The sequence below is a fragment of the Porites lutea genome, chromosome 2, assembly GCF_958299795.1.
Source record: "Porites lutea chromosome 2, jaPorLute2.1, whole genome shotgun sequence".
NCBI classification, from domain to species: Eukaryota; Metazoa; Cnidaria; class Anthozoa; order Scleractinia; family Poritidae; genus Porites; species Porites lutea.
Window position 1 is genome coordinate 7,753,652 of NC_133202.1, and position 130,674 is coordinate 7,884,325.

At 40.9% G+C, this 130,674-nt stretch overlaps 11 protein-coding genes and 2 pseudogenes across 12 annotated transcripts; 3 read left to right on the plus strand and 10 right to left on the minus strand.

Moving 5' to 3' along the window:
* Positions 1-3,306: 3,306 nt before the first annotated feature.
* On the minus strand, positions 3,307-4,798 carry LOC140927601 (serine/threonine-protein kinase pdik1l-A-like). Its single transcript, XM_073377279.1, has one exon. The coding sequence runs from the start codon at positions 4,706-4,708 to the stop codon at positions 3,713-3,715; it is 996 nt and encodes a 331-aa protein (XP_073233380.1). The 5' UTR covers positions 4,709-4,798; the 3' UTR covers positions 3,307-3,712.
* Positions 4,799-5,513: 715 nt separating this feature from the next.
* Positions 5,514-7,501, minus strand: LOC140925547 (serine/threonine-protein kinase 35-like; annotated as a pseudogene).
* On the minus strand, positions 7,494-18,575 carry LOC140925548 (uncharacterized). Its single transcript, XM_073375485.1, has 4 exons — positions 17,599-18,575; positions 13,715-14,254; positions 13,264-13,569; positions 7,494-8,775 (listed from the first exon to the last, which is right to left on the minus strand). The coding sequence occupies exons 1-4, from the start codon at positions 18,573-18,575 to the stop codon at positions 7,761-7,763; spliced, it is 2,838 nt and encodes a 945-aa protein (XP_073231586.1). The 3' UTR covers positions 7,494-7,760.
* Positions 18,576-20,325: 1,750 nt separating this feature from the next.
* On the minus strand, positions 20,326-21,306 carry LOC140925549 (serine/threonine-protein kinase pdik1l-B-like). The gene has a single exon (XM_073375486.1). It carries the CDS (start codon positions 21,304-21,306, stop codon positions 20,326-20,328), a length of 981 nt encoding a protein of 326 aa, XP_073231587.1.
* A 318-nt stretch (positions 21,307-21,624) lies between these two features.
* On the minus strand, positions 21,625-25,184 carry LOC140926560 (serine/threonine-protein kinase PDIK1L-like). The gene has a single exon (XM_073376288.1). The coding sequence runs from the start codon at positions 24,643-24,645 to the stop codon at positions 23,662-23,664; it is 984 nt and encodes a 327-aa protein (XP_073232389.1). The 5' UTR covers positions 24,646-25,184; the 3' UTR covers positions 21,625-23,661.
* Positions 25,185-26,104: 920 nt separating this feature from the next.
* Positions 26,105-27,082, minus strand: LOC140925550 (serine/threonine-protein kinase ULK3-like). The gene has a single exon (XM_073375488.1). The coding sequence runs from the start codon at positions 27,080-27,082 to the stop codon at positions 26,105-26,107; it is 978 nt and encodes a 325-aa protein (XP_073231589.1).
* Positions 27,083-32,280: 5,198 nt separating this feature from the next.
* Positions 32,281-33,799, minus strand: LOC140926561 (uncharacterized). The gene has a single exon (XM_073376289.1). The coding sequence runs from the start codon at positions 33,423-33,425 to the stop codon at positions 32,412-32,414; it is 1,014 nt and encodes a 337-aa protein (XP_073232390.1). The 5' UTR covers positions 33,426-33,799; the 3' UTR covers positions 32,281-32,411.
* A 4,303-nt stretch (positions 33,800-38,102) lies between these two features.
* On the minus strand, positions 38,103-41,431 carry LOC140925551 (uncharacterized; annotated as a pseudogene).
* A 2,953-nt stretch (positions 41,432-44,384) lies between these two features.
* Positions 44,385-50,263, plus strand: LOC140926562 (uncharacterized). The gene is made up of 3 exons (XM_073376290.1): positions 44,385-44,587; positions 47,390-47,665; positions 48,868-50,263. The coding sequence occupies exons 1-3, from the start codon at positions 44,385-44,387 to the stop codon at positions 49,691-49,693; spliced, it is 1,305 nt and encodes a 434-aa protein (XP_073232391.1). The 3' UTR covers positions 49,694-50,263.
* A 19,207-nt stretch (positions 50,264-69,470) lies between these two features.
* LOC140926563 (uncharacterized) lies at positions 69,471-76,229 on the plus strand. Its single transcript, XM_073376291.1, has 3 exons — positions 69,471-69,716; positions 72,013-72,288; positions 74,888-76,229. Exons 1-3 carry the CDS (start codon positions 69,514-69,516, stop codon positions 75,813-75,815), a joined length of 1,407 nt encoding a protein of 468 aa, XP_073232392.1. The 5' UTR covers positions 69,471-69,513; the 3' UTR covers positions 75,816-76,229.
* Positions 76,230-79,392: 3,163 nt separating this feature from the next.
* Positions 79,393-101,197, plus strand: LOC140927605 (uncharacterized). Its single transcript, XM_073377282.1, has 3 exons — positions 79,393-79,678; positions 81,418-81,693; positions 98,867-101,197. The coding sequence occupies exons 1-3, from the start codon at positions 79,473-79,475 to the stop codon at positions 99,672-99,674; spliced, it is 1,290 nt and encodes a 429-aa protein (XP_073233383.1). The 5' UTR covers positions 79,393-79,472; the 3' UTR covers positions 99,675-101,197.
* Positions 101,198-104,342: 3,145 nt separating this feature from the next.
* Positions 104,343-111,378, minus strand: LOC140927606 (uncharacterized). 2 transcript variants are annotated; one of them, XM_073377284.1, is made up of 3 exons: positions 108,706-111,378; positions 107,335-107,646; positions 104,343-105,095 (listed from the first exon to the last, which is right to left on the minus strand). In XM_073377284.1, the coding sequence occupies exons 1-2, from the start codon at positions 111,264-111,266 to the stop codon at positions 107,340-107,342; spliced, it is 2,868 nt and encodes a 955-aa protein (XP_073233385.1). In that variant the 5' UTR covers positions 111,267-111,378; the 3' UTR covers positions 104,343-105,095; positions 107,335-107,339. The 2 variants fall into 2 exon arrangements, with proteins under 2 accessions (XP_073233385.1, XP_073233384.1); XM_073377283.1 differs by lacking the exon at positions 104,343-105,095 and adding an exon at positions 106,349-106,587.
* A 13,306-nt stretch (positions 111,379-124,684) lies between these two features.
* On the minus strand, positions 124,685-129,031 carry LOC140927607 (uncharacterized). Its single transcript, XM_073377285.1, has 3 exons — positions 126,313-129,031; positions 125,702-125,998; positions 124,685-124,801 (listed from the first exon to the last, which is right to left on the minus strand). The coding sequence occupies exons 1-2, from the start codon at positions 128,865-128,867 to the stop codon at positions 125,710-125,712; spliced, it is 2,844 nt and encodes a 947-aa protein (XP_073233386.1). The 5' UTR covers positions 128,868-129,031; the 3' UTR covers positions 124,685-124,801; positions 125,702-125,709.
* Positions 129,032-130,674: the final 1,643 nt, after the last annotated feature.

A 130,674-nucleotide genomic window follows, 5' to 3' on the forward strand; every position in this document is an offset into this window, starting at 1 on the left:
CCATTCATAAAATGGATAATCCAACAGTCAAATTGGACCTTGATTCAATAATTAAATGTTGATTTGGTTTATGAACAAAATCTACCTGTTCTTTATTCTTGTCTGTTGATTCAATCGTATTTGCTTCCCTTTTCCTGCCGTTTACGATTGCGTTTTTAATTGCCTTTAATCCAAATAACAGCTAGAAGAGACAGACCGCAAACGCAAAGAAACTGAAAAAGGCTGGGGATCGAAATCCACCAATCACCGCACATACAATGACCTCAGTTTGACTATCGTGTTTTCTAAGAGGTCAGGTCCGTTGCACTGATTACTGGAAGCAAAACGGCGTACATGTAACCAGTCCGGAATATCCCTAAATTTAAGGACAGGGCCAACTGGTCACGCGACACTTTTTAACCAATGAGAAGGCGCGCTTATGTTTATCAACAAACAAATCAAAACATCGCCCCAGTGATCAAAAATTTCAAAACAACGGACGGAGTCGGACAGAATTAAAGATGAGCTTACAGTAATCGTCTAGGTTTCACATTTAATATTTCAAAGAAAACATTTCATGTAAGAGAATAAGAGCATTAATCATTGCAAGGAATCATTGTTTTTTTTTTATTCCGGACCGATCGCAGAGGTCGTGGCTTCACTGGCATGGCTTGCAAGATTTTTGATAGAAGCAAACTGGTCCCGCGTAAAAATAGCCTTAGAGAGAGAGTTAAAATTTGTTGAGATCGTACAAAACAGCATTGGTGCTACCTATTAACTTCTACAGGACAAGAATCAAAGAAACAGTCATCATAACAAGAATAGAAAGTAGTTCAAATTTATTAATTTTTCCTGTTTGTTTTTTTTGTGTTGTTTCGTGTTGACTTCACGCATCTGGTGCTTTCTTTGCTTGCTGTAGTACCTGCAATGTTTTAATTTTATCCCAGATAATCAGTGCATGTTCAATGAGTAGCGAAATACATCATTTACAATTGAGATTTGCCTTGTTTCTTTGATTGTTTTTTAACGGTGGATGAACATTTAGAGAATCCAACAACATTAAATCTTTCCAGATTAGTGAATTTCAGAAACAAAGCGGTTAGTATTGATCTTGCGCTTATGATCTTCAACTTCATCCCCGCAAATTCGGCATAGTAACGCGAGATGTTGGACGTGAATATCCATAAGACTAATAACGTTGTTTTGACCTTGAAAAGAAAAAAGGCAAAGGCTCGTACTAATGCGAAAAAAAGTAATAACACGGCTCCGTGAGAAACCCTGGAGTGGAAAACGTACGTGTTTTGGACCTAGAAATTCAAAAATTGCCTACCAAAATTCCAGGTTGTCTACCATCCCCACATTCAACATAATAAAAGTTAATCGATATGACAATCGAGGAAAAATATCTAGAACCTCGTAAAAAATCTGTGAATCGAAAAAATAATAGACACTTTTTCACCTACCTTGAAAACCGACCAAAATCTCACCTATACGTCGCGTTGTTTAAAAGATAAAAGAAGACATAAGCCACAAAATGTGCTGAATATTTCACGAGACACTTCCAATATGGCTTCCGATACGCTGTCCACTTAAAAAAATTGTGTATGCCTCATGAAAAGTCTTAAAAATATGCCTGAGATCCTCGAAACGATGACTGATTCTGTCCGACTCCGTCCGTTGTTTTGAAAATTTTTGATCACTGGGGCGATGTTTTGATTTGTTTGTTGATAAACACAAGCGCGCCTTCTCATTGGTGGAAAAGTGTCGCGTGACCAGTTGGCCCTGTCCTTAAATTTAGGGATATTCCGGACTGGTAACAGTTTGTTTGGGTTTGAACTTCAGAACTCGTCCGCACTCGACTCTTAGAAAAAAAGAAGAAAAAAATGTGTAGTTTTACAAAAAACAGTAATCGAATCAACATTCGATTATAGAATCGAGGCTAAATATGAATATTGGATTGTTCACTTTATGAATGGATCATTGAATCAACAACGAAATCATTTTTCCGTTAATGAATTTATTAGTTCGTTAGCGACGGGAACGCTTCACCAGGTTTGACTGTAAAAAACATGAAATATTCGGCGGCGTTGCCCATGTTCCTCATATGGCGCGAAAACTTACTTTTTAATATGCCGATTATGCGGGGTTTTTTTTTCGCACGCTCAGGAAGTCAATGGATGTGACTTTTCATGAAAAAAATATTCAAAAGATTTTGCTTGACTTGTTTACAAAATAATTTGTTTAATTTTTAATAACTGACTAACAGCTCACTGATTTATAAATTTGGGCAACCAACTTGTAGACCCGGGCTGCGTGAAAATTTTATTTGGTCGACCATCTAGATCTTTTAGGCCCGCTAAAATGCTTGGGAGCCCGAAGGGCTTCCTGAAAGTTTCCCTAGAGCACAGCCTTCCTGTAGTTATTGGAAGTATGATACATTACATGCTATTGTTGAATGTGGAAGTGCATTTTTTGAGGACATTAGTAAAGGGAATGCAAATTTTAGCGAACTACCCCCTACTGTTTAGATATATGGTGGTCATATTGATGTAAGTTTTGTTTTGAGTGGTAAAGGAATCCTTGTGTGTAACTCAATTCTAGTGTATTAGTCCTCAACAGATCATCTCTGTCTCTCCTGCAAACATTTGTTGTTGATACACTACTCAACTTGCCATTGCCATTCAACATACCGGTAATTCTTACTTACACTAACACATCCCGCGTAAACGCCTTCGGGCGTCTTCTTGTTTTACACAATTATGGGAATGTTTAGACAATCAGCCAATCAAAATCAGTGCCCAGTTTTCGGGTAGTAGTGACGTCACTGGACGCCATTAACGGCTGATCGATTCAGACGTTGCTGAGAGGAGAAAACGACTTGAAGCAATCAGAAGAAAGTCAGGCCATATTTCTATTACCTCCTACTCCAGTTTCTTGTGAACCTCGGCAGCGGTGGGCCGTTTGTTTTCTGTTCGTACGGCAAAGCAGTGAGAGTGATGCTTTTGCTCCGTCTAAAAATGAGTAGGTAGTAGAGTAGGTCTATACGCCTTTGCACAACCGAGGCGCTCTGGCTGAGCCCAGGACTGCCTTACACTCTGATTTTAAGCTAACATTACAGTGGCCAACTCCGAGAAAAGCTGTCGTCCCTTGGACCACTCTGCCATACCTTCTTAGATTGTCTTTTCCTTTACGTAACTTTAGTAGTAAATTATGCTCGAATCGTAAATATGTTTTTAAACAATTTTTAATGGCTTGTAAACAGTACAAAATAAAGTTGATGCTGAAGTTGACTCTGACGTTATTCTAAAGGTATTCTGATAAAATACCTTTTTGTGAACTGATGTAAACTTTTATTGCTTCGTCTTAAATATCGGGCAACCGTTAACATTTCTTCTCATGCATAATCCGATCTATCTGACCTTCTTCTACTGATAGTGTGGCTGAAAACGTTGTCTTATACACTACACAGAGATCACAATATAGAGGTTATACAAGAAAATATAGCATTCCCTCCTTGCTGTCAAAAACAGCCAGTCTCGTTATCAAAAACTCAGTGAAATAGTTGTGTTATTTGTTCAGGGAAAGTCACGCGATGGTGACTTTGAAACATTGTGCACCTTCCAATTTGCCAGCACACTACAAAGTCCCCTTTCCTAACAAACATGTACAAAACTATGAAAGTTGCAGATTAAGTACATATCCTATTTCTACGATAAAAATGTGAATGATTAAATTATGAAATTGTACAGTAGTTTCCAGAAACCTCTTTCATCCAGAATTGCATTTCTTTCCTCAGCTCTTCAAACTGTTGGTGAATCTCAGCGGCGGTGGGTCGTTCATCTTCGTCATACTGCAAGGCGTTGAGAGTTATATTTTGCATTATAATGGATCCTTGGGCATGCTCTGAAAATGCAACATTGATACCTTGGTTATTTGATTGGAACATTGCATATCCAAGCCCAACTTTTTTCGCAAATAACTGGCCGTATGGACGACCAAACGCACCGTAAAACCTTTTTCCATTAACTGTGACAAAATCGCGTTCTAGAATGGAAAAAAAGAGGGCGCCAAGGGAAAAAACATCGGCTTTTTCAGTGTAACGGTGTTTGAAAACTTCGGGGGCCATCCAGCTCACTGTACCAGCTTCGGAGGACATGTAGTGTTTTGCATATTCGCCAATCCATGAGTCGTCCGTCAATCTTGCTTCGGCATTGAGGACGACGACGAACTCTTTCGCCAAACCAAAGTCGGCCAATTTCACATCCTCAGTCGCGGTTAACAGCACGTTCTCTGGTTTCAGATCACGATGGACTACATTTTTTGAATGAAGGAATGCAAGCCCCGCGGTCATTTGCCGCATCCACTTGAAATTCATCAAGTCGCTGCTCGGTCGATGAAGGCGTTCGTTCAAGTTTCCGCCGACGTAGAACTCAGTCAAAATTGTCATGTGCTGTAAGCCTTGTGCTTTGTAGCCGCCTGCTGCAGTGATTGAGATTACGTTTTCGTGGGTCGAAATTTTACATAATGTTTGAATCTCTTTCATTACAGCTATCAGTTCCGATTGATCTTCACAAACCACGTCTTTTAACGCATACTCGTTTACAGTCGCCTCCTCCTTCACTTTGTACACGACACCGAAAGCCCCAGCCCCGAGTCGTTGCTGAACTGTCACCAATTTTTCGCCAACTTGGAGCGTCTTTGGCATAGTTGCTGAGCTTAGGGTGTACATTTTGTGTCGTTTCCCCACTGCTTTCAACTGGTCTGCTCGCTCCTTTCAAAGCGGAAAAAAGATTTTATAGAAAACGCCCTTGTTTTCTCAGAAAACTGGAAACGATGGGGTGGAGGGGGTGGGGGTGTTGTCCTCAAGTATAGTGAAAGGAACTTTTTACCCAGCTTCTTTCTTACCCTCGTACCCAAGCTCCTTGCCGTTTATTCTCTTTTTCGTTTTTGGTTTTTTATCCTTGGTTCGATGTACTCTTACGTAGTGCTGTGTGATCTTGTATAAGCCTTGAATAGCTGACCTGCTAATTTAGGCGCTTATTCGGAAGGAGCGTTGCCATGTCATATAGGTAAAAAAGAGGGGCATTTTTATCGGGGGGTGAGGAAGTGATGTGCCTCATTCCGGTTAGCTGAAAATGGAAGTAACTCATTTAGTGCAGTGACGTGAACAGGAGGATTGTGTCCTCAACCGGAAAAGAAAGTCAACTCCACAATGGAAACAATACGCCGTTTTCCAAGAATGACCTACGTGTGTGTCTTGTTATAACTGTGGAGTATGTACGTGCTTGTTCAGAGGAGTAATCATGCATTGCAAACAAAATATATTCAAATGTCTAAGCTGTAACGTTTTTCTGTTTACTTTGAAGCGTATATATATCGTTAAGATTCGTGAAGAAACTTTTGATAAAAGTTGCAATGATTATTTATTGTAAGGAATAAAGTCAACGGAAAAACCCGATCAACATGCTTGCAAAAACTTTAAATTTATTTTCTACGACTGTCAGCAGGAACAGGGCTCCTGGGAGGAATTAATGAGTGTTTTTTCTAAAATGTGTTTGTAATTACTTGGTTACTTTTGGAATCGCAAACTTTCTGAAAACCTTTTTCCCGCTGTTTGATTATCATAATCAACACTCTTTCTCGTATTTGACCGGTTGTTTTTTCTTTTGTCTAACGTCGTTCCAAACAAGAAAACGCCTACCTCAGCCAAAGCTAGAATAACCAGCAAGTGCATTTTCACTTTAAAAACACTGAAATAGATGAAGGTGCTAAAATATGACTGCTACTATGACTACAACAAAACGTTCATCTCTTACAAGTCTTGACTAAAGTATTCGACCGTTAGCTCTTTCCGTTGTTTAACAGCACCCTCTCCGCCCTGGTGACGGTTGTTGATTCCCAGAACCACTGAGCTTTCCATTTCCTTCGATGTTTGTGATTCGGTTATGAATCTCAGCAGCGCTTGGGCGATCATCTTTGTCGTATTGCAAAGCATCGAGAGCTATTCTTTGCAGAGCGTTGGATACTTGTGCACGATGTGAGAACTGAATGGTTGTGTTTGGATCTAAATGCATCGCACGCTCAACGCCAACTTTGCCTTCACCAGGAACATTCTTAAAAAGCACCGTAAATCGCCTTCTCCATAAACACGATAGAATCCCGCTCCAAGATTGCGAAAAACAAAGTACCGAGAGAAAACACATCGGCCTTCTCGGTGTAATGGCCATCAAAGAATTCGGGTGCCACCCAGGGTATTGGGCCAGTGCCCTTTGTCATGTAGTACCGCTCATAGCTCTTCACCCACGACCCATCGCCGCCATTTTTTTCGATTCGTGTGAGTGCAATGAATTCCGAGCCAAACCAAAGTCGGCCAATTTTGCATCCTCCGTCGCAGTCAGTAGTACGTTGTCTGCTTTCAGGTCGCGGTGAACCACACTGCGCGAGTGGAGGAAGGCAGGGGCGGCAGCCATTTATATAATCCACTTAAAGTTCTCTTCTTCGGTGCTCGATCGGTGGAGACGCTCGTTCAAGGTTCCACCAACGCAATATACAGTCAAGATGAACATGTGTAACTTGTGACTTTGATCGCGAAACTGTTCGGCGTCTATCATAGAAATCACATTCTCGTGCAGTGGGAGATTTGTTTCATGGTTTGAACCTCACGAATGGCATTCTTGATTTGCTTATCATTCTTACACGGGATATCTTTCAAAGCGTATACTCTGGAAGATACTCTAGCTTGTGACTTTGATCGCGAAACTGTTCGGCGTCTTTCATAGAAATCGCATTCTCGTGGGAGATTTGTTTCATGGTTTGAACCTCACGAATGGCATTCTTGATTTTCTTATCATTCTTACACGGGATATCTTTCAAAGCGTATACTCTGGAAGATGCCTCATCTTTGACTTTATAAACGACACCAAAAAATCCGCTTCCGAGTTTCTGTTGGATTCTTAGCTTTCTACCTCCAACTTTCACTGTTGAATTGGTTTGAAGATTTCCAAAGACTTGATTCACTGTGGTATATGTTCAAGGCAATGGTACAAAGAACTTCTCCGTTGCTGTTAGCTAACGCTCGCTGTTGCTTCTACGACAACCGAACAATTTCCTACTGAGAAAACACCATGGCGCTCTTTTTGTACTGACAAACAATATGTTTCTAAGAAAAGACCTTTGAGCTTGTATGCTTTTTTTTCCGGTACAGGTCAGATCATGTGATATAACTCTTGTAAAATGTGTCTGTCAACTTTTGTCCCTCTCTCGTGCTTATGTTTGCATAACATATATCAAAAGACGGAAGGCCAATTTGTTTTAGAGAAAGTACAACCTCTCTTTTCTGTCAAAACATTTTATGAATCCCTCCCCGCTCCCACCCCCCCTCCCTCAAAATCCCCTGCCGCCCTTGTGGTATACATAATAAATGCAGCCTTAGTGTTCTTAAAGAGGATACGAATTAGATTTTGCTTTTTATTGTTGACATAATGTTTAGTTACATTTTTTCCTACATGTTACAGGGCTTCATCGAAGAAAATCTCACATTCTCACCAAATCTTACATTACGTTGTGAATGAAAGTTATGAAGCTTCCTTTATTAGTGCTGCGTATTTGAAACTACTGTGGCAACCTTAGCGTCGCTTATGCAAAGAACAAAATAACTGCCATATTAACTAGAGTACAGTTTTAAATGAAACAGATCACGCTACAAAGTTCCTATAGTACTCAAAGTTTATATCACTGGCAAGGCTGTCATCAAGGATGCGACCATGGAGTCATTGCGGAGTTTAACAACACCCTGTCGCAGCTGGCGACGGTTGTTGATTCCCAGAACCACTGAGCTTCACACTTCCTTGGATATTTATGATTCGGTTATGAATCTCAGCAGCGCTTGGGCGATTATCTTTGTTGTACTGCAAAGCATCGAGAGCGATCCTTTGCAGAGGGCGGGATCCTTGTGCACGGGGTGAGAATTGAATCGTGGTGTTTGCATTACACCTTGCCATTGCATATCCAATGCCGACTTTGCCAATTTCAAACATTTCCTTGTATGCGCCGTAAAAGGCTTTGCCGTTGAACGTGAGAGAATCTCGCTCAAGAATAGCGAAAAACAAGATGCCAAGTGAAAACACATCTGCTTTATCTGTATAATGGCCATTGAACACTTCTGGAGCCATCCAGTGGGGTGTACCAACCACAGAGTCCATGTAAAACTGTGCATAGCCGCGCAGCCATGAGCCATCATCAAGTCGAGCGGCGATACTCTTAAGTGCTACAAACTCTCTCGCCAAACCAAAGTCGGCCAACTTTACATCCTCCTTCGGCTTCGCGGTTAACAACACATTCTCAGGTTTAAGATCGCGATGGACGACATTCTGTGCATGGAGGTAGGCAAGACCCGCGGCAATTTGTCTCATCCATTTTAGATTCATCTCGTCGGTGCTCTCTTGATTAAGACGCTCGTTTAAGTTACCGCCAGCGCAGTACTCGGTCAGAATCAACATGTGTAGGCCTTGGGCATCGTTCAGATATTGGTCTGCCCCTAACACAGAGATTACGTTCTCATGGGAGAGTTTCTGCATGGTTTTAACCTCACGAATGGCATCCTTGATTTGCGTCTTGTCCTTACACAAAACATCTTTTAAAGCGTACAATGTGGAAGATGCCTCGTCTTTGACTTTGTATACGACACCAAAAGCGCCGTTGCCGAGTCTCTGTTGGACAATAAACACTTGTTTCCCGACGCTAACTTTCGAACTGGTTGGACAAGCCCCGACGGCTGGCAGCATTTTGGCGTATATACTACAGGCAAACGTTAACTACTTCGTCAGTTACTTTTCGCTGTCTTATGTTGATGACAGAAACGAGTTTCTTAGAAAACACTAGGTGTGCCTCATTTACTTACAAATGATTTGTTTCCAAGAATTCTTCGGTTTCTCTTTTGAAGCTATCAGGGGTATCGTGCGGAAGCATGGCTAGTACCTACAACCCTCCACGTTTACCCTAGAGCCCCTTCCTTTAGCCGGATGATTTCAAAGCTCTAATCTTAAATAAGAAATATAGAGTATTGTTTAATTTTATCAAAGACCTGACTCTGTTTGTTCATTTCTACGCCACGTTAACTTTCTTGGAATACAGCTGAAAGAAAACGCGTTGGATTGTAATTAGAAGTGAGGTGTCTTAAGTGCTCGTTATACTTCTAAACAGAAAAGCATTTTTCCATTCTTGTGAGCGCGATGAATTGAGCCAAACTAACGTCGGGCAACTTCGCGTCACAGGTAGCAGGACGTTCAATAGACCTTATTCACGATACACGCCATCTTTGCACGCGCTTTAGGATCGACGGGATAAAAGCTATCTCGTGGTATTTCAGGGGGCAAACAAGTGATAAAATTTGCCAATACGAGTAATCGCGGTCGAATTTGTTTATTCTATCAAAACGAGACGACGATTTTATAGTCATGCGAAATGTAGATATCGAGTTTTGGCAAGATTTACGTCATGACTTTTTGCCATGAGGCCATCTAAGGTCGCTACTGCATACACAAAAAGTAACAATGAACCCATACTTTGACATTATCGTCTTTAAGATGAAAAGGTCTTCATTTCCTTTTGTCTAGAATCAACAAACTCAACCGCGATTTCTTCTACTGGCAATTTTTTTCACTTGCTTACCCCCTAAGAAACCACGTGACATCGCTCTTATCCCATCAGTTCTTAAGCGCGTGCAAAGATGGCGCGTATCTTGAATAAGGTCTACTGTCGGCGTTAAAGTCGCGATGAACCTAGTTGTGTCCATGTGCAGTCAGTTACTAACAGGAGCCTTAATCAGTAGAGTGAAAACCGTGGAATTCATCTTTAAAATAACAAAGAGCAGGATTTCCTGGAACGACGGGTAGTTGAGTAATCTGTTTGATATTTGTAAGGGAACAAGTTACCGTTTGAAATTATTAAAGTAATAAGCATGGATAAAAGTTAACGTTGTTTTACAAGTAAGGGCGCGTTCGATTGAGTGTATCCCGGAATAAGAGATAATGGAATAATCTCAAAAATCACTTTTTTTGGCTTTCACGGCTCTGTTAAATCTAGAAATCTGGTAGAAACTAATAGTTAAGTTGAATGTCACATGCCAATGATCTAACTATTCGCGGTCGACTTAGTCTCGGTGTCAACAAAGTGACTTGAATTAACACGCCTACAATCGGCGACAAAATAGGGTAACTTAGGAGAACAAAAGAATCCGCGTCCCTCCTCTGTCCCCTCCATTCAAAGTTGGGGTGTTTGTTGTTTTCTGTAGGTAGCTCGAACATCGGCACAACATTGCATGGAGGGGATGGGGAGGAAAAGCTATATTTCCTCCCTTTGAAGTTAGTAAAACGCAAAAAAGCCTAATTTGGGGCGAAGTGTCTTAACTCATTTTGTCGCCGATTGTAGTTTCCGGAACCACCCCTGCAAATTCAAGGCTACAGCATTTCCTTCTTTCCGCGTAATAGCGATTGGTTATATAGAATCCAAGAGACTGACATGGCAAAATTTGCTTTAAGAAAAAGGAAATTCAACTCAAATATATTCAGGCCTGGTTCCTTCACAGATTTGTAAAATAATGTAAAAGGGTTGGGTTGCATTCTGATGTCTTTTCAACTGAGGTAGAGTTCTTTAAATTGCATTTAGGAAATTGTTTATAACTGCATCATGTGCCAGCCACACCCTATTTTATCAAACAATTTTTTGACTTAAAATTCCCACTAGTTAGTCGTTCCTTCTCTAGATCCAAACAATGACAACTAATGGTGTTCTTGTAAAACTGTTCGGAATGAGACTAGGCCATTTAACTTCTTATCCCTGTTCAAACATATTAATGTTGATTAAAGGAGGACTGGCACTTGTCAACGACCTTTGACCCGTTTCTCGCTGATTTCGTAGACATTTTAAAAAAAGGTTCACTGTTTTGATCTAGGGAACCTGAAGCTGCGAGAATTAATGATTGCAAATTTCAAACAGTAGAGGGCGTGGTAGATCACGTACGTGAGCAGGTAATTTGAGTATCTAGTAATAAACAACAAGAACAACATAGACATTAGAGGAACTATCTATTGGGCTGCCCGTGAGGGCAGCGCCCAATCAAGAATTACCTACCTTCCGTCTATGTCGAAAAAAGACAAAATAGCGGACGGAACTACATGAAGGCTTTGCTTGTCCCATTCCCCTCAATGGGGCTGATTTTTGCGGAGAGGGGACAGGTCATTTCAGGTTGTCTGGCGAACAGACTTGAAAGTCGATTGGAAAAGAATACAAAATTATTGCGTGGAATTGTTGGCCCTATATCTACGCCGAATGATTATCTAAATACAGTCTTCGATGAGGTAGTTAGCCTGCGCAAAAGCTGCAGATACTATGCCCTTCCACGGTCCCCACGGGAAAAGCTTCAATTTGTTACAATTCCCTTCCGGCGTGTGAAAAGTCTTTCCTTACCAGAAAAGAATATGCTATTTGTAGATCGCCTCGTTAAATAGAAACACATTCACTTGGTTAGTTGAGGGTTTTAATACAACAGAAATAGTAATGAAAAGTAATTCAGTAGCTTCAGCTGTAGCTTTGCGTATTTTAAGATATCGAAAATTACTCTTATATAAAATATGTGAAAGGTTTGAACCCAAAAGTCATTTCGTAAGTAGGTTGAGCATGATCGTCCGGGTGAACGTAGTCCTGAATAGGACTGTTGCTGACAGTAACCGACGTTTCGACAACCTGTGTGGTAGTCATCTTCAGTGCAGAGTCAAAGTGAGTTGCAATTGTATTACGTCTGTTGACAACATGAATACAAACTTCAGCTGCAGCTGTCGGGGCTAATAGCATTTATCTTCATCAAAAGGCCTTTTGTCCCTTCAAGGTCTTTGGAACAGTACAAACACAAACACTATTCAAGGAGAGTGTCTTTTTCATAGATTTTCCTCCCTTTGCATGATTTATATTTAACCTACGTTTCAGTAAAAATGTCAAAGACAGTCAAGCAGGAAGCATGCCTTCATGCAAATTTTTCATAGCTATTTCTCATATGCTCATGTCACGGCTGTACAGTGTTCTTTGTTTGAACCTGATGTTGAATAACTTTATTTACTTTATTTGAGATATGGAAAATATGGGGGAGAAGACGAACGAATCTTGCACAAAAATCGGCCGACAGAAAAATGTCATCGGCAGTTTAGTCTTGATTTTTTTGCTCGTGTCATCTTTCCTTTATCAGTTCAATCAAAAACTAAGTATTTAATTTAATGTAGATTCCCTGCAGTTATGACTTCAAATCCTCATTTCGACTTATTTCCTTTCCTTTTAACTTTAAGTAGCCCTTAATACCCGTAAAACGGAGCACTAGCTGATGTAGGGAGGCGGGGTGAAATGAGCGCACTTTCGGCCTCAGGTTTGTCAGTCTAATTTGTACTGTTATGAGTTACCGACATAAAAGAAGGACCTTTTTTTATTAAGATAATTCTTTCGTTACACTTTGAAACCCTGCGGCTTAAGAAAACCTCGAAACTAAAGAAAATGATACAGTCCTGAAGTCTACGATGTTTTTGGAGCTGTAAGCCGATGTAATAAGAACTTTGTAACTACGATAACAAACATCCCACTTCTGAGATTTTCATATTTTGTATTTACACAGTTGATTGGTAACAAGACTTCGTGTCGGACAATTCAAGGGTAGTCGCGCTGGGATTTTAGATCGGACTCACTGACGAATTGTACTTCACTCCGTCCTGTACTAATAGTTTTCAGCCTTCTTGCATCACCGCTTCTACCCTGCGAGCAGAGGAGCTCAGTAGTTTTACACAGCTCATACCGCAAAAATGTAGCCTTTGCTCTCAGGGTACACCGAGCTACGTATTATTTTCTACCAAACTAAGCTGCATAGATTCTTATATGAACTCCCTATAGTGGTAACAAATGTTCCGTAAAATCATGTTGTTTTGAATCTTAACACCGGGCGCAGCAATACAAAACTGTGTACAAATGATTTCTAGCGGTCACCCTTCGACAGTCGTCCACACCTAGGCCATTTGCTGCATTTAAAATGGTATTTCACTTTGAAATAACGATTTTATGAAAATGGTATATTGATATATATTTTAGAACAGCGGGACGAAAAATTAAACGTAAAGAGGACCACGCGGTCTAACTTGTACCACGTGGCTGACCAGCTGCAAATGGACTATTCAACAAAAAAGAGTGCTTCAAACATGAAAGAGTAACTTTGCTATTGAATTTGTTTTGTGTTGAAAATTATTAAATTACGAAATGGTAAAACAATATGCGGAAGCCTCTTTTACCCAGAATTGCATTTCCTCCATGACCTCCTCCAGTCTCCTATGAACCTCAGCAGCAGTGGGTCGTTCTTTTGCTTCTTCCCGTAAAGCATCGAGAGTGATGCTTTTCATTGTGTTGGAGCCTTGTGCTCCGTCTGAAAATGCAGCTTGAATAATAATATTTCGCCGACCATTTTCCACCATTGCAAAACCAAGGCCCACCTTTCGGTCACTGAACGCCTCTACTCGATGAAACGCAGCATAAAATCTTTTACCCTTCACATCATCATAATCCCTTTGCAGGATTGCAAAGAAAATGGCGCCAAGGGAAAACACGTCTGCTTTCTCTGTGTAATGACCTTCAAAAACTTCTGGAGCCATCCAGTGGGGTGTACCAACATGTGAGTTCATGTAATATTTTGCCAGCACTGAGTCATTACAAAGATCGCGTATTTGTTTTCAGTGCGATGAACGGTCTTTCTAAACCAAAATCAGCGAGCTTTATGTCGTCAGTCTCGGTTAACAGCACATTCTCAGTTTTCAGATCACGATGGACCACATTCTGTTTGTGAAGATAGTCAAGTCCACTGGCGGTTTGCTCCATCCACTTTACGTTTACTATATCACTGCTTGGTCGATCGAGGCGTTCGTTCAAGTTTCCCCCTGCGCAGTAAACCATCAAAATTAGTTCGTGCAAACCATCATCATGAGAGCGCTGGTCTCGAGCAATGAGTTTAACCACATTTGCGTGAGAGATGCGTCCTAAGATGTTAATTTCTTTCATTTCAGCTTCAGACTCTTCTGTTTGATGTGCGACATGTTTTAGCGCATACTTCATTCCAGTTGCCTTGTCCTTCACTTTGTACACATCACCAAAAGCCCCCGAACCGAGTGGTCGCTTAATTTTCACCAGTTTTTCTCCAACTTTTAGAGGGATCTCGAGGTTCAACGACATACTATTCTTTCCGTTTTTCCTTGCACTAGTGTTAAGACAACGTGTTTGTAAAAAAAAATTTCTTATTATATGGCCAGGTGAAGTGAATGCTGCGTTCTAATTGGCTACCCGAGAAGGCAAGATGCTCGGAATTTCCCGCTTTGTCCTGCGAGAATAGATTTTGTTTTGACCGCAAGCTTGTTTGGTGAAGATGGCTAAATATGGTGCTTTTTTGACTACTTTGAACTTGAACTTCGTCGTGCCATAAAAACGCAAAAAAAAAAAAAAAAAAAAAATGGCCAATGTCCATCCATCCTGACCTCACGCTTACAAGGCTGCTAAGCATTACTTACCCAAAGATACGTGTCTGAAGGCCTAAGTAAATCTCAAGCTTATTTTACTTTGCATCACATTTAAGTCAGAAAGTTGAAGCGATTCAAGAAAAGTTTCAGGTGATTTGAAAACCATCCTTAAAACAGACTTTGCTAACTTGCGGTTTCTTGAGCTTTGAGAAAGGCGGCATGTCAATCAATCTTATTTATATTTCGTGGGAAAAGAGCCCTAAGTTAACCTGAAGTAAAAAAGAATCGGTTGTGTTTGAAGCTTTATTTTACTTGAAGTCTTTAAAATTTACTTGTCTTGAAATATATATTTGTTCATTTAGGCTCTAGTGTAAAGAGTAGTGTTGTATTTCTTAGAAAACTAAATAAGTCATGGATAACGTAGACAGGGGAGAGACCGGAAGTGTGAAAACCTCTCCTCCAGCTTCAGAAGAAAATGAAGCTTATAATTCAGAGATCTATTAATGGAAAAAATATATTTTTGATAGAAACAATTTTTTTGGCCTCCTCAAACGAATTCATGTTACCGTACACTGAGTAACATACCCATAACCTTAGCCTGCATGGCCATCGTTTTCGTTTTCTTTTGAGCTATAAGCGGGATTAGCGCACGAAACATGTAGGTGAGAAGGAATGACTGCTCGCGAGCTAACGAAGTTTATAATGACCCAGATCATTATACGTTTGTGGGAAACTGCTCACCTAACCCTCCCCTAAGCCAACATTTTGCCCTAAGTGAGAAGTAAGTGTTAATGTTGTGTTAGAGGAGGGGTAGGTGGGCAGTTTCCCAGAGACGCAAATGATCCGAATCAATCATTCTTACGCAGAAAGGGCTAAAATAGTGTGCATTTCGATTTTCCAAATTCATTTCCCCATGTATTAAAGGAAGTCCAAGATAGTCTTGAATTCTGGATTCCACTCTGTGGATTCTTGAGTTGATTCCGCAAGCAAAAATTTGCGGGATTCCGGAATCAGGATTATCTTACAAGGGGCGAAATTTCGGATTGATTGAGAGTCCTAAGGTAGCAATTTTAGCTTCGCATTGGTTATTTCCGTTTTCTGCTATTGTTTAGTAGAATAGTTCTTTTCCAACGCTTCAATCTAGTTTGGTCGCCACTATTAGGGAAGCTGTTGTGCTTATGACAGGTAACTAACTTCTGAGTTTGGGCGGAAACTTACAAAGGCTTGCTGCATTTTCGTTTAAGTACCAAACCTCGAATTCTTCTTCTTCTTATTATTATTTAGTCAGCTTATGGCATAGAAAAATTCTAACTGGACAAACGAACCGGAACATAAAGGCTCCCTCAGCAATGGAAACAACCATCAACTTCAGTTTCTTGGAATGAGGCCGAATGTCCAATATTTCTTAATTTTGCCATGTGCACAGAAAACAAAATTTTCTGTTTGTTGCGTTAGTAACCTTTTCTGATTTCTTCATTTTCTTCTCTTTTTAACTTTAAACTTTGCACCGTTTATTAAGAAAAGTTTCCTTCATTATCTCGTCAGTATAGAAGCAGTGCAAAACATGCAATGCCGTGATTATAAACTTCTAAGATTGATTATTACATAGTTAGTAGATTTACTATGATTATGTCAACCTGAACGACTTGAACTTCCGATAATATACCTGGCCCTCGCAATTGCAAACATAGACTCGTCACAAGTCGACCGCGAGAGCGCCAAATGCGCTAAGGACGCTCGCAAAGCGATTGAAAGCGAATAAACTGAAAAAAGCACGTTTCTAACTTCTTTTCGCAAGATTTGTCTCATGCTAATTCTGAGAAAATCGCATAGGAATATAAGCAATTTTTTACTTAGTCGCTTTTGAAGCAGTAACTATTTGTAGCATTTTCATGGTGTCTCAGAAATACATATTTTCACGGGAAATGAAGCCTGCCCTTATTTCGTTTATTGTTTGTTTCGTTAGGTGGTAAATTGAAAAAAAACAAAACGAAAAACAAAGAAAAAAAGAACTTCCTTGTGCATTAAAACGCGTCCGATGTTTGGTTGCTAGTTGTAAAATATTCTTTGAATCCTCGTAAGCAACACTTTAAAACTGGTGCAGGTATCACATAATATTCTGTACTCAGCTTGACTGCTTGTCTCACCGACCGGTGCAGCCTCCAGTAAAATCCGCGGACCACAAAGTCAACAGCACCATCCTTCTGATGCTTGTTGATTCCCAGAATTGCTGAGCCTAACACTTCCTTGGATGTTCGTTATTCGGTTATGAATCTCTTCGGCGCTAGGGCGCTCATTTTTATTATACTGCATCGCGTCGACAGCGATCCTTTTCAGCGCACCAGATCCTTGTGCGTAGGGTGAAAACGCAGCTTGAATATTATTTTGCCGACCATTGGTAACAGGACTTCGCGTCGAACAATTTAGGGTAGTCGCGCTTGTAATTTTAATTTGCACTCTGAGATGAATTGTACTTCACTCCGTCCTATACTTGTCTAATAATTTCATCCTTCATACATCACCGCTTCTACTCTGCGAGCAGAGGAGCTCAGTACTTTTGTACGCCAGCTCAACCGCAGGAAAATGCTCTTGTTGCAGCGGTAACCGCGAAAATGTAGCCTTTGCTCGCAGGGTACACCGAGCTACATATTATTTTCTACTAAACTAAGCCACGTAGATTCTTATATGAACTCCCTATAGTGGTAACAAATTTTACGTAAAATCATGTTGTTTTGAATCTTAACAGGCGCAACAATACAAAACTGTGTACAAAGGATGTCTAGATGATGTTGACAGTTGTCCACCTGCTGGGCAGTCAACTGGTACGAAAACGCCATGCTGGGACACAAGAGCTCACATCATTTAAAATGGTATTTCACTTTAAAATAACGATTTTATGAAAATGATATATTGATATATATTTTAGAACAGTGGGACGAAAAATTAAACGTAAAGAGGACCACGCGGTCTAACTTGTACCACGTGGCTGACCAGCTGCAAATGGACTATTCAACAAAAGAGAGTGCTTCAAACATGAAAGAGTAGCTTTGCTATTGAATTTGTTTTGTGTTGAAAATTATTAAATTACGAAATGGTAAAACAATATGCGGAAGCCTCTTTTACCCAGAATTGCATTTCCTCCATGACCTCCTCCAGTCTCCTGTGAACCTCGGCAGCAGTGGGTCGTTCTTTTGCTTCTTTCTGTAAAGCATCGAGAGTGATGCTTTTCATTGTGTTGGAGCCTTGTGCTCCGTCTGAAAACGCAGCTTGAATAATATTTTGCCCATCATATTCCGCCATTGCATAACCAAGGCCCACCTTTATGACACTGAACGGGGAATTTTGATGAAACGCACCATAAAATCTTTCACCATCCAGATCAATAAAATCCCTTTGCAGGATTGCAAAGAAGATGGCACCAAGGGAAAACACGTCGGCTTTTTCTGCGTAATGACCTTTAAAAACTTCTGGGGCCATCCAGTGGGGTGTGCCGACATGTGAATTCATGTAATATTTTGCCAGCAATGGGTCATCACAAAGCCATGATGGCGTATTTGTTTTCAGTGCGATGAACGGTCTTGCTAAACCAAAATCAGCCACCTTTATATCCTCAGTCTCGGTTAACAGCAAATTCTCAGTTTTCAGATCACGATGGACTACATTCTTTTCATGAAGATAGTCAAGGCCACTTGCGGCTTGCTTCATCCACTTTACGTTTACTATATCACTGCTTGGTCGATGGAGGCGTTCGTTCAAGTTTCCCCCTGAGCAGTACTCCATCAAAATTAGTTCGTGCAAACTCCGCTTAGGATCAAAGTGCTCTTGGCTGTCTCGAGCAATCAGTGTAACCACATTTGCGTGAGAGATTTGTCCTAATATGTGAATTTCTTTCATTTCAGCTAACGACTCTTCTGATTGATGTACGACATCTTTTAGCGCATACTTCATTCCAGTTGCCTTGTCCTTCACTTTGTACACATCACCAAAAGCCCCCGAACCGAGTGGTCGCTTAATTTTTACCAGTTTTCCTCCAACATTTAGAGTGGCCCCGAGGTTCAAGGGCATACTTTTCTTTCTGTTTTTCCACTCGTGATAAAACAACGTGTTTGTAAAAAAGTAGCCTGTTCCAGGCTCCGAGATGGTGGTGGAAAGTCGTTCAGAAATAAGAAATGCGAAAAACGCGCGGGGGCTGGGGAGGGACAGGGCGGCGCCACCGCCCCCTTTCCCAAGTCGTGTGCGTCTTATTTTCGCTTTGCTCGTTTTAATACGTTCCCACTATACTATCTGAGAGCCTGGCACAGGCTAGTAAAAAAGTATCTTATTATATAGCCAGGTGAAGCGAATGCTGTAGCCCGCGTAGCATGGCGGTTTTGGTTGGGCGCGCTAAATAGGCGGGCGAGGGCAAAGAAACTTTCGGCCTCAAGTTTGTCGGTCTAATTTGTACTGTTATCAGTTACCGACATAAAAGAAAGACCTTTTTTATAAGGATAATTCTTTCGTTACACTTTGAAACCCTGCGGATTAAGAAAACCTCGAAACTAAAGAAAATGATACAGTCCTGAAGTCTACGATGTTTTTGCAGCTGTAAGCCGATGTAATAAGAACTTTGTACCTACGATAACAAACATCCCACTTCTGAGATTTTCATATTTTGTATTGACACAATTGATTGGTAACAAGACTTCGTGTCGGACAATTCAGGGGTAGTCGCGCTGGGATTTTAGATCGGACTCACTTACGAATTGTACTTCACTCCGTCCTGTACTAATAGTTTTCAGCCTTCTTGCATCACCGCTTCTACCCTGCGAGCAGAGGAGCTCAGTACTTTTACACGCCAGCTCATACCGCGAAAATGTAGCCTTTGCTCTCAGGGTACACCGAGCTACATACTATTTTCTACCAAACTAAGCTGCATAGATTCTTATATGAACTCATCATAGTGGTAACAAATGTTCCGTAAAATCATGTTGTTTTGAATCTTAACACCGGGCGCAGCAATACAAAACTGTGTACAAATGATTTCTAGTGGTCACCCTTCGACAGTCGTCCATACCTAGGCCATTTGCTGCATTTAAAATGGTATTTCACTTTGAAATAACGATTTTATGAAAATGATATATTGATATATATTTTAGAACAGCGGGACGAAAAATTAAACGTAAAGAGGACCACGCGGTCTAACTTGTACCACGTGGCTGACCAGCTGCAAATGGACTATTCAACAAAAGAGAGTGCTTCAAACATGAAAGAGTAGCTTTGCTATTGAATTTGTTTTGTGTTGAAAATTATAACACCTTTTGCTGTTCATTACGAGAAAATACGCATTCATTTGTGTCAAACAGCGACCAACAGCGCGAAGATACATTCATTAGCGCAAAAAAACGAACATTTGCGCCTTAATCAGATTCAATAACGAACGCTCAATTGATTGTACAAGCGCATTAATGTTTGTCTTATCCATTCTAAAGCTGTCAAAGAATGCTGTTGAATTGCAAACAGTGTCATAAAAATATTAATGAATAACGTTTGCACTTAAATGTTTGTCTATTGTCCCTAATGATTTTTTTAAGATAATGTTAGTGACTCGAATGTTGGCGTTAATGAAAGTATATTTTTCTCTTTTGTATGTCGAATGACGCAAATGAATGCTCAAAAATGTTATTGAATGCTGATTAAAATGCAAAAATCGTTATTGAATCTGATTTAGGCGCAAATGTTCGCTTTTTCGCGCTAATGAATGTATCTCCGTGCTGTTGGTCGCCGTTTCACACAAATGAATGCGTATTTTCTCGTAATGAACAGCAAAAGGTGTAAATTACGAAATGGTAAAACAATATGCGGAAGCCTCTTTTACCCAGAATTGCATTTCCTCCATGACCTCCTCCAGTCTCCTGTGAACCTCGGCAGCAGTGGGTCGTTCTTTTGCTTCTTTCTGTAAAGCATCGAGAGTGATGCTTTTCATTGTGTTGGAGCCTTGTGCTCCGTCTGAAAATGCAGCTTGAATAATAATATTTCGCCGACCATTTTCCACCATTGCAAAACCAAGGCCCACCTTTCGGTCACTGAACGCCTCTACTCGACGAAACGCACCATAAAATCTTTTACCCTTCACATCATCATAATCCCTTTGCAGGATTGCAAAGAAAATGGCACCAAGGGAAAACACGTCTGCTTTCTCTGTGTAATGACCTTCAAAAACTTCTGGAGCCATCCAGTGGGGTGTACCAACATGTGAGTTCATGCAATATTTTGCCAGCACTGAGTCATTACAAAGCCATGATGGCGTATTTGTTTTCAGTGCGATGAACGGTCTTGCTAAACCAAAATCAGCAAGCTTTACATCCTCAGTTTCGGTTAACAGCACATTCTCAGTTTTCAGATCGCGATGGACTACATTCTGTTCATGAAGATAGTCAAGGGCACTGGCGGCTTGCTTCATCCACTTTACGTTTACTATGTCACTGCTCGGTCGATGGAGGCGTTTGTTCAAGTTTCCCCCTGCGCAGTACTCCATCAAAATTAGTTCGTGCCAACTCTCAAAATCAAAGTGCTCCATGCTGTCTCGAGCAATCAGTGTAACCACATTTGCGTGAGAGATTTGTCCTAATATGTCAATTTCTTTCATTTCAACTAACGACTCTTCTGACTGATGGACGACATCTTTTAGCGCACACAGCATTCCAGTTGCCTTGTCCTTCACTTTGTACACATCACGAAAAGCCCCCGAACCGAGTGGTCGCTTAATTTTTACCAGTTTTCCTCCAACATTTAGAGTGGCCCCGAGGTTCAAGGGCATACTTTTCTTTCTGTTTTTCCACTTGTGATAAGACAACGTGTTTGTAAAAAAGTAGCCTGTTCCAGGCTTCGAGATGGTGGTGGAAAGTCGTTCAGTAATAAGAAATGCGAAAAACGCGCGGGGGCTGGGGAGGGACAGGGCGGCGCCACCGCCCCCTTTCCCAAGTCGTGTGCGTCTTATTTTCGCTTTGCTCGTTTTAATACGTTCCCACTATACTATCTGAGAGCCTGGCACAGGCTAGTAAAAAAGTATCTTATTATATAGCCAAGTGAAGCGAATGCTGTAGCCCGCGTAGCATGGCGGTTTTGGTTGGGCGCGCTAAATAGGCGGGCGAGGGCAGAGAAACTGCGAGGAGATTGGGGCGGGACAAATGCTGCGTTCTAATTGGCTACCCGAGAGCTCAAGATGCTCGGGATTTCCCACTTTGTCCCGCGAGAACAGATTTTGTTTTGGCCTTATAGTAAATCCTTTATTGACCCGCTAGCTTGTTCGGTGAAGATGGCTAGCTAGTATGGTGATTTGTTTTGAACTTGAACTTCGACGAGCATTAAAATGGAAAAAAAAAATGGCCAATTTCCAACCATCTAGACCTTACGCTTGCAAAGCTGCTAAGTTTTACTTACCCAAAGATGTGTGTTTGAAGACAAGACAAATCTCAAGTTATTTTACTTTGCATCTAATTACAGTCGGAAAGTTGAAAAAATTCAAGAAAAGTTTCAAGTGACTTGAAAACCATCCTAACCGACTTAGCGAAATTACAGTTTATTGAGCTATGAAGAAGGCGAAACATGTCAATTAATGTTAATTATGTTGCGAGGTAAAATAGCCTTAAGTTAACCTGAAGTAAAAAAGAAACGGTTGTGTGTGAAGCTTTATTTTACTTGAAGTATTGAAAATCTACTTGTCTTGAAATATTTCTTAGCTTATTTAGGTTCTAGTGTAAAGACTAATCAAAGTGTTGTATTTCTTAGAAAACTAAATAAGTCATGGATGACGTAGCCAGGGAAGGGACTGGAGGGGTTAAAACCTCTCTCCCAGCTTCAGACAAAAAATGAAACATATCATTGAAAGATGATTCATGGAAACAAAAATTTGAAAGAAACAATTTCTTTTTGCCTCCTCAAACGAATTTATGTAAACATTCACTGCATGAGTAACATACTCATTACAGACATCGACGAAGCCTTAGCCTGCATGGCCACCGTTTTCGTTCAGTTTTACTTTGAGCTAAGCGGGATTAGCGCACGAGACATGCAAGGGCATAGGTAAGAAGGAACGACTGCTACGCGACCTAACGCGAGCTTAAGGTTTTGCTGTTGTTTAGTAGAATAGTTCTTTTCAAACACTTCCATCTATTTTGGTCGCTACTATTAGGGAAGCTGTTGTGCTTATGACAGGTAACTAACTTCTGCGTTTGGGCGAAAGTTTACAGAGGCTTGCTCCATTTTCCTTTAAGTACCAAATCTCGAATTCTTATTATTATTTTTTTAGTCAGCTTTTTGGCATAGAAAATACTAACTGGACAAACGAACCGGAACAGGAAGGCTCCCTCAGCAATAAAAGCAATCATCAACTTCAGTTTCTTGGAATAAGGCCGGATGTCCAATATGCCTTAATTTTGCTATGTGCCGCAGAAAACAAATTTTTCTGTTTGTTGCGTTATATATTAGTAACCGTTTCTGATTTCTCCATTTTCTTTTCTTTTCCACTTTAAACTTAGCACCATTTATTAAGAAAAACTTCCTTCATTATCTCGTCAATATAGAAGCAGTGCAAAAGATGCAATGCCGTGATTATGAACTTCGAAGATTGATTATTACATAGTTAGTAGATTAACCTGAACGACTTGAATTTCCAATAACATACCTGGCCCTCGCAATGCCAACATTGACTCGTCACAAGTCGACCGCGAGAGCGCCAAATGCGCTAAGGACGCCCACAAAGCGAGCGAAAACGAATAAACTGAAAAGCTAGCTTCTCGCAAGATTTATCTCATGTTAATTCTGAGAAAACCGCATAGGAATATAAGCAATTTTTTACTTAGCCGCTTTAACTTGAAACAGTAACTATTTATAGCATTTTCAAGGCGTCCAGAAATATATATTTTCACGGGAAATAAAGCCTGCCCTTATTTCGTTTATTGTTTGTTTCATTAGGTGGTAGATTGAAAAAAAAAGGAACTTCCTTGTGCATTAAAACGCGTCCGATGTTTGGTTGCTAGTTGTAAAATATTCTTTGAATCCTCGTAAGCAACACTTTAAAACTAGTGCAGGTATCACATAATATTCTGTACTCAGCTTGACTGCTTGTCTCACCGACCGGTGCAGCCTCCAGTAAAATCCGCGGACCACAAAGTCAACAGCACCATCCTTCTGATGCTTGTTGATTCCCAGAATTGCTGAGCCTAACACTTCCTTGAATGTTCGTTATTCGGTTATGAATCTCTTCGGCGCTCGGGCGGTCATTTTTATTGTATTGCATCGCGTCGACAGCGATCCTTTTCAGCGCACCAGATCCTTGTGCGTAGGGTGAAAACTGAATGGTGATGTTTGAACCATAATTCGCCATTGCATACCCAATGCCAACTTTGCCCCCTCCAGGAATACGCTTGAACGCGCCGTACATGGGTTTGCCATTTATCATGACAAAATCTCGCTCCAGAATCGAGAAAAACAAGGTACCAAGCGAAAACACGTCGGCTTTCTCGGTGTAGCGGCCACTGAAAAATTCAGGAGCCACCCAATGTATCGGGCCAACTCCTGAATTCATGTAATATTGTGTATAGCATGACATCCACGACCCATCGTCACGAGAGGCGTCGATCCGCTTGAGCGCAATGTATTCTCGGGCCAGACCAAAGTCGGCCAACTTTACATCTTCCGTCGCAGTCAGCAGTACGTTGTCGGCTTTCAAGTCGCGGTGAACGATTCTTCTTGAGTGGAGGAAGGCAAGGGCTGCTGCCATTTGACGAATCCACTTGAAGTTGATTTCTTCGCTGCTCTGACGCGTGAGACGCTCGTTCAAGGTTCCCCCCACACAGTATTCGGTCAAAATCAACATGTGCAGACCTCGGGCATCCTGAAACTGCTCCGCTGCTATCACCGAAATCACGTTCTCGTGCGAGATTTGGTTCATGGTTCGAACCTCGCGAATAGCGTTGCGAATGTCTGAACCTTTCAAACACACGACATCTTTTAGTGCGTAGACGTTAGATGTTTCATCTATGACTTTGTAAACCACACCGAATGCCCCGTTGCCGAGTCTCTGCTGGATTCGTAGCACTTTACTTCCAACGGTAACTCTTGAATGGATTTGAAAGTTTCCAAAGGCTTGCTGCATTCTTGCTTTTATTCCCAGGCAGTCAGTAAAAACTTCTTCTTTATATCACTCGCTTATGCTTCCACGGCGAAACCGGGTTTCTCGGAAAACACCAGGCCCTCCTTATCACAAGTTACCAGTTATAGTGCGGAACCATATGTTTCCAAGAAAAGGCCGTAAACAGGCCACGTGATATTGCTCTGGACTTAAAAAATTCTATGCACGTACATATGAACCGCACTTATGCAAAGGCTTTAATAAACGTTATGGTTTATGAATCGAATGGATGGATTGATTAAAGAGATTTTTTGCCGGGAACATCACTCTTTTGACTATATGAACATGCAGAGCGCACGTAAAGTTATCATCGCAAACATATACGCAAGGCCTAAGAAAATTAAGAGATTATTTTTGAAGTCTGTCAAGCGACTCTTTCACCTAGTCCATATCGTTTATAAGATACAGCAACGCGATGTCTTTCATTTGAGTAATTTTATAGCGGATATAAATTGAAGCAATTTTCTCATTTTTTTTTTTTTGCTTTTCTAAATTTCCTTTTCTTTAACGGTTTCTCTATACGATTCACCTAATCTTGGTGAGGGACAGTACAGAATATTTAGTCAGTGTTGTTAATTTTCGCCTGTGATGACACGTATTTTAACTGTAGCTTGTTTTACACATAGAAAGAAATCCTTATTAAACATTTTAAAGAATTGTGAATATATTATCCGCATAGACTTCACTTAAAACGTATACGGTATTGAGGATAGTTTAGTTGTTGAGGTGTAGTTAGAATTTACTTGATTAATAAACAAATTCATCTTCTGAAAAGTAATAACAACAATAACAATAATTACTATAAGTCATTTGTTAGGAAAAAGCTGGAAACGACCCATACTTGTCTTTTATTTATTGTCCTCGGAAACCTTTGATTTCTCATCCTATTCGCACCTGAAATCAATGGATGTTGTGCTCCTTTGATTTGTTAACCGAGTGTATCATTTCTCCCAGAGATAACCTAGATGAATCAGGTTCCATTTTCGTTTTGCTTACCAAATACTTAAAATTCTGACAAATACTAAAAGAAGTTCTCGAATTAATAATTTGTTTTGACTTTCTATGTAAATTTGCGACTAGCTGATGCAAGAATCCCACCAGGGAGTGCTGTCAAAAACTCAAGCGCACATAGTTTCGTCTTAAAAACAGTATTTCTGCTCCATTTCACTCGCTTTAAAATTTGCTTACCTGCGAAACGGGACCGGTCTGTTATAAACATTTTAGTCTGTAACTATAGTGGGAAAACCATAAGATTTGTCGAGGTAAAACTTGCATATAATGAAAAGAACCTTCGCTTTGTTATCGAAAGTGTATTTCTTCTGAAACGGTTGTCAGTTTTATAAGTTATCTTGTTGGTTAGTAACAGCTTTGCAGCCTGATTCCGAAGTTTACTGAAAAGCCTCCTCTGTGCTGTTTCCAAGGATCATGGGGCATTCCATTGTTGGATGCACCTGACTCGGTTATAAATTTCCGCTGCGCTTGGACGGCGATCTTTGTTGTATTGCATGGCATTTAGAGCGATTCTTTGCAAAGCACTTGATCCTTGTGCACGAGCTCTTGAAAATTGAATGGTGATATTTGGATCATACGTTGCCATTGCAAACCCAATGCCAACTCTACAGACTCTACCCAGCCGAAAGTGGCCGCGGAAGTCAGCCTGAGGAATGGATACATAAGCACCGTAATAGGCTCTGCCTCTATATATGATAAAATCTCGCTCAAGGATTCCGAAAATTAAGGTTCCAAGCGAAAAATTGTCGGCTTTCTTGTTGTACCGGCGGTGGAAAAATTCAGGAGCCACCCAATGTGGCGGGCCAACCCTTGAATCTATGTAATTTTGAATATAACTCATCATGCCCGATCCATCGTCGCCATATTCCACAAACTGTTTGACTACGATGAATTTTTGAGGCAAACCAAAGTCGGCCAATTTGATATCACTCGTTGCAGTTAGCAGCACGTTATCAGCCTTTAAGTCGAGGTGAACTATATCATGCGAATGGAGGTAGGCAACAGCGCTGGATATTTTACGAATCCACCTTTCGTTGGTTTCATCACTACTCGGTCGATGGAGGCGCTCGTTCAAGTTTCCCCCAACACAAAACTCAGTCAAAATCAACATATGCAAACCTTGGGCATCGTGCAAGTGGTCGACTCCTATCAGGGAAATTACGTTCTCGTGCGAGAGTTGTTTTAAAATTTGAACCTCTCGAACAGCATTGTGAAATTGGGAAGCATTCAAACAAAGGACTTCCTTCAACGCATAGATTTTCCACGGTTCTTCTTCATCGACAGCTTTGTAAACGACACCAAAAGCCCCACTGCCAAGTATCTGCCGGATTCTAAGCACTAATCCATCTACTTGAATTCTTGTAGGAATCCTCACACAGGGCTGCTGCATTGAAGTCACTAGCCCTTTTTCCTTGTAAGGTGGCAAATTTTGCGGATAAAATATCGCCACCGTGTCGAGTTCAACTTAGGAAAGGCCCTTGCAAGCATGAGGGTATTTAAGTTTTGTATCGCGGGCGCAACAAATTAGGTTTGTCGTTTCCCAGCCTTTTTCCCGCTTCAGAATAATCGAGTATTTTTTATTTTAATCCACATTCAATAGTCCAGTTTCAAATTCGTTGGGGCCGCTAAGTAGAAGTACTCAAGATTCATTAAGACAGGGTTAGCCTCGGCCTACAGTAAAATATTCACAAATACCAGTGAGAGGATGCCAGAGTTTGAGTTTAAAACAATACAGACAGTTGTACAGGAACAGGTCTTCTTCTGACTGGAATTTGTGAATATTTTTTATAAATGAGTCTTCGGTGCTTCTAATCAATCTTGGTTTAGCATTTGTAGGTTAGTATACATAGCTTTGTAGTGAATCAGTCAGAAATAAATTTAAAAACACTATAACCTTTATCCCATAGGAAAAGTAGCCTCAATGCAGAGGTCCACGCAACACGTAAATATAACTGACTGGTTCCTCTTGCCGGATCTCTTATTAAAGAGATGCTGTAGCCAAGTGTCACTTAAAGTGTAAAATAAAACAAAACTGAATGCAAGGCTGGCAATACGAGAAAGGGCTGATTTACAGTATACAGAAAGGGGGCAACTGTAGTGTCAACTATTACTAGTTATAGGCCAATATTTCGGTTAACAAAATTAGCCTTCCTCAAGGCCAAAGCTATATTTATAGCACAGAGGCTACTGTTGTCATGAAATGTCAGCTTATAGACCTCTTCCATAATGGCGGTCTATTAACATATTCTCTTTATATGTATGATAATTAGCCTTTCTGGCCTCTTTAGCATGTGCAAAGTACAAAAGAATTCTTACTTTCAAACGAGGCCAGAAAGGCTAATTATCATACGTATAAAAGATTATATTAAAAGGCCACCATTTTGAAAAAGGTCTATTGGTTAAAGTAGACAATAGCCCATGTTCGATATATAAAAATTCTATTACAAAAAATATTATTCGTCACCAACAATTTGTTGAAAGTTTAGCAGAGCTTTCGGAACCCATCTGGATCCCTTCATCAGTGATGACGTTTGACGACGCCTCGTTTTGATCAGGCTACAAATTAAAATTGTCGCGACAGAAGAATCTCTACTCTGTCATTAAAATTCTAATAAGGTGACTCCGTGGGTTTAGGGTCAAAATTGCAAAGATTTCACGACTACATTGTCTCAATTCCCAGAAGAGACAAAGAAAACCAAAGCAAATATAGAAAAATGACCAGAGAGCCTCAGAGTCATGTTAGAATTTTAATATATCGAATGTGGGCTTACAGTTACTGAATCATTAATGGCTTACTCATTCATGAGTTGCCAAGTAGCGATATTTTGCGAAAGGAATCATGACCAATCGTCTTTCCTGGCGATCATCCGATGACCAAGATTGGGTGTGGGCCATAAGTGCGAAGCCATTGTTATTTAAGTCATTTTTCATTCTCATGCAAATAAACTTATTTTTTCGAGAAAGGTTTTGCACTTAGCCTCGTTTTGAAAGTGAGAACTTTTGGAACTCGGTAGTGGCCTTCTAGAGTGGCTCACCGTGTTTTGCGAGGGTTCGCGAGACACGTGTTTCCAGCAGGTGTTGATGTTACTTAGAACTTGGCCTATTGCAACAACAACAACACCAAATGTTGGGTGGTCGCCTGTGACCTCCCAAACATTGACAAGGTCAAGTTTTGGCAAAATGAAAATCAATCGTTAAGGAAATTAACGAAAGGTTATGTCAGAGGAGGTCAACATTGCCAGGGAAACAAAATTAACTTGCTTCCCGAGTCGAGTGACCATTAAGTGATTTTTCTTAGTCGTAATAGATATCAGTAGATCCAATATCAAAAGAAAGCAGTGGTGGCCTCGGTCTGACGTCAATGAATTCTGTCGGGGGAGCAGTTCAGTGATAGATGTCACGTGACTTTTAAGCAGCTGAAAAATTCCAGCTATTTCTAACAAGCTAATTTCCTTATAGACTGACGTACGCAACCCGCCAAGTGTAATCATATGATATAAACGGTTTTATAACACACACCTGAATTCGATCGGTTGTCACAAGTAAGTTTAGATTATGAATTATATTAGGCCGGATGTACGGCACTACTTAACATTTGCATTTGGTGGGATGAGATATTCTGTGAAGTGGTCGATTTCAATTATCAGGACCAGGGGCTATAAACAATGGAACATTTTAACCTTCTGCTTAAAATGTGGGCGCTGTCGTTCGCGACACACTTGACTGAGAGATTTTGGAGAGTTGTCTCTTTCGGTATAGCATTTTACAGCGTTCAGGGACTGAATTGAGAGGCCATGTGTACATGTATATAGATTTATGTATCAATTTGCATACGAGATAATTTCAACTTATCTATGGCAAAGTGAGCTGGGAAATGAAATGCGAAAATATAACCATGCAATTCGTTTTCAGTTTTCCAAAGGCGTTTTTATTGGGCCTTTGATGCGATGAGCGAGATGATACTATCATTTACGTAGCCTAGTATAGCAAGAACAAAGTTGTTGTTTTTTTTTTACGAGTGCTTGCCGTTTTAAGCAAGCCTGACAAACATTCTGAGATTATAATCTACCGGTTGAAGGGTGAAATAATTCAGAAGGATAAAACGTGCAATATTGTTTAGGATTGTAGAAACTGCGATAAAAAAAAATGGTCAAACAAATTGAAAAATAAAATTCATTATCAGGATTTAAATAAGTATGCGTATGACTGGTGTGCATTTGAATTAATTTGAATGAGAAATTTCAAAGTTCTTGGCAGTCTCTGATGGTAAGATTAAAAGAAAACTGAGAAAGTATCACTTTCCTTTCTTAATACCAAGACTGAATTGCGCCGGCATTCTAATGAATAGACTCGCGCGTTCAGCAAAAAACCATAAAGCGCCAGTCAAGGAAACGATTATTTCACCAAAAATAACAAAACTAAGTGCTTCCGGCATCGGTTTTTGACCAATTCAAGACATTCGATTCGGGGGGGTGGGGGGAGGGGGCACCCAAGAGAAATTTGGATAGAGACTTGTCTACCTTGTTTAAAACAAGACACCTTATTTTATGACCTTTTGCATACAGAATTAGGTAAATTTAAGAAAAAAAATTGTTGGTACCACAAATGTAGACCGCTTATTTGCAGTCTTCATACTGTTATAAAGGCTTCCGGTCCTAAAAGTAAGCAACAACGACGGCGACAGCTACGAAAACGTCACTCAAAAAGTCAATTCGCGCTGCTTCAGACTTTATCGCTCTTATTCCATCTCGTTTAATTCTTCAAATGTTGGCAATTTTTTTGGAGTTGAATTCTAAAGGACCGTGTCAAAGTTCAAGAAGAGAAAAAGAAATTTGTTGTCCTGTGTTCCCGTCACGACAAAAACGAAGCAGGGGCACCCAACGGCAATTTTCGGGAAAATATCTGTTCGGAAGACGATTTGAGATCTAGAATTTTCGGAACATTTGTTGTAAAATTTCTTACTTGCCTGCCTCTCCTAGGATTTTCGAACATCTACAAGATGGTATAATTACCCATTTTTAACCGATTTTGACCCCAAAAAAGGCCACCTAGAATTTTCGGGAGCCTTTTCCTGGCTGGAATTTTCGAGAAGGTAAGTTTTTATCCCTATAATTTTCGGATCACTAGACTTTCAGCTAGGAAATCCGAACAGATGAAAAGTTTTTAGGGGATAAAAATATGCCTATATCTACCGTTTTGAATACTAAAATGCGTTCAACAATGCTATGTTAAGTGGTTTTGAACTATATCTCGTTGGGTGCCCCTGACGAAGGCTAAGAACAGTGTACAAAAAAGCGAAAAGCACGTGCAAAGTTGTTGCTTTGCTAATATAAACCTATTACTTTTTTTTTCGTCAGTCGTTGCCGTTTCGTCGCTTAAGCCCCCTAATATTAGTGAAATTGTGTACCGTGTTTAAAACTCAAGTCCGGCCGAAAACTATACCCAGGTCAGCGGCACATACCATGAAGGCCACAAAGGGATTGCTCCCCCCCCCCCCCCCCGGAGTCTAAGGCCATGAATAGCGTACTCCTGCCGATTAACAAACCATAAAACCTAAAACTAAAAAAAGCACTTCAGTGAGTCAGCATTGTTTCAAATTAGATTTTTTATTACTTTTTTTTTTAACCATTGAAATGTCACGCTGGGATTTTTTTCAGCTTTTTCTTTAGACGCTTGTTTCCAACAGCGATTTCAAATTGAAAGAAACAGCGGCGAGGAAAGCTTTTAAACAGTATTTTGTTTTGACAACGAAACGCTAATCTGGATCGCAAATTGATGTTAATCTACAAAAGTAGTGATTAAAATCGACTTTTCGGGGAACTTTTGTAATAAGCTGCAAGGCACAAGAGATAACGATCGTCTTTAATAAACCCTTGACAGTTCTAAAACGGAATTTCCTGAATTGAAATTTGCAACATAGAGGCGAGACATTGTTAGCTTATGGGCAATCAATTCCCAGAGAAGTCATTAAGAGTTTTTTTTGGTGGCGTGGGTAAAAGTGCCTTTTAAATTGCAAATTTCCTAATCTATTTCGTTAGCTGTAGAACTCATGACACCTGCTTATGTCGCGGAAGATATTAAAACTGTATATAACTTATCTTTGCGTTTTGTTCAATGTAATTTGCAAGCGTTTGCATATAGTTTACTTTCGGTTTTCTCTTCCAGGGGTTCTTCGATACAAATGTCAAAATTTTTAACGAGGGTCCTTGCGAATCTACTCTCAGAGTTGCTCCAAATCAACCGCTTGCCCGCCTTCGTTCGAAATATTTCAGTGATCCGTTGAACTTATATAACCAGTTTTAGTCGACAAACAAGAAAGCAGAAGACATTCACTCAACACGGATTTTCTTTTCAAAACGTTTCGCGCGTGGGATAAGGAAGTTCCTTTTTAGTTACCTCTAGAATTTAGCGTTTTGATTTATTCACAATTTTTCGCATTCACTTGTTTCATATACGGATTCTCCTCAGCGAGAAAGGCACAATTCATAACCATGAATAAGCATTAATAGTGTTCAATTTTTTTTCGTAAACAAAACAATAAAACAGTCGGAAGTACCATTTTAGTTTCAATCATTTATTGTAAGACAAATCTGCTTTAGGTTTTTTATGGGGCTGGTGCATCAGAGATCACAAGTAGGGGGAGTGACTCTGCCTTTGTCATAATATCGAGTTTGTATCCGTTTGTGTCTTGCTTTACAATAGTCATACAAAAGACATTTTCAACCAAAAAATTTCATCCATTGCACCAAGATGGCCTCGTCAGTAGTATATTTGTCTTTCAAATCCGCACTGTTTTCGCTTTCAGATGGCTGTTCATCAACAGCTAGTTCTAAATTGTTGTTACAGTCGCGTCCAATTTCACTCTCTTTATTTTCGTGAGAAATATATTTGGCAAAAAATCCTGTTTTCAAATTTAACGCGGGAAGAATACAGTGTCGTTGGCTTTCTTTCTTGCTTGGAGGAAAAGATAAGCGACGGCTCGAGGCTGGCTGAGAATGCCTAGCTTTCTGAACTTCCAGAACTGGAGCATTAAAAGGAACAGGGACTAGAGACGACTTTCGTCTCCGTGTGTACACTTGTCGCCCTGCTTGATTACTGTCTGTTTGCATTTGTGGTCTGTTCTTAATACAGACAGATGACCCCGTCAATTGTGGGTCCACCGTTCTGCTCCATCTTTCTTGACGATCCGGCGACTTTTCCACCTGCTCCGCGGTAACTAAACACATGGGATCAGAATGCCTTCTAGGCGTCAATAAATCCCGAACTCCACTTCTCCATACCCCCTGCCCACTTTCAACCGAAGATCTTTTCCAAGAGGCGTTTTCTCTTTCAGCGCTCACACTGTAGCTGTCATTTGTACGCAGTGACAAGCTTTGAATAGTCCCCTGCGTTTTCAAACCAGCTGGCTCCGAATATCTTCGCCTTTGACAAGAAATAGGCGCATTAGAAGGGCGCCTTATTATCAAATACGAACCGTCCCGGTAAATTGCTGGTAAAGACATAGTTCTCGGTCGACGGTGGTAGCTTAATCCTTCACCCGCAGTAATAGTTTCGAATCCATGAGCTAACCTCGTGCTTTCCGAGTGACAATTATCGTCGCCAGATTCTGAGATTGTTTTTAGTTGAGTTGATTGTACAGAAAGACGTCTCTCGGTTACTCGTGGATGAGAAATGCTGTTCTCGTAACACCCCAATGGATACGCAACTTTTCCTCCGAAAATACTTTCCACCATGTTCGTCGACTGAACTTCGTACCACGATCCGACTGCCTCATAAATCCTGTCTATCGGAGATATATTTTCAGTTTTCTGGCAGATCCAAATCTTCTGAGGTGATCTATTGTTGAAATTGCCCAGTGCCCTTTGTAAGGAAGCTGACCTGTTCTCGAAAAACACAACTTACGAACAATGTTCGCACTGGAGGACGATTCTTCTACAAACGTAGTTTCAAAGCGAAAGCTTGCTTGTGGTCGTTTTGTTAATAAGTGTGTGCTTATAAATATTAACCACGGTTTGGCTACACGTAAAATTAATAACAACCATCGAAAGTGCTCTTTTTTTAGACCACTTATCATTCAAGACTGGTCAAGCATGGATCGAGTGTCACGAGCTTGCTCAACCGGCGCGCTTTATGTCTCTTGCATAATGATATCAAAACACATTTGCACCCTTAATGAGGCTGTTTTCATTCCTCTGGAATGACCCTGTCAGAAATGAAATTGTCACTTTTAAAATTGGTTTGCCTGAAAGAAGTATTTCGTGATTTAAATGGAGCATTTTTATCTCCCTAACAATGAGAACGGTTATCTTTATGGATCGCCAGGTGTAGGTATAAATGTCATAAATGAAAGGTCGTAGCCGAGCTGTTTCAGGAGGAAAAAGTATAAAAAACCAAACAAAAAATCGTCCATTTACTAGAGTAAAAAATACTTTCTTCCCAATAGTTAATACAGTATACGCATGCTCATGTTTCAACAGCATTTATAGATAATTTTCATTGTTTTCACGCGATGTGCGCGCTGAAGTTACATGGTAGCAGCTTGCAGAGTACAAAAGTGTTAAGTCTGTCGGAAAATATTCAAAACTCTTGCTAAAATAATGAGACTAAAGAAGATTATTTTGCATTTGCAGTCGTAAAATGTTCTTTAATTAATAAAGAGTAACTTTTTTCGTCTTAGAAGACACTCTTAAAATGATCAAACGACCGGGAATGAATATAATACAGATAGCTTGCTGGGGGGGGGGGGGGGGGAGGGGTAACTCCTGGGATTTCTTGGTGGTGGTGTGCCCGCGGTTCTCCAAATCCTGACCCAGTTTCAGAACAAAAAAAATGTCATTTCCACAATCGTTTTCAGACCTGGCCTCTAAAATCCATACCCGTGTGGTCACAAAACATAGCATTACATGTTTGCACAGAAATTAATTATATCATCATTGCTGAGATTAAAATTGCAACTAAAAGATTACTTAAAATCCCCCGGCAAAATCCATTTCGATTTCGCATATTCCACCCTCTTATTTATTTGGAATTGAAACGACCGAACACATTGATACACAACCGTAATTCCTTTGTAAACCATACCCAATTGAACGGCTCAAAATGGGCAAAATCTATAACCGTTCTCAGACCAAAACGGCACAAAAACTCTACCCTTTGGGGCGGCACATACCAATATGGCTTATATAAGGGAGTACCCCCCGGTACTCACAGCACTGGGCAACCGATGTAATTCATCAGATCCACTTCGTGAGCGATGATTGGGCCTATTATCTTGGTACCTCCCACCACCGAGCTCTAAAAATATCTGGCATAAATTAACGTCCGACGACATCCATTTTTCATTTTCAAATCAATGATTGCTATCATTTTGCCTGCGCTTATCTTCTTAGATTAAAAACAGGCATCCTCTATATTTTTTTCTTATATTACCTTTTCAACTAATGCCAAATTGAGTCAGTTTTTAAAAGTTTTACAAACCCGGACATACAGAACTCTGGATGCGCCGTTTATATAACACAGACCTTTGTACTGCTCAATTTAATTACAGGAAAACATTTTTTTCCTTGTGGTTTGTGACAATTGAAAAAATGACCTTGGCACTGAAGACGCCGTGCAATTATATAAAAAAATTCTCGCAATATTAGACAAATTTCTTTGGGTTAAAATGGTTTTTGTTTGTCTCTTTTTATCTCCCCAATAGCAATGGAAGTCAAACTGATGTACTTTTTGTGATTTATAGTAACATGCGATAACTGCGTTCTTTTCGAGACACTGGGCACGTGAAGATGGCGGGCGACGGCAACGATAACCTCAAAAAGAGCGATAAGTAATAAATAGGCAAAATGTAGCATACCACAGACATCGAACTTATCCCACTCGAACTTATCAACACTAAAAGAGAACAACATAGAGCACGCGAACGTTTTTGCATTGAAAAGTCACAAACTATGCAGCCACCGGGAATAAACTGAGAGGACGACCGTTAAACGATTTACGAACTCATTATTATTATATTCTTTATTTCATTTCAGTTTATTTTATTATTATTATCATTATAATTATTATATTTGTTTATATATTTTTATTTATTTCTAATATTTTCTTTTTTCATTGTTTTATTATTATTTACTTTTTATTTTTTATTCTATTTTTTTACATTTTATATTTTATTTATTTATCTTTAACTTTTATTTAATTTAATTTATTATTATTATTACTATTTTATTATTATTAAATACTTTTTATTTTACTTAATTTTTTTTTTCCAGTTACCAAACTATCTCATTTGTTTGAATCGTTTCTCGTTATTGGCTCATTTAGTTTTTTACATCACCTTTGTATCAAATTTCCAACTGCAACTCGTCGTTTATAATATCTGAATTGTAACGACTTTCCGATTCTTTATTAAATCCCCTGAAGAACGACGGCTTGTCCGTCCGAATATCGGAAAACCTCAAGTCGCTTTTCTCTTTGCTGTTTTGTTATTGATGTCTACAAAATGTAGCAACACCTATTTGTACATTTCGTTGTCGTCACTGCACGACTCAGACGAAGACAACGTGAAAATACTCGTAGGCTGGACGTAAACAAGTCACGGCGAAATATTCTTTGGCTTTCCAGGAGTCCATTGTAAGTGAGCGGGAATCAGTTCGTATGAAGAGTTCACTCGAAGGCGACGTTGTCGCCGCCGTGACCGTCCTGGGATCTGGGTCTACACTGTGTGGCCCCATGCAAGGGAATACGGGAAATGTTTGCTGGTGAAATGTGGCATCCTAGGCCTTGGAATCCGAAATAGAGCTCAAGGGATCCCGAATCCCACTAACGATTAGAATCCGGAATTCAAGTTCCACTGACAAAGACTGGAATCCAGTACCTGGAATCCGCAGTCACGGTATGGAATCCCAGAATTCAAGACTGTCTTGGATTCCCTTACTTTGGGCGAACTGTGGAGAGCAGGTTCGTGTAGCTGCGCACAGGAGACGCAGCCCCTCTGTTCAGAGGCCGACCTAAAACCCCTTACGAAGATGTACATAAGCAGGAGCCGGCTCCCGGCATATATAAGCGAAGCCCAGGGCTTATAAACGTCAGTTTACGGTATCTGATATTTGTATTAAGCCCCCAAATCCAATATTTTCTATTTGTCCACACTTTTAAACACCCTCTCCCACTTTTTGTTCATTTTTAACATTCGAAAAATCATCTAAAACTTCTTAAACATTTCAGTATCGAACCAATTACTCTGACCCTAACGAGCCATTGTTTAGACGCCCAGCTGGTTCCTTTTTAAAAAAACCTTGCCCGATTTCAGACCATAATGTGCAAAATCTATACCTTTCCAGACTTTTGAGACCAAAACGGCTAAAGAACCAAACCCTTTGGGACGGCATAGGAGTACCTCTTCCCCTTGGGTGCCAAACAGAATGAGGCAACAATCTCTGTAACTTTCCCCTGGTTTATGGCGTTAAAAATTAGGTTGTCGCTATCTATAAATTAGAATTGCTTCGTACAAAGCGTGTTATTTGAAATCACATGGCATAAACCGCTGCGGGGCTTTCGATACTTGCTTTAGAGGCAACTACTTTCTCCCTTAAATCACAATTTGATTTTATCAGAAATGCTCTTGGTTTTTTGCCATCTCAGTTTTAAAAGGAATAGCACACAAACTGCGGTTACGAACATCAGAAATAACAAAGTAACTGTCACTTCTGAAGATGTATGTTGAAGCATACGAAACGTCAAGTTCCTTTTATAAAAGTCAGTTGTACAATGCGTTTGTTATTTCTGATGTTTGTAACCGCAGTTTGTGTGTAATTCCTTTTGATTTTATTAAACCCGATAACATTACATTAAGCTAAAAAATCTCAGCACGTGATCAGTTTTTGGCCACCCCTACTCTGCTTACCCGTGCGAGTCACTTTATGTCAACGAAAACTAATCTCAAAGCACTAAAACGAATCTATTAATTGACATCTGCGTTATGGAAAGTAGTCTGTTACACAGCCGTTTTTACTGTCGTCACGCAACGCCTGAATTTTTTTGTCAGGCTTTCTTTTTGTAACTGCAAAAGTTGCGTATATAACTGAGATCGATCTACTTTCATATAATTCTTCACCCCGCAGTTCACATATATGATTTTTATATATTCATAACTTTAAAAGTAACATCAAGATGTATGCAGATGACCATGGAAGATGTGAAAAGCACTTAAAAGGCTGACCTCAAATTGGTACCGACTCAATTTGTTGAAATGTAATCCGAAAAAATATCAATTTAGTTTTTGTGCACCGGTTTTGTGCTCGCAGGGTGTCCCTTGGTGAATTTATTTTCAGATCAATTGACTTCATCATCAATAAAAGTGACTAAGTACTTCTTTTTTATTTTTATTTTTGTTGTCCTTAACTTAACTTTATTCCGTTAACTAGATTTACGATGCTCACATTTTCCTTTTTTGACAACTGTTTCATTTACTTCTACAATCGGAATGCAGCACTTTAACACATCACGCTGAGCTCGACATTAAAACATTGCTTCGCTACTTTAAGATCTAAACAAAGAAAAACAGTAAGAGAAAAGGGACCAATAGAGCCTGCGGCCTCATTCCAGCGGTTTCAGCACTGTTATTCAGGGGATTGTCGAGGTCCTTCACACCATAACATTGGTCATTTCCTGTTGCTCCAGGATCTCGATTATATTGCAGAAAGGATTGTAGTCGTTGTAGCTCAAATCTATTAATTCCTGGTCAGAAGATGAAAAGGTACATTCCGACCGTGACAGGTTCTTCAGGCACTTCTTTGCTTTGGCATTTTCCCTGTCGAAATGAAGAGAGACCAATGTGTCAGGAATTTTTTATGGTAGGGGGCGGCTGAAGTGGCGAAAGGGAGAAAGGGGCTGCTCGGGCGGAGCAGAGAAATTGGGGAGGCAGAGGGACTCAATCTACTTTGCATAATCGTTCCTAATATCTCCTTAACTATCTCCTAGTTAAATTCTTTAACCCTTAATGGCTCGGCATCACTCACTGGACGAAAAAAAGGATTTTGCACAAATTTGCTTTTGGCAAATATGTCGCAAGATTTTAAAAACAGATGAGTAAATCTGAGGCAAAGATGGTAAATGCAACATTTGCATTGCCCAGTTATTTACACCCCCTGTTTTTTGGACCATGCAAATGTGGCATTTACCATTTTTGCCCCTATCTGCCAGGAGTAAATTTGTCCAAATCCATTTTTCCGTCCAGTGACTTTTCCCTATCGATCTACTGCAAGTTGAAACTGGCGAGATTTGACAAGCTTGTCCCTGGAATTCTGAAGGAAAAGGCCGGGGAACATTGCTGTGTGGGGAAATGAGAGGAGACTGAAGGTCGGGGAAAAAATGGATAATTATGACATTAAGCATAGGTAGACTTCTAAACTATTTGCAAACCATGGCCACTGACTGCCACCACACCCTATAGGGTCATAGATAATATGGGAGTTAAGTATAGTGGATTGTTCTTGGCACGTAGCTAACTGGGAAGACTTTAAATTATTTTTTTTAAGATTCAACTTACGAGCAAAGATCTGGATCCGACTTGTTTGCAGCGAATTTATGATGGAAGGTTCTCAAACAATTGGTTGCATCAGTGGTAAACGAGCTGCGACATGGTGAGCCCACCGAAGGAATGGCTGGAACCTCATATCCACCTTTTAAACACATGACATTTTCTTTGACATACTTGCGTGCAAGGCTTTCGATGCGACTTTGAGACAAATAATGTCCAGCACAAATATGCCCAGTCTTTGTCAAACAAGCAATTAATCTCTCGCACTTAGCACTACGGACGAAAAATGGAAAATTAATGCATCATCTTGTCCAGAATTAAAGGGAGACATTTATATGTTATTAGCGCCGGCACTGCATTTCATCGTCCGTTAACTTTATAAATTGGGCTGGTATATGTGTTTTGGTCACCTACAGTATCCAAAACTATCCCATCCCACAATGCCTTTGAACACAACTCGGAACCTCAATACCCCTTGTTACAGAGATCAGTCTCTCATGTATAACTGAAACTCAACGTGAACCCACTTAACCTAGCTGTAGTTACATGTATGTCGACATGCATGTGCGTAGGAAAGCACCGAAGAGGAAGTTGGGCAAACAAATGCGAAGCAGTAGTTTAGGTATCTTTGCAAAAGACCGGGACTTCGATCTCTAACAGTAAAGTAGACTGCTTGCTGTTGGTTTTTCTCTCGAATTTCGTCCTTGAAATGTAATCCCACTAGCTCAAAAAGCTCAGAGAAAAAAAAGTTGCCGTGAAGACAGGAATTAGGGCGTTTCAAGGAACACAGTGAGGGGATATGTTTAAGAAAAGCTGGACCACAAGAAGTGCGCATGCGCAGTGAAAGTTCTCCTCGGCACACTGGAGTAGGTGGACAGCTCTTTTAATGGCCGCCTTCGCAACACCCCTTTTTCTCAACTCCCATACAAACTCTGTGTTTTTACATTCCCGTAAGCGGCCAGCTTCAATTACGGACAACTTTTTCGCGTTACGAACAACTGTTCTGTACCTGCAATCTCCATTAGGATCTTTCTGGAGTGTTTTAACAAAGACCGTTTGGCATTTCATGGCATCACAGAAATATTCCATGAATGTACATTTAACCAACGTCAGGAAGAGCTGTTGTTCTTCCTGCAGATAGGATGGCTAAAAGAAAACCGAGAGAGATTATTGCAATTGAAAGAGTGAATGATATTCAAAGTACAAAAAAAAAACACAAATAGATAAATGGATCAATCATTCAATAAAAGCTCAGATTGAGTGTAATTTGGCTTTTCTCAGCTGGTTATCCTAGTACTTGGCGTATTGCCGCTTTTCCTGGCAGCACAGTTGTGTACTGTGTCAGTTTACCACAATAATAAGCGAAGCGCCTAACAAAAATGGGAAACGAGTAAGGAGGAACGCGAAACGAGAAACTATCAAGGGCAAGAGGAGAGTGAAATAATTGAACAAAACAGAGAATGTGTAAGAGGATAGGCTTTGTATCCATATATTCTTCATTTTCCCGTCCTCAAGCTCGTTTCCATTGCCCGTTCGTCATTTAAGTAACTTCTCCTTTTAAGTTCCTTTTTTTTGTAAAAATTTCATGTTTGAATCATTGCCCATCATCTCAGATGACAGTCTCAGCCCTCGAATGTTTAAAAAGCGCTTCGATATTTTGATAAAAATGCATCTTTATAGCCCACTCAAATAAACCTATGAAAAGAGATAATCAGTCGTAAAATGTATAACCAATCAAAATAGAGAATAGGTTGCGCCCTTTTCTTGCAGGTTGATGAAATAAATCACGATGCCATTTTAAAAGCTCAAATCATAGCAGAAACACAGAAAACGACAAAAATTTTGTAAAATTCTCAATCTCGGTACTGGGCTTGTTCTCCGTCGTCTTTCTTTTGATGCAAAACGTTTTTTTTTTTGGCTTTATCTTATACATTGTAAGAAATTCCAGGCATAGTCACTGAAATGATCATAGTTAAGACTAAAGAATGCCTATTGTTGGACGGAGTTGTTTTTTGACTGTTCAGTTTGAGTGCAAGAACTGACATCACAGAATATGCAAGCAAAACAAAGGCACTTTTCTGCATGAATTAGCATGAAATTCGAGCAGTAGGTTCGGTTTTTGTAAAAAGGCAAAAGTCTTGAAATTAATGAAACCGAAGTTGACGGCTTACCAAACAAGAGAAGAATGCTTTTGAGGTACATTTCGCCTCTACGATGACTTCACTGTGGTGACCTGTTAACAGTTGATCTGTACTGAGACTAATTTGAACTTGAACTGCCAACTCGCATTTAAAAGCACAACAAGAAGACACAATGATGCATAAAAACTTGATGTAAAACTACTGCATGGTAACAACAGGAAGACAAAATGACGCAAAGAGACCGAGCGTAAAAATACTTTTAAATATGTTCCCGTGATGTACTTGGTACGTGGAAAACTGCGCCCTCCTCCCCCCCCCCTCCCTTCCCCCTTTCACAAGAAATATCACCCCCGCATTTTATTGTCTTTTTGTCACATTGTCATAAAAGAATGAGGAGTCCTTAGTTTGCTATAGAAAACGTACGTTTTTCTAAATTTTCTGACCCACCACTAAAACACTACTTAATTAGTTTCTCTTAGATTGTTCAGAACATCATCGAGCAAAACGAAAAATGAATTTATGTTAAATCATAAGGCATTTGGGCATGAAGCTCGCGTCCAAGGCTGTTATGAGGTTCGACCGATTAAAAATGAAAATAAACAAATAAATAAATAAATAATAAAAAAAATGACATGCCAGGCACAAAAAGAATTTTGTGAGGTACATTTCGTAACTTGTCTAAGGACTTTGGTGCAATGTGTTTAGAGGGTGTGAATGAGGGTACCTCGATCACACTAAACACTGCATTTTTTTGCTTTGTAACATGAAACAGTTAAATTTTAGGCGTTTTCACACTAACAGTAAAAAATTCTTTGAAACAGTATATTTTTCCCAGAAAGAAGCAAAAACGGCTCCAAAAAGGCCAATATTATTTTTTTTAGTATATCAAGGAGTTTTCGGCCATTTTACGACAAAATATTTATTTGAGATTCCCAAAGGCTATCGAACATTCCCGAAGACTGCCGAAGACTCTCGAAGACCAACGAAGAGGTCCAACCATTGCCAAAGATGTCCGAAGAACCCACCTTCGGAAACAGAAAACATTATAAAATTGGCCAATTTAACAGCAAACACTAAAAATTTTTATGGCCAAATAACACTTAACACTAAACCCCATTCAGACCCTCTGTTTACATACATGTCTGAAAAAGTGTGGAAGCAACTTGTGTAACAGGAAGCAAAATGATTTGAAGTGTCCGAGAGTAAAGATGCTGTAAAGAACTTCCCGTGAACATATTTAAGAGGTTCCTTTCGTCGCGACGTTGCCGCTGCAGTGACCGTCCTTGGATCTTTAGGTCCCCACTTTGTCGCTCTGTGCAAGGGACTGCTAGGGAGCTTTAGCATCGACGACGGCAACGGCAGCGAAAATGAATTCCCGTTTTTTTCAATCTTTGTCGCGTTTTATTCCAATTTGCTGAAAATGGCAAGTGTAGGCGAATTTCCCTGGGAGCTGATTTCTTGAGGACCGCACGCAAGTTTAGAGAGAGAAAAAGAGATTTGTCGTCGCTTGTTTACGTCCTCAATAAAACTTGCAATTAGGCATTTTCACGCCGTAGTCGCGCAAGGACGGTAAAGAAATGAACAAAAAAGCGTGTTGCTAAAGCTCCCTACTGATTCCGGAATCCGCGAAATTTTTGCTTGTGTACTGCGCGACATCCTGGGCTTTGGAATCCGGAATACAGCTCAAGGAATCCGGAATCCCACTAACGATTGGAATCCAGAATCCAAGTTTTATTGACAAAGACTGGAATCCAGTACCTGCAATCCGGAGCCACGGTATGGATTTGATTGCCTTTCATAAGGCGAACTGTGGAGAGGCGTTCTTACGTCGACGGTAGTACATAGCCGCGCACAGGAAGCCCAAGCTCACTATGAGAGCCCGTGAGAACCACCTCCGGCTGCTTAGCTAATTAATTATGCATACAGTAACAATTTTAAAAAGTTGTATGCTACTCTGTAGTAAAATTTCTTATGTTTATTTGTGAACTGACTGCGTTTCAGGCCTCTTAGGCACGTTTACCTTGCCCAGTTTAGCCTGTTCTGGCTTGTCCAAAGCGCTTTTTCTATTCCAGTTATAAGCGCCCTTGGATATAGCCCCTCTGTTCATAAGCCGACCTAAAACCCCTTACGAAGATGTATCGAGCGCAGGCTAGGGGTTATAACGCGGACAGTTTACGGTATCTGATATCTGTATTGAAACCCCAAATCCAATATTTTCCAATTTTCCATATACTTTTAAACACCCTCCCCCACTTATTGTTCCTTTTCAACATTCGAAAAATCATCTAAAACTTTCAGTATTGAACCAATTACTCTGACTGTATCGAGCCATTGTTTAGACGTCTCTCTCGATTCACAATATGATTTTATTAAAACCCGATAATATTAAATTGAGGTAAAAAGTCCCAGTTCGTAATCAGCACGTTAATTTTATTATCCTTCTGAAAGTTAAATGTTTTTTTGCTCGCCATCCTCTACTCTGCTTACCCGTGAGAGTCAATTTATGACTTTGACTATGCAAAATGCTTAATGAATTTGTAAAGAGCGAGAATTAATCTCTTGTCATTAAAACGAATCTATTATTGATATCTACGTTATGGAAAGTAGTCTGCTACACAGCCGTCTTTAGTGTCGTCACGGGGAGGAGGGTTGCGTGACGACACTAAAAACGGCTGTGTAGCAGACTATATGGAGAGTGAATCTTCTGGTAACGTCCAGCAAGTCTATATAATTTTTATAGTGTCCGCGCGCCACTGTTCTGTTTTGTTTGTCCAATAAATAACATGAATTGGATCAAAAGGGAATTTGTCCTTTGTCTTGTCATTAATTATGCGTACTTATGCGCGTGAATAATAATCTGAAGAAGAAAAATATCACATGACTAACACAACGAGAAAAACTGATAGCAGCTGAGCCATCATCGTCTATTTTGGGCTCCCCTTGTCTACCCTAAAACGCTCATAAATACCGAAAAACCGACTGAAGAACATACAGTGTTTAATATTAGGCTTGCAATGCCCCGACTTCGAGTGTGTGTTATTGGAGCCGGTGCTGCTGGACTCGCGGCCGCTAGACATCTCACAAGTGAGCTGGATGCGTTTGATGTGCATGTGTTTGAACAAGCCTCTCGTGTTGGAGGAACATGGGTGTTCACTGAAAATACAGGAATCGACGAACGTGGGATTCCTGTTCACTCCAGCATTTACAGAAACCTCAGGTAATTAAAGAAGAAATAGAAAGAAGAAACTTGCCACATTCATATTGAACTTAACCTTCAAAATTAAGCGTGTTTTTTACTAGCGGCGTAAACACAGACGCTAGAAGTATTGCCAAGGCAAACATAAACACAAGCATAAAATATAAATTGTTCATGATCACTGATTTTTGATTGCGTAACTTGGCTTGGCTACCCGAAGAATCAATCATCTTCGATGAGAAGATTTTTGTTACTGTCAGATTAATTACAAGGGCCTTCAGAAAAACCTGTGACTTCGATTGAGATATACCAACCTGCTGTTTATAAACGTTATTACTTTTTTCTTGATGAAACTTTGAAGCAAAAATTATTATCAAAGCTTAATTAATTACTCCATTTTTTGTCTCAGTTGCAACCGCTCGGGCCAGAGTCACGCACGCTCCCCGCTCCCACGTGGCGAATCACGCGGCACGGGGAGCTTGCGTGACTCCAGCGTGAGCGGATTCGCTTTCTGCCATGAGGCAGGAACGCGTTCTTTTAAAAGAGAGAGAAGCGCAAACTAGTGATCTGATTGGCCATGTATCAGTATGTATGGCCTTGTGGCTAGGTCCGATACCTTCTGTCTTGACAGTTTTTTTACTTTTCAAGGCAGTTCAAAGTCATTTTCCCTTCTGTTAACTTCTTCACGTATTCAGTACTAAAAAAGTTAGTCTTCTTGGTCTTTTTTCCGTGACCAGCGTAGATATGCAAAAGAATCAAGCTCTTATATCGCATGACTCAAATGGTATTTACGGCACGAGCCAAGCACGTGCGGTCCGAATAAAGCAATGCAGCTAAAAAGAACGATATATTCCATTTTGTTGTGCTTCTGGTGCCTTTCGGCTGTCAGTGTTCATATACAGCTAACTTTTAAGAGCCATTCCTGCTATGCCCATATAAATTTATTCTACACTTTGCCTACACCTCCCCTCCCTCCCTCCCTCCCTCCCTCCCTCCCTCTCTCCCTCCCTCTCTTTATCCCCGCCCCCAGCTTCCAAAAAGAAAAATTGCATAACTGTGATTTCCAATTTTACCTAGGTATTCGATCACCCCACTTTTTTTGGCCGCAGCGGGGTGGCGACAAGTGGCAATGCGAAAGTGGGGAGTCTTAAAAAAAAAAAACTTTAAAATAGGACTGAGTGTGGTTACACAAACGTGACTAGACCGTGAGAAATTTTGCATTCATGTCAGCCCTTCTGATCCGGGATCCAGCCGGGTGGTGATAATTTATCAGGAAAGAACGTTCATATGAAGCTCACACTGTCCTTTTAATAATGCTCTAATGTTGCTATAATCATGGCCAACTTTAAGAATTTTTCCAGCTGTCCAAAAAGGGCTTAACTTGATTTACATGCCAGAGGGTTTAGTGGAAAAGCGGATATAAACAAAAACCTATTTCGACTTTCGAATTTGTTTACATTCTCTTTTTACGTTGTCGTTTTTGGATGTTACCAAAGCGAATCATTGAACTCTGTACACGCTCAGTAACTCAGATTGTGTTAAAACTGGTATATTAACACAAACCGCGAAGTTTGCTGCTGTGGTTCTCCTACTTACGAACAACAATCGACTTGCTTTTACTTATAGCAGGGAACAAATATTCAAGACAGGTTGACGCGCAACCGTAACAGCCTCTAAATCCCACTTTTCAAAACAGCTTCTGGGCAACGATCTTTCGCCTATAGGGGGCCCCTATAGGGCAGTGAAGATTTGGAATGGCTTGGATGACTCATTCAGATTACAACCCTCAATTTCTGATTTAACCCTTTAAGCCCTAAGAGTGATCAGCATCAAATTTCTCCTTGTAATATCAATGCTTTGTAAATCAGAGTGGTCATGAGATTTACGGACATGATCACACAAGATGAATTTGCTTGATATTTTATCAACTTCTCCCCACTACTTCTGTAGGAAATGAATAGGGGCAACCAAAGAGAATTCAAATTTTGATCTTGGGGTTTAAAGGGTTAAAGAGGGCAATGAAGACCTCCTATTGTCTTTGATCTTCGATTCATAGAATTTCATTGATTTTATTGGATTTAACCATTACTTTTCCTTTTTATAAGGTCTAATTATTTATTATCCATCTGTAAATAGTTACAGTTAAAATTTGGGCGGGCAAACAAGGTGTATTATGGGAGATGTGCAAATGGCGAATGACCGGACTTTTTGGATTCTTTGTTGCCCTGGTAATAGGCATAACATAAAGTGCAGTTGTACCCCTGACTTTAAAAGCACGTGGGCGCGAACTTTAAATTCCACAAGGAATGAGCTCTCTGCATTCTGCAGTCACGTGCCACTTCAAAAAGACTATAGTTTTACTTTAGCAGTTGTATTTGAAGGCGTATTTCTAGCAGACTTTGGGTAGAAAATTATACGTTGAGAAAAAGTTTGTGTTCTAATTCTGAGGCAGCTAATGAACTGTGCGCCAACTTATGCTCGCAAGCAATTTGCATCTTAACACGTAAACAAAACAAAATTACCATTTTTCACAACTATAGTGCGCACACTAGTATTTAGGAAAATGAAATTCCATGGCGAAGAATTAACTTCACGTGAAAATGTGGACTCGACAAGTTGCAGACACAAACAACGTCAACCCAGTATAATGAATGATTCATCGTATTTCTTTGAGGGAGCCTAAAAGTATAATCCCTGCAGAAAATAATGATACTTTGAACTTAGCCTCGCTTTGAAGCAGAGATTTTAGGCAATTTGGAAATGGATTATGACGCTCGTTGGAAACACTTGAACTCAAACAATATTTTTTAAATCTCTTGTCAGAACCAATCTGCCCAAACAGATGATGGCTTTTCCTGATTTTCCATTTCCTTCAGAGTGGAGCTCATTCTTAAGTCACCAACAGGTTCTGAAATACTTAGAAGATTATGCCAGTCATTTTTACTTGTACAAATACATTCAGTTCAACTCCATTATCAGCAGTGTTCGTCCACTGATGGGAAAAGACAGTCAAAAGCCACTGTGGGAAGTTGTTGTTACAGATGCTGATACTAAGGAATCTCAAGTCCTACTGTTTAATGCTGTTATTGTTTGCAGTGGGTAAGTCGATTTCTGTCTTTCGCGGTTGTTGCTAAAAATATCGAAAACCTCTACAACATTATGACTTTGACAGAGTCGGAGCTGTAGTAGTAATCAGAACCGTAGTACGGTACCTTACGATCTAGTGAAAACAGCTTTCTGATTCCGCTTACGACTCCGTCGTTTACGATCAAGTGAAAAATGGGTCGTTGGAGTCGCAAGCAGATACGGAAGAACTAAACCAATCACAAAGCGGGGGAACGTGCATTGCGATTGGTTTATAGGTCATAGGTTCGAATCCTGTCGGGGACTCAAATTTTTTTCTTTGTCCCACACTCGTGACATGTTGATTATTTCATCTTCACATTAGATATAAATATTTTTAGAAATTGAAAAAGTTGGAGGCATCATCAAAAAAATCGATTCGGTTTTGGTGCATGCCTAATTTTCTTTCCCGCTTCGTAATTCCAAGTGTTTCTTGCTACATATCAGACTGTGTTCTCTATCTATTTCGGGCGCACCCGCACCGATTTGATTAGTCTGTCCCATCGCCGTCTGTTGGCTGCGACAGATGGAAGTTTCTGCCTCGTAAAGGTGATGTTACACGCGACGATTCGCAACGACGATTTTTAGCGCAACAAAGCGTTGCAATGTTGGAACAATGTTGTAACTATACAAAACAATTTCGCAACAATGTTGCAACGCTGTGTTGCGCTAAAAATCGTCGTGACCGTTGCGAATTGTCTCGTGTAACGTCACCTTACGACCGGTATCAGTCTCTAGATGGTTAATGAATGTGGTTTCGGGAATCCAAGACAATGTTGGATTCTGGATTCCACACCGTGGATCCCGGATTATAGGTACTGGATTGCGGATTTCATTCGTTTGTGGGATCCCGGATTTCTTGATCTTTATTCCCGATTCCAAAGGCCAGGATTCCGGATTTCATTCGTTTGTGGGATCCCGAATTTCTTGATCTTTATTCCCGATTCCAAAGGCCAGGATTTCATATTTCAGAGCAAAAATTTGCTGGATTCAGGATTCCACGGGCAAAAATTTCCCGGTTTCGGGAATCCGGATTCCCTCATATGGGTCAGGTGATGCTGGTCGCCCCCGTGCGTGTCTGCCGTGGTTTGGTTCCTAAAGAAGCTACAAGGAGAGAAATTATAGTTATTCATTTGATGACATGTTTAATCTTTCCGCTCTAACTAAATTATCTGCAGGCATTACTCTGTTCCGTATGTGCCCATAATTCCTGGTCTGGAGTCTTTCCCTGGACTTGTTATGCACAGTCATGATTATCGCCATCCTGAAATCTTTCAAGGAAAACGCGTGGTAATTCTTGGAGCTGGGCCATCTGGACAAGACCTTTGTCTTGACGTAGCAAAATGTGCAGATAAAGTTTACCTCAGCCATAAACGAACTCTTCTCCGCTGCAAACTTCCAGACAACTTGGAACAACACAGGCCGATAGCCTGTGTATCTGTAGATGGAACCGTTCAGTTTGATGACGGACAAGAGAGGAGAGTTGATGCCATCTTACTTTGCACTGGTTACAAAACTTCTTTTCCATTCCTACATGATGACTGTAATATTCAGGTCAGGAACAATCGAGTAACTCATTTGTACAAACACATTTTTAACACAAAGTTCCCCACGCTGTCATTCATAGGATTATGTTACCGGTTTTGTATCTTTCCACGTTTCCACCTCCAAGCCCAGTACATTGCAGCCACTTTTAGCGAACGTAAAAGGTTACCACCCGAAGATATGATGAATGCCGAGGAAGAAAAGGATTTCCAGGAGATACTTTCCGCTGGTATGAGTGAGAAGTATGCGCACTTTACTTTGGATGACAAGTGGGATTATGATAACACCATTGCAATCTTGGCGGGCGCGGACATGTTGAGCCAACATTACAAGGATCTGCATAAACATATTTTTCGCAGGCGGGAACATTCTCTAATGGAGTATAGGAATGATGAGTTTATATTAACTCCTGATGGAATGTGGAAAACAGTACAATGTCGCACGAAACATGCAAAGTAATATAATAACTGACACAAAATTGATTCATTTTTGAGACCACATTATAGTAGTACGTATCATGGGCTCTTATTTGGGGAAAATAACTCCAATCCTTGGTATGGCACAACTGCAGAATTCGTGACCCTTCTGCTGAAACAGTTGAAAATAAAGCGGCGTACACTAGGCGCGGAAGACGATTGGCGGGAAGGAGAGCGTTAATCCCATCAATTTAAGATGGGTGTGCACACTTTGATGGTTCAGAAATATTACCCTGTTTAAGGCTGTTTAAGGGAAAACCACAAAATGTGAATTGGCTCTTTTTCAGTAATTCTTAATTTTTTACATCGACAGTCATAAAGCACAGATATTTAGAGTAAATTTAAAAGTTGTTAATATGCTATGTCATGGATCAACATTGACAGACATAACAGAATTAGACTAGATGGTAGGGTAACAGATAGTTTGTGCTTTTAAGATCAGCTTCGGTCACTTGATTTAGGTACTTGTAAGCTATTACCTCCATTACACAAGTTGTGGTACCATGGGTTGCGCACTTAGCGGTGAGAGTCATGGGCGCATTGAGGGGTGGTCTGAGGGGATCGCAACTCCCCTTTCTTTCTTTGAAACCTTGTATTATAATTATCAGTAAAAAGAACAGTGTCTATACAGCTGGCAAGTGTTTTAGCCCCCCCACTCTTGCCCTTGCTTCGAGACGTTTTCGCCGGGTACTTCGGTTATCCACTTCGTACAAAATAAAACATCTTTAAATCACAATTCGATACGTATACGGATCGGAATGGTAGACGAAGAGCCACGTTGTGGTTGTGCTACTGATATAGAAGAGGGCGCCCAATAGGGTTCTTTAATCCCGTAATCCCGACCCAAAATTTCTTGCAATCCCGTAATCCCGAGGGTTATCTTGAACATTCTAACTCGAGCCCATACTTTCAAATCCCGAATCTCGCCACGATTTTCCTCTAAAATCCTTAATCTTGAGCTTCAACTCAAGGAAATCCAGGATCCCGAAAAACTTATTAGGGACCCTCATCAAACGTTATTTGAATACAGCGATCGATTATTCGATTCCACTGTAGCTAAGTTCAATCTGGATAATTATGAAGTTTAAGGGACAGGTTCACGGTCAGGCGCATGCTTATTAATTAAATGACTTTTTTCCAATTTATTATTAATTCTATCGGTTAATAATCCCTCCCACATGTATCTGAGTGATCTCAGAGTGCATTTTAGAGTAACCTGAAGTAGGATGGAGGAGTACTAAAATCACAGAAAACAATTAGTGGATAATGCCAACACTACCAACGTTGAATTTATTGTTGACCCGAAGGTTTTATTCCATGGTTGGTTAATTTACAGCTATTTGCAAATATTTAAGTTGATCAAGTGCAAGTGACTACCAGAGGAGTGTGCAGATTGTATGGTTCTTTGACAACATTATGACTTGATCATATTGCTTGCATAGACGATACAGCATGTCCCAGCAAAAAAACAGCATTTTGATAAATGAACATGCGCTGAACCGTGAACCTGTCCCTATTCGGAATAAATTCGTTGCCCAATTTGACTTCCTTTGTAGTACTTACTATCGTTCCATATTGTTTTTCGTTTGTTTGTTTGTTTTTATGGTACGTAATTTATCGCACCTTGGAGTTGTCTTTTGAACTTTTAAATAGGGTTTTAATAAATGATGACTCTTGGTAAACCAAGATTGAATCATGTATAAATAGACCATTTTTCAGTTGTGGACTAAGCACCCTAGCCTTCGAGTGAATGTGAGGCTAACGGTGACCACGGTTTTGATACAAACCTCCTTTGCTTTGTTATGGAAATTGTACCTGAAAAATACTGGTTAACATAAGAATAACTTGATTTACATGATAAAGCAGAAAGGTTTGTATCAAAACAAGGTCAACTCAAGCTTCGGTTCCATCATAGTTAATGGAGGTGACTGGTTATGAAGCCCGGCAAACATCAAAGGAGCAAACAAAGATGCCAAGATTTATGTTAGAAGGTCCACGACCCTGCACAATCTTTTGTTTTGCGTTCATACGTTATGCATGAATTACGTAACCAGCACGTTTCTATTGGTTAGTTCCTCAGTACGGAGTAAACAACTATTGTGTTTTGTGCAGGGTCAAGGCCAAAAAAGAGAACAAAAACATACAACAAAGAACTTTGTCGGGTTTCATAACCATTCCCTCTATTAACTATGGTTCCATACATAACTGTAAGCTACTGTAAAATGGCCTATTGTAAATCACGGTTAAATTATTCATATTTGGATTTGATTCTGCTTTCATATGATCTGAAGAATTAGCTTTTTATGAGGATCGAGGAGGGTCTTCGGCCTCGCATAGATCCGAGGGAAACAGTTAATTTTGTTTTCCCGTTGACATTAAGTGTTTTGTTATATTTCTAGACTTTGACTTCAACGTACTTCAACAGCAACAAAAGAATACGCTTAAGCAGAGTGAATCAAAACAGTCCACTCAGTAACTATAAGAACACAAATTTAATTCTCCAAACCACTGAACGAATGATTTACAAAGTACTTTCCTTATATTGTCTGCATCTTTTTCCTCCACTAGCTGCTGTTTCTCTTCTCGGATAACTTTGAAAGTCGTTGCTTTTTAGCTTGAGGCTTCATGTTTGTGTTGTTGTTGCCTGCATAACAGGCGCTTTATGAGCGCGGCATTTCGCGCGAGGCGCGACACGCGCGAGACGAGAGGAGAAGAAAAAATAACTCAGGGCTCTTCCGCCCTGCTTCGCCTACAGATATTCATTTTCTCAGCCATATCTTTTGTAAACATTGCTTGGCATAATTATCATCTTGTTTGTTTTCTAAATGTATTCAAAATTTGATAGTATCTACGTTAGCTATTTCCTTCAGTGGTAGTCGTCCAAGTTCATTTCTGCATTCAACATTTGGCTGTTTATTCGGACCTAGAGCTTCTTTACAGAACTGAATTTTTGTTTTCTCTACTGATTATATCGTTCTCTCATGAATTATAATCATCTTTATCGTAGATGCTCTAAACTTCGGGGTCATACGTACATCAGAATTGCGAGATACAGTGAATTAAATGACTTGTTAGAAATATTTAATGGCAGTCTAAGAAAATTAAGGTGCTGACGCGGTTGCTAGTATGGATCTCTTGACTTTGTCTTTTGTTGCTTTGTGTTCTTTAAAACTACCATTTGTAGAAAATTTTACCCCAAGGTAGGTGTAACTATTAGTGATTTCTATTTTTTCATTGTTAATGTAAAATTGGTGCTTTAGAGTGGTCGACTTTAAATTTACCGTTTCTACGTTTCTTTTAGAAGATTACAATTTTTGTTCTCTTGACGTTTATATTCATCATCCAATTCACTTACAGAATTTGGAAAGGGTGCTCAATGCTTTTTGTAATAAATTTGCCGAGTGTGATATAACAACAACAACAACAACATCAGCTTTATGTGCATGACTAGAATTATGTAGTAACAGCTTTAACATAAAAAAAAACAAGCAAACAAACAAATCATAACAATGATAATGCAATGCAATGATTACTATAGTCAATCAAGTGTCATCAGCATGATTTGATAACAAATTATTACGTATATATATAATTACTTTTTTTTCTAACTAGAACGTTCCCAGATACTTTTTCTTGGTCTATTTTGCACAAAAATCAAAGTTGAAGAAATCTCAAATTTTTGACAAAAAACCATGGACTAACCCCTTTGAAAAAATGCCAATTTTGTGGGTTTTTGAAACCGATGTTTTCGTTATTCACACAGGCTTGTTTGCTATATAAAACGTCGAAATCGTTTTTTTTACGATTTATTTTCACGATCTAAGACACGGGAATAAAGGGGGGTACAAGGGGTTACAGGGGTAACGAAGGTTTACAGAGGGTTACAAGGGGTGACAGCGGGTTACAGGGGGTTACAAGGGGTTGCAAGGGGTGACAGAGGGTTACAAGGGGTTACAAAGGGTGAAAGGAAGTTACAAGGGGTTACAAGGCATTAAACGGGAAAAAGTGACAGGGAGATACAGGGGGTTAAAAGGGGTGAGAGGGGGTCAGAAGGGGTTACAAGGGGTTACAAGGGATCACAGGGAGTTACAAGGGGTTACAGGGGGTTACAAGGGGTTGCAAGGGGTGACAGAGGGTTACAAGGGGTTACAAAGGGTGAAAGGAAGTTACAAGGGGTTACAAGGCATTAAACGGGAAAAAGTGACAGGGAGATACAGGGGGTTAAAAGGGGTTACAGGGAGTTACAAGGGGTTACAGGGGGTTACAAAGGGTGAAAGGAAGTTACAAGGGGTTAAAAGGCATTAAACGGGCTTACAGGGGGTTGCAAGAGGTGACAGGGGATTACAAGGGGTGACAGGGGGTTAAAAGGGGTTACAGAGGGTTACAAGGGGTTACAGGAGGTTACAGGGGGTGTCAAGGGGTAACAGGGAGTTAAAAGGGGTTACAAGGGGTGACAGGGGGTTACAAAAGGTGACAGGGGGTTACAAGGGGTGAAGGGGGATAAAGGGGGTTACAAGGGGTGATAGGGGGTTACAAGGGGTTACAGGGGGTTGCAAGGGGCTACAAGGAGTCAATGAGAGTTGCAAAGGGTTACAGGGGGTTGCAACGGGTTACAGGGGGTAACAAGGGGTTACAAGGGGTTACAGGGGGCTACAGGAGGTTACAAAAGGGTTACAGGGGGTTTCAAAGGGTGACAGAGGGCTACAAGGGGTTGCACGGGGTTACAAGGGGTTACAAGGGGTTACAAGGGGTTACAAGAGTGGACAGGGGGTTACAAGGGGTGACAGGGGGTTACAAGAGGTCACAGGGGGTTAAAAGGGGTTACAAGGGGTTACAGGGGGTTACAGGAGGTTACAAAGGGTTACAGGGGGTTTCAAAGGGTGACAGGGGGTTACAAGGGGTTACAGGGGGTTACAAGGTGTTACAGAAGGTTACAAGGGGTTACAAGGGGTGACAGGGGGTTACAGGGGGTTACAAAGGGTTACAGGGGGTTACAAGAGGTGATAGGTGGTTAAAAGGGGTGACAGGGATTTACAAGGGGTCACTAGGGGTGACACGGGGTTACAAGGGGTTAAAGGGGTTTACAAGGGGTGACAGGGAGCTGCAAAGGGTTACAGGGGGTTAAAAAGGGTTACACGGGGTTACAGGTGGGTACAAGAGGTGACAGGGGGTTACAAGGGGTTACAGGGGGTTACAAGGGGTTACAAGGGCTGACAGGGGGTTACAGTGGGTTACAAGGGGTTACATCGGGTTTAGAGGGGTTACAATGGGTGACAGTGGGTTACAAAGGGTAACAGGGGGTTACAAGGGGTTAAATGGTGTTACAGGGGTGACAAGGGATGACCGGGGTTACTAGGGGTTACAGGGGGTTACAAGGGGTGACAGGGGGTTACAATGGGTTACAAGGGATTTTAAGGGGTGACAGGGGGTTACAAGGGGTTACATGGGGTAACAGGGGTTACAATGGGTGACAGGGGGTTACAAGGGGTTAGAAGGTGTTACAAGGGGTGACAGGAGGTTACAAGGGGTGACAGGGGGTTACAAGGTTTTACAGAAGGTTACAGGGGGTTACAAGGGGTGACAGGGGGTTACAAGGTTTTACAGAAGGCTACAAGGGGTTACAAGAGGTAAGAGGGGGTTAAAAGGGGTGACAGGGAGTTACAAGGGGTTACTAGGGGTGACAGGAAGTTACTAGGGGTTACAGGGGGTTACAAGGGGTTACAAGTGGTGACAGGGGGTTACAGGGGGTTACAAGGGGTTACATCGTGTTAAGATCAGAGGGTTTCAATGGGCGACAGTGGGTTACAAAGGGTTACAGGGGGTTACAAGGGGTTACAGGGGTTTCAAGGGATGACCGGGGTTACATGGGGTTGTAGTGGGTTACAAGGGGTGACAGGGGGTTACAAGGGGTTACCAGGGGTTACAAGGGGTGACAGGTGGTTACAAGGGGTTACAAGGGATTACAGGGGGTTTTAAGGGGTGACAGGGGGTTACAAGCGGTTACAGGGGGTTAGAACAACAACAACACCATAAGCTTTTTTTGCATTTCTAGAATTATGTAGTTGCAGTATTGCAAAAGCTTTAACAGAAAAAGAAACAAACAAACAAATCATAATAATGATAATGCAATGCAATGATTACTAAAGTCAATCAATTGTCATCAGCATGTTTTGATAACAAATTATTACGTAAATCATTACATAATGAGACGAATTTCAACAAATGTGAATTTACGGAAAAATTCTGTGAATTCATCAATTTAATTATTTATTCTGTGTAAGATAGCTGATTAAAGTCGACTAAATTTTGTTGGATTTGATTGTAGAATTTCTCCCTTGGGATTGAGTATTTTGGACAATGGAAGAGAAAATGAAATTCGTCTTCAATTATACCAGAGTTACAAATAGGGCAGAATCTATCGTTGCGGGAAGTTTGATTATATCTTTCAGTTTCAATCATGAGTTTGTGGTTACTTATACAAATTTTCACTAAATCTTTCCTTTTAGCATAATTTCTAATTAAGTCTAGCTAACTTGAAATTTTATAATCATGTTTAAATAAGCTGTAAAATTGTAGTTTCTTAGGGCCTGTTTACATGGAGGTGGGGTAACCCGCTTAGGTGGGGTAGCCCGCCTGTCCATATAATCTCTCATTTTAATGTGATCACGTTTACATGTTAGGTGAGGTAACCCGCCACTTGTTAGCTCACCTACCTGGGATCCCCCACCTTCATGTAAACAGGCCCTTAGAATAATGGATTGTATGTTGCCAATATGTAATATATTTTTGTTTTATTATATCTATATAGTATTTGATCTTAGCTTCACTTAAATTATTAGGATCAAAATCAGGGAGGTCATAATATTCAGATATTTTCATAAGATTATGGTAAAAGCTATTTTTACCATTACAGTGAAGTTCTAGCGAAGTACGGCAGGCTTGTTTAACAATAGTATCCTCGTTTTACGCAGAAGATACAATATGTAATAAAGGATGTTTTTATAAACATTAATAATTAATGGGAACCGTCCTAATTCACTTCTACTTGCAACATTTGAAGCTTTATTGCTTATTTCTAGGTAACGTTTGCAAAATTTCAAGTGGGTTTTTTCAATTGGGGTATTGTCCCAAGCTTTAAAATCATGTTTTACATATACACCCCAAATTTCGCTATTATATGATAATATTGGGGAAATCATCGTTTCAAATATTTTGCAAGCAAGAGAAGGTTTTAATTTGCTAAAGTTTGAGTGTTTTCTTAAACTAAAAAGAGCATGAAGAGCCTTCTCTTTCAAGTGTTCGAGAGTGAGATATTAAAATTACCGGTTGAGGAGATACGGGTTCCTAAATATGTATATTCATGGACAATATCAATGGTTTCTTTACCTATATGGAATTCTAGATTAGAGTTTTTCTTCGCCCGATTTTGAAAGACCATAACTTTGGTCTTTTTGGAATTTATATGTAACATCCAAGAGTTGCAAAAAGAGGATAATGTGTTGAGACAGTTCTGTAATCCTATTTTAGATCGTGATATAATAATTAAATCATCAGCATATAAAAGCGAATTTAATTTGGTACCATTTGGAAGGATGATAGGGTCTGATAAAGTATTTTGAAATGCGGACGGTAATTCATTAACGTATAAATTAAAAAGTAAGGGGCTTAAAATACAGCCCTGGCGTACGCCTCGTGAATAGCTAAAAGATTTTGTTTGACTCGTACCTATTTTCAATGTACACGAAGAGTTGGAATATAGGTTTTGGATTAACTTATAGAAACATCCCCCTACACCAATTTGTAATAATTTATATAAAAGTCCGTCATGCCAGACTGAGTCAAAGGCTTTTCTAAAGTCAACAAAACAAGCGTATACTTTCTCACCGTGACAGTGTACGTACTTGTCTATAAGAGTTCGTAATGTTAGGAGGTGGTCTGATGTTCGATTTTTAGGTAAGAAGCCGACTTGAGACTTGTGGAGTATGTTCAGCGAAGTGACGTGTTCGAGAAGTCTTTGGTTTAAAATTGAAAAGAAAAACTTTCCTAGACAACTAGAAATACAAATCCCGCGGTAATTTGATGGGTCATTTCTTACGCCAGATTTAAATATGGGAGTTATAAGACCGTTGCACCAATGTTTAGGCACTGTTCCTAAGTTAAGAACAGTGTCAAAAAGTTTATGGTAAACAGGTAGCAGTGTTGGTAAGCTAGCTTTAATCATTTCGTTTCTTATTTTGTCGGAGTATGCAGACTTGTATTACAATTGGTGACAGGGGGTTACAAGGGGTGGCAGGGGGTTAGAAGTAGTTACAGGGGGATACCGGGGGTTAAAAGGGGTTACAGGGGTTTACAAGGGGTTACAGGGGGTTACAAGGGGTTACAGAAGGCTACAAGGTGTTACAAGGGGTGACAGGGGGTTATCCTGGATTACAACGGGTGACAGAGGGTTACAAGGGTTAGAGAAGGTTACAAGGGGTTACATGGGGTTGCAGGGGGTTACAAAGGGTTACAAGGGGTGACAGGGGGTTACAAGAGGTTACAGAAGGTTACGAGGTGTTACAAGGGGTGACAGGGGGTTATCCTGAATTACAACGGGTGACAGAGGGTTACAAGGGTTACAGAAGGTTACAAGGGGTTACATGGGGTTGCAGGGGGTTACAAAGGGTTACAAGGGGTGACAGAGGGTTACAACGGGTTAAAGGGGGTTACAAGAGGTTACAAAAAGTTACAAGAGGTTACAAGGGATAAGAGAGGGTTACCCTGGGTTACAAGGGGTTAAAGAAGGTTACAAGGTGTTACTAGGGGTTACAGGTGGTTACAAGGGGTTACAAGTTGTTACAAGGGGTTACAAGAGGTTACAGGAAGTTACAAGGGGTGGCAGAGGGTTACAAGGGGTTACAGAAGGTTACAAAGGATTACAAGGGGTGACAGGGGGTTACAGGGGGTGACGGGAAATTACAAGGGGTTACTGAAGGTTACAATGGGTTACAAGGGGTGACAGAAAGTTACAAAGAGTTAAAGGGGGTTACATGGGGTTACAGGAAGTTACAATGAGTGACAGGGGTTACAGTGGTTGACAGGGGATTACAAGGAGTTACAGAAGGTTACAAGGGGTTACAAGGGGTTACATGGGGTTACGGGGAGTTACAAGGGGTGAAAGGAGGTTACAAGGGGTGGCAGGGGGTTAGAAGTCGTTACAGGGGGATACCGAGGGTTACAAGGGGTTACAGGGGTTTACAGGGGGTGAGAGGGGGTTACAAGGGGTTAGAAAAGGTTAGAAGGGGTTACAAGAGGTGACAGGGGGTTATCTTGGGTTACCACGGGTGACAGGGGGTTACAAGGGGTTACAGAGGGCTACAAGGGGTGACAGAGGGTTAGAAAAGGTTACAAGGGATAACAAAAGATTACACGGGGTTACAAGGGGTGACAGGAGGTTACAAGGGGTTACAGAAGGTTACAATGGGTTACAGGGTTTACAAGAGGTTACAAGAGATTAAAAGAAGTTACAAGAGGTTACAAGGGGTTACAAGGGGTTACAAGGGGTTACAGGGGGTTACAAGAGGTGCCAGGGGGATACAAGGGGTTACAGAAGGTTACAAAGGGTTACAAGGGGTTACAAGGGGTTACAAGTGGTTAAAAAGGGTTACAAGAGGTTACAGGGAGTTAGAAGGGGTGGCAGGGGGTGACAAGGGGTTACAGAAGGTTACAAAGGGTTACAAGGGGTGACAGGGGGTTACAGGGGGCGAAAGGAGATTACAAGGGGTTACAGAAGGTTACAAGGGGTTACAAGGGGTGACAGGGGGTTACAAAGGGGTTACAAAGGGTAACATGGGGTTACAGGGAGTTACAAAGGGGGGACGGGGGGTTAGAAGGGGTTGCAGGGGGTTAGAAGTGGTTACAGGGGGATACCGAGGGTTAAAAGGGGCTACAGGGGTTTACAAGGGGTAACAGGGGGTTACAAGGAGTTACGGAAGGTTACAAGGGGTTACAAGGGGTGACAGAGGGTTACAGGGGGTGACAGGGGATTACAAGGGGTTACAGAAGGTTACAAAGAGTTACAAGGGGTGACAGGGGGTTACAAGGGGTTACAAAGGGTAACATGGGGTTACAGGGAGTTACAAGGGGTGACAGGGGGTTAGAAGTGATTACAGGGGGATACCGAGGGTTAAAAGGGGTTACAGGGGGTTACAGGGGGTCACAAGGGGTGAGAGGGGGTTACAAGAGGTTACAAAAGGTTACAACAAGTTACAAGGGATGACAGAGGGTTACCCTGGGTTACAAGGGGTTAGAGAAGGTTACAAGATGTTACTAGGGGTGACAGGGGGTTACAGGGGGTGACAGGGGATTACAAGGGGTTACAGAAGGTTACAAGGAGTTACAGGGGGTGACAGGGGGTTACAAGGGGTTACAAAGGGTTACATGAGGTTACAGGGAATTACAAGGGATGACAGGGGGTTAGAAGTGGTTACAGGGGGATACCGAGGGTTAAAAGAGGGTACAGGGGGTTACAAGGGGTCACAAGGGGTGAGAGGGGGTTACAAGAGGTTACAAAAGGTTACAACAAGTTACAAGGGATGATAGAGGGTTACCCTGGGTTATAAGGGGTTAGAGAAGGTTACAAGGTGTTACTAGGGGTTACAGGGGTTACAAGTTATTACAAGGGGTTACAAGTGGTTACAAGGGGTTACAAGAGGTTACAGGGAGTTACAAGGGGTGGCAGGGAGTTACAAGGGGTTACAGAAGGTTACAAAGGGTTACAAGGGGTGCCAGGGGGTTACAGGGGGTGACAGGAAATTACAAGAAGTTACAGTAGGTTACAAGGGGTTACAATGGGTGACAGGGGGTTACAAGGGGTTACAGAAGGATAAAAAGGGTTACAGGGGGTGACCAAGGGTTACAGGGGGTGACAGGGGGTTACAAGGGGTTACAAGGGGTGACAGAGGGTTACAAAGGGTTACAGGGGGTTACATGGGATTACAGGAAGTTAGAAGGGGTGAAAGGGGGTTAGAAGTGGTTACAGGGGAATACCGGGGATTTCAAGGGGTTACAGGGGTTTAAAAGGTGTGACAGGTGGTTACAAGAGGTTAGAGAAGGATACAAGGGGTTAGAGAAGGTTACAAGGGGTTACAAGAGGTGACAGGGGGTTAACCTGGGTTACCACGGGTGAAAGGGGGTTACAAGGGGTTAGAGAGGGTTACAAGGGGTAAGAGGGGGTTACAAAAGGTTAGAAGGGATAAAATAAGGTTAAGGGGGTTACAAGGGGTTACAGAAGGTTACAAGGAGCTACAAGGGGTTACAGGGGTTACAAGGGGTTACAATGGGTTACAAGGGGTTACAGGAAGTTACAAGACGTGACATAGGGTTACAAGGGGTTACAGAAGGTTACAAGGGGTTACAAGGGGTTAAAGGGGGCTACAAGGGATTACAAGGGGTTACAAGGGGTGAAAAGAGGGTAGAGGGAGTTACAAGGGGTGGCAGGGGGTTAAAAGGAGTTACAGAAGGTTACAAAAAGTTAGAAGGGGTGACAGGGGGTTACAGGAGGTGACAGGGGGTTACAAGGGGTTAGAAGGGAATACCCTTTGTTTACAAGGAGTTAGAAGGGGTGACAGGGGGTTAAAAAGAGTTACCGGGGGTTACAACAACAACAACAACAACAAATTTTATTGAAAATTGGAAAATAACTAATTACATTACTTTCCCACCCGCAAATAGCTTATGAACTAATCGAGGCGGGGGGAGCTGAACACAATTTACAAAACAAGATTTATATATAGATGGACTAAATAACAGTGAAGACACTACAATACAGTAAATAGAATTTAAACTAACATAAAACAAGGCATGTACATAACGATTACGAAGAGAGGCTAACCTTTAGATTTGAGATCGTTATTTTCTCTCTTTAGGTTGGCAATAGACTCAGGCATAATGTGACACACGAAACAAGATAACAAAACAAATAGAAAAAAGCAGAAGGAACACTTAAACATCAGAAATTTACGAAATGTTACGCGGTTACAAGGGGTGACAGGGGGTTACAGGAAGTTACAGGGGGTTACACGGGGTGAGAAGGGGTAACAAGGGGTTACAGGGTGTTACAGGGGGTTACAACGGGTTACAGGGGGTTACAAGCGGTGACACGAGGTTACAAGGGGTTACAGGGGGTTACAAGGGGTTACAAGGGATGACAGAGGGTTACAGGAGGTTTCAAGGGGTTACTAAGGGTTAAAAGGAGTTACAGAAGGTTACAAGGGGTTACTTGGGGTTACAGAGGGTTACCAAGGGTTACAAGTGGTTACAGGGGGTTACAAGGGGTTACAGGGGTTTACAAGGGGTGACAGTGGGTAACAAGGGGTGACAAAGGGGGTTACGAGGGGTTACAGGGGGTTACATGGGATTACAACGGTTACATGGGGTTACACTGGGTTCCAAGAGGTGACAGGGGCTTACAAGGGGTTACCGGGGGTTACAAGGGGTTACAAGGGCTAACAGGGGGTTACAAGGGGTTACAGAGAGTTACAAGGGGTTACAAGGGGTGACAGGGGGTTACAAGGGGTTACAGGGGGTTACAAGAGGTTACACGGGGTTACAAGGGGTCACAAGGGGGTTACAAGGGGCTACAGGAGGGTTACAAAGGATGATAGAAACTTTTTCCTAACTAGAACGTTCCCAATTAATTTTTCCTTGTCTATTTTGCATAAAAATCAAAGTTGAAGAAATATCAAATTTTTGAGCAAAACGGTGGACTAACCTCTTTAGAAAAATTCTAATTTTGCGTTTTTCATAAACAGTTGTTTTTATAGTCTTTAAAGGCTTCTTTTTTATCTAGAACGTCAGCAAACACTTTTTTGCGATCTATTTTTGATAAACACAAAAGATGAAAAGACTTCAACTTTTTGACCAAAATGATGGACTATCCCCTTTGCAAAAATGCCAGTTTTGCCTTCTTTTTAAATCCATGTTTATATTGTCTAGAAAGGCTTGTTTTCGAACGAGAACGTCACCAAATACTTTTTCTTGGTGTATTTTGCATAAAACGAAACGTTAACAAAATTTCACATTTTTGACCAAAACCATGGATTAACCCCTTTGGAAAAATGCCAATTTTGTGGGTTTTCTAAACCGATGTTTTCGTTATTCACAAAGGCTTGTTTGCTATATGAAACGTCGAAAATCGGTTTTTTTACGATTTATTTTCACGATCTATGACATGGGAATACAGGGGGTTACAAGGGATGGCAGGTGGTTACAAGGGGTTACAGAAGGTTACAAGGGGTTACAAGAGGTTACAGGGAGTTACAAGGGGTGACAGGGGGTTACAAGGGGTTACAGAAGGTTACAAAGGGTTACAAGGGGAGACAAGGGGTTACAGGGGGTGACGGGGGGTTACAAGGGGTTAAAGAAGGTTACAAGGGGTTACAAGTGGTGAAAGGGGGTTACGGGGGGTTACAGGGAGTTACAAGGGGTGACAGGGGGTTACAAGGGGTGGCAGGGGTTTACAAGGGTTGACAGGGGGTTACAAGAGGTTAGAGAAGGATACAAGGGGTTAGGGAAGGTTACAAGGGGTTACAAGAGATGACAGGGGGTTACAAGGGGTAACACGGGGTTAGAAAAGGTTAGAAAGGATGACATAAAGTTACAGGGGGTTACAAGGGGTTAAAGGGGGCTACAAGGGATTACAAGGGTTTATAAGAGGTTAAAAGAGGTTACAGGGAGTTACAAGGGGTGGCAGCAGATTACCAGGGGTTACAGAAGGTTACAAAAAGTTAAAGAGCGTGACAGGGGGCTACAGGGGGTGACAGGGGGTTACAAGGGGTTACAGAAGGTTACAAGGGGTTACAAGGGGTGACAGAGGTTTACAAGGGGTTACAGGGGGTTACATGGGGTTACAGGGAGTTACAAGGGGTGGCAGGGGGATAGAAGTGGTTACAGGGGGATATTGGTGGTTAAAAGAGGTAACAGGGGTTCACAAGGGGTGACAGGGGGTTAGAGGGGGTTACAGACGGTTACAAGGGGTTAGAAGGGGTTAGAGGGGTTTATCCTGGATTACAACGGGTGACAGAGGGTTACAAGGGGTTACAGAAGGTTACAAAAGGTTACAAGGGATGACAGAGGATTACCCTGGGTTTCAAGGGGTTACAGGGGGTTACAAGGGGTTACAGAAGGTTACAAGGGGTTACTAGGGGTTACAGAAGGTAACAAGGGGTTACAAGGGGTGACAGTGGGTTAAAAGGGGTTATAGGGCGTTACAAGGGGCTACAAGGGATGAGAGAAGGTTACCGGGGGTTACAAGGGGTGACAGGGGGTTACAACGGGTTAAAGAAGGTTACAAGGGGTTACAAGGGGTTACATGGGGTTACAGGGAGTTACAAGGGGTGACAGGTTGTTACAAGGGGTGGCAGGGGGTAAGAAGTGGTTACAGAGGGATACCGGGGGTTACAAGGGGTTACAGGGGTTTACAAGGGGTGACAGTGGGTAACAAGGGGTGACAAAGGGGGTTACGAGGGGTTACAGGGGGTTACATGGGATTACAACGGTTACATGGGGTTACACTGGGTTCCAAGAGGTGACAGGGGCTTACAAGGGGTTACCGGGGGTTACAAGGGGTTACAAGGGCTAACAGGGGGTTACAAGGGGTTACAGAGAGTTACAAGGGGTTACAAGGGGTGACAGGGGGTTACAAGGGGTTACAGGGGGTTACAAGAGGTTACACGGGGTTACAAGGGGTCACAAGGGGGTTACAAGGGGCTACAGGAGGGTTACAAAGGATGATAGAAACTTTTTCCTAACTAGAACGTTCCCAATTAATTTTTCCTTGTCTATTTTGCATAAAAATCAAAGTTGAAGAAATATCAAATTTTTGAGCAAAACGGTGGACTAACCTCTTTAGAAAAATTCTAATTTTGCGTTTTTCATAAACAGTTGTTTTTATAGTCTTTAAAGGCTTCTTTTTTATCTAGAACGTCAGCAAACACTTTTTTGCGATCTATTTTTGATAAACACAAAAGATGAAAAGACTTCAACTTTTTGACCAAAATGATGGACTATCCCCTTTGCAAAAATGCCAGTTTTGCCTTCTTTTTAAATCCATGTTTATATTGTCTAGAAAGGCTTGTTTTCGAACGAGAACGTCACCAAATACTTTTTCTTGGTGTATTTTGCATAAAACGAAACGTTAACAAAATTTCACATTTTTGACCAAAACCATGGATTAACCCCTTTGGAAAAATGCCAATTTTGTGGGTTTTCTAAACCGATGTTTTCGTTATTCACAAAGGCTTGTTTGCTATATGAAACGTCGAAAATCGGTTTTTTTACGATTTATCTTCACGATCTATGACATGGGAATACAGGGGGTTACAAGGGATGGCAGGTGGTTACAAGGGGTTACAGAAGGTTACAAGGGGTAACAAGGGGTGACAGGGGGTTACAGGGGGTAACAAGGGATGACAGGTGGTTACAAGGGGTTACAGAAGGTTGCAAGGGGTAACAAGGGGTTACAAGGGGTGACAGGGGGTTACAAGGGGTTACAGGGGGTTACAAGGGGTGACAGGGGGATACAGGTGGTTACAAGGGGTGACAGGGGGTTACAAGGGATTACAGGGGGATACAGGGGATTACAAGGGGTGACAGCGGGGTACAAGGGGTTACAGGGGGTTACAAGGGGTGACGGGGAGTTGCAAAGGGTTACAGTGGGTTACAAGAGGTTACAGGGGGTTACAAATTGTGACAGGGGTTTACAAGGGGGGGCAGGGGGCTACAAGGGGTGACAGGGGATTACAAGGGGTGACAGCGGGGTACAAGGGGTTACAGGGGGTTACAAGGGGTTACAAGGGGAGACGGGGAGTTGCAAAGGGTTACATTGGGTTATAAGGGGTTACAGGGGGTTACAAAGCGTGAGAGGGGGTTACAAGGGGTGACAGGGGGCTACAAGTGGTGACAGGGGGTTACAAGGGGTGACAGGGGTATACAGGGGGTTACAAGGGGTTACAGGGGGTTACAACAACAACAACAACATAAGCTTTTTTTGCATGACTAGAATTATGTAGTTACAGTATTGCAAAAGCTTTTACATAAAAACAAACAAACAAATCATAACAATGATAATGCAATGCAATGATTACTAAAGTCAATCAAGTGTTATCAGCATGATTTGATAACAAATTATTACGTAAATCATTACATAATGAGACAAATTTCAACAAATGTGAATTTACGGAAAAATTCTGTGAATTCATCAATTTAATTATTAATTCTGTGTAAGATAGCTGATTAAAGTCGACTAAATTTTGTTGGATTTGATTGTAGAATTTCTCCCTTGGGATTGAGTATTTTGGACAATGGAAGAGAAAATGAAATTCGTCTTCAATTATACTAGAGTTACAAATAGGGCAGAATCTATCGTTGCGGGAAGTTTGATTATATCTTGCACTTTCAATCATGAGTTTGTGGTTACTTATACGAATTTTCACTAAATCTTTCCTTTTAGCAGAATTTCTAATTAAGTCTAGCTAACTTATAATAATCATGACTTATAATCATGTTTAAATAAGCTGTAAAATTGTAGTTTCTTAGGGCCTGTTTACATGGAGGTGGGGTACCCCAGATAGGTGAGGTAACCCACTTAGGTGGGGTAGCCCGCCTGTCCATATAATCTCTCATTTTAATGTGATCACGTTTACATGTTAGGTGAGGTAACCCGCCACTTGTTAGCTCACCTACCTGGGGTCCCCCACCTTCATGTAAACAGGCCCTTAGAATGATGGATTGTATGTTGCCAATATGTAATATATTTTTGTTTTATTATATCTATATAGTATTTGATCTTAGCTTCACTTAAATTATTAGGATCAAAATCAGGGAGGTCATAATATTCAGATATTTTCATAAGATTATGGTAAAAGCTATTTTTACCATTACAGTGAAGTTCTAGCGAAGTACGGCAGGCTTGTTTAACAATAGTATCCTCGTTTTTACGCAGAAGATACAATATGTAATAAAGGATGTTTTTATAAACATTAATAATTAATGGGAACCGTCCTAATTCACTTCTACTTGTAACATTTGAAGCTTTATTGCTTATTTCTAGGTAACGCTTGCAAAATTTCAAGTAGGTTTTTTCAATTGGGGTATTGTCCCAAGCTTTAAAATCATGTTTTACATATACACCCCAAATTCGCTATTATATGATAATATTGGGGAAATCAAGATATAAGTACCAGGTCATCTGCGTATAGAGGGCAGTTTAGAAGGAACCATTTGGTAGTAATATGGGATCTATGTCTTGTTTGTTAAGAAGTAATGAAAGTTCATTTAGATAGGCTTCGTTGTCTTACACCATTTCTGTAATCAAAGAAATTAAGCGCTCCTTTGATGATTAAATGCCCAACTATTGTTTTTTTGAATATTAAACGTTTAAGGCCCGGTTCAAACGTCGAACTTTACATGTGCCGAACCTAATTGTTAGGTTCGGCACATGTAAAGTTCGACGTATGAACCAATTTGGAACGGCACTTTTGTATTTGGGTCGACTCTGCCGTTCTATTCGACCAAGCTTGTCGAATAGAGAGGCAAAAGATCGACTTCGATTCATATGTCGTACTTCATATGTGCCGAACCTAATGCATAAATTATGTTAACGTATTTTTCAGGATAACCGCGCTTCTGATTGGCTATTTAGTGGGTTTTGGCGCCTGTGCTGACAGAACTCGCAGAAGCGTAACGACGGTTACGGTCTGTACAAGCAATCACGTTGTAGATTTTTAGACTGAAACTGGACAGCTCAAAACGGTCTTCTAAAAAGTTGCTTTTCTTCATATCCATCGAGAAATCGTAATGGAATTTAAAATTTATTGCGTTACTTTATTTTGTCCACATATCACGATCACGATCTCCTTGCCATAGCAGAGCACAAATCACACTAAAATCAAAACAAGCTAAGAATTTCCAGGCTTGGTGAAGTTTACTTTTTTCAGTTTATTTCCCTATTTTAAGCAGTAAGGATGATATTTCTTTTCACCACGTATTCGACTCTGTTATTAGGCCGGGCTGGCCGGGTTATTAGGATACAAGAGCGGCTGGGTCTGTTTTGTAAGGAATGCGACTGAAAATTGTGGCTGAAAATCACTTAGACTATCATTTTGATATTTTTAAACTGGGGTTTGTTGCAATTACTTTGAGTACTATGAGATAAAATAATGGATAACTTAAGGACGGTGACTTATAAGACTTATAAAGCAATCTACCTTTTTTTTCACACATTTATATCCCGGGGTTTGTCTAGACTGCAAGCGTTTCCTTCCTTTCTTCCTCCATCCCCTCCCCGCTCTTGTACTCGGAACCGCACCGAAACGCTTGCTACGCAGGCTAAAATAGCCGCGGGAATCCGCCGTACGAAAAAAGATGGCGGCTGTACATTTTACCACAATTCCTTTCCAACCTAACACGGCCAGTTACACATAAGGTCATACTTTGGGGGGCGAAATTCGTCTCTGTAATAGCAACATTGCCTATCCTAGGTTTGAAGTTTATAAAACTTTTCAGTGCGTTTTTATGAGCAATTTTATGGTTTTCATGCGCTAAGAACTGTGGGTAAATGTACCAGTCGCCATCTTTCTAGGTACGGATTGTGCAACAGTCAGAAAACGAGATTTTGAATGAATAATAAGATGAATTACTGACATGCCGGCAAAGTACCATTTCTCGTGATTCTCCCTTATAAATTGAAGAGGCCAAATTTTTTTAATAAAAAACCCAGCCTGCTAGCAAGCTCTCCTGATTTATCCATCGCTAGAGAGTGCACTCGCTTCTCCTTTCGCGGGCTGCTCTTCGGCGTGACTTCTCGCCGCGATTTCCCCAATTGGAGAGCTTGCTCGCGCGGGCTATAATAAAAAGAAGGGTCATAACGGGGTATATTTTTCCTGAATGATTCCACATTTCATAAGTAGGTTGATTAGGATCGTTCGGGTGAAGGTAGTCCTGAATAGGACTGTTGTTGTGGAGTGACTCTGTGCGGTAGTCATCTTTAGGTCCTTCAGAGTCACTTAAAGTGAGTTGTATCACGTCAGTTACATCACGCCAGTTCATGTTATTAAAATGAAATTAAAATAAATTGAAATGACTCCTGGGTTCAACCCCCGGGGGTACTCCCTTATATAAGCTATATAGGTATGTGTCGCCCTAAAAGGCAGGGTTTTGGGGCCTATTTGGTCAGAAAACGGGTATACACTTTGCCCATTTTGATCTGGAATCGGGTATGGTTTTCTAGGGAACTACTATACGGGAGCGTATGAACGTAGTTATTGTTTAAGTTCGAAATGAGTAAGAACGAAATATGCGAATTCTAAATGAATTTGAAGAATTTTTTTCTTTAATCTAAGTAATGATGACATAATTTCCGCCTAAAGACCAGGTTTGAAAATGGGCATGGCCTCCTCAGTGGCCGCAGCTGTTCAAACGTCGGATAGCGCTAATCCACCGGATAAATCACTATCCAGGGGCTAAGTATTGGGGAAACCAATTGCACTATCCACTGGATAAAGATTTATGTGGAGGACAGCGCTATCCAGCCTTTGAACAACCAAGGCCCGAAAACGGGTGTGGAAATAGCCTGTTCGCCTGTTCCAGGATCAGCACTCGCGCTCGGGTTCAAATCTTTCACTACGCCTCTCCAGGTTCCCCGCCATTTGAGCTTAGCAGCCTCTCCTTCTCAACAGATATGGCCGCGGGTGCAAAATACCGGTTCTGGTTCTCGGTCTAATACTTTTTATGAGCGTAAGAGTAACTTGATTGTTAGTTTAAGAGATGCCACGGCTGCGAGTGTGTGTGATTGGAGCCGGAGCTGCAGGACTCTCGGCTGCTAGACATCTTACAAGTGAGCTGGATGCGTTTGATGTGCAAGTGTTCGAACAGTCTTCTTGTGTCGGCGGAACATGGGTGTTCACTGAAGATACAGGGGTCGACGAACGTGGGATTCCGGTTCACTCCAGCGTTTACAGAAACCTCAGGTAAAGCGGGTTATTTGTATTGGTGGACATTCGGTATTTTTTAAATCAGTTTTCAGGAACCTTTCCTTTCCGACACTCTTGATGAATTAATCCCCCCATAACTATTAAAAGGAATCACAGTCTTTGATTTCTGGATTGCACACTGTGGATTCCGGATTTTAGCTATTGGATACCAGTCTTTGTCAGTGGAATTTTGATTCTAATATTGTAATCGTAAGTGGCATTCTGGATTCCTTGAGCTGTATTTTGGATTTCAAAGCTCAAGATTCCGGTTTCCACACGCAAAATTTTCCTGGAATCCATATTCCACAAGCAAAACTTTCCCAGGTTCCGGAATCCCTTGCATGGGGCAAATGAATGGTCTTTCTTGTTTCAGTCATCAAAATTGCACTATTCCTCACCTCCCAGCCAGGGCCAGCATTTGAACCTTTGGAAAATTTTGTGTTTAAATCCTTCGGCTTCCTTAACTGAAATTTCAGCTGTCTCTTCGAGTCTCAAGCTCTCGAAAGAGACGTCTGAAATGCTGTCAAGTTGCATCAAGCACTACCCCATTGGCTTTAATTTGTGCAAAACGTACAATATAATTTTCAGCCGGTAAGGCCATCCTCTTTTTTTCTCCGTTTAGTGTCGTCCGACTGACCCAAATTTTTAGCATTTTCAAAAAAAAAAAAAGTAACATTATAGTTAAACCATTTTTCACTTGAAATAATTCTTTTAATCTGAAAAATGAGCACAGTATAACAGCATAGAGAACAACAGGAACAAAAACATGATTATTTTTTACAGGATATTGTGCATTTTGTTAATCCAAAGATGGGAATGTTAACTTTTAATGTCATCCTAGGGTACCAGGGCCTACTATTCGGAGACTACTTGTGATTTTTTTTTAGGTTTTTTTTTCAATCTGACCAACCAACCCAATATCAGAAAACGCATTCGAAACTAAACCAAAAAAAAAGGGGGATGGCCTAAAAAATAAAAAAGCAAGGTCTACAGGGTACAAAATTGAGCTAGATTCCAGAATACCTGGTCACTAATAGCTTATTTGCATCTTGTCAAATAACAAAAACAAAAGCTACTCACAGTGTTTTGGTTTCCAAAAATTGTTTTACTTGTATCTCATGTTAAGTAATGCTTGAACTGTCAAATGCATGCAAAGATCTTTGCTGATATAGATCCAAAATTTAACAGTTTAAAAACTTATTGAGGCTCATTGTACAGTTAATGAAGTACAAACTTGGACACTACCCAATGTGCTTTGATTCAAGAAAAGCTATTTGGTCCTTTAACGATCAAAGGATGCAAGCAAAGAAAGAAAAACCTATAGAATGATTACATTTGACAGTAGAATTGACAGGAAGCTTAAGACACGGTCATTATGTGTAAAATATCTCACCAAAAATCTCATTGATCATCTTAAAAGCCTACTCACTTAATTCCACAGTGATCATCATTCATAATAACAAGTCATAGTTTCCTAATCAAATCTTGAACTATGTTCATTTTCCTTTTTATGATAAAGATGATAAAGATTTAATTGTTCAAATTTTGAACTCTGTGCAAGCTAGCCTGCGTGCAGACGATAACTAAACTCTGATTAGTACCGTCTGCGAAGCAGCGCAGAGATCCTTGTTCTGAACCCCCAACGGACTCAACGAATTACCGGAAGTGTGTTTCGAATTTCCCTTCAACCTGATTGGCGATCACGACAAACAAAACAAAGGCCTTTTTTAACTGGCCAATCGTGGCGCGTACTCAAATCTGGGTACACAGCTGGAAGTCCAGAACAAGGATTTCAGCGCTGTTTTGCAGACGGAGTTAACCAGAGTTTAATTTCGTCTGCGCGCAGGCTATGTGCAAGCATGATTATCAATTGTGAAAATTCGTGTGGCCTGAACCTTTAAATGTAAAATGTGTCACAAATGTTATCTACAGTCAACTGCATCAACTTTTAGGGCTTATACTACAACATGAGATATTTCTGCATTTGATTGGCTTAGAGCAGTGGTATTTCAGCTTAGTTTGAAATACCTACATGTGAAAATTACAACCTTTTGCTGGTAGTAGTATAAACAAATAATAGCATGATTTGTACGTGATATTTAGCATAAATACCACTCGTGATATTTCAAAATTGTCTCAAATTTCACTCGCCTAACAGCTCCTGAAGTTACGTATAACAATTTTGATATATCACTCGTGGTGTTATTTATGCCAAATATTACTACTAATCATGCTATTACCTATACTAATATAATGAAATTTACATTTTTCAGTTTTGATGATAATTTTTCAGAACCAATCTGCCCAAAGAAATTATGGCATTTCCTGATTTTCCATTTCCTTCAGAGTGGAGCTCATTCATAAGTCATCAACAAGTTCTCAAATACTTGAAAGAGTATACCAGTCATTTTGACTTGTACAAATACATCCAGTTCAACTCCATTATCAGCAGTGTTCGTCCACTGATAAGAAAAGACAGTCAAAAGCCACTGTGGGAAGTTGTTGTTACAGATGCTCATACTAAGGAGTCTCAAGTTTTACTCTTTGATGCTGTTATTGTTTGCAGTGGGTAGGTATCTTTATTATTTTATTTTGTTGTTCCAAACAATATCATTATCTTCACAATTTTTACTGGTAATTTAAGAGCGACTGTGTGTAAATATCGAGAATTTGAGTTCCATTTATACGTTAAAATTCAAAATGATAAAAGACTTTAACAAATATTCATTTATACACTAATCATTTTAGAACACTATCTATTCATCTTCATCGAAAAATGCATATTTGGGTACATTAAATATATAATTTCATGGAATTTGTGTTACCCCCAGTTGCTTGATGGTTTCAACATTTTTATGCCGAAAACATCAAAAATGAACAGTGTGTTTACCTCTCTCAATGGGTTTCTTTTCAGCTGCCCAAGATGGATTTTCTATATTTTGTACTGCAAAAGTAGGGTTTTTCCGAGATGTAATATTTAATAATTCTTCCAAAATTTGATGTACCAAGCCGTGATTTTTTTCCTTCAAAGTTTCGCAATTTTTCATTGTTTATGAAAGTGCTGAAGATAGGAATCTTTGGGCGTTTTTTAGCCGAGTAAAAAATGCATTGTCTTGCAATATTTTTAGTATTAAACCAAATAGTATTGTAACTGGGATGCCTTACTTACCTGCAAAAGATGAACTGGTTTCCTTGAAGCACTCTTCTTCCCAAGGGCTTTGAAAATGGTATAATTCAAAGGTTTTGGTGATTTCTAATAAACAGTGACTACACCCCAGTTTTCTCAAAAAAAATATTCTTTGGAAACTTTTATTTTGATTTTCGAAAGTGTTTCACTGAAGGGTTTTTTCTGACTGAATAAGAAGAATTTCAAAATTTCAGTTTTGATGGTAAATTCTTGATATTTGTACAGACAGCTGCTCGAGACTATAAGGATTTTAGCAGTATTCTCCAGAAAATGTGGAAGTGGTAATAGATTAGATTGAAAGGAGAGCAGGGAAGCCTTTCATGTGACATAGTAGCATTTCAGGGTAGATATGGTTGGGGGTTGGCACACTGTCAGTATCCCCAGAAAACTTTTTGTTTAAGGGACTCAGTGAAAAATAATTGCATTTCTATATGCAGTTTGAGTGACCTAATAACCCCCGAAGCTTCTGGAGAGCCCTGGTTTTAGGGATAATTATATGAATTAAAAAATTGATTTAGGGAAATTATGTTAGATTCTCTTACAAACACGTCAGACTGAATTTCTCACAAGGCTGCCTTAGTACTCATCAAGGTGGCTTTCAAAATCGTGACAAGGTCTATTATCTGATTGGCTTCCTTTGTTTCCAGCTCATCAATTTATTATTGTCATACGTTGTCTCAAAGCAACAGAAAATGTAATTCAAACCAAAAATAAAAATTTAACGACAAGAGTAAGTCAATTCAAAGAATAGTGAAAGTGGGTAGGATGTTGCTCAACCAGCCTTTCTATTCCTTTCCATGATTCCTCATGCTTCACTGATTTTGAACATGTAGAGAAAGTTGTGTCTGTTAGCCCGGCCTGGGGCTTGTGGGTTTTGCTATCAGATTTGTGAATTCTGTTCTTAATTGCCTGATGAGCAGGTGAAGTTTTGGGGGTTTAATCAAAAAACCTAAAAATGGCCTTTTACCAACTTTTTCACCTGATTTTACATGAAATAGACAGATTTGGTTGTTTTATGCTGAAAAGTGGTTTTTTTTTAAAAAAGCTTGGTACTTTGCTTTAACCCATTTGCTCCTGGAGATTTTGCCGAAAAACGCGTTTTGAAGCTAGTCGAGTGGTTTTCTGGTCACTGTCGTGCTATAAAGAGCTAAAACTTGCCACAAACTGGTTTACAGGTTGTACACTTCGCGGCCTTCTGATCCAGATGCAAAATATTAGCTTGCGAAGTTCGGGCATGCACAGAAAGCAAAATTTCCAGATAGTTTTTGGGTTTAAAAGTGACACAGCAGTCTTGACTTTTACTTTTCGCTTTCTCTCCTCCCTTCTTTTGTCGCTTTTCTTGCCTCATTTTTTTTTTCTCTTGCTGGGCATTTAGTAGGCTTCATTTTGGTGGGAAAAGTTTTTAGGAAAGCTTTTAGGATCTTAGGATTAGGTGAAAGGAAAGGTAGTGGGTAATGGAACAAGATTTTCGTGGAGATTTTCAGGTCAATGTCACGTGGTTTTTTGCTTCTTTCTCCGGTGTCCTTAACTGAATTGTGCTTATTCTGGTATGGTTTGAAAGATCTCTTCACTCTGCACAAGTTAGTGAAGAAAGTTGTCCTTGACCATTAAAACTGATGATGTCACAAAGGGTAGAAAGGACCTGGATCCGCATGGGCGGTTACGGGCAGTTCAGGGGCGAATGGGTTAAATAATTAGCAAAAAAACCGTAATCAATCCTGCAGGCCTTGCATTTACTATAATTTTTTTTTGGCTAGTTAAAATGACTTTTGGACTTATACATGAGATTGCCCACTGAATTTTATTCCTAGTTGTTTGTCTTTTCTGAGTTTGCAAAAGATGTTAAAGATTATTATTTATTTATTAACCTCTAGAGTGTGTAAGTCATAATAAAACTCTTTTGGCCCTTTTTGTCAAAAAACAAAAATCAACAACAACATCAAAAAGCACTTGTTTTTAAATTTGAACATTCTTTCTCCAGACATTTTGCTGTTCCTCGTTTGCCAGTAATTCCTGGCCAGGAGTCTTTCCCTGGACTTGTTATGCATAGTCATGATTATCGGCATCCTGAAGTCTTTCAAGGAAAACATCTGGTTATTTTTGGAGGCGGGCCTTCTGGTAGAGATATTTGCCTTGATGTAGCAAACTGTGCAGAAAAAGTTTACATCAGCCATAAAAGCAGATTTTGCTCTACACTCCCAGAAAATGTGGAACAACACAGGCCGTTAATTTCTATCCACACGGATGGAACAGTCCTGTTCGAGGATGGACAAGAGAGGAAAGTTGACTCAATCTTATTGTGTACTGGTTACGTAATTTCTTTTCCGTTCCTGCATGATGACTGCAGTATCTTGGTCAGGAACAACAGAGTAACACATTTATACAAACACATTTTCAATACAAAATACCCAACACTGTCATTCATTGGGCTATGTTCTAAGAACTTCTGCACATTTCCACGTTTTAGCATGCAGGCCCAGTACATTGCATCAGTTTTGAGTGGACGAAAGAGTTTGCCGTCTGAAGGTCAGATGAATGCTGATGAAGAACAAGATTTCCAGGAGAGGCTGTCTCTTGGGATGCCTGAACATCATGCTCATATAATAGGCACAAGGGGAGATTATGACGGAATGATCGCACAGCTGGCTGGAGTTGACAGGCTGAGTCCAGCATACCATTCTCTTTTTGATTATGTAACTGAGGAAAGATTCCCATACCACCTGATGCATTACAAGAAAGACAATTTCAGGGTTAATTCTGATGGAACGTGGAGTTTAGTCAAGAACCTTGCAGATTATGATAATTGTAACAGAGGAGAAATGAGAAATGCAGAGAGCCATATGGATAGTTTACAAAATGGCTTAGAACCATTGCATAAAAGACTTGACCACCAAAAGACTAAGCATTAAAGGAATAAATTAGGAAAGAATAAAAAGCCACATCAAGGCAGAGACCGTTTGGTGGAGGAAAGAAAAAAGGCAACCTATATACAATGTGGTCGCTATAAAGATCAAAATGTGTTTATATTAACCTTTTAAGCCCCAATATCCACATACAAATTCTCCAAACTGATCTCCATACATTTCCCTTAAGAAATGCTTGAGAGAATTTGATAAAAGATCATGGCATTTTCCCCTTGGTGATCAATTTATTAATTCTCACAACTTTATCTCTTGATGATAATATAGATATTATTAGGAGAAAATTGTTGTTGGTCACTATTGGCACTTAACTGCTTAAGCTTTTTTGAAACAAACCTAAGTTGGGCAAGACAAATGTCTTGATCTGGCAGCTAGTGTCTACCGTCATTTTATCTTTTTTGATAAGTCATTATTAATTAATATTCTAAACTTGTCAAATGAATACCTGTAACCTGCTAAATAAACAGGGGCCAACCTTGGTGGTTCTGGGGCTTGACTTTCTAAAGTTTATTTCTTTCCTGATTGGTAATGCCTGGTTGGTTATGACCTCGAGACTTCGCTGCTAGCTTGGTTGCTGCACAACGACATGCATGGAACCCCGCTTCGCTCAATTGTAAGAATTTATGACTGAGAGGTTGACTTGTAGCAAGTCTATTCTGGAGCATTCTCCCCCAAAAATCTTTAAATCTAGGGTCTTGGAAATGCCATTCCCAGTGTTTTTCTGCTGGACATTTTCTGCAAATGCAGTACTAGTTGTTAATTTTAGTTTTACCTTATCCTAGAGTATCTATCCGGTCAGTTTATTAAGCGCTCATCTATATCAACGCGCAGAACTAGAAACTCAAAGTTGTTAAATGTTCTTTTATTTAGATCTGCAAGTGTCCAAAGAACTTTTTATTATAGAATAGTATCTCTCTGGAATGCTCTAGCTGCAAAATATCATGTTAAGTCAATAGCTAGCAGAATTTAATACTATGATGAGAAAAAGACTTCTAATGGACACTATTAAAGGGCCTGTTTACATGGAGGTGGGGGACCCTGGGTAGGTGAGGTAACCCGCTTTTGTGGGGTAACCCGCCTGTCCATACAAGCTCTCATATTAATTTGATGATAGGTGGAGTGACCATTTGAGAGATTATAATGGACAGGCGGGTTATATACCCCGCTAAACAGGTTACCTGACCTACCTGGGGTCCCCAACCACCATGTAAACGGGCCCTAACTGAATTTATTAGATCACAGAATACAGCTAGCATAAGAATCCAATAATAAAATTAATAGTTTTATCATTAGGTACTTACTGCTAATTAATCTAACTTCCTGTATTTTAATTTTTTTCTTGTGTTTTATTTTATTTCACATCATTCTATTTTCAATTTGTTTAATATTTCACTGAAAAGCCCCGTGGGTACATGAAATAAATGTATTTATGTGTGTATGTAAGGTAACAGTGTTCACAGGAAAAAAAGGGGAGCGACTCCATGAGAATTATAGAATAATAAAAGGGTAAAGGAAATAACACAATGACACTAAAATAGTGCAAAAATGTATCAGTCATTCTGATTTAATGATAGAAAATGCTCTTTCAAGAAATTAAAATATATTTTATTTTGTACTTTAGTTTTACTTGTACACATGAGCGTATGTGCGTATATGGACGCTATGCTGTGGTTGCTTTGCATTTGTCAGAACTGACCGGCCAGACGACATTCCCGTCATAATGAGAATTTGGTATCAACACTATCCAGCCAGATCAGTCAATGATAGCTGGTATACGTGAATGAGATGGTTTTTTAGCAAAAATTCCTTTAAAAATACGGATTTTATTTGCTAACTGACTGGTCCGGCTGGCCAGTTCTGACAAATGGAAAGTGCCTTCAGATGTTATTTCGTGGGGAAACCCGACCAGTGACGTCACAAAATGTGGGCTGTTTTCTCAGGCTGTATATATATCCCATAGAAGCCATCATCTTATTTTCCATTAATGTCTCTGCTCCTTTATGATGCATGCTGAACGCGAAGTGACTGAATTATAAAACAAATAATGACAAGTTGGCGATAATGGGGGAGCACTGCCTTGCGCTAGGTTAGCCTATGCGACTTCCGGCGATGGCATGGGCAAAGAACCTCACTTATCTCCCCAGCACTACGAGCTGAATGCAATACAGCACGTGCTGGATCGGACAAGAGTATCGGTTTGCAGGCGATATTAAACGGCAATGCGGCCCAACAAGCTTGGGGGAAGTCGCTGCGCAGACTTAACCGCACTGCGAGGAGTGTCCCTAGTTTATTTGAAGGCATAGCACAAAACAAAGCCCAAACCTCGTCTCCAAAGGGAGGGAGGGAGGGAAAAATTTTACAAGAATAGTACTATACTGAGCGCTTAAACCTTGCTGAACACTGGAACCCAAGTGAACTCTGAACAGTTGTTCTAGGCTTTTATAGCTAGACGCATGTCTGCTGGCATAGCCAGCAGCAAAGGCTGTACTACAAGACAGCTCAGCGTTGCATGTGCAAACTCTTAGTCATGAATAGTGCTTTGAAAATAATGGCCAATGCTGTGGCTCGTACTAGCCTGCTTAAGACAACAAGGCCATAAAGTTCTACGCTAGAATACAATGCATCTTAGAGTTCGCTGACCTTGGCAGCTTGACTACACAATTGCTTTGTTGAAAAAGAGCCGCCATGAATGGGTTACTCAACTAGCGTCACGTTCCATTAACTACATTTTACTGGCGTGACAGTAAAATTGCTTCTTATTAGGTTAAAAAATTTGAAAGAATGTGGTTAGTTTTAAAAAATATTTTTTTGGAATTTGGTAAATTAGGCTCAAGTTTTTTCTTGACAGTAACTTTTCTATGCTCTTTCAAATTATAGACCTTTCCACTGTTTTTTTCAACTTTTGACATGGACGACGAGTGTGGGATATATCCGTTAACACCACTGAAAAGAGCGCCTTACGATTAGTAAAATCGCCAAGTTTGAAAGTGATTTGTTGAAAACTAACGAAGAAACAGCTTCTCAAGGTCGCGAAATTTTACAGACGTTTGTATGGTGGGGGGGGGGGGGGGGCTCAAACTTTGCTCCCTCCCTACCTTCCCCCTATCATACAAACATCTGTAAAGTTTCACAACTTTGCGGAGCGATATCTTCGCTTGCTTAACACGTATCATTTTCAAATTCGGCAGGTTTACCAATATTAAGGCGCTCTTTCCAGTGATGTTGGCGGATTTTCCTTAACTTGTCCATGTCAAAAATTGAAAAAAACAGTGAAAAGGTCTATCTTGACAGTTGATATTTTTCTGACCTGACGAAGGGTGGCTAAATCGGGGGTGGGGCTCCTGTAGCTCTCTCCAGCTCAGAGGCTGGGCATAATTCTATGAAACAGAAAAATTTAATTATTATTAATAATAAATATTGAAAAAGCGTAGAGCCACAAAGAGGACTTTTTCTTGCGGGACGCGGGACCAAAGTGGGAGCCAACGTGGGAAGTCCCGAGCGGGTACTTGCCCGCTCGGTTAGCCAATCAGAACAAAGGATTCGCTTTATCTTGCCTGCTCTTGAAAGGAATGAGATCATTGAGGTTAGGAGATTTCTCGCTTCTTGGCTCTACTTTTAAGAAGAAAACTTTCCTCTAATAAAAGAATGCGGAAGCTCCTGCGAGTGTGTGTGATCGGAGCCGGAGCTGCAGGACTCTCGGCTGCTAGACATCTCTCAAGTGAACTGGATGTGTTTGACGTGCATGTGTTTGAACAGTCTTCTCGTGTCGGTGGAACATGGGTGTACAGCGAAAATACAGGGATCGACGAGCGTGGGTTTCCTATTCACTCCAGCATTTACTGGAACTTGAGGTAAGTAAATTACTCTACTGTAATCGTCGGGCTTTCTTTGGGTTTGATATATTACATAATTGCAGGCATCCGAAACTCGCTCAGTGAGCGCTCGTTCAAAAAGAAATTCATCGGATGACAATAAAAAAAACTGAGGATATATTGCGTAATGTAGCGTTTGTATAAAACAGATGTAAGTTAACAATGTAAAACGAGGCTATTTTTTTCGAGATTGTTTTTGCGTTTCCCCAAGCATTTGAATCTTATAAAAACACTACGTCACGCCGGGTTACGCAATACCCAGCCGGGTTGGTGGGGGGGGGGGGGGGGGAATGGTAGTCCCCGGGGTGGCAGTGGGGTACCACTATACCCTGCTAGATACTCACAAAGGGAGTGTGGGATGTACTTGTTATAAAACTTGAAAAATCGGAGGTCAGGAAGCCCATCAAGATCATCAATGTAATGTTGAAAAGTGCAACAGCCATCCCATAATTTTTTGTAAAGCTGGTTATCACATGAATATCTAAAATCACAAAATCCCAGATGAAATGAAGCAAGACAGTATTTTCTAGCCTCCCATGACAAAGTTCTTTATAATGTGTTTGTGAAACAGTCCTCCTTCACATGACCATCCCTAGCCGTCCGTGGGGGAGAAATGAATGCGTGACAAACGAACCCCAACGGACGTCTGCGGGGAGGCTAGACCATCCCCTGATAAGTTTTGTAGATTGATGCAAGAAAGCACAAAAATAATATAGCTTAGCCCTCACTAACAGAAACCTCTATAAGAAGAACACCTTGTGTGGTAAAACAGACACCAAGAGTTGATCCCTGCCATTAATTAACTCCCTTTATTTGACTCTCTATAACAAGGAAATTCAACTCTTAAGACAAACACTTTGTGCCAGTCCCAAAGGTGTCTGTCTAAAAGAGAGTTGACTGTATATGGTTGAGGAAGAATATTATTGTAAGCTTTTTTCTGATCTGATAATGCCTAAATTTTTTGCAATGGGTGTCATTAGGGGCCCTAGCTAACTTGTAACCCATATATGCCAATGCTCACAGGAGTCTCCGGGATGCATTTAGCCTATTTTACCCCCAAATTAAGAAAATCATAGCATGATTTCTGCAGCATTAATATTTTTTGTTTCATCATTGACTATGCCATGTAAGACTTTGTATTATATCCTGACCCCTTCCCACATAATTTGGAGAAAAGATAGATTTGACTGTTTATTGAGGGAAGGGTTTTCTTTGTGTGTGTGTTTGGAGTGGGGGTGGGGGGGGGGGGGGTGGGGGGCTGGGTTGTGTTTCTGCAAGAAACAGTCTCCAGATTTTACAGGTGACAACCATCAGCTGAGGAAGAGATAGCACTCAGGCATATAAATGTAAGGGTTGAACATTTTGATGCAAATGCCTGCTTTGAAAGATAATGACATCCCTGCTAATTGTTGTCATAGAAACTCATCCATTTATAACCAGTGCAGTGCCAATTCTCTTATTTCTTGGTTCCAGTCTCCCACCTGACAATAAAGAAAATTAAAATACCATCTACTACACACTCTGGAGCTACAAAATCTAGAGTGTAGGGACACAGACTCTGGCCAACTGACTAAATCCTGATAATTTATCACCGTACAATGCAAGAATAAAATTATTGTTGTTGCATTGCAAAGCCTTGTATATTATACGAAAAGTAAAAGTACAGCTTAAAAAAATAGAAGCTAAATTTTTTTCATTGTTTTTGCTTTAATTTTTAGAACCAATCTGCCCAAAGAGGTGATGGCTTTTCCTGATTTTCCATTTCCTTCAGAGTGGAACTCATTTTTAAGTCATCAACAAGTTCTCAAATACTTACAAGATTATGCCAGTCATTTTGACTTGTACAAATATATTCAGTTCAACTCCAGTATCAACAGTGTTCGTCCACTGGAAGGAAAAGACAATCAGAAGCTACTGTGGGAAGTTGTTGTCAGAGATGCTGATACTAAGGAGTCTCAAATTCTACTCTTTGATGCCGTAATTGTTTGTAATGGGTGAGCTTACTTTTGGATATTTTCTGAGTTATTTAACAATAATTAATTTTCCCTTACTAGATCTGGAACTGGTTTATGCTAGTGTCCCAGGCCTATTTCAGAGAAATTTAAATGGGGTTATCTGAACAATAATAACAGTGCTTTATTAATATACCCACCAATTTGCACTAAAAGGCCAACTTTTGGCAAAGGGGGTATTTTCATCTCTTTCTGAATGTGCCAACCAATCCCATAATTTCACAAATTTAGTATCCATGACATCATCACTTCTCGTCTCTATTCATTTGTCTGCCCAGGTCTGTATTTTTTTTACAAACAAACCAGTCATACTGAAGATTAGCCTGTGTGGCAGACAATCTAAACAGCCTGTATGGAGCTATACCAATGGTTTAGCGGGCCAGCTGCAACACAGGCTGACTGAAGATTGTTTTAACTAATAATATATGACTTTTACCATTTTCACATAGACTATAATGCACCTTCTTTACCCCCTGAAAATTTTGCATAACCATTGCTTCCAATTTTTCCTGGGTATTGCAGTCATCTCATCCAAAGACAAATTGAAGACAATGGCCATGCTAGATTTTGCAGGAGCGGATCTAGGGGGAGGGTGCAGGGGGTGCGCACACCCCCTCCCCGAGATGACCTGCAGGTTTCTAATACAACTGGTATTCTGCAAAAAAAAGCTATGTGGTTTATTGGTGTTGAAGTAGAGCAAGGGACGAGTGAACCCCCTCCTAAAAGAAATCCTGGATCCGCCCCGTTGTCACTGTTATCACTGTTGTCACCGTTGTCACTGTTGTCACCATTGTCACTGTTCTCACCGTTGTCTCCGTTGTCAATGTTGTCACCATTGTCACTGTTGTCACTGTTGTCACCGTTGTCACCCTTGTCACTGTTGTCACTCTTGTCAGTCTTGTCACTCTTGTCACTCTTGTCACTCTTGTAACTCTTGTCACCGTTGTCAGTGTTGTCAGTGTTGTCACCGTTGTCACCGTTGTCACCGTTGTCACTGTTGTCACTGTTGTCACCGTTGTCAATGTTGTCACTGTTGTCACCATTGTCACCGTTGTCACTGTTGTCACTGTTGTCACTGTTCTCACCGTTGTCTCCGTTGTCAATGTTGTCACTGTTGTCACTATTGTCACCATTGTCACTGTTGTCACTGTTGTCACTGTTGTCACCGTTGTCACCCTTGTCACTCTTGTCACTATTGTCACTCTTGTCACCGTTCTCACTGTTGTCACTGTTGTCACTGTTGTCACCGTTATCACCGTTGTCACTGTTCTCACTGTTCTCACTGTTGTCACCGTTGTCACCGTTGTCACTGTTGTCACTGTTGTCACCGATGTCACGGTTGTCACTGTTGTCACTGTTATCACTGCTGTCACCGTTGTCACTGTTGTCACCATTGTCACTATTCTCACCGTTGTCTCCGTTGTCAATGTTGTCACTGTTGTCACTATTATCACCATTGTCACAGCTCTCACTGTTGTCACCGTGGTCACCATTGTCACTTTTGTCACTGTTGTCACCGTTGTCACCCTTGTCACTCTTGTCACTGTTGTCACTGTTGTCACTGTTGTCACTCTTGTCACTCTTGTCACCGTTGTCAGTGTTGTCACTATTGTCACCGTTGTCACCGTTGTCACTGTTGTCACTATTGTCACTGTTGTCACCGTTGTCAGTGTTGTCACTGTTGTCACCATTGTCACCGTTGTCACTGTTGTCACCGTTGTCACTGTTGTCACCGATGTCATGGTTGTCACTGTTGTCACTGTTATCACTGCTGTCACTGCTGTCACCGTTGTCACTGTTGTCACCATTGTCACTATTGTCACCGTTGTCTCCGTTGTCAATGTTGTCACTGTTGTCACTATTATCAACATTGTCACAGCTCTCACTGTTGTCACCGTTGTCACCATTGTCACTATTGTCACTGTTGTCACTGTTGTCACCGTTGTCACCCTTGTCACTCTTGTCACTCTTGTCACTATTGTCACTCCTGTCACCGATGTCACCGTTGTCACTGTTGTCGCCGTTATCACCGTTGTCACTGTTGTCACTGTTGTCACTGTTCTCACTGTTGTCACCATTGTCACGGTTGTCACCGTTGTCACTGTTGTCACCGATGTCACGGTTGTTACTGTTGTCACTGTTATCACTGCTGTCACCGTTGTCACTGTTGTCACCATTGTCACTATTCTCACCGTTGTCTCCGTTGTCAATGTTGTCACTGTTGTCACTATTATCAACATTGTCACAGCTCTCACTGTTGTCACCGTTGTCACCATTGTCACTATTGTCACTGTTGTCACTGTTGTCACCATTGTCACCCTTGTCACTCCTGTCACTCTTGTCACTCTTGTCACTCTTGTCACCGTTGCCAGTGTTGTCACTGTTGTCACCGTTGTCACTGTTGTCACTGTTGTCACCATTGTCAGTGTTGTCACTGTTGTCACTATTGTCACCGTTGTCACTGTTGTCACTGTTCTCACCGTTGTCTCCGTTGTCAATGTTGTCACTGTTGTCACTATTGTCACCATTGTCACTGTTGTCACTGTTGTCACCATCGTCACCGTTGTCACTGTTGTCACTCTTGTCACTGTTGTCACTCTTGTCACCGTTGTCAGTGTTGTCACTGTTGTCACCGTTGTCACTGTTGTCACTGTTGTCACCGTTGTCAGTGTTGTCTGTGTTGTCACCATTGTCACCGTTGTCACTGTTGTCACCGATGTCACGGTTGTCACTGTTGTCACTGTTATCACTGCTGTCACTGCTGTCACCGTTGTCACTGTTGTCACCATTGTCACTATTGTCACCGTTGTCTCCGTAGTCAATGTTGTCACTGTTGTCACTATTATCACCATTGTCACTGTTTTCACTGTTGTCACTGTTGTCACCGTTGTCACTGTTGTCACTGTTGTCACTTTTGTCACCATTGTCACCGTTGTCTCCGTTGTCAATGTTGTCACTGTTGTCACTATTGTCACCATAATTGTCACTGTTGTTACTATTTTCACCATTGTCACTACTGTCGCCGTTGTCAGTGTTGTCACTGTTGTCACCATTGTCACCGTTGTCGCCGTTATCAGCGCTGTCACTATTCTCACCGTTGTCACCGTTGTCACTCTTGTCACTCTTGTCACTCTTGTCACTCTTGTCACCGTTGTCAGTGTTGTCACTGTTGTCACCGTTGTCACCGTTGTCACTGTTGTCACTGTTGTCACCGTTGTCAGTGTTGTCTGTGTTGTCACCGTTGTCACCGTTGTCACTGTTGTCACTGTTGTCACCGATGTCACGGTTGTCACTGTTGTCACTGTTATTACTGCTGTCACTGCTGTCACCGTTGTCACTGTTGTCACCATTGTCACTATTCTCACCGTTGTCTCCGTAGTCAATGTTGTCACTGTTGTCACTATTATCACCATTGTCACTGTTTTCACTGTTGTCACTGTTGTCACCGTTGTCACTGTTGTCACTGTTGTCACTATTATCACCATTGTCACTGTTTTCACTGTTGTCACTGTTGTCACTGTTGTCACTGTTCTCACCGTTGTCTCCGTTGTCAATGTTGTCACTGTTGTCACTATTGTCACCATTGTCACTGTTGTCACTGTTGTCACCGTTGTCACCGTTGTCACTCTTGTCACTATTGTCACTCTTGTCACCGCTGTCACTGTTGTCACTGTTGTCACTGTTGTCACCGTTATCACCGTTGTCACTGTTCTCACTGTTGTCACTGTTGTCACTGTTGTCACTGTTGTCACCGTTGTCACCGTTGTCACGGTTGTCACTGTTGTCACCGATGTCACGGTTGTCACTGTTGTCACTGTTATCACTGCTGTCACCGTTGTCACTGTTGTCACCATTGTCACTATTCTCACCTCCGTTGTCAACGTTGTCACTGTTGTCACTATTATCACCATTGTCACAGCTCTCACTGTTGTCACCGTTGTCACCATTGTCACTTTTGTCACTGTTGTCACTGTTGTCACCGTTGTCACTCTTGTCACTCTTGTCACTGTTGTCACTGTTGTCACTGTTGTCACTCTTGTCACCGTTGTCAGTGTTGTCACTATTGTCACCGTTGTCACTGTTGTCACTATTGTCACTGTTGTCACCGTTGTCAGTGTTGTCACTGTTGTCACCATTGTCACCGTTGTCACTGTTGTCACCGTTGTCACTGTTGTCACCGATGTCATGGTTGTCACTGTTATCACTGCTGTCACTGCTGTCACCGTTGTCACTGTTGTCACCATTGTCACTATTCTCACCGTTGTCTCCGTTGTCAATGTTGTCACTGTTGTCACTATTATCAACATTGTCACAGCTCTCACTGTTGTCACCGTTGTCACCATTGTCACTATTGTCACTGTTGTCACTGTTGTCACCGTTGTCACCCTTGTCACTCATGTCACTCTTGTCACTCTTGTCACTCTTGTCACTGTTGTCACCATTGCCAGTGTTGTCACTGTTTTCACCGTTGTCACTGTTGTCACTGTTGTCACCGTTGTCAGTGTTGTCACTGTTGTCACTGTTCTCACCGTTGTCTCCGTTGTCACTGTTCTCACTGTTGTCACCGTTATCACCGTTGTCACTGTTCTCACTGTTCTCACTGTTGTCACCATTGTCACGGTTGTCACTGTTGTCACTGTTGTCACCGATGTCACGGTTGTCACTGTTGTCACTGTTATCACTGCTGTCACCGTTGTCACTGTTGTCACCATTGTCACTATTCTCACCGTTGTCTCCGTTGTCAATGTTGTCACTGTTGTCACTATTATCACCATTGTCACAACTCTCACTGTTGTCACCGTGGTCACCATTGTCACTTTTGTCACTGTTGTCACTGTTGTCACCCTTGTCACTCTTGTCACTGTTGTCACTGTTGTCACTCTTGTCACTGTTGTCACTCTTGTCACCGTTGTCAGTGTTGTCACTATTGTCACCGTTGTCACCGTTGTCACTGTTGTCACTGTTGTCACCGTTGTCAGTGTTGTCACTGTTGTCACCATTGTCACCGTTGTCACTGTTGTCACCATTGTCACTGTTGTCACCGATGTCATGGTTGTCACTGTTGTCACTATGATCACTGCTGTCACTGCTGTCACCGTTGTCACTGTTGTCACCATTGTCACTATTCTCACCGTTGTCTCCGTTGTCAATGTTGTCACTGTTGTCACTATTATCAACATTGTCACAGCTCTCACTGTTGTCACCGTTGTCACCATTGTCACTATTGTCACTGTTGTACCATTGTCACCCTTGTCACTCTTGTCACTCTTGTCACTCTTGTCACCGTTGCCAGTGTTGTCACTGTTGTCACCGTTGTCACTGTTGTCACTGTTGTCACCATTGTCAGTGTTGTCACTGTTGTCACTATTGTCACCGTTGTCACTGTTGTCACTGTTCTCACTGTTGTCTCCGTTGTCACTGTTGTCACTGTTGTCACCATTGTCACCGTTGTCACTCTTGTCACTCTTGTCACTCTTGTCACTGTTGTCACTCTTGTCACCGTTGTCAGTGTTGTCACTGTTGTCACCGTTGTCACTGGTGTCACTGTTGTCACCGTTGTCAGTGTTGTCTGTGTTGTCACCATTGTCACCGTTGTCACTGTTGTCACTGTTGTCACTGTTGTCACCGATGTCACGGTTGTCACTGTTGTCACTGTTATCACTGCTGTCACTGCTGTCACCGTTGTCACTGTTGTCACCATTGTCACTATTGTCACCGTTGTCTCCGTAGTCAATGTTGTCACTGTTGTCACTATTATCACCATTGTCACTGTTTTCACTGTTGTCACTGTTGTCACCGTTGTCACTGTTGTCACTGTTGTCACTTTTGTCACCATTGTCACCGTTGTCTCCGTTGTCAATGTTGTCACTGTTGTCACTATTGTCACCATAATTGTCACTGTTGTTACTATTTTCACCGTTGTCACTACTGTCGCTGTTGTCAGTGTTGTCACTGTTGTCACCATTGTCACCGTTGTCGCCGTTATCAGCGCTGTCACTATTCTCACCGTTGTCACCGTTGTCACTGTTGTCACTGTTGTCACTCTTGTCACTGTTGTCACTCTTGACACCGTTGTCAGTGTTGTCACTGTTGTCACCATTGTCACCGTTGTCACTGTTGTCACTGTTGTCACCGTTGTCACCGTTGTCACTGTTGTCACTGTTGTCACCGATGTCACGGTTGTCACTGTTGTCACTGTTATCACTGCTGTCACTGCTGTCACCGTTGTCACTGTTGTCACCATTGTCACTATTCTCACCGTTGTCTCCGTAGTCAATGTTGTCACTGTTGTCACTATTATCACCATTGTCACTGTTTTCACTGTTGTCACCGTTGTCACTGTTGTCACTGTTGTCACTTTTGTCACCATAATTGTCACTGTTGTTACTATTTTCACCGTTGTCACTAGTGTCGCCGTTGTCAGTGTTGTCAGTGTTGTCACCATTGTCACCGTTGTCGCCGTTATCAGCGCTGTCACTATTCTCACCGTTGTCACCGTTGTCACTCTTGTCACTGTTGTCACCGTTGTTAGTGTTGTCACTGTTGTCACCGTTGTCACCGTTGTCACTGTTGTCACTATTGTCACCGTTGTGACTGTTGTCTCCGCTGTCACTGTTGTCACCGTTGTCACTGTTGTCACCGTTGTCACCGTTGTCAGTGTTTTAACTGTTGTCACCATTGTCATTCTTGTTACTGTTGTCACCGTTGTCAGTGTTCTCACTGTTGTCACCATTGTCATTGTTGTTACTGTTGTGACCGTTGTCACTGTTGTGACCGTTGTCACCGTTGTCACCGTTGTCTCCGTTGTCTCCGTTGTCAATGTTGTCACCGTTGTTAATGTTGTCACTGTTGTCACTATTGTCACCATGGTCACCTTTGTCACTGTTGTCACCGTTGTCACCGTTGTCACTGTTGTCACCGTTGTCACTGTTGTCACCGTTTTCACCGTTGTCACCGATGTCAATGTTGTCACTGTTTCACTATTGTCACCATAATTGTCACTGTTGTCACTGTTGTCACCGTTGTCACTGTTGACACCGTTGTCACTTTTGTCACTCTTGTCACGGTTGTCACTGTTGTCATGGTTGTCACTGTTGTCACCGTTGTCCCTGTTGTCACCATTGTCACCGTTGTCATTGTTGTCACCGTTGTCACCGTTCTCTCCGTTGTCTCCATTGTCACTGTTGTCACTATTTTCACTGTTGTCACTGTTGTCACCGTTGTCACCGTTGTCACTGTTGTCACTATTGTCACCATGGTCACCTTTGTCACTGTTGTCACCTTTTTCACCATTGTCAGTGTTATCACTGTTGTCACCCTTGTCACTGTTGTCACCGTTTTTTCTGTTGTCCCTGTTGTCAATGTTGTCACTGTTGTCACCATTGTTACTGTTGTCACCGTTGTCACCCTTGTCTCTGTTGTCACCGTTATCACTGTTGTCACTGTTGTCACCGATGTCACGGTTGTCACTGTCGTCACTGTTGTCACCGTTGTCACCGTTGTCACTGTTGTCAGCATTGTCACTGTTGTCATTGTTGTCACCGTTTTCACTGTTGTCACCCTTGTCACTGTTGTCACTGTTGTCACTGCCGTTACCGTTGTCACTGTTGTCACCGTTGTCACTGTTGGCACTGTTGGCACCGTTGTCGCCGTTGTCACTGTTCTCACTGTTGTCAATATTGTCACTGTAATCACCGTTGTCACCTTTGTCACTGTCGTCACTGTTGTCACTGTTGTCACTGTTGTCACCGTTGTCACTGTTGTCACCGCTGTCAATGTTGTCACTGTTGTCACCGTTGTCACTGTTGTCACGGTTCTCACTGTTTTCACTGTGGTTACTGTTGTCACTATTGTTACCGTTGTCACTGTTGTCACTGTTTTCACCGTTTTCTTTGTCACTGTTGTCACCATTGTCACTGTTGTCACCGTTGTCACTGTTGTCACCGTTGTCACTATTGTTACCGTTATCAGTTTTGTCACTGTTGTCACCGTTGTCTTTCTCACTGTTGTCACCATTGTCACTGTTGTCACTGTTTTCACCATTGTCAGTGTTGTCACCGTTGTCACCATTGTCCCATTTGTCACTGTTGTCACCGTTGTCACCGTTGTCAGTGTTGTCACTGTTGTCACCGTTTTCGCCTTTGTCACTGTTTTCACTGTTTTCACCATTTTCACCGTTGTCACTGTTGTCACCGTTGTCACCGTTGTTCACCGTTGTTACCGTTCTCACCCGTTGTTACCGTTGTCAACGTTGTCACCGTTGTCACTCTTGTCACCGTTGTCACCATTGTCGCTGTTGTCTCCGTTGTCAATCTCGACACCGTTGTCACCGTTGTCTCCATAATTGTCACTGTTGTCACTTTTGTCACCGTTGTCACCGTTGTCACTGCTGTCACCTTTTTCACCATTGTCAGTGTTGTCACTTTTGTCACCCTTGTCACCGTTGTCACCGTTGTTACTGTTGACCCTGTTGTCAATGTTGTCACTGTTGTCACCATTGTCACTGTTGTCACCGTTGTCGCCCTTGTCACCCTTGTCTCTGTTGTCACCGTTGTCACTGTTGTCATCGATGTCACGGTTCTCACTGTTGTCACTGTTGTCACCGTTGTCACCGTTGTCACCTTTTTCACCATTGTCACTTTTGTCATTGTTGTCACCGTTTTCACTGTTGTCACCCTTGTCACTGTTGTCACTGTTGTTACCGTTGTCACTGTTGTCACCGTTGTCACTGTTGTCACCGTTGTCGCCGTTGTCACTGTTGTCACTGTTGTCAATATTGTCACTGTTATCACCGTTGTCACTGTCGTCACTGTTGTCACTGTTTTCACCGTTGTCAATGTTGTCACTGTTGTCACCGTTGACACCGTTGTCACTGTTGTCACCGTTGTCACTGTTTTCACTGTGGTTACCGTTGTCTCTGTTGTCACTGTTGTCAGTGTTGTCACTTTTTTCACCCTTGTCTTTGTCACTGTTGTCACCATTGTCACCGTTGTCACCGTTGTCACGGTTGTCACTATTGTTACCGTTATCAGTTTTGTTACTTTTGTCACCGTTGTCTTTGTCACTGTTTTCACCATTGTCACTGTTGTCACTGTTTTCACCATTGTCAGTGTTTTCACCGTTGTCACCATTGTCCCTTTTTTCACTGTTGTCACCGTTGTCACCGTTGTCAGTGTTGTCACTGTTGTCACCGTTGTCACCGTTGTCACTGTTGTTACTGTTTTCACCATTGTCACCATTGTCACCGTTGTCACTGTCGTGACCGTTGTCACCGTTTTCGCCATTATCACAGCTGTCACTGTTGTCACTGTTGTCGCTGTTGTCACTGTTGTCAGCGTTGTCACTGTTGTCACTTTTGTCATTGTTGTCATTGTTGTCACCGTTGTCAGTGTTGTCACTGTTGTCACCGTTGTCACCGTTGTCACTGTTGTCACTGTTGTCACCGTTGTCAGTGTTGTCATTGTTGTCACTATTGTCAGCTTTTTCACAGTTGTCACTATTGTCAGCTTTGTCACTGTTGTCACTGTTGTCACCGTTGTCACCGTTGTCACTTTTGTCACCGTTGTGACCGTTGTCAGTGTTGTCACCGTTGTCACGGTTGTCACTGTTGTCATTGTTGTCATCGTTGTCACCGTTGTCTTCGTTGTCAATGTCGTCACCGTTGTCACCGTTGTCTCCATAATTGTCACTGTTGTCACTGTTGTCACCGTTGTCACCGTTGTCACTGTTGTCACCTTTTTCACCATTGTCAGTGTTGTCACTGTTGTCACCGTTGTCACCGTTGTCACCGTTTTTTCTGTTGTCCCTGTTGTCAATGTTGTCACTGTTGTCACCATTGTTACTGTTGTCACCGTTGTCACCCTTTTCACCTTTGTCTCTGTTGTCACCGTTGTCACCGTTTTCACTGTTGTCACCGATGTCACGGTTGTCACTGTCGTCACTGTTGTCACCGATGTCACGGTTGTCACTGTCGTCACTGTTGTCACCGTTGTGACCGTTGTGACCGTTATCACTGTTGTCACCATTGTCACTTTTCTCATTGTTGTCACCGTTTTCACTGTTGTCACCCTTGTCACTGTTGTCACTGTTGTTACCGTTGTCACTGTTGTCACCGTTGTCACTGTTGGCACTGTTGTCACCGTTGTCGCCGTTGTCACTGTTGTCAATATTCTCACTGTTATCACCGTTGTCACTGTCGTCACTGTTGTCACTGTTGTCACCGTTGTCACTGTTGTCACCGCGGTCAATGTTGTCACTGCTGTCACCGTTGACACCGTTGTCACTGTTGTCACCGTTGTCACTGTTTTCACTGTGGTTACCGTTGTCACTGTTGTTACCGTTGTCAGTGTTGTCACTGTTTTCACCGTTGTCTTTGTCACTGTTGTCACCATTGTCACTGTTGTCACCGTTGTCACTATTGTCACGGTTGTCACTATTGTTACCGTTATCAGTTTTGTCACTGTTGTCACCGTTGTCTTTGTCACTGTTGTCACCATTGTCACTGTTGTCACTGTTGTCACCGTTGTCACCGTTGTCACTGTTGTCACTGTTGCCACCGTTTTCGCCTTTGTCACTGTTTTCACTGTTTTCACTGTTTTCACCATTTTCATCGTTGTCACTGTTGTCACCGTTGTCACCGTTGTTCACCGTTGTTACCGTTGTCACCCGTTGTTAGCGTTGTCAACGTTGTCACCGTTGTCACTCTTGTCACCGTTGTCACCATTGTCACTGTTGTCACCGTTGTCACCGTTGTTCACTGTTGTCACTGTTGTCACTGTTGTCACTGTTTTCACTTTTGTCACCGTTGTCACTGTTGTCACCGTTGTCACCGTTGTTACATGTTGTCACCGTTGTCACTCTTGTCAGTGTTGTCACCATTGTCACTGTTGTCACCGTTGTCACAGTTGTTCACTGTTGTCACCGTCGTCACTGTTGTCACTGTTGTCACTTTTTTCACTTTTGTCACCGTTGTCACTGTTGTCACTATTGTCACCGTTTTCACCGTTGTTACTGTTGTCACCGTTGTCATCGTTGTCACTTTTGTCACCGTTGTCACTGTTGTCACTGTTGTCACCGTTGTCATCTTTGTCACTGTTGTCACGGTTTTCGCCGTTGTCAGTGTTGTCACTGTTGTCACCACTGTCACTGTTGTCACTGTTGTCACCGTTTTCAATGTTCTCACTGTTTTCACTGTTGTCGCCATTGTCACCGTTGACAGCGTTTTTATTGTTCTCATCGTTGTCACCGTTGTCACTGTTTTCACTGTTGTCAGTGTTGTCGCTGTTGTCACCGGTGTCACTGTTGTCACCGTTGTTACCGTTGTCACGGTTTTCACCGTTGTCACCATTGTCAGTTTTGTCACTGTTGTCACCGTTGTCAGTTTTGTCACTGTTGTTACCGTTGTCTTTGTCACTGTTGTCACCATTGTCACTGTTGTCACCGTGGTCACTGGTTTCACTGTTTTCACTGTTTTCACTGTGGTCTCTGTTGTCACTGTTGTCACCGTTGTCACCGTTGTTACTGTTGTCACCGTTGTCACCGTTTTCGCCGTTGTCAGTGTTGTCACCGGTGTCACTGTTGTCACCGTTGTCACTGTTGTCACCGTGGTCAATGTTTTCACTGTTGTCACTGTTGTCGCCATTGTCACCGTTGACAGCGTTTTCACTGTTCTTATCGTTGTCACCGTTGTCACTGTTTTCACTGTTGTCACCGTTGTCAGTGTTGTCACTGTTGTGACCGTTATCTTTGTCACTGTTTTCAGTGTTGTCACCATTGTCACCGTTGTAACCGTTGTCACTGTTGTCACCGTTGTCACCGTTGTCACTGTTGTCACTGTTGTCATCTTTGTCACTGTTTTCACGGTTGTCACGGTTTTCGCCGTTGTCAGTGTTGTCGCTGTTGTCACCGGTGTCACTGTTGTCACCGTTGTCACCGTTGTCACGATTTTCACCGTTGTCACCGTTGTCAGTTTTGTCACTGTTGTCACCGTTGTCTTTGTCACTGTTGTCACCGTTGTCACTGTTGTCACCGTTGTCACTGGTTTCACTGTTTTCACTGTGGTCTCTGTTGTCACTGTGGTCACCGTTGTTACTGTTGTCACCGTTGTCACCGTTGTCACAGTTTTCGCCGTTGTCAGTGTTGTCACCGGTGTCACTGTTGTCACCGTTGTCACCGTTGTCACTGTTGTCACCGTGGTCAATGTTTTCACTGTTTTCACTGTTGTTGCCATTGTCACCGTTGACAGCGTTTTCACTGTTCTTATCGTTGTCACAGTTGTTACTGTTTTCACTGTTGTCACCGTTGTCAGTGTTGTTTACTGTTGTGACCGTTATCTTTGTCACTGTTTTCAGTGTTGTCACCATTGTCACTGTTGTCACCGTTGTCACCGTTGTCACTGTTGTCACGGTTTTCACCGTTGTCACCGTTGTCAGTTTTGCCACTGTTGTCACCGTTGTCATTGCCACTGTTGTCACCATTGTCACTGTTGTCACCGTTGTCACCTTTGTCACCATTGTTCACCGTTGTCACCGTTGTCACTGTTGTTACCGTTGTCAACGTTGTCACCGTTGTTACTGTTGTCACCGTTGTCACCATTGTCACCGTTGTCACGGTTGTCAGTGTTGTCACCGTTGTCACTGTTGTCGCTGTTGTGAATGTTGTCACTGTTGTCATCGTTGTCACCATTTTCACCTTTGTCACCGTTGTCACCATTTTCTCTGTTGTCGCCGTTGTCGCTGTTGTCACCGTTTACACCGTTGTCTCCGTTGTCAATGATGTCACTGTTGTCACTATTGTTACCATGTGAAAATGGTGAATTGTGATAAATTGACTTGGAAATTCTGGGCACTTGAAGGAGGCCATCTCTCAGGTGTTTGAGATATGTCCAGAAATGCACGCATTGGCGAAAATGGCAGAAATGGCAATTAATCGCCAAATTCGCCAAACTATAAACAAAAATTCAAAGAGATGGCAAAGGGGCCCTTTGCAAAGTGGCGATCTTGGCGAAAATGGCGTATTTGGCGAAAATGGCAGAAATGGCGCTTAATCGCCAAAATCGCCAAACTATAAACAAAAATTCAAAGAGATGGCAAAGGGGCCCTTTGCAAAGTGGCGATCTTGGCGAAAATGGCGTATTTGGCGAAAATGGCAGAAACGGCGCTTAATCGCCAAAATCGCCAAACTATAAACAAAAATTCAAATGAGATGGCAAAGAGGCCCTTTGCAAAGTGGCGATTTCGGCAAAAATGGCGTATTTGGTGAAAATGGCAGAAATGGCGCTTAATCGCCAAAATCGCCAAACTATAAACAAAAATTCAAATGAGATGGCAAAGAGGCCCTTTGCAAAGTGGCGATTTTGGCGAAAATGGCGTATTTGGCGAAAATGGCAGAAATGGTAATTAATCGGTAAAATCGCCAAACTATAAACAAAAATTCAAATGAGATGGCAAAGGGGCCCTTTGCAAAGTGGCGATTTTGGCGAAAATGGCGTATTTGGCGAAAATGGCAGAAATGGCGTTAATCGCCAAAATCGCCAAACTGTAAACAAAAATTCAAATAAGGTGACAAAGGGGCCCTTTGCAAAGTGGCGATTTCGGCGAAAATGGCGTATTTGGCGAAAATGGCAAAAATGGCAATTAATCGCCAAAATCGCCAAAATCGCCAAAATATAAACAAAAATTTAAATGAGATGGCAAAGGGGCCCTTTGCAAAGTGGTGATTTCGGCGAAAATGGCGTATTTGGCGGAAATGGCAATTAATCGCCAAAATCGCCAAACTATAAACAAAAATTCACATGAGATGGCAAAGGGGCCCTTTGGAAAGTGGCAATATTAGCGAAAATGGCGTATTTGACGAAAATGGCAGAAATGGCGCTTAATCGCCAAAATCGCCAAACTGTCAACAAAAATTCAAATGAGATGACAAAGGGGCCCTTTGGAAAGTGGCGATTTCGGCGAAAATGGCATATTTGGCGAAAATGGCAGAAATGGCGATTAATCGCCAAACACGCCAAACTGTAAACAAAAATTCAAATGAGATGGCAAAGGGGCCCTTTGGAAAATGGCGATATTGGCGAAAATGGCGTATTTGGCGGAAATGGCGATTAATCTCCGAAATCGCCAAACTGTAAACAAAAATTCAAATGAGATGGCAAAGGGGGCCTTCGGAAAATGGCGATATTGGCGAAAATGGCGTATTTGGCGAAAATGGCGGAAATGGCGATGAATCGCCGAAATCGCCAAATTATAAACAAAAATGCAAATGAGATGGCAAAGGGGCCCTTTGGAAAGTGACGATTTTGGCGAAAATGGCGCGCACTAATTCTGTATCTTTTCATCAACCACAAATAAAAAAAAATATATAGAGAGTGCATGTTGGCCTTGTTCTTAAAACGTGTTTTGGCAGAAATGGCAATTACTCGATGAAATACCTAATTTGTCAAGACAAATTGAAATGACATAGCAAAGGGTCCCTTTTGAAATGGCTATTAATTGCCAAATAGTACCACATATTAATATAAAAATGTTTCCAGTAGTATAATTGTATACTAATAATGACAACGCTACTGTAACTTAAGTGTCATTAATCTGTTTTTAATCCTTTTACCTTTAATTGATAACCTCTTGTGATTTGAAATTCGTCCCAGACAAGAGTGTTTGGTCGGGAATTACCACTTATAACTAATTTCTTGCTCAATTCAAATCGAATAGCCAACGAGTTGTATTCGATTATCAGTAAATGGTAATCTTCGTAATGTTCATGGCAACTTTCTTACCAAAAAATCCAAGATAGATATCCTTAATTTTCCAGGCTTGTAGGCATTGTTTGAATAGCGACAGTTCAACATTATATATTATGAGGAATCCAGGTGGGTTCTTGGCTACGCATTCAGATAATTAGATGGTCCGTATTGCCTTGTATATCCATCCTGTTTGTTATAATGGCGTTCAATCGTACAAGTATATATAAACGAGGTGGTTCATTGCAGTTTCACAGAACATGAACGTGTAAGGTTTAGTATTTGTTATATAGACGCGGCGGCCATGTTGAAATAGTCGATTTTGGATAACTACTTTATGTAAGTAGAAACGATTAGTGTCATTCCCAGCCGACTTTGGTGGTCACTCTATGTAAGCAAAACGATTAATGTCGTTGACAGGGACTCTCAGGCAATTGTTAAAATAGAAGGTAAAAAGGTCGGGTGACTTGTTTCGACGAGCATTAGCATTAGCAATTTAATGGAACACATATTGTACTGAGAATTGGTTTGGTGGTCTCAGCGCAAAAAAACAATACATTTTCTAAATTTCTGGCCCCATCTCATAAAGCAATAATGGGACACATTTTTTAAGAACGAGACAAACATGTACACTCTCTTTTTATATATCTAGTTGATGAAAAGATACAGAATTAGTTTGAATGGGATATGTTTTATGAAAGAGACAAACAAGTTATTATTTTGATCCAATGTTTATATTCAATAAATGCGGTGAAGTATTGGGCACAAGTGACATTTCGTGCAGGTTTACATAAAGCGGAAATAAGCGAATTCACACATTTCAAAATGGCGCATACAAGCTGCTGGACTTTTCGGCTTTCGTTACTTTTAGGGGACCGTTTCTCTAAAGAGCAAAACAAGTAAGTGCGAGAAGAAAGTGAAGAGTTTAAAACGACGGAAGAAGATAATGTGTATAGTGGAGAACCAAAAAAGAATGAAGGGCACACAATGGTTATCGTGAAAGCATCTTTTAGCCAGGAACCATGCGTTTCGCAATCGCTTTTCATTTAAGGCTGCCTCACAATTTAATGGAACCAATGTGAAGAGAATTGTAACCAGTGAGGATTGTTAAGGTCTACATCGAACCTCAAAAGTTAGAGTGTCCATGGCAAGGAATTATTAAGATTTAAAGGACTTGGTAGTTCTCTCCTCGAGTAATTAGTGGACTTGTAAGTCTTTGAAAGGAATGAACCATACAAAAGCAAATGATGCTAGTGTGATATCATCACATCACTTTTGGTAAGTCAAGCGACATCGAAAGTAAGGAAATGTTTACTTAACCTGTGAAGTACATGGCACAAATACATATTAGCTTAACTGAAACGACTTCCATTTGTTGTTTTCAGATATATTTGATTCAGTTGTATTTGATAAAATAATGTTGTTTGACAGTTAGTTCTCAAACTCATTAATAATTCATTAAGAAAATACAAAGGAAATTAATGTTTAATGAGTGTTTGGAAATCGGATGAAACACTGCTTAGTATTTGCATCCTTAATTTCTCCTTCAAAAATGATTTTGTTTGAGAAGAAATATCAAACATTCGACACAGTGTTTCATCACCAGATGAAACACCTCGAAGTTCGTCAAAAATACTCCGCTGCGCGTCGTATTTTCAACTCTCTTCTCGGTGTTTCATCTGGTGATGAAACACTGCATCTCATGTTTGATATATTACGTAAAGCTGTTTTGTCATATATTTGATTCAGTTGTATTTGATAAATGTTGCCTCACAGTTATTGGGGCCTCTTATTAGGCAAGTAATTTAAACTTTTTTTTAGTACTGTTGCCTCACAGTTATAAGGACCTCTCTAGTTATCTACTTTGATGGGGCCACTTTTGGCATCCAATTTGAATATTTTGCCACATATCGCCAGCCCTCTGGCGATTTTTGCCAAAATCGCCAAAATCGCCAGCCTCCAAGGAGCCACTTTTGGCATCCAATTCAAATCACCAGAGGCTGGTGATTTTTCGCCAGTTTCGCCACTGCATGCATGGCGATTTTTGCCAAAATTGCCAATTTCGCCAAAATCGCCATTTTCGCCAAAATCGCCAGCCTCCAAGGGGCCACTTTTGGCATCCAATTCAAATCGCCAGTGGCTGGCGATTTTTTGCCATTTTCGCCATTGCATCCATTTCTGGACATCCAATTTGAATATTTTGCCACATATCGCCAGCCCTCTGGCAATTTTTGCCAAAATCGCCAATCTCGCCAAAATCGCCATTTTCGCCAAAATCGCCAGCCTCCAAGGGGCCACTTTTGGCATCCAATTCAAATCGCCAGTGGCTGGTGATTTTTCGCCATTTTCGCCATTGCATGCATTTCTGGACATAAGTGAGGTGTTTATTTATTTTCGATTCCCTTTTTTTTCCTTTAGACATTATTTTGTTCCTCAAATGCCAGTCATTCCTGGTCTGGAGTCTTTCCCTGGGCTTGTTATGCACAGTCATGATTATCGGCATCCTGAAGTTTTTCAAGGAAAACATCTGGTTATCCTTGGTGCTGCCTCTTCTGGCCAAGACATTTGTCTTCAAGCAGCTAACCATGCTGAAACAGTTTACCTCAGCCATAAAAACACTCTCTGCTGCAAACTTCCAGAAAACGTGGAACAACACAGGCCGATAAAGTCTGTATCGGGGGATGGAACAGTCCTGTTTGAGGATGGGCAAGAGAGGAAAGTTGACGCCATCTTACTTTGCACTGGTTACAATTTTTCTTTTCCATTCCTGCATGATGATTGTAGCATTCAAGTTCGGAACAATAGAGTAACTCATTTGTATAAACACCTTTTCAATACAAAATTTCCAACGATGTCTTTCATTGGACTTGGACTTAAAATCTGTCCATTTCCACAATTCAGTCTACAAGCACAGTGTATTGCCGCAGTTTTGAGCGAACGCAAGAAGTTGCCAGCTGAAGAAGAAATGAATGCCGATGAAGAAAAAGACTACCGGGAGAAACTCTCACGAGGTCTTCTCGAGAAGCACGCTCATGTGTTAGGAGACAAACAGTGGGATTATGATAACACTATTGCAGAGCTTGCTGGAGCGGAATTATTAAGCCCAGTTTATGAGGATCTGTATAATCATGTTTGGCACAGGAGGAAAAAGTTTCTTATGGATTATAAGAGCGACGAGTTTCAGTTTACCACTGATGGCACGTGGGCATCAGTTCAGCGACAATAGAATTAATTGCATCTCCTCCCTCTCCCCATCCCTTCAACTTTGGGAGAGTGGAACGATAAACGAGCTCTCCACTGCAGACGTTTGCAAAGTCCCCCGCTCCTCTTCCTCGCGCTTTATCCTCGCGCGTGCCTCTCGTTTTTTCCGCCTCGCTTACAGTTTTTGCGCCTCTCACTGGGATTTTGCAACGTGATGTGGGGCCTGCAACGTGTAGGCAAGTCTTACTCTCCATTTGAGAATCAGGAGGGGTCACGCGCGCGCGGGCGGCGAGTGAAGCGTGGCACGAGCTATCTCGTGGCTAATTTCTCCCACCGCTTGGACATAGAGACCTTTAGATTCTAAGACGAGTACGACAACGAGTACGAGTTTTTCTCAATACTAAGTAGTGCACGCGCGCGAACCAACGTCATTTTGGCGGAAAAACATGGTAGCCGTCGTCATTCTACTACGAGTTTTAGCGCGAATGTCGTGTTGTTGAAAACAAGTTATCAAATGTTAGAAGTTTTATCATTTTGCGATGGGGAAAGCGCGTAACCTCCTTCACTAAAGGTAACAGTGCTAACTTTTCTTGTGAAATGTGATAAAATATAGCTTTTCCGGGAAGTCTATATTTTGAGAACAGGCAAAAAAAATTCAAGTCAAATCTAGTACTCGTAGTCGTTCTCGTCCTCGAATCTAAAGGTCTCTATTATGACAGCGTTTGGTGATTTCCCTCCATTTCGACGCGCGAGCTAAGCGAGCCTCGTTACCAGGAATTTTTCTACGTACGAGTAGGAGAGAACCCTGGGAACAAGTTTGTATCCAAGTGTCTCCTTTCGCTGGTGCTCTTGCTTTAGAGCTACAACCAGTTGCAAACTGAATGATAAGACACTCCGACGAAAACGCGACCTTTCTTGCTTCAGATCGCTGCTAGTCACAGGTCTGTGAGATATAATACTGACCTCCCTCCTCCCGTCCATTCAAAGTTTTTTTTCCCCAAAGTTCTGAGCATGATTTTGTAATGCTAGAAACTTTAATAAACGGTGGAGGGGGGATCAGAAGCAAAAGATCATCGATAGGCCATTTAAGCCAAAATACGGTACAATGTCTCAAGTACTTTGGCAACTGGTTGTTTCATTGAAGTCTTAGTTCCAAAACGAAGGCTATAGCGACATAAATAAATAAGGATTTGCAGGTAGCACATCCACCTAGTGGTTCTTCGTCTACCTGATTCCTGGTCGAATTGAATAAATGAATAGAGTGCCACTTTCTGTTGTTTTTCGCGGCTGGTACACCATTGTCATTGATAGGAAACTGCATAAAAAGCGCTTATGAACGTAGTGACTTTTAAACTTTGCCTCAGTTTTGTTATAACGCAGTGCTCTTATGTACTGTGACATGGCTTAAAGTTTAGGGGTTGTGACTAAACTCTGAGAAGTGTGAATGCATAATCTCAACATTATTTTCCTTTTCTTGGTATTTAGAGATATTATAGTTGCGAATAAAGCTGGCAAACCTTTTTCACTTCTGTATCTGTAACGCAATGACATTTGATACGCAGTGGTGTTATGTTAACGGTATACCGTATGACTTATTTTTAAAAACCGCTGTAAAACTAAAAGTACAACCATTCAGTTTTTTCATCTACTACATTTTCTGACCGTCTGCCATTAATCAACGGTCTACCATTCCGCGACAGTAAGAAATATCATAGTACGTCATTATATTTATCTTATATGATGGTAGATCGTTCCTCACGTTGCTATTCTCGGGGCAGTGACTTCTTTTTTGCGACAAAATAATTTTCGTTACCAAATACAGAATACAAAGCCACGTTATACGCAGGTTTTTACTGTACATGTGGCTCTTCTGGAAGAAGACGAAAATGTGAAATTCTTTCGTTACTAGAGAGTTTACGGCAAACGTCATATTCAAGTTGAGAATTTCTCAAAATAGAAAATGAGCAGATAAAAACAGTTCAAACCAATTCTTATTGACAAAAAATTGCGTGAAACTACTAATTTATGTGTAGAAATAATGAACAGTAGGCGACAAGAAAAGGGGAAACTTGGTCACGTGGTACAAATTCGCGTTTGCCGTTTGACGTAAACGTGACGCTTAACCTCTCTAATGACTAAAATTTCAGCTTCGGCCAGACCTTTAATGAGTACTCAGGGAAATGCCTGACAAATGCCCCAGTCGTGGGGGATGGGGTGATGGAGCTATTCTGTGGCTGAATGTAACAATCTTAACACTAAATTCTTACCCTTCAATAGAAGTTAAACTTGCCACTATTAAGTGACTAGTATCTAATAAGAGTCTGCTGTTGAACATCCGGGAATCATATTGAATCCTTGTATATTTCGAATACTGGTCAGTCTACAGGAGAGCTCCTAATCGCCCGCCGTAAAACTTTCCACCTTGAATTTCCGTCCAGTTCAAGTTCATTTCTGATCTTAAACTATTTATCTGGTCAATATTCTCACAGATAACAGGATCGATAAGGTCACTAAATAGATCATAGCATTCTTCGTCGCCTGCAAGCAATCCTATCGAGTTTTCCACTAAGTGTGCCGTAGTTACTCCATTTTTGTTCGTTATTGTATGATAATTAAGTCCACATTCGATAAGCTGGTCGATGCCATATCCTTAAGATGTACGCTTGTCTTTGACTGTGAAAAACATATCTGGTGTGCGAAGCTTGCCCACTATTGTTCGGATGTTTTATAGGTTTGGATAGCTACTCACGGGTCTTTTTCTTGTGTATTTTTTTTTCTGTTCAGAACCAATATTGCAATTCCAAGTGGGGCACTTACTGACTTACACTTACAAATAAAACGTAATATATAGATTTAGCCAGGGCTAAAAGCGAAGCTCTTGATAATATTTATAGTTTGCTCGAACAAAATATAAAATCGTGTAATGCTAAGCGGTGAAGGCAACGCCGGAGAACGGTTAAAAACAACAATAGGTCTAATTAGCAAAAAAGCAACTTTGCACGTGCAGCACACTTTTTTTGTACATTTCTTTGACTTTGTTTTGCACGACCACAACGTGAAACTTCCAGAAACTTCTTAGCTACACGTTTTATAGAGGAAATGTCGCACGTTTTCTTGTTCACTTTTTTTCACTGCCGCTCATTTTGCATTGGTGGCCGCTAGCATTTCTCATTTTGTTACCGCTGCTACAAAATTTTCATGTTGTTCTTTCAACAAAAAAATACCTCCTTTGTTTTTTTTTTTTTTATCTTGCGCCCTAGATCTCTCCTGCCCTTTTTCTCGTTGAGCTTCGCTGGCCTGCCGCTTGCTTTCTCTTTTTCTCGGTCTTTCTCTTGCTCTATATCCCAAATTTGTGGACATGACAATTAATCTAAGCTTAATACTTTAGAAAACACGGATACAGAAACAATTTCCGCTTTCCGTTTTCGTATTCATTGACGCCTTAGTTGTCTCTGCTTCAAAAGACGCGAGTAGCTATGCGACTTCCTGCAAAATAACCTTGAGTTGCATTTGGGTTGCCATACCTGTTGATTGAGTTGTTTTACATTGGTATGCCTGTGGTGCGGACGGACGGTCGGGCGGGCGGTCGGTGTACGGTCACGTGATTACCAAATTTTCTCGGATGGGTAGTTTACCACATTTTCTTACCCATGGTGCTCCGCTGCGCGCTTCGCGCGCGAGAGCTCCGCTATAAACTATTCCAAGCGAAGATTTGAAGTAAAAGCGACATCAGTTGCAATTGTCCTGACAGAAGAGTGCAGTCCTCTTCCAGATGCAAGCTTTCTCAGGTAATACGGATGGCCGGCATTAAAATTTTGCGCGAACTAAGGGCTGACACTGGTAGCTAGATCACGAGGATAACGGTGCTGTTAGTGGTCAGCAAACAAGAATTCCCTTTCTAGAACTTTTATAAGTCTGTCTCAATCATCAGTGAACATGATATGCAATTATAAAAGAAACGTTTTTCTAATAAAGCGTCTACTGCACTGCAGAGTAGAGTTCAATTTGCGCGTCGACGATAAAGTTAATTATTTTCCAAAACTGAGAGGCCGCCTAATTCAGCAAGTTTTGATTGCAGTCCTAATAAATAATTTGCTTTTTATGATCCTATATTTTCATCTTTTACTAACCAGACTATCTTGTATATCTTTTTCAATCAGAGAGTGAGGAAATTGAAAAATTGCTATTTTGCAAATGGGATGAATCTGATGCATAGAAGTGTCATTAAAAAAAAATCCTACTGTTGAATCAGCGCGCGAGAGAAGCTGAGACATGCGTTGCCCCGATATTTCGTAAGAAAGTAACTCGCAGCTTCGCCCCTCAATCAAGCCCAATTAATAACGAAAACCGTCACCTCATAGATGTTCTTAAAAATACTGGACAAATTGAATTGCAATTTATGCATTTCCAGTCAGACAAGAAGAAGCAAAAACGAGACGCACGCGCACAGTGCTTTTTCACATTCACGCGCGATAACGCGCGATAGGGGACTGGAAAACCTTTCATCCGAGCGGGGCCTGGAATCCGACATGACAGTGAGGCATTGCGCTTTAATTGCGCTGGATTTTTATGCTGATTTAACTTTTGTTAAGAATGTGTTCTATAATTTCCTTTAAAGTTGGCTTCGTTATTTCACACTAATCAAAGAGTATCTGGTCTAGGATATTATTCTATTGAAGAGGCTATTGACTTCCGACAAGATGGTACGTAACCAATGATTTTACAGATTTTAATAATAACATTCAGTCGGCCGGGTGTGAAGGTCAGGTCAGAGACCTAATGCTGCTTGATTATAAAGGTCTGCAAAGATTTAGGTATAAGATTCCTATTTATCTACATTAACAATGACGGATTTCGTGGTAAAAGAGATGGAAGGATCCTTCGGTGGTAGCCATGAATGATGCTTGATCAGACATGCTATACTAACGTAACAAGGCAGCCACGTTATGGGTCAATACAAACAAATTTTTTTCACAAAGAATTTACATGAAAATAGAAGTTTAGTTCCCAGAGGAGAGAAATGCTTTTGTTCTTGACCACCAACATGGTCGCCGTGACCGGCGTCACTTGCAAACTAACAATTCTTGATCTCTATCTAATCACTGCACCCCAGGGCCGGGTTGTTCAAAACTGGGTTAAGATGACCCAGGTTCAACGCGAAATTTGAATTCAGATATGAAAGCTTATTCATTTTTTTTTTTGGCATATAATTTGTTAATTGGATGCTCCCAAAAGAGTAGAGAAAATTATCCCTGAAATGGTTTTAAATAAAACAAAAAGAAACCAGCCGGATTATAATTTAACCCTGGGTTAGCGCTAATCAGCTTTCGAACAAATGGGCCCTGGCAGCTTGTCAATAACCAAATTCCTGACTGGAAGAACCTCCAGGGAAGGGCCTTGACCATTATTTGGGTATTGGTGAACCTCTGTGCATTGGAACCTGACCCTGTTTTAAGGACAAAAAATTCCTAAAATTAATATAAAGCCAGTTTAAGATGACACCGTCAATTTTATTACCTTGTTTAGGACAAACGACAAAATGCACGCCCTCCCGTTTTAAAACCAGGGCCAAAGCATGGGGAGGGGCTGGGGGGGAGGGGGCATGCCTCCCACCCAGTCTTTTACCTCAAAAAGTCAAAACATGCATGCATAAAAGTTGAAAATAGAAATTCATCTCTCAGAGCATTCAGAAACAATGATGTCTCTGCAGCTGAGTGAAATTTTTTTAGTTTTAAGATACAGTGACCAGGCCAATGAAACTTTGATACAACAAACCTCTATTAACAAAGTTGTTGATATAACAAAAGATAATTTTTGTCTACCCCAGTAGTAGTAAATTATATGGAAAAGAACCTCGACATCACAAAACCTTGGTTTTTTTTCACAAATTTTGCCAGTCCCTTGGCACTTTGTTATGTTGAGGTTTCACAGTAGTACTAATTATTAAATGCCCTGTAATTACTGTGAAACAATAAATCATATGACACAAATATTTCTGGAATGTTATTGTCTTCCAAGAATAAAACCAATCAATGAGAAACTTGACCGCAATTATATAGTTTCTGGATTTGTGGCCTGCTTGTCTGTCATGATCTTTCCTGGGATTGGTCAACACATGATCAACATTCCTGAAATATTTCAGATGCTAATGGTTTTCTGAGTGTGACAGATTTTTCCATATTAACCCTATAAAACACTATGTTACAAAATATTTGCATATGTATTAAATTTTAACTCGTGCCCACATAATATTGAGTTTGGGATGCCTGGAACTTTGTCAATATAAAATATGTTTACTTATTAATACATAATGTGATTGTGGGAGTGAAATGGTTCACTACTGCACAAACAGTCAGAATTCAAGTGCAAAGACAATCACTTTCCAGCTTTCCCTTTGGACATTTTAATGTAACTTGTACTAGCATGATTAATCCAGCCCCAATAAACAACACTTTATTATTATTGAAATGCCATGATAGACACTGAGTAACAAACATGTTTGTTTAACTGAACTGTCAGTGTCCACACTGACCACTAATCAATCTTAGATACCCCCCCCCCCCCCAACAAAAAAACAGTCTGCTCCGATGTGTCACTCTGAGACTATGCAACAGTGGCAAACACTGCAAGCATCCTTCATCAATGGTGCAAGTGAATGTGCATTATTAAAAAGTCTGGCTAAATTAGCATTTTTCTCCTTTTGAATTTTGTTCAGATAGAATAAGATCGGCGCGTGAATCAATTCAGTTGATCTAAATAATTTGTGTCGGCCTTAATTCGAATTAGGTTTGGCTCGTTAAAAGTTTGGGGTCCGAACCGTGCCTTAATAGTGTTGTATCTGGTCTGCAACAAATACACACTGAGCATGAACATAAGCAAACCATAACTTCTACATACTGTGTTCATTCATAAAAGGTGACAGTGCTGACAAGAGGTGCCTGTAGAGGGAAGTACATGTGAATTATTTTCCCTCGAAACAATATATTAGGAACGTCATCGAAACATTTTATAAGAAAAAATTCTCCCTAAAAACACAACATTTTAACCCAAGTTATCAAGGTCAAGTGCATATTATATATAATCATAACTGTAAATTGTTTAATTAAACACTTGATCTGTTATTGTTGGGTGAACAATGTTGGGAGTTGTTGTGTCCATGTTAGCAGTGGTAGGCTAACAGGTGCGTCAACTCCCGACAACGTTGGGGCCTGCAGTGCATCATGGGAAGGATACAACCCATCAGAATTTGGAGACCATACGCGTCTGTGGCCCCAACAATGTTGGAAGAGCTGCAGGTGTGAACAGATCCAAAATTGTTGCCCTACACTTCGGCAATCACAGAACAAAAGAAATGTTGTTGGCTCAAAAGTTTGACCGGTTTCAAACTGTGTGCAACAACACCCAACAACATGCAACAACATGCAAAAGGGTGTTCAAACGGATATGACATGTAACATCAAACTATATTGGGAGTTGTTGGCCAACAAACAATGTTGAGTCAGTTTGCGTGAGGCTTAAGACCATGCACTTCCTTGTGCAGTTCACTATGCAAATACGTTTTTTTAGCAAATGAATGTACTTCTTATTTAAGAATACAATATCTTCTGCATCAAAGGACAGAGATACCCAGTAATACAAGAGATGAGCTGTCATTTACATTTACTGGTATTACATATTTTGTTTACCTTGTTCATTTTTTCTTTTCTGTCTTAGGAATCCATTCATCCAACTCATCTTCAAAACTATGGTTTTTACAGTACATAAAGGAAATTCTGTCACCCTGCCTTCCAGGCATAACATCAAACACATGCTTGCGTGGCACTTGTTCCTCTTCAACTAACTGTGACACGTAGTTTGGTTGATAACCAGGGCAGTTGGGTGCGGGACAGGCTGGCCCACAGTGGAACTTAACAAAAGGGAAATTCCTGTGGCAGATTCCATCAACCATGGAAAACACTTGACACAGTACATCTGATGGCATCATTCGCTTATCTGATCTGATTAAAGAAACAGCAGTAATGCTTTTTCACTCTCACCTTAAACACTACAATAGACAGTAGTAGTGATTTTGTTACCTCTGCGTCCTGTGTCCCTGACACATAAAAGTCCCCAAAGACGCAAATTAATTTGTGGTATGTGTCCTGTAGGATGCAAAGATCGATTGATCAATCTGAAGATGTTTTTGTAGAATATCTTTTTTGTGTGATTTCTGTGGCTGTTGTTAACGTTGCATATTTCTTTTAGTCTTTGTTGTGCTTGACAATAGTGGGAGTATATTTTTATGTCAGTAAACTGTAATACAAAGTTTTGGAGTCTGTCTTCAGATTAACTGTGTGGTTACATAAAGACCCAGGGACTCGTGTTTTTGAACTGGGACTCAATGGTTCTGGACTTGGACTCATGATTTTTCACAAGATGACCGAGTCCCAGGACTCACCATAACTATTTGGGTGTAACAAAATCACTGCTGTCTAAGCTCATGCTTCAAGGGATGTGCTGTTTTTCCCTAATGCATACAAGTACATGTACTCCCTTGGCTATTCATTGTACATCACAGACCTTTAACCCTGATGTTGTCATAGCAAATTGTATTATACACATCTTTCTACCTAATAACCTACTTAACAATAATAATTTTATTCTTAAGTGTCACCAAACTTCAAAGATGCCTTTGAGTAAATTTAGGGCCTACAAGCTTTTGTCAGGTGACACAATTCTTTGATCCTTAAACAGCTATCCTAATATTTATCAGGTCTTTTTACAAGCTTTTATGAACATGACCAATAAAAGTTCCTTTAACTGACATTTCTGGTTACACAAAAAATTTTGTGTACCAGGTGCGAAGACACTGGGGCCTCGACTCTTATATGCTGTGTTGATAAACACTAAGAATGCTTTCAACAACAACTCAATGAACAGAACAAACAACAAACAAGCAGATTCATAAATCAATATTATTTTCTTGTCAAAATCATTTTACATAATTATAAATAAAATTTAACACCCTTTTGTAAATGTGCAGTCCTTATACATGTCAACTGAAAGCAAGACCTTACCTACAGCTGAATGTGACTTCAATCATCTTCTCTTCCTTTATCAACTTGAGACTGTAAGGTTGCCAAGCTCTCAACCAGAACTTGCCAGCATCTCTGAACAAGACTGTATGACCATTAGGAAACTCCACCTTACTATTCTTGTGAGCACGAGATAGCAGATGATGGAACAGAGGTTCAGGCAAGAACTTGGTGAAGAATACATAACACTTCTTATCAGTGTCATCATCATACCATACGGGTGTGTTCCTTTCTGAGGCCATTGGTAACAAGGAGGGTACAAAGTGTGTTGGCTGCTGTCCTTCATGCACTCTACACATGTTCACCTTACTATTTGCCAAGGGGCATATCAAATCATATTCTTCAAGGAAAGCTGTCATGGCTTCTTCATTTTCCTTTACCTTTGAGATAATGCTCTTCAAGAGTGATTTTGTCAACAGTCCCTTTTTTTGTAAGAGATTCCAGTCATGCCTCAAGCCTCTTTCCTGGGTGATCTCAGGTGGTGGTATGACAAGTTGAATGATGATGTCAACCAGTATTTCAGGCTTCAGAAGCACCCAGTTGGACAGATCTGGACTCTGATTTCCCTCGAGGTAAATTACCAGACCCTTCTCATGGAAGTACTTCAAGGCGTCCTTTGACCAATCTGTGCAAACAACATTTTCAAACGCCCTTGGAAACTCATCAAGTGTTACACAGAACTTGGCTCCCTTCTTTTCTGTGTGGCTGATAATTGCATCTTGTATTCTAACCCAAGGCAGAGGGATGTCACAACCTATGGTTTCCTTACAGTGCTCAGCAACATCAACAATTTTTTTTTGAAGACACTGAATTCCAAAGTCACTTTTTCCAAGAGAGTTCTCAACGGGAAAGAAGACCAATCCTTCTACATCATTCACTATCAGTTCATCACAGTGGGGATTCCACAGGTTTCTTCCGAGGTGGAAATCAATTATTTCAATATCTTTTTTATCAACAGTTCCTTTATGAGTTCCAACAAGAAAAATTAGTGCTTTGGGTGGTACATGGCTACAGACAGACTCAATCCAGAACTTAAGTCTTTGAATTCCTACATTCTTTTCCGTGAAATCATTCGCCACAAACTCAGCTATGTTAAATACTATGAGGTAAATGGCATGTCCTCTAAGAAACATGTGATGGTACGCATAATATTCTTTATCGCCAGCAAAGTCAAGTATCTTCAGTTTGAGAGATGAAAACTTTTCATATAGTGCACTTTTCAACATTTTTTTGTTGATCGTAAGTGCTTTTCCAGATACTAATGTGATCAACTTGTTTGGGGTTTTAAAGTTCCCAGGGACCGTTGAATGGAGGTAAAATAATTCCACATAAATCGTATAGAAAATGGATACAGGAAATAGAATTACAAAATAAAAACGTGCTGATGTAAACACGAGTTTATAGTGGTGAAATATTAGAGTGACAAAAAGTGATATCGATCCATACTTGTCCCAAGTGTCAGGCTGTGGCAATAGTTTATCCAATCGCGGACAAAGACATTCATAACAAATAGAAACTGGAAAATTCAATACAAAATGGTAAACGCACAAGTCAACCACATACAAAGGTCGAAATGACAGGTCTGTGCTTTCCTCCAATGTTGTTTCAGGAACTTTTCGGAATGACGCAACAATAAGTGAAACTGCTTGAAAGCCAGAAATAAACCCAATGGAGATTGATAACAGTAAGCGAGTGAAACAGAGGAACCACAGAGAAAGTTGATTCTGAATAATTCGTCCGGTATAGAGGTGTATAAAGCGCTGATAGTCGTTCATCCACGGTACCGAAGGTCCCATTACTACAAACAAAGCGACAAAAGTGATTACTGTGGCCGTTGCCAAAAACGGTAGTTTCGCATGAATAGCGACCAAGTCACAGTACGTTTCATCCCAGTAGCAAATAATTGCTGCAAGATACGAGCCTATTAATAAACCTCGACGCCTGATGATAAAACTCAACGTGGCTAGCATAAATCGTAATTGATTGCGAGTAAAGTGATATGAACACAAAAGAGCAATCTCCGGAACATAATTCATTGAGAGGAATAACATTGTCCCAGCGGTGAGCCAATAATTTTCTCCCATTACTAACATGACCAATATGTTAACCACATAAAAGGCCCACAAAAGTAAATGAAACGGTAAAGACATTTTCGACAACACAAACTGCTCAACTACAACGTTACTGGTTGCTTCGCCAGTTCTAATAAATAGCACTTCTACTGTTCCATATGTGAAGAACCTCCAGAGGTCTCCGAAAATAAGTTCCGTCATATTGTAGTATTTCCAGTTTTGGTCCACGAGACTCGGATGTATTCCTTGTGTCTTGGTTTGATTGGGATCGAATTCCTTTCCTGTAAGCGATTTAACCAGACTTGTTTTGCCAACCCTAGAGTCGCCTAGAACCATACACTGTCCTTGAAAAACAAAATAACTCTCTTCTTTGTTCTCAGCAGAGCTTAATAACTCCACGTTTTCAAAGTAGACCTTTTCCTCAGGCTGCCGAGACAACTGCGACGGAAAGCTATGATTAGCTTCAAGCATTGTAGTAGACTCTGTAGACTCAACGACAGGACTGCAATTTCCTCGATCCCCAACATTTCAAAAATTCCGAAAATACGCCCCAACCTGTATAAGCCCCTCCAAATATAAGCCCCACAAACCGTTAACGCAAGAAATCCTCCGTTAAATTGCCCCTCCGAATATAAGCCCCCCGGGGGACTTGTACTTGAAAAATTGCCCTCAAATACAAAGTAAAACCACAGGTGACCCAAGCGTAATATGAGAGTTTGTATGGGAAAACTAGAGTTTGAAACTTAGATGAAATAAATGAAGTAAAAGCGATAAAAGTTATTAATAAAGTGTAAATATTGTTACCTGGAGTCTTTGTCTTTGTTTTTACGAAGTTTCAACGCGATTTGAGTACTTTTACATCATCTGGCCTGACAGTGTAATAATAAGAGACAAGGTAGGACAGAATCGCTCGATCGATCTTCAAAGCTGCTCAGAATCGGCTCCAAATTTCACGCGAAAACACAAACTCACTTACATTTTACACCGCTGAATCCACAAAATGGTACATTAAGATCACCTTTCTGCAATCCGTTCCGGTAAACCTTGCGTTTGGATCGCATAACTCGATCGAAAAGATCAACTACAGTTCAAAAATCGGCGCCATTTATCCGTGACTAGTAAAAGTGTAACATTTCAACCGTTTTGTCGCCCGGCGGTGACTGGGCGCTAGCGTCAACTAATAACTCACCGGGAGAGGGTGACATTACTTCGTTAAGACAAATTTCTGCGCACCCACCTCCGAGCAAGGTGGGCTTCTTTGTTTTCACTCGGCCAATGAACGAAGAAACAAAACAAAGAAGAGCCGCCCTTGCTGGAAGGTGGGTGCGTAGAGATTTGTCTTAACGAAGTAATGTCACCCTCTCCCGGTGAGTTATTGATTTGACACTAGCGCCCAGACACCGCCGAGCGACAAAACGGTTGAAATGTTACACTTTTACTAGTCACGGATAAATGGCGCCGATTTTTGAACTGTAGTTGATCTTTTCGATCGAGTTATGCGATCCAAACGCAAGGTTTACCGGGACGGATTGCAGAAAGGTGATCTTAAGGTACCACTTTGTGGATTCGGCGGCGTAAAATGTAAGTGTGTTTGTGTTTTCGCGTAAAATTTGGAGCCGATTCTGAGCAGCTTTGAAGATCGATCGAGCGATTCTGTCCTACCTTGTCTCTTATTATTACACTGTCATGTCAGATGATGTAGAAGTACTCAAATCGCGTTGAAACTTCGTAAAAACAAAGACAACGACTCCAGGTAACAATATTTACACTTTATTGATAACTTTTATCGCTTTCACTTCATTTATTTCATCTAAGTTTCAAACTCTATTTTTCCCGTACAAACTCTCAAATTACGCTTGGGCCACCTGTGGTAAAACAAAGCAAAAACGTTAAATTTACATCCAACTGTAAGGCTAGCCCATTCGATCATGAGACGCAAATTTCCCTCCGTAGATATATCTAATATTTAGGCAATAGAAAACGTTTTCCGTGTTTGCATAGCCTGATATAAACACGAGAGGGGTTGGGAGAATTCGAGACAGTTATGCAAACCCGAGACGAAGTCGAGGGTTTGCATAACCGTCGAGAATTCTCCCAACGCCTCGAGTGAAGTCTTGCACGCGTAATCAGTTCTTGTTTTGCAAAAAGATGCTTTGCAAAATACGGATTTTTCTCGCTTAAAATGTCAGCTTAAGTGAAGAAAAATTGACTCACCTTCTTTGTAACGATTTTCCATGTTTCAGCCGACGAAGGAATGAGTAAATAAAGTAAACTTGTCGAGTTTTAAACTCGAAAACTTTTTCAAATTCGTGCTTGCGTGATTGCTCGCTGCTTGCTCGCGAAAAGCCAAACAACTTGACGCCACAACCATGTTTACATACTCTCATGCAAACACTCCTCTCGGCCAATCAGAGCGCGCGTACTGTCTTAGTTATTTTATAAATCTATATAATATATCTATCTATATAAGCTCCTCCGAATATAAGCCCCTCCAAAAATAAGCCCCTCAAAAAGGGCCTTTGAAAAATATAAGCCTCGGGGCTTATTTCGGAATTTTACGCTACCTTGCGTAGTAAGAGCGAAGCGCGCGAGGGAGACACGCGACAGACTCCCCTCGCATGTGATACTTGCAGAAGTACCTCATTTTGCATCCCGGGTGGTTTACGGCCTGTTCAGAGGGCTTTCCCGGTATGTTCCGGGGGTGCTGCGGGATTTACAGACACCCTTCGGTCATTGCTAAAAAAAATAAATCATACCGATCCCCGTCGCTTTCGGCAGAGAGACTCTGCTGGCCAGAAAAAGAAAAGAGTACGCAGAAAAGATGAAGAATTCGTGTTTTTTGTAGTTTATTTCTTTATCATTGATTTCTGAAAACCGGAAGCACTTCTAGTCTTACGTCAAATCGTGTGCATCTGACAAACCCTCCTCAAATTTCCTGAGATAGGAGACGGCTGCAACTTTCTGACAAATATTAGAGATAAAGCAAACCTTCTGAAAAAGTTTTTTTTTTCAATCTGTGTTCAACCTACAGTAGCTAGCTTCTCCACCATCTACTTGTAGTTCCCAGTCCCTGCACAGTGATGGCAACCGGCTATGACTCAACGCCCTCACTAAAAAAAGAGCCTCGACCCCAACAAAGCTTGTGTGTCGGACGAAATTCCTGGATGAACGGCATCTGAAATGGTACCTTCTGTGTGCAAACTTTTCAAGTTGTCCTTGTCGCTGGGTGCAGTTCGTGCAAACCTGAAACGTTTTGATGTCTCGTCTGCGTTTAAAAAGCCGGGACGACCAAGCTTGCGAATACAGCAAACTCTCCTCGATCGCTCCTCGCCGCTAGGGACGTTTTGCGGGAGAGAGAAACGTCCCTCGCGGCGTGGAACGAGGGGAGACCGCTGCATTTGCACGGTAAGTACGACCCACCCTGACTGTGAATTATAGACCAACTTCTCCCTTTCTGCATCGTTTCCAAAGTTCTGCAGCGCTACATTTTTAACCACTGCTACCCCCACTTTTTCTATCACCTTCAGCATTTTAAGAAAGCACTTAAAGCACATTTTAGTTAATCTATGAAACGGACATCGTTTTAACCAAACGTAAAATCCAACTAGTGGTCTATTATCAATTCTGCGTTCTGACTGGTTGAGCTACTACTACTAGGCTTTAAGTTATAGCCCACTAGTAGCGAAAAGCGCCGGCTTTTTAATTTGGCGGCAAAAAAGGATTAAGGTCTAGCTTTAACTAGCTAAGGTTGTTTTGTCTCGATATTATTGACCAGATAGTTGGTTTTTACTAAAACAATTATTTCTCTCGCCCTCATGGCCTGTGAGTCAATAGCCCATTCGGCCTTCTGCGTCATAGGCTTTTGACTCAGAGCCCATTCGGGCTCGAGGAATAATTGTTAATTATTATTACGTTTTCAGTGCTAATTATTGCTTCCTACACTCTCCTAGAACCGGGGCCAATCGTTGGTCCTGAGGTACCAGGGGAATTTGTTATTTGATGGACAGAAACCTTCTCAGTTATGTGCAGTTATGTGCGCCGTTCCTAGGAGGATGATCTTTTGCAGTTCATTAATGTTACTGTCTCCAGGGATCTTTCCTAAATTCTGGTCCATCCCCTCTCTAAAAAGGCCCGCGCACCAACAATAACCAGCACAGTCTCTGTTCTCATTTCCCTCATTCTCGTGGTTTCAATCTCAAGATCTTTGTATTTTGAGAGCTTTTCAATGACTTTCGTCTAGGTGTTTCCGTCGGATGGTACCGATACATCTATATGTTTGCAACACCGGTTGGCATGGTCCTTGATCACTTTATCAGGTTTGTTCGCGGACAGTTTCCTATCCGTATGTATCTGCATATCCCAAAGAATTGTGACTTCTTCGTTTTCGGTAACCGTCTCGGGCTTGTGTTCATACCACCTCTGTGGGACTTCAATACTGTAATGCTGGCACGCCTTGCAATGGATATATGCAGCCGCCTTATTTTGCCTCTCTAGATACTGAGTCAGTTTTTGCAAGTTCGGGGACAGCCAGATATGATGTGATCTACTGTTTCTTCGTGCTTGTGGCATATCCGGTACAGTGGAATGGTGTCGTCCTTCACAATCCTTGCAAAACAAGACTTGGCAGGGAGGCTCTGGCCCTTGGCTGCAATTATCACTAGTCCCTCTGTCTCAGCTTTCAGTCCCGTACTTCTGAGCCACTGGTTGGTTTTATAGTGGTCAACATCTGCTTCCCTTTTTCTTTTGGGGTATCTTCCGTGTATATTCGTAGTTCTCTTTCTTCCCACTGCTTCACTTCTATATCTTGGGCCTGTTGCTTTACCCTCTGTTTTACCCTCCTAGCAAACTTAGTAACTCGTTCATTTGTTGCCCTATCGAGGTTTGGTACCTCAAATTCTCTTCTGAATTTCTCTGCCTCTTTTTGGATGGCGTAAAGCTTCTTTTTGGTCTCATGTTGGAGTACTAATTGGAACAGAGCATCATCAGTGTTTCTCAGATATGTTTCCAGCCCCATCGTAGTTGATTTGTACGCAGTTTCTAACTTGGTCACGCCTCTTCCTCCAATTAATTCTCCTGGGGAGGTACATTCTGTTCACGTCTGCCTTCGGGTGGTGCATTCTGCGGATGGTAAGTAGCTTCCGTGTTTTTCTGTCCAGCCTCTTAAACTCACTCATTTTCCAGTTTATAATATTGAAACTGTAGGTGACGACGGGCACAGTTAGGGTACTGATCATGATGGCTTCAAACCTGTTGGCAGCGGGGGTCAGTTCACTTTTCAGTACTAGTCTTACTCTGCGGTAGTATTCTTTCCTCACTTTCTCTTTCATAGCGGCATGCTGTTTTCCGTCGCTTTCATTTATTCCAAGGTACTTGTAGACCCCCTCTTGCTCTAGTTCTCTGATGCATGTGTCAGTGTCAAGCTGTAGGTCTGATGTTTCCTTAAGCTTCCCTCTTTTAAAAGCTGCTTTTGCACTCTTTTCTAATCCAAATTCCATTCGGATGTCATCGCTAAATTTCTTAGCAACAGTAAGCAAGTTAGGCCGTTGGTTGTCATCTTTGGAATAGGTTTTCAAATCATCCAGGAAGAAAAGGTGGTTGAATTTTGACCCTGGATTTCATATCCGCAACCACTTTCTTGCAGAACTGAAGTGGGCTCAAAGGTGTAAGAGCCATGAAACATAGGAGTGGTGACAAGGGATCTCCTCGGAATATGCCACTTTTTATAGTAATAGGTCTTATTATTACTATTATTATTATTATTATTATTATTATTATTATTATTATTATTATTATTATTATTATTATTATTATTATTATTATTAAAATGGTGGAGGAGTGTGTTAAGTACCACAGCAGACTTGCGGAGCTGATCGTAAATAAGAAGAGAGAGAGTTACTCAAGCGCAATTTCCTGGATAAGAGCTAAAGTATCTTTCGCCATCGTACTCTCTGCAATACTCTGTTTGAGAGGCTCAAGATCCAGAAGACGACAGCTAGACTTTGTTGACTCAGATCTACAGATCGAAAATATTAGAGCCTGCCCGAATCAATTAATTAATTTTTTTAAAGAACTTTTTTTAAAGAATTAGAAATTTAGGAATACGAGTTTTTATTCTTTTTAACTTGTTTCTTTTTAATATCAGAGATAGATGATTCTCTTTTGTAGTGACTTAATTTAAAACTCTGGACCGCCTGCAAGAGTTATTGATCGCATCTGAGCAGCAAGGAATGTAATTGGGAAATCGTTATTGACACAGTGATTGTATTTTTATGATTTATGTAACTCTTAATGTTATATATTGCTTGATTCTTACTTCGGATATTTCTGTGAATTATGTACATATTTTTAAGTTGAATAAAATTATTATTATTTATTATTATTATTATCATTATTATTATTATTATGGTTTCCTGCAAGGCAGATCTACAGTAACATTACCTGAGATTAGGCTCTATTTTCGTTTCGCTTAGTAAATTAAATTTCGGCGGGTTTTAGCACCACATGTAAGAGAGGGGATGCATCGGCCATTATGACTTCAGTCTAGTGATTTCTCCTTCGAGCAAGCCCTCGATTTCGAAACGGGCGAGCAAAGCGAACCGTGAGAGAACGCCTAAACCTTGCGTTCCCTTTCGCGTACTGCTCGAGTGTGACTTTAAACGATTCCTCTCAACCTCGTCCCCAGGGTCTTCTCGTAATCAATATATATGGCGGCAGCAGAAGACCCTGGGTACAAAGCTGGACATCTCCCAAATGGAGAGCTTGCTTTCAGGCCAGCTAACAAGTTTCCTTTCGCGCACAATCAAAAGAATCCTCCGGATCGTGAAGAGAATCCTCGTCAAGCAAGACAAAAAAACAGGCATGATATTGTTTTAGAAGAACTTTAATATAGGGAGTAAAAAAGGAGAAAAATTGCTACAGTTGTAGAGGACCATCCTGAAGCTAAATCGCTTTCAAGTCTAAGGCAGCAAATCTTGAATATTCTCTCCTCGTTGAATTCTCTTGTCAAGCTCCAGTAGTAACATGACACTGTTGATAACCTGTTGCACAACTTCAACCTTCAAACAACAGTAATAAATATCAAAAAAGGCTTAATGCCCTAAATTTACCCAATTATCATCCAACCTCTGTGAAAGTGTGAAACACAATTTGTGCTTGTTGCTAATGCATATGACATCATTTCCTTGTGATTCATCTGGTTAATAAGTGTTTAGTGACTATGAGGACAGCAAGCAACGGCAGTGTTCATTATTATGTCTGTAGTCAAACGTTGTGTGCAAGGGAAAGCGATGTAGTTATACCTTAAAAACTTAAAAAGGTGCAATAATTAGACCCCGTTTATATGGAAAAAGTTTTCGCGGTAGAGGGATCACCCATCTACTAGCCTGTGTACAGACGTCCCCCTCCCCTCTGAGAAATCTCTCTCCTCGATTTTTGCTGAGGGAGGGGGACGTCTGTGCACAGGTTACCGCCTACCCTGGCTACACTGAGCGATCCAACTTTCCTTACATTTCCTTACCAAACTTGGGGAACCCGGCTTTTCTATGAGAACCGAAAACTTGGCTCGGCTAGAAGGGTGGTTCCCTCAGCCGCTGGTCATTATTGTTGTGATGGAAGGTTCACCCTCCTGGCCGGGCGAACTGTTTACCATCTAAACAGTTTGGCTAGCCTAGCCGGGTCAACACGGTCAAGGTGAGACAATCGGAGCATGCACGAGCGTTGTTGTCTCGGGAATAGGTTAAGGGCAAAGGGGTCGACTTTTTATCATACAAAGGTTCGCTAAATTTGACTCGCGCCGCCAGGGAGGGTGACCCTTCTTCCTGGGACAGGTTTTCTTCATAAAAACGGGGCCTAAGTAGCCCAAGTAATCCCTGAATAAAATTTGTACTAGTGAAAGTGAAAAATGACTGGAAGGCTTTTTTTTTTCTATTCAAATCTCTTACCTCCATGTTCACTTTTCACTGGCAGGACATGTATAATGCGTTTAAATCTAGGATCCTGGACATGACAAGAAAGAACACAGAACTGTTGGCGTTTTCAAATGTTAGACTGGAAGGGGGAATCAAGATATTAAAAAAGCGTGTAAAAGATGGCCGCCAAAGAAAGGCTACCAGCTAACCTCGCGCTCAGCTCAACGTTACTATAGTTACGGTAGCAGATCCAGAGAAGGAGCTCGGGAAGGAGTGCAGCTCATCATTTTTACCGCCAAACCTCACTTTACGAAACACGACAGAAGAACACATAAAAAATACTACCAGTTAGCTACGCAGGCTACCAGACGGAAAATTGACAAAAATTAAGGTTGTCTTCAGTAAGGGGAAATCACACTTTCATCACACAGCATTTTGTACCTTGATCAGCTTTGGTAATCGAACCTTCACCTGTACTTCAAGACCCGTGCCAATATTTTCCGGTGAACACGACAAAAATCCGTATTTTAAAGTCCACGCAAACCTTTGTCCTGTCTGTTTCAAACTTTCTTCCATGCACGCTCTCCCGGCAACAACTCGCTGTATCTTCTAAATGCTTTAAGGATGTTGAATTGCCTCCTGGCTGCGTAACATTAAGTTTCAAATGATCAAAGTAATTTACAAAAATGCGGCACTGTTGGTCTGCAGTGATCCAAATAAAGCGCCCTCTAGGCATGTCACGTGATAGTTGTGGTTGTAAGGAGTCCTGGGTTGAAGCCGGCAAAGGCATCCAAGGCAAGCTTGCTGTATTGCTGTGATGACGAGAGGTAGCAGCGTTCAAACTTGTCTGTCAAAGAAGTTACACTAGCTTAAGATGGTTGAGTTTTTCAGACACTTCTTTTGGGGAGTATGCGACTCCAAGGGATGTCGGAAATTCAAGCACTTAAGATATATAAGTTCTTACACGCGGGTTTTTACTGTATATGATGCTTTTCTGAAAAAAGAAGAAAATGTGAAATCCCTACGTTAGGACAAAAAATTCAGCTTCGGGCAGACCTTTGGTGACAATTACGTACCCCACCCTAGGTACTCAGATCCTAGAAATACCGACTTAAATGGCTCGGTTGTGCGGGGAGGGGGATGATGGAGCCATTCTGTAGCTCAATGTAACATAGAATTAAATTCTTACTATTAACAGAAGTTAAACTTTCCGCTATTAAGTGACTAGCATCTAATAACTATGCAGTTGAACATCTGAGAATCATACTGAATCCTTTTATATTTCGATTAGTGCTCAGTCCATGGCCACAGGAGAGCACCTTATCGCCGTAAAACTTTCCACCTTGAATTTCCTTCCAGTTCAAGTTTATTTCTAATCCATTTATCTCGTTAATATTAAGAACCTCACAGATAACAGGATCGATAAGGTCACTAAAGAGATCATGGCATTCTTCGTCGCCTATCGAGTTTTCCACTAAGTGTGCCGTTGTTATTCTATTTTTGTTCGTTATATATTGTATCATAATTAAGTCCACACTCGATAAGCTGTTCGATGCCGTATCCTTTGGATGTACCCTTGCCTTTGACTCTGGAACTGACGTATCCGCATGGTGTGAGAAGCTTGCCCACTGATTCTTGTTCGGTTGCATAGGTTGTTCCATAGCTACTCATAGGTCTTTTTATTGTGTATTTAAGAGCGAATAATGTTGCAATTCCAAGTGCGGCACTCACACTTGCAAGTAAAACGTATAAACCATTCCATGCGAAGATTTGAAGTAAAAGCGACATATTTGCAATTGTCCTGACCGAAAACTGCAGTCCTCTGTTAGATAATAATGGCCGGTATTAAAATTAAAATTCTAGAGCTTTTATAAGTCTCTCAATCATCAGCGTTCATGATATGTGATTATAAAAGAAGGCGTTTGTCTAACAAAGCGTTTACTACACTGCAGAGTTCAATTTTCACTTCAACGATAAAGTTAATCGTTTCCTAAAACTGAGAGGCCGCCTGATTCAGGAAGTTTTGATTGCAATCCTAATCACTTGCTTTTTATCATATATAATTTCATCTTTTATATCTTTTGCAACCAGAGAGTGAGGAAATTGAAAACTTGCTATTTTGCAAATGGATTCAATCTGATGAATAGTAGAGTCATAAAAAAAATCCTACTGTTGAATCAGCGCGAGAGAGATGCTGTGACATGCGTTGCTCATATTTTATTAAGAAAGGAACTCGGAGCTTCGCACCTCACTGTCAAGCCCAGATCTTCTTAAAAATACAGGACAAAATGAATTGCAATTTATGCGTTTCCAGTCATGGAGAAGCAAAAACAAAACGAAACGCATGCGCACCGTGCTTTTTCATATCCACGCGAGATAACGTGCGAAACCTTTCAACCGAGCGGGGCCTGGAGTCCGACATTACAGCGCATCGCTGGATTTTTATGCTGATTAACTTTTAAGAAGGTGCTCTATGTTGCATTTGGCTTCGTTATTTCACACTAATCAAGGAGTATCTGGTCTAGGATATTATTCTATTGAAGAGGCTATTGACTTCAAGTATGGTACGTAACCATTCATATTTATAATCTACGGTCGGCTGTTTAAAGGTCACGTCAGATTACAAAGGTCTGCAAAGGTTTAGGTATGAGATGCCTGAGAAATTCCCCGTGGGAGGAACCTTTTTCGCATGCAGCATAAGCTCCTCATCTCTCACCTACTCCCCTGTTCTCACAGAAGTTGCATTTTTTGTTTTGTTTTGTTGTTATGTGGCCCTTATTTTTCTTTACAGCCTTCAGAGGTCAAGTCAAAAGTAATAGAAGTCAAAAGTTCCGGGGGGGGAGGAGTACTTCCTTATAAGAGGCTAATGGAGATGTGCCGCTGGATGGGGTCGCATTTACACGACTGGATTGACTATAATGGCGTCTCATTTTCAATGGAGTTACTAGCTTGGGGTTGCACATTTTCGGATTTTTGGGGTAAGACAGTTCTTCATATTTACGGTTTGCAAATGTACCAGAATGTTTACATTTCAGGTGAAAAGTATAGTGTTCTTCATTCAATCTAAAAAATGGGTCAATTCATAAAAATAGAAAGTGACTAAGTTGGGATGACGAAAATTACATATTTTCCCAAAAGTGACTAAGATGGGGTCTATAATTGGCCACAGAATAGACTATTATGGGGTAGGGGCTCTGAGAGGCCAGCGGCACTTACTAGCAAAAATTAACCCAACTACCCCCCCCCCCCCCCGTCCCCCCGGCCAAACGTTATAGAAGAAAAGTAATAGAAGAGTCAGTTTGGCCTGGCCTTTGAAAGACTTAAAGCTTTCAGGGCTGTGCTCTAGCAGAGCCTGGTGGCCCCTGGCGCCCAACTTTTGCTCCTAGGCGACTAGAAAATCTCACATTTTTCATGCAAATCATATGCTGGCCCCCCTAGATTTTACAGGTTTAGAGCAGTGGGCTCCCTTCAATTTTTCCTTACAGCACAGCCTTGGCTTTAGGGGCAGGCTAGAAATATGACATTTGTCATAGGAAAAAGATAAACACAAGGTAGTACCACTTAACGCAAAGTTCGGCCAATTTTAAGATAATGATGTTTTGGAAGCTCAATAGACAAGTTCCCTCATTTTTTAATTTTTTGCTTTACTTTTTATTGCATGAATTTACTATGTTAAAGGACAATATCTATATTTATTATATAGATACTGATGAAATACCAGGTTTTTCCTTTTACTAAAAAATCATATCTTCATTGCGCGCAGTGAAGATACTATTTTTATCTTTCACGTGTGAGGATATTGGTGTCGCCATGGTTACTAACATGAATTTTCTCTTCTTCATTAGAATTTTGACTTTTTGGAACAGAAAATATCAGTATTATTGTCTTTATTTCTCCTTTATAACTTTATATCCGAGTTTCAAAACATTTTTGTGACCGGCATTTTGCAATTTTGCTATTTTGCTGTTACGAAAATGAATAAAAAAAAGTTGTGTTTTATGTGGGAATTTCATCAGTATCTATAAAATAAACAGAACATTACACGGCCGCTTGGGGATACAAATTTTATCTTCTCGTGCAGAAATTATCTCTCATGAGTGAGTGAAGCAAACGAGTGAGAGATACTTTCAGCACTTGAAGATAAAATTTGTATCCCCGCGCGGCCATGTAATATCCTCTATATTTAGAAACTCCACAAACATATAATAATTAATATATAAAACAAAGTAGAAACCTACATCCCTATTAGGGTATTAACTTTGTTAGTTATTTATTAATTTATTACAATATATAGCTTACAATAATAATTAAAGGAAGAGAAATACAAAAGCCAAGGGATGAAATGCAATAGACTAGTCCTCAAGGCCCATGTTAGAGCATATCTCCACCAGTAGTAAATGTTAAAAAAAAATGACTCTAAAAATATAACTACAATTTGACTTTAAAAATGTTACAAATGTTCATTAGTAAATCATTAATAAATCATGAAAAGAGTGATAACGATAATGATGAATAAATGAACCTCTATATAACAAAGTTCTTGATATAACGAAAGGTTTGTTTACCCCAGTGATAGTAAAATATATGAAATTAACCTACATGTATGAAACCTCGTTATAGCAAACATTTAATTTTGCCAGTCCCTAGGCACTTTGTTAATAGTGAGGTTCCACCGTGGTACTATTATTAACTGTCCTTTAATTACTGTGAAGCATAGTAAAACATATGGCAGAAATATTTTTGGATTTTTATTGTGTTCCAAGGAAAAAGCCAATCTGATGTGAGAAACTAACCTGCAAGCACCAACGGTAATTAGTTTCTGGTTTTGTGGTCTGCTTGTGTCATGACCTTTCTTGTGAATGGTCAACACATGATTATATACATTCCTGATCGTGAGAAGCAAAAAAGTTCATTTCACGTTCCATTGACATCAATGAGAAGAAATTATAGACTGCAACATCTAAAAATTTTCTATGATTTCATCAGTCGAAAGTGAGTGCACCAGGTTACATAGCAGTCAAGTGTCCTCCAATTCTACTCTGAGCTGTCAAATGACCATCCAGAGTTCACAAGACTGCTATATTGTAACCATGCACTCACTTTCAACTGTGAAAGCTAATTGATTTAGCTGAAATATCTTGTTGTGAATATTTTATACATTTCCAGTCTATAATTTCTTCTCATTCCTAAAATATTTCAGATGCTCATGGTTTTCTGAGCTTGAAAGTAAAACCAACTATAGAGAATCAAATTTCATTTTGTAATTGGCAATGAATTACATACACTACAATATATGCACATAATTTAATCTATGCCACTGCAAAAAATTCATTATGATCTGACTCAAGTTGTGGTTGTGAACTTTATAGTAACTACGTTGTTCTGGTACAATACAACTTGCAGTGTAAAATGTTACTTTGTGTGAATTCAAATTATTTCTACTTTATAATTAACTGTGGGAGTAAAATGGTTCACTACTGTACTAACAGTCAGAATTCACTGGCAAAGCCAATCTCTTTTCCTGCTCGCCCTTCGGGCATGTTGTACCTTGTGCTGCCAGCAGATTGCTGGTATAATTTTATTTTATACAACCCCAATAAACTACACTGTAAATTATTGGATGGCAAAAAATTTTCTTGTTCTATATGCTGTGTAACAAATATTTTTCAGAGCTGTCATTAAAAATAACTCATAACAACAGTCATAATAATAATTAATATATAATACTAACCAAATTAAAACAGTCTGCTCCATCATCATCACAAGGCCATATGGCAATTAAAGCACTGCAAATCCTTGATCGATGATGGAAGTGGACTGCTCTACCATCATTAAAGAGTCTGGCTAATGTTTAATTGTGCCTCACATACATGACACTTCCACTGTTCTACAGGCTACTAGAGTCTGTTAAATGTTCATCCTGAAAACGTTAAGCCTTGTTGCTAACATGTTTTTATTTTTTCTTCCTTACAAAGGTTTGTACTATATCTGGTCATGATCAGCGACAAATACACACTGAGCATGCTCATAAAGAAGCGATAACTTCTACATACTGTGTTCATTTCTTTCCAGAAATGTGACAGTACTGACAAGAAGTGCCTGTAGAGGAAAGTACATGTGAATTATTTCCTGGAAACAATACCAGACACCTCAGCAAAACATTTTATAACAAAAATTATCCTTAAAGACACAACATTTTAATGACTACAAGTTTCATGTTCATCAAGTATTTTTATTATATATAATCGTAACTGTAACTTTTTTGATTAAACACCTGATGCAACCACATAAAACCAACTTGACCAAGTAAAAGCATACAGTGCATTCGTCCATGGCTGTTAAAGTGCCTGTTATCTCAGTGAAAAGGTGGAATGACGCAGCCTTTAAACTATAACACCATACATTTGTTACCAGTATCAGGAGACTTTCTCTGGTATTATAATATTAATAATTAAAAAAAAAATTAAATTAAATTAATTTTATTTAAACTCGATAGCGTGAGGAGTGGTTGCCCAATCTCCCGAGCCAGGGGCTCATGTATTAACAATTGAGCATTCCGGATCGAATTGGAATTTGGAAATGTTGGTTTTTGTGGAGAGGGGAAAACCGGAGTACCCGGAGAAAAACCTCTCGGAGCAGAGAAGAGAACCAACAACAAACTCAACCCACATATGACGTTGAGTCTGGGAATCGAACCTGGGCCACATTGGTGGAAGGCGAGTGCTCTCACCACTGCGCCATCCCTGCTCCCCAAAATTTACATGTAAGTGGGCTCCCACATTTAAGACCACTTTCTTGCACAGTTTATTTTACCAATACGTCTTTTTATAGCAAATTTGTACTTCTCATTTTAGAATTCAATATCTGCATGAAACATAGTACTGAAATACCCAGTAATCAAAGTGGTGAGCTGAAGCTGTTATTTTACATTATTTTACTGGTATTATATATTTTGTCTACCTTGACAGTCCAATTTAGTCAGAAAAAAAAATTACTGACCTTTCTTTCTAAGGAATCCATTCATTCAACTCTCTTTCAAAACTATGGTCTTCACAATACATAAAGGGAATTCTGTCTCCCTGCCGTCCAGGCATAACATTAAACACGTGCTGGCGTCGCACTTGTTCCTCTCCAACTGACGGTGACACATAGTTTGGTTGATGACCAGGACAGTTGGATGAGGGGCAGGCCGGGCCACAGTGGAAACTGACAAAAGGAAAATTCGTTTTGCAGATTCCATCAACCATGGAAAACACGTGACACAGAACATCTGATGGCCTTACTTCATCATTTTCCCTAATCAATAAAAGACCAGCAGTCTCAGTCACTCATTTTATAACAGATGACAATAGGAATTAGCTCCTACCACGGAAGTAACTGATTCCAGTGTACGGGTATTATTGTCAATATTAGTTGTTGTGCATAAATTAACACTAATCCTGCCTTACATAATTTTCATAATATTATATCTAGGCCAAAAACTAAATTCATTTATGCTTATATTTCCTAGGCTTTGAAACATAATTTGACACTTTGATTGAGCAATAAATGCTACCAATAAACATACCATATGTAGCTAAGCTTAAACCAGTAGGATTATCCAGCCTTACCTACATCTGAATGTGACTTCAATCATCTTCTCCTCCTTCATCAACTTGAGACTATAAGGTTGCCGAGCAGTCAACCAGAACCTGCCAGCATCTCTGAATATAACTGTATGACCATTGGGAAACTCCACCCTACTAAGCTTGTGAGCACGAGATAGCAGATGGTGGAACAAAGGGTGAGGCAGGAACTTGGTGAAGAATACATAACACTTCTTATCAGTGTTGTCATCATACCATATGGGTGTGTCCCTTTCTGAGGCCATTGGTAACAAGGAGGGTACAAAGTGTGTTGGGTGCTCCTTACCTTCACACACTCTGAACATGTTCACCCTACTGTTTGCCAATGGGCAGATCAAATCACATTCTTCAAGAAATGCAGTCATGGCTTCTACATTTTCCTTTACATTTGAGATGATGTTCTCCAGGAGTGATTTTGTCAACAGTCCTTTTTCTTTCAAAAGATTCCAGTCATGCCTCAAGCCCCTCGCCTGGTGGATTGGGAGTGGTGGTGTGACCAGTTGGATAATGATATCAACCAATATTTCAGGCTTGAGAAGTATCCAGTTGGACAGATCAAGATCTTGATCTCTCTCAAGGTAAATTACCAGACCTGTTTCATGAAAATATTGGAGGGTTTCTTTGGACCAGTTGGTGGAACTGAGGTTGTCAAAGTTGTCAAGTACATTAGAAAACTCTTCAAGGCGTAGACAGAACTTTGCGCCATTCTGTTCCTTGAGGTTGATTATTGCATCCTGTACTCTAACCCAAGACAGAGGAATCTCACGACCAAAGGTTTCCTTGACTTGTTTTTCCTTGGCCACAGTGGTTATTTTCTCTTGGAGAACTTGAACTCCACTTTCTTCCTTCCCTTTCGAATTCTCAATAGGAAAAAAAACCAGATCTTCAGTGTCATTTACAACTAGTTGATCACAGTATGTATTCCAAAGGTAACTTTTTAGGTGCTCATCTAATCTTTTAATGTTGTTCCTATCCATGTCTCCTCTTTGAGTTCCTACCAGAAAGATTGGAATATTGGGTGGGACATGACTGCAGTGAGTTTCAAACCACCACTCTAATCTGTTACATTCGGCTTCAAATCCACTAAAATTTTTTCCGGTGAAATCAGTCATGTTAAATACAATGACATAAAAAGCCTTTTTTCTAAGAAATATTCGATAGTAAGGATGATATTCCTTATCCCCAGGAAAATCAAGGATCCTCAATTTAATTGAGGAAAACTTCTTATGTAGAGCAACCTTAAGCTTTTCTTTACGTAGCTCTTGTTTTTCTATCACCACTACTGTGAACTTGTTGCCTTCAATTCCTAATTCCTGCATATTCAGCCATTCTCTAAAAAGGCTATCACAAAGAAAAATAAGAAATATTGTGCTGTCGAAACACTTTAGCGCGAACATGTTGATAAGTCGAATTAGTAATAAAATGTATAAGGAAGTTGAAGTAAACGTGACTGCAACTTTAGAAACGCTCCTACTAGGCCACTTAAGTAATAATTTAATGTATATAGATGTTGACTTAAATGATTCATATATCCAAAACAGGACAAAAGGTAACATGATGGTTCGAACAAACTCATCAGGATCCTTAATTGAGCGACCAACTCCTGAGTAGTAGCTGATCAAGAGTAAAGCTCCAGCAATAACGTAAACCATACTAATTGATACAGAAAGCAGGATTGGCAGGAAGCAAAACATATTTAGGGACCCCTGGTACTTAAATTTCATTTGTCTTGGATAAGGACATTGCCAAGAGATTCCCACGCTTGAAAGGATGTATACACTCGTAAGGCCCCAAAATAGTGCAATCAAAAGATAGCCATCGGCATTTATAAGAGTAATCATTTCATAATGATAGAATATTAGAGTTAATGCTAAAAAAGCACCTATCAGCAATCCACGAAGCCTGAGAGTGAAGGCAACTGTCGTTACTATTAACCTAAAGGTGTGATTGTAGTTTAAAAGGTATAAAAAAACAATAATATATAAAAATAGCAGGAGGACTAATGGAGATACGAAAGGATCACAAACAATAGAGAGCAGGAAATAGAGTATAAATGCCGTAACTGAAGATACAAATCCGTTTCTCCAGTAAGTCAAGCTCCGAAGGACAATGTTTTGGGAATTTGTTGGCCTATACAAAGTCAGCTGTACACTGATCCTTTCGCGAAACCACCACAGATTACCAAGCGATAGGTCCTTCAAGCCCAAGTTTTTCCAGTCTTCGTCCACCAGTTTTTGTTCCATTTTCCGAGTCTTAGTTTGGCTAGGATCGAAGGGTTTTCCTGTGAGTGAGTTAACAAGACTTGTTTTACCAGCTCCTGAGTCCCCCAGAATCATGCACTGTCCCTGAAACACAAATTGCTTGATCGTTGCATCTTCATCCTGCAAGTTCAAGTTCTTGAGCACTTCCGCGTTAGCCACTTGATCTTCTGTTAAACCAGTTGCGAGGTGTAACTGCGTCAAAAAATCGCCAGTTTTGTCAAGGTTATAGTTATCGGCAAGAGATACGTGATGTAGAACAAGACCTTTTTCGTGATCCATGATTTTCAGTGTCTCTGGTAGGCATCTAATGCATGAAGATTGAAGACAAATTCACTCGAAGGCGCTCTGCATCTTACTTTGCACCCCGGATTAAGGATTCCCCAGACTATCCTCGTTCCCAGAGCTACACGGCTTGATTTGTAACGGCAAGAAACTACAGGCTCTGGGGACGAGAATGAACCCAATCAGACCGCAAGTCTCATGAGTCAAAAGAGTGGTTGGAAACAAAGGACCTGTTTACTGGAGGTGGGGGATCCCAGATAGGTAAGGTAAAATGCGGCGGGTCACTCCACCTATCATGTAAACGTGATCAAATTAACATGAGAGATTGTATGGACAGGCGGGCTACCTCACCTACCTAGGGTCCCCCACCCCCATGTAAACAGGCCCTAAGTTTAACCAATTCTTACTCCTAGAATGAAATTAAGCAACTTTTCTGTTCCTCATCGAGTTTATTTTTGGGCTGTCTTTTTTTTTCAATTACTTGTTGTAAACGTTGGAACGAACAAAAACCAGGGGGAGTTGCTTCAATTAGTACCAACTCAGACAGATTCTTCAAACAATATCCCCAGTAAACGTAAATAATGAGTCTTGTATTGACATTTTAATGCACCCCCTAACGATTGAGATATATCATATGAGCCATCACATTGTGACGTATCTGATGTTTCATTTCATCAAAATTGCTTTTGCCCGTAAGTTGACATTTCGATATGGCAAACTCTGCAAACTAACGATAGTTTACAGTAAGAGTAATATTGGAAAGTTTTGTGTCAACCGAAGTAAAAGATAAGGACTTATATAGGGAGGCTAGTTGTTACAAGCCCCGCGAAGCTCCATGTTAAGGCAAAGCGCAAAACACGAAGTAAGGGGGGTGGCGAGTTGTGAATTGAAAGACTTCGAGCTAAATATTCTTAATTCCGACATACACAGCAGCGTATAGCTAGTCACCCTCAAGTGTCGCAGTGTGGATGAAAATACTTGTCACGTGACGTTTTGAAGCGCAAACCTCAACCCGAGGCCACTACTAAGCCTTAACTGTTAACTACTAACTCGCTTGGAGGTCAAAGCACCAATACTTATTTTGTAATCCCAAGAAAGCACCTTGGTTAGAGTCTAGCTGGGCCTTACATTTTCTGAGAGGGTTAAATATCTAGGTCACGTGATGCAAATCGTTCCCTTAATAGAATATTTTTCTTTTTATAATATTTTTCTTGCAGGCTGAAAGGTAACCTCAGTCCCAGGTTATCTCTCCTACCCGTCAGGAGATCCTGGTTGGGTCTGGTCATGTGTCTCCCAGAATCTAACTTAAGCTGTCTGCTTCTCAGTTCTTTTCTGTGTTTGACCTACGAACATGCATTTTTTCTTTGTCGGGGAATTATTAGCACGAAATTCTGTCAAGGGGAGCGGGAAGGGCGATGGGAAGGTTTTCTTCTTAAGATCACCCCCCAAAGTGACAAATGTTTAACACTAATGCTCCAGCAGCAATGATAGGATATCATATGACTGTAACAGAAAAGGGGGGAGGGGTGTCAGAGGTTGGGAGGAACGGGCAGACAACAGAGTGACGTCACGTTAACACTCGGGTCGGTTCTCCAAGAATAACCATAAAAATTAGTACCATGATGTTACTTTAAAAAATTACTTAATTCTGTTTGCGAAAAGAAATGAATCAGGGACTTAAAAAAAGAAGTCTCTTGTTTTAATATAAACGGGGTAGCGAAATAAAAGATTTTTTTTATCTTAAACAGGGTCAGGGGTTATAGACATCGGCGGCAAACCTCTAACCAAACTCTCCTGGAGTGCG

Bases quoted from the DNA above. Each gene is read 5' to 3' on its own strand.
- LOC140926560 (XM_073376288.1), bottom strand. From the start codon at position 24,645: ATGCAGCAAGCCTTTGGAAACTTTCAAATCCATTCAAGAGTTACCGTT.
- LOC140927601 (XM_073377279.1), bottom strand. From the start codon at position 4,708: ATGTACACCCTAAGCTCAGCAACTATGCCAAAGACGCTCCAAGTTGGC.
- LOC140926561 (XM_073376289.1), bottom strand. From the start codon at position 33,425: ATGGTGGAAAGTATTTTCGGAGGAAAAGTTGCGTATCCATTGGGGTGT.
- LOC140926563 (XM_073376291.1), top strand. From the start codon at position 69,514: ATGCCACGGCTGCGAGTGTGTGTGATTGGAGCCGGAGCTGCAGGACTC. The intron at 69,717-72,012 runs GTAAAGCGGGTT...ATAATTTTTCAG, and splicing joins AGCGTTTACAGAAACCTCAG to AACCAATCTGCCCAAAGAAA. The intron at 72,289-74,887 runs GTAGGTATCTTT...TTCTTTCTCCAG, and splicing joins GCTGTTATTGTTTGCAGTGG to ACATTTTGCTGTTCCTCGTT.
- LOC140925550 (XM_073375488.1), bottom strand. From the start codon at position 27,082: ATGCAGCAGCCCTGTGTGAGGATTCCTACAAGAATTCAAGTAGATGGA.
- LOC140925549 (XM_073375486.1), bottom strand. From the start codon at position 21,306: ATGCCCTTGAACCTCGGGGCCACTCTAAATGTTGGAGGAAAACTGGTA.
- LOC140927607 (XM_073377285.1), bottom strand. From the start codon at position 128,867: ATGGATCACGAAAAAGGTCTTGTTCTACATCACGTATCTCTTGCCGAT. The intron at 125,999-126,312 runs GTAAGGCTGGAT...TTTATTGATTAG, and splicing joins GAAGTCACATTCAGATGTAG to GGAAAATGATGAAGTAAGGC.
- LOC140925548 (XM_073375485.1), bottom strand. From the start codon at position 18,575: ATGCCCTTGAACCTCGGGGCCACTCTAAATGTTGGAGGAAAACTGGTA. The intron at 14,255-17,598 runs GTAATTTAATAA...TCTTAACACTAG, and splicing joins GCATATTGTTTTACCATTTC to TGCAAGGAAAAACGGAAAGA. The intron at 13,570-13,714 runs GTAATGACTCAG...AATCCTGCAAAG, and splicing joins AAAACAAATACGCGATCTTT to GGATTATGATGATGTGAAGG.
- LOC140927606 (XM_073377284.1), bottom strand. From the start codon at position 111,266: ATGCTTGAAGCTAATCATAGCTTTCCGTCGCAGTTGTCTCGGCAGCCT. The intron at 107,647-108,705 runs GTAAGGTCTTGC...TTCTTTAATCAG, and splicing joins GAAGTCACATTCAGCTGTAG to ATCAGATAAGCGAATGATGC.
- LOC140926562 (XM_073376290.1), top strand. From the start codon at position 44,385: ATGCCCCGACTTCGAGTGTGTGTTATTGGAGCCGGTGCTGCTGGACTC. The intron at 44,588-47,389 runs GTAATTAAAGAA...ATCTCTTGTCAG, and splicing joins AGCATTTACAGAAACCTCAG to AACCAATCTGCCCAAACAGA. The intron at 47,666-48,867 runs GTAAGTCGATTT...AATTATCTGCAG, and splicing joins GCTGTTATTGTTTGCAGTGG to GCATTACTCTGTTCCGTATG.
- LOC140927605 (XM_073377282.1), top strand. From the start codon at position 79,473: ATGCGGAAGCTCCTGCGAGTGTGTGTGATCGGAGCCGGAGCTGCAGGA. The intron at 79,679-81,417 runs GTAAGTAAATTA...TTTAATTTTTAG, and splicing joins AGCATTTACTGGAACTTGAG to AACCAATCTGCCCAAAGAGG. The intron at 81,694-98,866 runs GTGAGCTTACTT...TTTTTCCTTTAG, and splicing joins GCCGTAATTGTTTGTAATGG to ACATTATTTTGTTCCTCAAA.